This window comes from Triturus cristatus, chromosome 10 (genome assembly GCF_964204655.1).
Source record: "Triturus cristatus chromosome 10, aTriCri1.1, whole genome shotgun sequence".
In the NCBI taxonomy this organism is placed as follows: Eukaryota; Metazoa; Chordata; class Amphibia; order Caudata; family Salamandridae; genus Triturus; species Triturus cristatus.
The window spans coordinates 581,650,254-581,794,432 of NC_140593.1; positions in this window are offsets into that span (position 1 = coordinate 581,650,254).

A 144,179-nucleotide genomic window follows, 5' to 3' on the forward strand; every position below is an offset into this window, starting at 1 on the left:
AGGATGCTTCCATTACTGCTGCAACAGTGCATACTGCATATGCTGCACTCAACATTCCATCATCTGTTCTCAAACAAGACCCATCTACAAACATCACAAAATCACTTTCTGGTAATGGTACATCTTTTATGTCAGGTTGTGGTTTGGTACAGAAATTGAGTACATCCAGACAATCGTGATCTGCTTCATCTCTGACTTCCACATTCTCAGCATCAGGAAGCAATGTTGAAGGATTCACATTCAAGCATCTTACAAGACTTACATTCTTTGCACCTAATATGACTTTCTCATACTTAGTCAGCCGACTATGTGTCATATACTGTGTGCGACTCCTTGTTAAAAGGATTGCCACATCATGAGGTACAAACTAACCCTGGGCATAGTTCGCGAAGTAGCACTTCGCAAAGCTACGCAAAGTGCACTTCGCACTACGCGAGCTACGCGTAGCATTTCGCGAACTGCGTAGTACCTTGTTCGCACTGTGCCAGATGTCGTTTTCAATGATTGCACACTGCGTACAAGCAACCAGCACTGTGCAATCATTGAAAATGGCATCTTGCACAGTGCGAGCTGTAGTTTTCTGCTGCTCGAGTAGATGTTTACTCGAGCGGCAGCTTTCTCAACGCAAACTGGTAGTTTCTCATCGCGAGCGGTCGCAAGCATACGCGATCACTCGCAATGAGAAACCTGACCTCCTCACGTTGGGAATCTCGCCGGGAGGTTTTTTTCCATGCTCGCGATCGCCAACTTGATGTTGCTGATCGCGAACAAGGAAAAAGTCTCTCCGGGATGTCATTTTGCCTGCTCGCAGTCGCCAACTTGACATTGAGGACCGCGAGCAAGCAAAAAATGACCGCAGCACTACGCAACACTACGCTATGCATGTTCGCACTGTGCTACGTGCAATTCATGTAGTGCGAAGAAGCCCTCACCCCCAGTCAACTGATCTGTGTTTAATCCATCACCGTTCTTTAGCCCACTCTGCCACCCCAGTTCAGACATGGCCATATGCAAATCAGTCTGACCCTGTGCCTCATGGGAACAGTCCAGCCCGAACTGCCAAGCCATGTCTTCCCTGTACCGGAAACAAGCTTCCTAGGACTGGTTTCTGGCATTTCAGCCGTCTTCAGCCAGGCTTGCTTGAATCCAGTGGCAAAGTGAGCAAGGGACTCACGTCTGAGCATACCCCGCCAACTTTCCGGTCCAGGGAAGACATAGCTTGGCAGTTCGGGCTGAACTGTTCCGATGAGGCACAGGGTCAGACTGATTTGCATATGGCCATGTCTGAACTGGGGTGGCAGAGTGGGCTAAAGAACGGTGATGGATTATACCCAGATCAGTTGACTGGGGGTGAGTGCTTGCAGTGTTCAACACTCCATCCATCATTCCCTTTGGTTTTGCTTTGTTTGCCATAAGTTGGTAGGGTATGCTCAGACGTGAGTCCCTTGCTCACTTTGCCACTGGATTCAAGCAAGCCTGGCTGAAGACGGCTGAAATGCCAGAAACCGGTCCTAGGAAGCTTGTTTTTGGTCCAGGGAAGACATCGCTTGGCAGTTCGGGCTGGACTGTTCCCATGAGGCACAGGGTCAGACTGATTTGCATATGGCCATGTCTGAACTGGGGTGGCAGAGTGGGCTAAAGAACGGTGATGGATTAAACCCAGATCAGTTGACTGGGGGTGAGTGCTTGCAGTGTTCAACACTCCGTCCATCATTCCCTTTGTTTTTGCTTTATTCAGATCAATCCACAATACTTTAGAAAACTTTACAAATCTGTCCACTTGCCTATACCACTCCACAGGCTTTTCATGTAGTCGAGGGAAATCATTCGTAAATGACAAAATATCTTGTCTAGTCCATGGAACATGTACATATCCTCCTCCTGGAATTTCTCTCATGGGGCATTCTGTTACTACCTTTTCCTTTTCTCTCACCGAGAATGCTGCAAATGTTTTATCTGAGGCATCATCTCGTTTTCGGTACCACCTGCTTCTCCATTTATCTACATCTCCCCATTTTCTCAACAAAATAATTATCTCCTTAATCTAACTTACCCGTCCTGTGGTGTTCAAATTTTCAATATCTTTTTCAGTAAAATCTATTCGATACAGTTTTTGTAAAGCCTTTACCTTTTCAATATCTATACCCATTTCATTTGCTACTTCTTCTAGCCTTTCATGCAGATTTTTCTCTCTCCAAGTTACACTTTTGCACAAAAATAGTAACTCCTCATCCTGTTAAGTTTGTAATTTCTCAGTGGGGATAGTCCCTACTATTAACTCTTGCAGTACCATTTGTAATTTAGCCACATCTATTGATTGGGATTCTTTGTCTTTTTTCTGCAAGCTTCTCAACCATTCCCTCAATTCTTCTGAAGATGGACCTACTGGTTTCTCTAAATTACTCCGTTCTGAATCCCTTTGTGTCTCTAATATTGACTCCATTGTCATTGTATGTCTTTCTGCTATATTTGGGCCTACAAATAGGTTACTCGAAACATTTGGTTCGATCATACTCATTGTCTGTATCCATGGATTTTCATTTAGGTTCTGTTTTGGCTTCTCAATCTGTTTATTGCTATTATAAGGAACTGTTAAACAATGTTCACTATCTTTCTGTTTATCAAAAATAGGCATCACAGGGCCTATAGTCACTGGAACAGTTACAGCTTCTAAGTTTTTAGTTAATTCTCTTATCTTTTCAGGTAATTCTAAAGTTGTTTTTGATAATTCTGCCGAATTTTCACCACTCATTTTATCATCTGATTTTTTCTCTATCTCTCTGATGGTATTATTTTTCCCTAATTCTTGGAGAACTGGTTCAGTCTTAATGATTCGCAAAGTTTCTCTCATTGGGGCACTTGGTGTCAACATCTCAGATTCTGGTTGATACGGAGGTGGATTTTTATAAAACATGTCATCAAGAACATCATCCTCCGATTCATTCACTCCATACCCTCTTCATTCAACATTATGTATTTTTTCCACACATTTTCTACCTCCAACTTCTTCAGCAGTTCTTACGGGAAACAGACCATCAGTCATACTCGCATTCCGCCACCTTCTCATTCTATCATCATGAGTGTCATGCCCATATCTACCAAACATGTACTTATATCTTCCGCCACTCCCCTGTCTCTCTGTCATGCATTTCATCTTCCCATTCGGTCAACGCTTCAAACTGTGTCAGCCTAAGTCTTGGTTCTAGATTCATCATTCTTTCTCTCAAATTTCTCAAAACTGTTAAATTAAACGAACCATGCTCTGGAAATGCTAAGACTCCGTCGTCTCTAGTGTATTTTACCCAATTGTCTAACCAAATACAAGTATGATATCCGTTTTTCGCAACCATAAAGGATGCAGGGGTTTTCGGTGAAGGAAGTAACTGTCCTTCACTAGTCACAATCGGTTTGTCCTTTTTAAACTACTTCTTAATTTTCCCAAACAAAGACTTTTTCTCCTTTTCTGGTGGATTGTAATACATCTTTCCTGTCTTCCGTGTATCGCTAGCCTCTCCTTACGACTGTACTGTCGTTCTTGACCAATCGTAGCGCGACTCACAATAACACACCAATCCGGAGCGTCTACGAAACTTCTGCAATTCTCCAATATCAGCGCGGCACACACTAACGCACCAATCAGGAGCGTCTACGTCTCTAGCTGACTGGCCAATCCCAGCGCGGTCTTTCTGACGTCAGCAGCCGCTGCTGCAGCTCCTGCTCCTGTTGACCCCTCCTTTACAAAACTCTCTCGGTAAGCTTTTTTCGTTTTTCCGATTCACAAATCTGTTAGTAGCAACATAAAAACATCGCCATTGTCCGCTTCGCTAACCAAAGAACAGTCAATGACCTTTCCCACAAGAATTCCGTCTTTACCGAGAGCAGCGCTTACCTCTGCCCTACTACGGAATCATTACTTCCGTTGATAAAGTAGCACATCCCTCTACCTCACCCTTCTAACGAGCATTAGCTAACCGTTTCTCCAGAATTAAGACACCTTGTTGGAGACCCAATGCTCCTGAGAAATAAAACCAGAGTTTCACAATTAACCTGAATGCCTTTTCATTCACGCACTTTCACATGGAAAAATGTAGTACATTCACACAGAATTCTGTCTTTCCCGAGATCAGCGAACAGTCTGTCCTACTACAGAATTATGCCATACGTTAATAAAGTAGCACTTCCTCTACTTTATCCTTCTAGCACGCTTAGGGAACACCTATTACCTTTCCAGTGATAAGCGTTATCAGAGTACCTTCTGGATACCTGGTACCTAAGACCAAAATTTCACAGGTGACCTTCGCTACCATAAACTCCTTTCATACAGGAGATATTTCTAATGGCAACACACGACGATGTCACCGAATCGAACCCAGACAATGCGTCGTGCAACTTCACTCGTTACACGTTTCCCCTGTGTACCTACAGGGCAACAACAATTCTGTCTTTCCCGAGAGCAGCGCTTTCCTCTGCTCCACTACGGAACCGTTACGAACTTCCGGCTTCCTACATCCCAGAAGCCGTGCAAACAACATAGAACTTGACGCGACTCAACATAGAGTGTTAATACATAAACCAACACTAATCAAAAATCAATAATCAATAAGCTCCTGCAATCATTTGGTGGGGCCCATAACACCAACATTCACACTTCGCTTCTCACTGGTCTGCACTTACAGGAGAGATGAGTGTTCCAAGCGCTGACATGAAAAGAATACCTTATAACCTATAGAGAGAAAACCTATTTACACTTCTATACACTAATATCTTTATTGCTGCACATCATAAACCTAAGCATTAAGATACTCCTCCCACGTGATCTACGGATCAAATTAGTTGATTTGAGTTTGATGATTTAGTCCAGCTAAAACATACTCAAAAATCCTGATCTACTTCCTTTCAATAAACGACCAAACACATTTTCTTGTTAATCAATATTTTTGGTTATCTAAATAATGCAAGAATTTTAGTTCCATCTAGTAAATTTATTAATCATTACGCAAATCACAGAACACCATATTTACCTATTCTGGCTATCGGTCGTCCTCTAAGTCATCAAATTTAGTTGTCAGCACGCTACAGTCCCAAAGATCAGGTCAAGGACCAGAGATGTGCAAATATCGATCAGTGTCCATAGATTTCAGAAGTCCGTAGTTCATCAAGAAATTGGGCAGCAATTCAGTCTGTCAAAGATTCAGGAACACAGCCGTCACGTAGCATCACCGCAGTCTCCGTCAGCAAAAGGAAGGATGAGAAAAAGTACCAGAAAAAGTAGAACTGAACTGAACTTTCTATTCTAACATCACTTATATAATGGAAATAAGGAGTTAAAAAATACAAATTAGAGAATTTGAGCTTATCCCATTGGTCGGTTGGAATCGTCCGGTGAAGTTTCACACAGTTCATGAGGTCATATTGTCAGGCATGATCCATCCGGTTCCTTGCATAAGTCCTTTGTTTGAACATTTGGCAAGCATCCCATCGTGACCTTGCTTGGGTATACCGAGTCTGGGGTCATGACGAGGCCACTGGTACGTGGGGTTGGCGCAGGCGCACTTCTCCCGAAACCTCGTGGAATGGTGGCCATCGTGTCGAGCATGTCAGGCGGCCATCTTGTTTTAGGCACAAAGGATAACTTAAGCGAAACAAACACAAAAAGTAATTAAAACATAGAAATAACGAATAAAATGTTAAACCCTCACTAATTCCCCTATGTGCTTGTAATTATCTAGCATATGGCGACATTTAAAGTGTTCATATTCACCCAGTGATGTCATCTGGTGCAACATACGATAACATCACAAAAGCAACATATATCATGCGATATTCTATTTTTCTAGTATTAGTATGCGGACATAGGTTAATTACAAATTATTTTAGCTATGCAAAATGCAAATCCCACATATGTTTCGTACATTAGTAATGTTGGTTAAATTTCACACAAACACCTTAATAGGTATTATAATTAATAGATTATTCTAATTAGTATGAACGTGCAGAATGGGGGGGTATACAAAATTTTGTACTACCCGCTCCATCAACTCCTCAAGACTTTCTTTGGAAACTGCTCCTATAATTTTTTCCACAGGAATTATCTTTTGATCTTCAATTGATTTTTAAAAATGTTCTGTATACAATCTTGACAAGGCATCTGCCTTTCCATTCTTACTCCCAGGTCTGTAAGTGATGATAAAATCATGATCAGCAAAATACAATGACCATCTGAATTGCTGTGGTGTCAGATTTCTGGCAGACTTCGAGAATTTTAAGTTTCTATGATCGGTGAATACCGTCAGTGTGTTTCTCTTGCATTAAATATTCCCCCATTCTTTAAAAACATCTTTAATCCTTAGTAATTCCTTTTCAGTTATTGGATTATTCACCTCCGCTGGATTTAGTTTTCGTGAACGATAAGCCACTGGGTGTAATTGTCCTGTCGCTTTGTGTCTCTAATAAAGGACTCCTGCTTGGGCCAAATCAGATGCATCAGTCTCAAGATAGAATGGTTCAGAGGAATCTGCATGAAGTAGAATATGTCCTGAGGTGAAACTCTGCTTTAGGGAGTAAAAGGCTTATTCTGCCTCTTGTGATTATTTGAAAGGTACTCCTTTTTTTAACAACCGTGTGAGAGGTATGATCTTATGAGAGAATTCATAGATAAATCTGCTGTAGAAAAAGGCAAAGCCAATGAAAAATTGGACTTATTTTACAGTTGTCGGCGATTTCCAATCTGTGACAGTCTTCATTTTTTGCTCATCCATGGTTATTCACAAAGGGGAGAGTACAAATCCTAGAAATTCCACTGTGTTTGCATTGAAAGAGCATTTCTCCAGTTTTGCATATAACTTGCTTTCTCTAAGCAGTTGAAGTACTGCTCTTACTTGCTCTTGATGTTCCTCTTCTGTGGCTGAGTAAATCGAATTATTGTCTATATAGACGATGACACATTTGTTTATGAAGTCACATAAGACGCCATTGATAAAATACTGGACTGGAATGCAGGAGGGGCATTACATAGCCAATACGTCATTACTTTGTACTCAAACAGGCTATCTTTAGTACTGAATGCCGTTTTCCATTTGTCCCCTTCTCGTAGTCTGATCAGGTGATCGGCGCCTCTAATGTCTAGTTTGATATAGAATCGCACCCCTTTCACCAGATTTAGAAGCAGAGACAAAAGAGGTAACTGGCAGCAATGTTTTATTGTGATTCGATTGATTGCTCTATAGTTTATGCAAGTTCTCAGGTTACCCTCCTTCTCGGGTATGAAGAAGAGTGGCGAGGAGACAGGAGACTGAGATGGCCAGATGAATCCGTTGCCAATGTTATTTTTTAATATAGTCCTTCAAATGCTGGTTCTCTTTTTCAGTCTGTAAATAGATCATACTGCATGGTAAACTCGAGCCAGGTTCAAACTCAATTTTGTAGTCCTAACACCTATGCTCTTGGGATGTTTCTCAACTTCCCCTTCTTCAAATGCATCTGCGTAATTTATGTACACATCTGGTATCTCATTAGTTTGTATCACGAAACTGAAACTCCACTCTCACAAAGTAGGGTTGCTGCATTGGATTCTCCATGTAATTAATCCTTTATAAAACAATTTCCCTGGAAATATTCTGAATTAATATCAATTGTTCTTGTACTCCAGTTAATGGTGGGGTTGTGTACTGTCTACCAGGGGCTTCCCAAAATGAGGTGGAATAGAGGAAGCTCTGTGAAATTACTCTGTATAATTTCTTGGTGTCCTTCTTGAGTCAGTAATTCCACAGGTTCAGTGTGGCTTACTATTGATCCTGAGGTAGGATTTGTGCCATCTGCAGCTTGAACTGCTTCACTTTTGTCTTTTCTTTTGGCTTTTAATCCTATGTGATCTGCAAACTTCCGATTACAAATGTTCCTAGTTGCCCCCTAATCAATCATCACTGATATCTCATTGAGAGCAATGTTTTAGAATTTCAATGTCTCCGCAAGGATTAGATGAGGTGCAGATGTTTGCAATGTATTTGCTACCAGATCATTCATTGGAGTTGTTTCTTGTTTCAAACTCACCAGTCCAACTCCCTTTACTGTTGGTGCTGCAAGTTTTCCTTCAACTGTATTTTGGGTTCTTTGGGCACATCTTTAAAAAATGTCTACTTCTCCCGCAGTAGAGGCACAATTTATTTTGTCCCCTTTTTTCCTTTTCTTCCTTAGATAGTGGGCCTCTAATTGTGCCTATTTGCATCGGTTCCACACCTGAGGAGCCTTCTGAGGTCCTTGCATTTTCTGTTCTAGCTCTATCAAACCTGGGCACAGTAGATTGGAATTCTTATTTCTTTTCTTTTCTCCTCTCCTGACAAAAATCTGTTTCTAGCACCAGATCCACCAATGCTGAGATGTCTGACGGGGGATTAGGTATTTTTGCGAAAACATCTTTCATGTTGTCTTTTAAGCCTCAGTAGGAGACTGCTGCTCTTTTATTCTCAGCCCACTCAGTTTCTACCACTACTTCGTTGAACTGAGCCAGGTAGGGAGCTAACTCTCAATTTCCTTGTATTCGTTCCAGTGGTTTATTGCCGGTCACTTGTGATTCCTTCCTTCTATCAACAATTGGAAGAAGTTCTTTCTTGAATTCCTCTAAATTGTATAGAATTGGATCATTCTAATCAAAAAGAACTGGCTTGTACTTTGAAGCCTCAAGTTTGTGTTTGTAAGAAACCAATAGGTTTCTTAAGAAAACCCTCACCCACCAACCTAGTTGGTGGCATGCTTCATCATCGGGTCCCACCCAAGGTGCCGAGTGCACCCTGGGTGTGCTGTGACGCTTGAACTTCAGCGGTGCATTTTCTTTTGGTTAGTGTGGTGCAGTGAATGTGGTGTTAAAACTATCTATATGGTCCCTTTCATCAATTAATTTTAATAGTGGGCCCTATGACAGGGTTAAAAATAAAGAAATGCAGACATTTGCAGAGCTTTAGGTTTGGACTCAAATATCCTAAGGGTAGGTCTACATGTTTCAGCCAGTCTATTTAATATACTGGCTTTCGTCAGGACCAATGTGAAAATGTGTATAAACCGGTCAAGGTTGAGTCTTCCAGACAGGAGTGCGTAAAAAGTGTTGCACATGCTGAGGTGTGGTTAAAAAAGTGGAGGAAAACCAGTCGTTTCCTCCTAATAATCCTTAGATTGTGCCGTAGCGATCTGCAAAGGAAGTAAGACAAAACAAAACACAGATACATCCTTCACATCTAACATGGGCTTCAATTGGAATTCCATAGAGCATATTATCAAGTCCATTATTGCCGTTTTAGCGGCAGTTTTCTGCCGCTAAAGCGGCGATAATTTTATCGCCTGTCTTGATAATATGCCCCATAGTTGTTTAAACATGATAAATTCATGTACTCATGTGTGCCACACGCAATGTCAGACTTGATCTTTAGTCGATCTTTGCGGTGGTGACAAACTGTTACACCTATGTGTGCATCGTGGTTTTTTATCGGGTTGTATGTGCTACGGTGAAAATGTCCACTGCGGCTAATTTGCAGCATGGTGTATTGCTTCAGAAATTGTTAGACAATGCTTACTGTGGTAGATTGGCCATAGACAACATGAATCCCTCAAGGGGGCAGTGCCTGTAGTCACACGCTGAAATTTGAAAGTAAAGGGTTACTAGGTAAATTCCTGGGTGCCGTTTTTGGTGTATTGCGCTTCCTGGTATGTGAGACAGGTGCTCCACTTACTTCATCAAGGTCCACTGCCCTCTGCAAATACCAGTTGTGGCCTTGGTCTGGGATTCCGAGGATGTTTTACCGCTTCGGAGACCCTCATTAAATGTGCAGTCTTCCGTGGTCCGTTCACACAGAGGCGTGATCGCGTCATCACGTAGCGGCGTGGCCACTAGGAATCAAGGACAGACTATGCCTCAGAGTGCAAGGACGTGACCAAAGGGCTGTTCGACATTTGAAATAATTATGTGCAAATTAATATAGTAAGTTTGTCTCTACATATGCAGATTGCCATATGTAGCTAAGTGTTTTGACGGAATTGTGTACATATTTCATCTAATGGCAGAGCCATGACGCAGGTACCTTTTGGGATACAAGTGCAGTACAAGTATTCAGTGTGTTGTGTAGTGAAAATGTGAAAGAATAAAATGGTTCCGTTTATTGATGGTGAATGCTTGCGATCAAGAGCAGACTATGCCTTTAGGGTGCCCAAAGGGCTGCTTGACATTTGGAGTGATTATGTGCAAATTATGGTTAACTCATTGTAGCAAGTTCGTATCAGCATATGCTGATTGTCATATGCCGCTGAGTGACCAAAGGCATGGACCAAGATGCTGCGTCACCGCTAAGATAGGACAGTATAAATGCTACTCGTGACTGCGCATCGAGAAAAAGCATTAGACGGCACATAAAATGCAAGGAGCATTATGTCAGATAAATTTGAGCCTTTAGAGAGTCCTCACTAAAATATTACGGGGCGCTAGGAGCATTAATGAGGATAATGAATGGATGACCTGAGTAGGTGTACAAGATATAGAGCTGGTGATTGAATTCGTGGTTTCTGATATGGGAATTTTAAAACTAACCCCTGACAGAATATAATTCATCCTAGTGGCTAGATTGGATGTTTCTCTTCTAGAGCTTTCTTGTTGCAATGATTTATTTTCCTCCCTCACAGTAACTAACTCATTTTGAATGCACTCCAATATTTTTCCCAAATTGTTTAGGTCTATACCTTCTGCTATTTTGCTCGGGTGTAAGTAAACCACTTGGGCACTTCACTCTGTCAGAAGACTCTTAATTCTAAGACCTACTTGACTTACACTGGAGCAAAATAGCAACTGTGTCCAATACCCCTCTTGAAACACTAGCAGCTCTCGAAAGTTCCAGTACTGAGCAATGGAGGCATTCTAAGGGGGGTGGGGGAGGGGATGGGGAGAGAAAGAAGAGACAGCCTGTCAGCAATGCTTTCTTCTCAAGAAAAGTTTTTTTTTCTCTCTTCAGCTTGTGGTCGTTATGCAATGTAATCATTTCTTTGTGGGTTTTAGAACTGCAAGAAATGATAACATAGATTATGCATTCAATCTACTCTACTCTAACTGCAATTCTAGGCTATTACTGTTATTATTATTATTTTATTTTACTAAAGAAAACATACTCAATCTGTCTAAGACTATTGCTCCTCTTCTATGCAGTAAAAGGTATCTTCTTTCTATTCTTTCAATGAATTTCTGTATGCTTGAATTATATCTTACTGTTCCAATTATTTCTTCAGTCAAATGATTTAAATACAATTGACATTATTATGTTTTCCTTCCAGAGGATGTACTTGAGTGTCTCTGGCTGTTAGACAAAAATCGACTGGAAACAATGCTCTGCGGTTTCGGGTAAGAGGAATTCTTTTCTTTCTTTTTTGTTTACAACTGGATTCTTATTGGGTACTGCTTCTTTAGTTTCATTTTTTTTAGCTCTAGAAAGACAACACAATGTGTGAAAATATTTTCTTTACCCTTCTTACTTCCTAAATTAAACTTGAGTTATTTAAAACTCGCTTATTTCGGTTTGTGCCTTTACTTATACTTTATCTCCTGGTAACGTCTCCAGAATTCTCTTCACACTCGCATTCCTGAGACACTGCGAGAAGCAGGAGGGCTCAAACTCAAAATATAAAACACAACTTGTAGCTGATAAGCATGCTCCAAGTAGAGACACTTCCCAGAAGACCGACTCCTTACCTAGAAACTACCGTAGAATCTAAATGACGGGAGGACATGATATCTCTATCCTAACTAGCTTCCGCGATGGAGAAACGTGAAGGGCTGCTTCTTCCAGAATTCACACAGGCGAACTGCGCATTCTTTAACTAGTGTGCGCTTCACATTCCAATTGTAGCTTAGGGGGAAAAACAACAAGTGTGCTGCAGGGAAAGCTGATCTGGCAGACATCTTAAGTTTGCAGCGCTGCCAGCTCAATTTCTAATCATTGCTTTTCTTTTTCCCTTTTTACCCGTTCTGCAGATAACAATACTGGCCAAAACTGAGTTTTTAACAGGAATCCTCCTGAGGATCCTGACAATATCCTATGTGTGGGCATATCAGCATGAGTAGATATGCCCCTACAATGCCCAGCCTATTCTGTGATGCTGTAAGTGAGCTGGAAAGCCATAAAGAGTACATGGGCTGGATACTTGTCAACACGAGTTTCCTAGCTCAATGATGGCTTCTCTGATTACTAAGATGTTCAGCACCAAGCATCATGACTTAATAAATCCTCACTGATGCCAGTGTTGGATTTCTAATAAATTCATACAGGAGGCCCTTTTAGAGGGTCCCGTAAAAAATAACCAAACACTATTGGGGTATCTGGCCAGTTATCTCCACCCTGCCACTACCAGACATGCTTCTGACCACATGGGGTGAGAGCCAGCGCTCTCAGAGGACAGAATAAATACTTGCTCGGGGAGGGGTTCACATCTCCTCCAGGACAGGATGGCCTTCCCAGGCAGGAAGCTTCAAAGGCAATGCCACTTTTGAAATCCAACCCAGGAGCCCTCAGATAGTGTAGAGGCCAAGCTCCCTTTCCTGCTCTACTTTTGGCAGGAAGAAAGGCAGGGAATAAGTTAGATGAGGATGAGTGCCCTCCCCTCAGCCTGCACCACCTCTAGGGTGGGGCAGGTGAGGTGAACCCCTCTCCTGAAGTTCCACCATCTTGAGATGGTGAGAAAATCTCCAATCAGGGCTAGAGTAGTGCCTCTTCACACAGAAAGTGGTCACTAAAGGGTGTAGGCATCCTAAAGGTAGATAGTCCACTGACTATTACCTGTCCCCCCTTGTAACACCCGTAATTTCAGTATTTACGTTGCTTCCTGAGACCTGATCCTCAGATTCATCTGGCCAAAGAAGACCAGGAAAAAGAAGACCCACTGCACAAGAGGGGAAGCCCTTGTGCAGAAGAAAAAGGCACCAAACCCTGCCAGCTGCTCCAAGAACTTGCCAATTGCTGCCTGCTGTGTTGTCCTGAATCTGCAAGGATGCTAAGAACCTCTGAGCACTTAAAACCTTCCAGAAATCACTGAGAAGCTTCCTTGTAGTGAATGTATCACTACCCTGCACACCGCTGGCACCAATCACATGAAGTCCGGTTTGTCAACTCGATGCTCTCCGATGACCTAGATGCAGCACCAATGCAGATAGAGGGACAACAGTTCGGGAGGGTCGGATTTGCCTCTCCACCAAGTTTGGAAGCACCAGGACCCACTGGAGGTGCGCCATACAAATACCCGGGGTTACTGGACCCAAAGTTAAAAACAAATAAGAAGAGTCCACTCTGGACTCCCACAGCTCCAGAAGCAAGCACCCATCGAGGGATGTTGAGGCACCAGAGACCCACTTCCTGAGTGGCCCAGCTGTCCCGAGATCGCCTCTCCACTTTGCCTGCTCCTCACCACGAGGATACTGAAGACGCACGCGCATGGCTGATCTGTTCACTCTGTACCCTGCCACACCACTGACTAACCAGCTCTGCTCCCATGTTCCCCAGGCTCTTGCAACCTTCTCCCTCTAAGGAAACCCACCGGACTTACCTGTAAGTACATCTGTGCAGTGCATTTTCAAGTGGCCCCCTTCGTCTTTGCACACCAGTTTCCAAGACACTCAGCACTCTGCTCCCACCCGATCGGGGACACTCCCAAACTTATCCTGCTGTAACTTTGGACCTGGTCTCGACATGAACCTAAAAGGTGAACTTTGTGCAAGCGTTCCCTGATTTTTATGAATTTTTCCTCTTTCTCTCCATTGTTTCCTATGGTGCATAGTTGTGCACAAAAGTGAAATATTTTTCAAACGTTGAAAATTCATAACTCTGAAAGTACTTACCTTAGAACTGTGTTCTTAGCCCTATAAAATACATAAAAATCAGCCTAATTTTTACAAATTGGTCTCTGATTTATTCTTGAGTGTGTCTCATTTATTACCTCTGTGAGTACGACAAATGCAGAGCAGACTGCTCGCCCACACTACCACAAAAAGAGCAATAGAATGATGAGTTTTTACCTCTGTGTACCATTTGGGGTTTCTCTGGACTCTCTGCACAGTGTACTTCTTTTTAGTACACTATATAGATAGCCAGCTTCCTACAAAGAGGAATAAACCAGGAGAAATAACGTTTTCTCTCCTTGCTGCACCTTCCCTATGCCTTCCCTGGGAAGGTGTAGTCTTTTGATGGATTCCCAGGTTTGAAAGAACATTGTAAATCTGGGAATGTGTCAAAGGCCATGGGTGTTACAAGGGAACACCCAAGTAATACCCATGGCACTCCTACTGATCGCATTGTAAGGCAACACAACGACTTGCACTGCATTTCCTCACACCATATCTACAAGGCCATGAAAAGCGCAACCAGAACTTCACTAAAAGTGACCTTCCGGCAGCGTGCAGGAGCTTATACATAGGGCTGTTAGAGTTTGTTTGTTTAATTTTTTTTAAAGGTCTCTTGGGGCAGGATATGCAGTCACCCCTCATGCCCTTTGATAGAGCCAGGCTTCCTTGCAGCACTATGCTTGAAATATTCTATGATTGCCCATTCAGAATTGTACGTCAATGTGATAGTGTTAAAGCTAGTTTGCAAACTGTGCTACAAAATGCACAATTTGTCTATTTTTTTACAAGAGAATCATACCTTCCTTTATATCAAATTTGAGATTGTTCCATTGGCTCATTTACAAAATGAAAAGACTTCTGTCCCCTTAAAGTTCACAGATCACTACAGGCAGTCCTGCTCCGACTGCCAGAAGACATGTGCATAGGAATATATGTACCATGCAGAACACCAAGCATTGAAGACAGAGACAGCAACAAGCTGCAGATAGTCAGTAGTGCACGCGTGGTCTATGAATATGCTTCAACATGGCCACTTTTGCCATACCTTCCGCACCTGAGGAGCAAATACGTTCCTCCCACGACAGATACAGCTCTGGTCCTTCCTCCAAAATAAATCTGTGTCTTGTACTTTAAGGTCCTATCTGAAATTTCTCCAACTAAACTTCTCTTTATCTCTAACTCAACTGAATCTTCTCATGCATTTGTCTCAATGTGACCCAGAGAGACAATTGACTGATCTTCAACTGGCTTTCTCATGTCTTTTTTAATTCGAGGTTAGCTGTAAAAAAAGAATGGCTATATCAGATTTCGGGAAAAATGTCACCTAATCATTTGTTTCTAAGTGAATTATGCTCAATAATTCACTTACTGTAATGGCTGATGGGGTTCCCTAGTCTATTACATCATGATAAACAGCAGGGTGGTAGAAAAAATTAAGCTGCATTGCTGTTAGATGGAAAATACAAATCAGACTGGCAGTATTTCAGTGTGACTGGCAGTATTTCAGTGTCCACAGGTTGAGAATGCTAAAATCATGCCAATTTGTTGAAACTTTGTAACTGAACAATTCATGCTATTGTATCATCTATCAGTCTTTATAGCTACTATATTCCTTGCTATAGTACACAACTTGGTAGCCACACAATTATCCTCGCTCATGGTGGTCGTTCATTTAAATATTTTAGAGGAAGTTCCACACCAACACAGTAGCCAAAAATGCCATGACCACATGGAATGGCTTGTTTATTACCAGTTAGTATCAGGGTCACCTTACATCAAAGGCTGTCATCTTAATTTGGTTCCAGATCAAATGGGGAGGACCTAGTAAGTACTCTGCTTATTCTGAATATAACTTTTGTTCATTATATTATTGATTAAACTACTAAAACCGCTGTCTCAACGAAGAGGTTGTGAGCAATGTGTTTAATAAGAACTGTCCTGGTAAAGCTTTTAAAATGTCTTTAAAAATTGAGATTTTCATAAGGAGACTACTCCACTTACAAATCATTTTTTATTGCATTTCAGATGAACTCTGCTTTCGGTGTATGAAGAGTTGAACCAACAACTCATCACCATTTCTCTGTAATGTTTTTGTTCCTCAGTGATAAAATCAAAAAATATCCTTTCACAGAAAGAACCTAAAGTTCAACCCCATTTTATGTAGGCCTTGACTCCATCCTGACTAATGAAGGTCAGCATCTCCTCACTCCTAAACAATAGAAGTCACCATCTTTCCCAGTTAATGTGGAATCATTGTCATGTCTGTCATAGACGCAGTTGTCATCTGACCTTATCTTTCTCAGAACTATGAAAGCCTCAAGCCATCTGCTTGATGACATGGATATAACACTTTATTCGACATTTGTGTGGGTCAAATGTCTACTTTCCCCCATGTCAAGGTTAATTAAATACGAATACAGACATATAACTATATTAGTGTAGTCCGAATTGACGTTCTTTTACCTTATATGTTCATAAGGAAACGTCTGGAATGCAGTCCTTGATGCATATAATCTATGTCAGACATTCCTAAACTTATGTTAGAAATTCTATTTTCTGATAAGATTTAGCATATAAGGACTGCCACTTGACCACTTGTCAGAAGAGGTCCTTCATACAGATTGTCACCTGAGATTCTGCTAGAGATTGTCTCAGCTACTGCCAGCACGATTCGCACTCCACAGATGGTACATCTCACCTGTAGCTGATAAAGCTGTGCCCGGAGGAAGACCGACTGACTACTATCCTAGTGTGTGTGCCTTTTGCAGGTAACACTGTCTTCACACCTCAGCTGATGAAGACAGCCTTTGTTATCAACAAGGTATGCAGTGCGTCACTTGTCCCTAAGAAACTATAGACTGCAAGTTGGTCTGCCTTCTGTCCTCTGCTACTGAAGTGCATAGAAGGAGGCATTAGGGTTTTCGGTTTTGGATGGCAATTTAAAATGTGCTAGAAATATTCACTTTATTCATGTTAAACATAGCATTCTGTGTAGTTGTTTTAGATGACATGAGAAACATATTGCTCCTGTAGTAATAAATACTTTTTACATAAAAGTGTTCATTCTTCTCAATCAAGTGTGTTTGATACTGTGAATAATGAAATATCATTTGTTGCTGTTTCCACGAAGCCCTTGATCCCTTTATGGGATTGGAAGTAAGTGAAAAGCAAGGCATCTATCTATACATTGAATAGTGTTTTGCATGGCTACAATAACCAGTCTTTCACATTCATTGTTGGTGCCTAGAACCAAGTTCTCCTGTGTCAACCGTGGGTGAGAAAGCACCCCTTGTAGAGTTACGCCAAAGTTGTAACTTGCACAACACTATCTAAATAAATACCAGGTGCCTCAAATCAGAGTGCTCATACATGTCTATCTTCCATCGAGAATAGGACACATTCCAAATTTCACCACAATCTCAGAGTCATTTTAACAACTTGTCCTCCCTTAATCAATGCTTAGAAATATTGGTAGTTTATTTTTAGGGATCATATTAAGTTGCCTACCAAGAAAGAAAACTAAAGAAGGAAAAAGGCAAAGGGGAGCAGAAGTAGAAATGGAAGAAAGAAAGAATAAGGCTTACAAGACATTGAAGGAGGTGGGAAACTCAAAGAGTAAGATAGAGGACTCATGAAAGGGAGAAAGATGCACCTTATAGATTCATTTGTGATAAATTGTGTGGCTGTTCTAGCCATTGGGGGAAATGATGCAGCAAATTTTCTCATTTTGCAAAATGAAAACATCTTTAATCGAAAGGTACAAATCTATGCTGAATAACACATGTAAAATAAATTTGAATTTATTGTAGGTAATCATATGTAGGTATTGCAAGCTCACCAATGAAGTAACATAATATACGACTTAAGTTAGCCTGACTACTGATGGCATACACTGGGGTTAAAAGGCCTGCTTTAGCAGTAAAGTGTTGTCTTGCACAAGATGTTTCTTTCTCTTCTACTGAAGATGCTGTAACTGTCTAGAAGCCTTCTGTTAGCTTGTGAATAGCCATTTGTTATGTATTAGACAACTGATGGTGAGGTTCTCACCAGGAGGAGAGGAGATGACAGACTTGTGGGAAGAACTGACTAACCACAAGATGTTCCTTGTGTATAATTTCAAAAACTCAACTAATTGTGTTTTATTGTGAATACATGAGAATCTAGGGAGTTCACCTGCTCTCAGAGGTTGCTGAGAATTTATTGAACGTTTGAATGTATCAATTGATGCAATTATGTTTTAACAGATTTATTAATATTGTGGAGAACCGAATGGACTTCACTGTTGATGGCGTTTGATGTAGATGATTGCTCCTTCTCAATTCTCCTTGTCGACGAGCAAAGGTCCATATGACCAATGGAGTGGGTCATTTAATGACTATACTGAAAGACTGAAATACAAGAACTCTCACTCCGGCACCCCCACCCCTAGGCTGCTGTTGGGCATAAATGTGGCACCCACAATACTATCCAGGGATCAGTCCTGAACCTGTGGTAGAACAAAAGAGGACTGGACTTGCTGTCCGTGAGTGGAGGAGAGCCCTGTAGACTGAATTTGTTCTTGCTTCCGTACCCGGGACAAAGAAGTGGACTTCAATTGTCATCAGGCTGACCTCCTGTTTGAGCTACAGGGACACAGCAAGTTTTAAGATGCCTTTTCCTTCATTATCAGCTGACCAATTCCAACTGGTCTTGCCCTGGACAATGTTGCTGGCCGCTGTTGAATTGAGTTTAGACCCCAAGTGCTCTCCGCAAGTTACTGGACCCTTGGCTGGTTTAAAAGTGTATTCCTACCGCCAAATCCTGAAAACTGAGACCTAGAATGTTTTTGCCAACTTTTTCCCTCTGAACTGACGGAGGACTGGGACCAACCTGCCAAGCCGATCCGCAGAGGGTCTATTGATGCTGGGATTGAGCGTGCCACAGCTACCACTACATTATTCTCCGCAGCATCGAATCCATGTCAGCGAGGCCATTAAATACTCTGTTCAGCTACAACCTGCAGCCTTACTCTGTTGGCAAAATCTGAGCTCCAGAAAAGTTTGTAAGTCCAAACATAGAAATAGGGGTGGGCGGAGTTCGTGAAGTTGCACTACGCAGAATTCTGTGGGGTTGCCTAAAAACTCTGTGGAATTCTGCAGAGTTCCGTCTGCCTACATTTAACACTGAGTTTCATCTCTGCTCCCTGCACTCACCTCTCAATGCCGCCTTCTTTCCTGAAAGTGGCCCCTCGCTGCCCAAGAAAATGGATGCAGGTGGTGGCGCCACATCGGACTCTCGTGGCCCTGGGGAGCCACCTCCGCTGCCCCCTGCGGGGCTCCCCAGTGATACCGGGGCTGCAGCACTAGACACTGTGCAAGCAGCGGGAGCAGCAGCCGAACACACTCACTCACAAACATACAACCAGAGCATGGCATGCACAATGCATGTGACATCAGTCACCCGGAAACCACTGCATTGTTGGTGCTGGACAATGACGTGCGTGGGAAGAAATGAGAGCAGCCAGGGAGGCTGTTGGGGACTGGAGCTGGCAGATTTAAGTTTGGAGTGAGCGCCAAAAGCTGGGTTCCCAGTTATAACCCCTGTGCACGACCCTTCAACATGCATGCCAGAACTTATCTGGTCATTACCATAAAAAGAACTGCTGCCTTCTAACATGTGACTGCTTTCTCCAAATGCAGAACTTTTCCACCATGGTTCATCAGCCAGCATTCTTTCTCCCCTTTTATGGGCTGCTCAGCTCAGATAATATTAACTATGTGTCATCTTCATAACTCTCCCCCATCCATATGTCTATTTTAATGTGTTTGTTTGGAGCAGCAGCAGTGTTTCCAATTGAAATGTGTGCCCAAGAACAACTTTTAACACAAGTTTGTGGCAGCTGACAACAAGATAAACTACTACCATGTGGCTCTAGTTCCCCTAGAGGCGGGTGGGATCCCAGGTTCTCTGAAAGTAGCTGAGGTTCCAGACATGATTGTAGGTTTTCTGCTTGGGAATGGCCTAGAGCACACTTTCTCGAAAGAGGTGGAACTCAGGTCTCCTCTGGTGACTCAGAAAGACCTGGAGATTGAAACAGTGGCCTAGGTGTCTGCCAGTAAGAGGAGGGGCAAGGGGCATGGGAAACCAACCATGGAAATTTCCCATGGTACAAGAGGAGCCTGAGCAGCAGGGCGACACGCCAGAACCTACAGGGGAAAACATTGCTGTCCTGGGAGACTTGACTGAGCTAGATGAGTGGCAAACTGCAGCGGTACCATCCTAGGCAGGGTTCTGCCAGGAGCAGAGGGAGTGCCCCACACTTGAAGCCCTGTGGTGACAGACTGACACTTTTGGTGATTTACACGTTTATTGGTCTCCTGTATAGTGAGCCTAAGGTCCCTGAGGTTGGGTCAACCAAACTGTTCGTGGTTCCCCAGTGCTCTATAGGACTTTCCTTCTTGAGCTGACTTATGAGAATTTATTGGCAGGACTTCTGGGGTGGGCTAAAACCTTTGACCTCACCGGTCACCAACTTGTATTTGCCCCAAACAATGGCAAAAACAGATGCATCCTTCAGGTCCTGCCAGGCCAGCGGCAAGTCTGGGGTAAATCATAAGGCCCACCTGCAACCTTTCCCCGTGGAGGGCATACCCTTGAGAGGGTGGAAGTGGATATTGTCCTCTAGACCAAAAGACAGATTTAGGTAACAGATTTATCCTTGTATTGTTGGAACATGCCACCTGATTCCCGGAGACCATACCTCTGAAGTTGGTAACAATAATGTCACCTTTGCTTTTTCCAGTGATTTTTCTTTTTTTCACTTAAAGTTATTACCGTATACCATGGGTGCTTGACTTTCTATTGTGCACAACCAAAGATCTTGCCTGGCATAGGGTCAGGAGCAGGGAATTGCCTGTGTCCAGCCCCTAGGTTGCCAACCTCCCCCGACACACACCACATTTTTTTGTGTAATTCATTTTCATGGCGCCTCAGGGTTCCCTAGGGTGTCCCTTGGGAGTCCAGCGGGGTTACGGCGATTCTCTGCAAGGACTAGTGGGTCATGGTATGCCTACACAGCCCTCTTATATCCATTTTTGAAAGCGATTTCAGGAGAGGGAACCAAATTGTGGCCTGGCAATCAGAGGTATCACTCCAAAAAAAGCCCCCTCAGCCTACTGGAATGCTTGATTTTTTTTATTTCAACCCAGCTCTCAATATATCTATACATTTTGGGGCATATGTATCAAGCCTTTTTCCCGTTCGCAAACGGGCCGAATCTCAGAATCGGCCCGTTTGCGAATGGGAAAAAGCCTTTTGGGATGTATCAGCCCTAACGGGCATCGCAAATTGCGATTCCTTAAATGCAGTTCATTTGCACCCAAGGTGTGTGAATTTGCCTTAAGAAATCGCAAATCACCACCAACTTCAAGTTGGTGGTAATTTGCGATTTCCTAGAAAAATTCACTTTTTTGCATTTTTCAAAGTGCCATGTGGTGCACATACATGCCCTTATGGCATGTATGTGCACCACATGTTCACACATGCATATTTCAGGGGTGCAAAAGGGTGTCCTTTTGACACCCTTGCACCCTTGAAATTGCATTCACAATTTGCGAGTACCTAATGGGTATTCGCAAATTGCGAATGTCTTCCCATTCATTCCTATGAGCCTCGAGGCCCATAGGAATGAATGGGAAGGCATTCCTTAATTGCATAGAAATTGCAATTAATATTGCGAAACCTACATACATTTCATTTTGCGAGTCCTTCGCTATTAAGGATTCGCAAAAGGATTTTTTGATACATATTCCCCTTTGAACCTTAATTTCTCCAAAACAGTTTCACACCAAATCACAAAAAGTAAATTTTCTGCCAGATTTGGTGTAATCCTTTGTGCCGTTTGAACAGTAGCGCTGTCAAAAAATTCCCTATGGAAATTGCATGGGAAATTACGTTTTGGGATCCCCGCTTTTTCTCAGCCCCTCTTGGAACATTACTCACACGCTTTCAAGGAAGGAGCTGAGGTGGATGAACTCTTTTTGGAAACTTTTGCGCAAATTTGTCAAGCTGCGCCAAAGTTATAAGCAAAACAAAAAACGTTCTTCCTGTGGAAAATTTGACCTAATTATAACTACACAGTAGCAACCACCACTGCATAATATTAATATTCACTTTAAAAAAAGGTTAAAGTGATGTTATTGTTAGGTATGGTAATAATATATTACTTTATGTTAAAAAATCCTGGAAATTCACTGAAAAAAATAAAGATTAAAGTAATGTTATAGTTAGGTGTTGTAATAATATAAAACTAACAATGTCTATTGTGGAACGGGTCTCCATTAAGAAGTCTACTATAAGACAGTCCTGAGTACGTTGAGCGAGCTGCAGACAAGTGGAATAGGTATTTTTGAGGAAAGATTTTTAATTGTAAAATTAATACAGTAAATATATTTCTATGAAATATTTGCAACACTAAATTGGTTTAACCTGTAATGCAGTAATACAGGTACCATGTACGCTATGGCCTTAAAACGTGATGTTGTACATAAAAATGTGTTGCTTGCTATTGTTTTTCTTACTACAAATGCAATGGATGAATACTCTATATACTAGAACAGATACCAATTGTACAGCACAGTTAGTTAGTTGCGGGGTGGGTGGGGTTGGTGGGAGGGATCCAGGGTTGTTGGTTTGAGACTAATCGCAATATGTATCGCCTGTTACAATTATTAAACACGGTTAACATACGTAGTGTAAAAATGCAAAGTTGATGGGATAGGCTGAATAACTATAAGCACCGTAACCAGAAGTTGGTGACTGCATGGCAAAATGTAGAATGTAACAATTACAAACGATAACTGCAACGGTACGCTTATGTATTGGAACTGGTGCCGATTGGACAAATATGCTCGTATGAAAAAAATCATGTAGATACAAGAGAACGTGAAGCAATGGTTAATGCTCCCTGTTAATGGCGAGCCACATTGTCATGGGTGACTCCTTCGCTATGGCGGAGGAGCTTCGCTCCCACTGCCATCAGCACAAAAAAAAAAATAATAATCTTGCATTTATTATAATTTTATTTCGTTCACAGGAGTCTTGGGGGCTGGCCAGGGGGATTACAGACACACACGGGGAGTGGTATGCACTATTATCAATGCGCATGACATTTTGGCAAGCCATCTCAGGCCGGCCAAAAGGTAATTGGCATTGATGCTCTCTCCAACCCAGCTGCATTGCTGGATTGGTGATAGCAAGCCCAGCCTCCCAGTCTGTCTGGGAGTGCAAATCATTGGCGCTCAGGCCAATTCTGAACCTCCTCTCATGCATGAGAGCAGCTTCAGGATTGGCAGCATGGGAGACTGGGAGCCTTTGCCTGCAGTGGAGAGGAGCAGAAGACAGCGATGCGGCAGGCTGTAAGTGGCAGGTAAGTTCTTTTTATTAATCCTTTTTTCGTTGTCCATCGTCTCCCCCCCAATACCTCCCCTCTCCTCTGACAATGCCTGCTACTGCATATTCCTCTAAAGAAAATGGCCATTGTGCTAAAGCTGTTGCACGTATTTATTAATATGTAACTAAGGCAACAATTCTTCTGAAAAGTCTGACTCCTTCTGATAAGCCCATTATGGGACAATAAAGTGTCCAGAATTCACTGGGAAGTATTGGTGTGGTTCCGTTTGAGCTTAAAGGATTTTATGGGGCCAGATATAGAATTATAATATCTATGTGCTCAATCACAGTTCATACATTATTGGTACTATACATTGCCTTATATGCCACATATAACAATTGAAATTTTTTACATTTATACCATAGACAGTGGATGAATGATACATTGGTATATTTCCAGAAGGACGATTTACTGACCTCCAATTGCTCACATCCATGCAATGTATTATAAGCATAGCGTTCCATGAAAAAGTGAATACCTGGAGTTCCCGTAGCAGCCCTGTAAATGTAGCTGTCTTATGATGCTACTCTCCTCAACAACTACGTACATGGGGCCTCATTTACAAAGAATTGACATTTTTACTGTGCTGTCCTACGTGAATTCGAAAGGGCAGGAATGCACCTCATTTATAAGAGACGGTGCATTCCTGTATTTTCTGCCGGTGCACAATTGGCAGCTGAGTGCCAATGCAATCACCCTTGCACCACAGTGCAAGGGTGTCAGTGTTCTTGGCAGGATTGTTTCTGTCCTGGAAGGGGCATCTTCCTGCACAAAACAATCACAAGGGGAGTTGTCCTCGTTCTATGTGTGCTGCAGAATGCAGCAGCATACGTGGAAAGAGGAAAAAACGAGAAGAAATATGAACATTTCTTTTCGTTACGCCTGCTCTGGGGAGGCATACGTTTTTGCCACTGGTACAGGTTTACATGATGTTGTAAATCTGGGGCAGTGTCAAATTCCATGGGTGTTGAGTGGTAGCACCCACAGCAACACCGATGGAACACCTCCTTGATGCAGAGTGAGCGCTGCCTTGCCTTACTTTATATCTATGAACACATGCAAAGCCAAGCAGGGTGGCTTTGAGTCATCTCAGAGCTGTGATTAAGAGGCCTGCGTCACTGGATTGATCATAAAAAGTGACGCTCAGGCCTCTTGTAAATGAAGTCTATATAGTTTCCCTACTATATACTGCTATTTAGAAAGAGGCGCTGTTGAGTTCCCCACCTCCGAAGACAGGTGGAGAGAAGAATTAGATGGCCAGCTAACAGATGATGAAGGGGGCTATTGTGCACAAACTGGTGTTTTGTCCATGAATGACCACTATAGAATGACACAATTTAAATACCTCCACAGACTTTACCATATGTTACTGAGCTTACAGCACTGTGGCTTGGTCACTGAAGACAGGTGCAGCCGAAGTAGATTTTTACTTGTATCATGGCTCTGCCTTCAGAAATAAACATTTTTGTGTGCAGTGATAGGCTCCACATCACACAATATGGGAGCCCCTGATCCACTGGAATCCAAAGTGGCACTATCGAGGTTAGTTCAGGAGATTCCACATGGAACTCACAGCTTAATGGCAATCAATATTGTGGTGACAAAAGCGAGGGTTTCCTAGATTTGGGGACGAGGCAATGCCCCTTCACATCAGGGCTGGCTTAAGGAGCTAACCATTGTACTGAAAAGTTGTAACAATGTGAGAAATTCTTACCATGGACATCTAGGCTCAAAGGGGCATATTATCAAGAGATATATCACCGCTTTTTCGGCACAAAGCGCCAAAAAAGCGGTGATTATTTCATCTCAACATTATCAAGGACACGCTAACAAGCGTTAGCGCGTGTTTCCTTGCGACTTTGCATGTCAGCGATCAATTTCTCTAATGACATGTAAAGTACTCATTCCTGAGTTGAACAACATGGGAATCCTCGCTGACACGGCTTCGCAATATTAGCAAGCCATGCAGCAGACCCGCGAAGCAATAAAAATATCCGCGCTAACCGCAAATTATTGCAGGAATGTAATGCCTGTGATGGAGCGCAAAAACCCTGGTAACGGGGGAAAGCAAAAACCCGTACCGGTATCCTCCCCTGCGTCACCAACCCAACTTCACACTAACTCATTCACACATGCAGTCATTGGTGGGGCCCATAACACCAACACTCACACTAACCATTTATCGGTATGCACGCAGTTGGAGGGATGAGCGGTTCAAGCGCTCGACGTGTGGGGAAACACCTTATAACATATAGGGAAAGAAAAGTTAATTTACAAAACATACATCAATACCCCTACAGATCTCAATCCTGAACATCAAGGCACTCCTCCCACGTGGTCAATGGACCAAATAGTTGGATTGGTTGATGGTGATCTAGAACCAGATAAAACACATTTCAAGATTTAGATCTTACCTTTCTTAATAAACCACAACTCAATTCTAGTTAATCAATATTTGTTTATCTAAAATTTCTTGAAAGTTAGGGTTGCATTTGGAAAGTTAATATCAAATTTCAAGTAAATCACAGAACATCATATTTACCTAATCTGGCTATCTGAAGTCCTCTAAGCCATTGGGTCTGCATACTCAAATCTGTCGTCATTCGTCTAAAAGTTCAAAGTTCTTTGCTCAGCACGCTACAGTCTCAAAGGATCGGTAAAGACCAGAGATGTGCAAGCATCTGTCAGTGCCCATAGAATTTAAGAAAAATTCGCAGTCATCAGATAATTGGGCAGCGTCCGGACCATCTAGGATTCAGGAAAATGCAGCAGTCACCCTACGTATTAGCGTTCGCGTAGCATCACCGTCGGCGTCGTTGTCATCGGAAAGTACGATTGAGACCATCTCTATTCTACCGCGTATTTTTATAATAAAATCAAAGCAACAAGATACATTTTGTTATTTTAATACGTCGTGATTGGTTGGTTGAGATCGTCCGATGGAATCCTTTTAGGATTTTGGTACAGTTCAACGGGTGATGTCACAAGTTTATTTAATGTCCGTCCATTCTGGTTTACTGTGAAAGTCTATTGTCTTTTGTCTTGGCTGTCATCCCACAGTGTCCTTGCTTTGGTACACGAAGATCAGGGTTCACGACGAGGTCTGGAAGACTTTGTCGCTTTTGTGCACTTCACTCCATGCCTCGTGGGACAGTGGCCACTTCGTCGTGTCGCATCGGCGGCCATTTTGGGATTTAGGCCCAAACGCCAACTTAAGCGAAACAAACACAAAAGAGTAATTAATGCATAGAAATAATAAATCTAAAGTTAACCCCTTACTAATAACTCTATGTGTTTGTATTTATCTAGCATATAGCAACATTTAAACCATTTATATTCACCCTTTTGGTCCTCCTCTCGAGCAACATTACAAAAACATCACAAAAGCAGCATATATTATGCAGTATTCTATTTATTACATATACTACTGTTAGTATGCGTACGGATTTTAGTCATAGAGATTATTTAACCATGCAGTATGCAATCCCACGTGTAATTTGGATATTAGTATGTTGGTTTAATATTCATGCAAACTCATTTAATAATATTATAATTAACAGATTATTCAATTAGTATTTTTCATGCAGAATGGGGAAGTATACAAAATGTTGTACTACCCGCTCCATCAATCCCCCCTTTGGTGATTTTATCACCACATCATTAAAATTTTGTATCAAATTGTCAAGAAAGTGAAATGAATTATTTTAGTTACTTTACATTTCTGTTTCCCCAATTTCTTCTCTTCTAGCTGTTTTATACATACTCTCTTTCTTCACTTCTAATTTTACTTCTTCGAATTCCCTCTCTTGTCTCTTATTCTGCCTTCTTTTCAATTTTTCTCTTTTTAACTTTCTCTGTATTTTCTTTCTTTTATGACAAAAACAACCTAATCTTAGAATTAATACTTTAAAAATCACACATGTTAATGGAAATAAGATCCTACCTATAAAGGTCCCACCTAAATTTAATAAGAAATCTTTAATAGAAGAAAGTTTCTTCCCAATCTTTACCCAAACACTTTCAACCTCCAGTGGTGTAATTTCCTTGTGCAATTCAGTTATATTTTTTATGTAAATTTTCTTTCGTCTGGAATGTAAGTACAACAATGTTGAACTTTCAGCATTCCACAGACTCCACCCTCTTTTGCCAATAATAAATCAAGGGCAAGTCGATTTTGCATTACCATAGCACGCATGGCAACCATTTCAGTATTTACCAATAGAAATCCTCCAGCGGTGCTTGTTGACAAGCGATCCACTATAGTTGATAGTTTTCTAATTTTGTGTGCATTTGGAGATATTCCCACTGCTGCTATCAATGATCCAAAGATGTCTCCAACAATTTCTGACCAAGATTCTCTCTTTCTACGAGCTAATAGACTACCTAACTTATGTACACCATCTTCTCCTCTTCCCATGTGGAATATCTTTGGAAAGATCAGACCTACATAACATGTGCCATACCAATGGTCTGGCAAATGATAATATACCTTGTTCCCGCAGATAAAATATAACCCAGGAAAAACTGGATCATTTCCTCCTTTAAATCCCCATCCACCCATGATTCAGTATGTATCGTGGCATTCACTGTTACCTACTAAGTAATTATCATAAGCAGTTTGATTCCTTCTAATACACAACTTTCCTTTCTGAGGCCAATCTAAAGCCATAGTTGGACTAGCTTCTCCCTTCAAGTGTTTTTCCATTTCAACATCCCAGACTGTCTTTTCCTCTTTTCTCTCAGATGCTTTCTTTTGCATTTTCAATCTCCTTTCTTCGACCATATCCAAAAAAGTCTGTTCTTCTTTCTTTAAACTGCAAGTCAAATTATTTCTAAATATATATTCTAGTGTTAGTTCCTTAGTTTCTAAGAAAAATTCACCCAACATCTTTGCAGGCTTTACTTTATTTAATTTGTTAATCGCAGGTACTTGTGAAAATATGCCATCTACATCTGAAAAATAATATTCTAACTTCCCTATTTGGTAAAACAGACTAGCTATTACACTACATGGTATTCCATATGTTACTGGGAGGTGATGTTAGGTCACTCCTTCGGATACAGATGCAGGTAACTGCATACAAACGTAGCAATCCCTCACATCCATTGTCTTTACATATTCGTACAAAAGTTTTGAAAACACATTGTTAGAGAAATTATTTATAGACCTGTCTTTATGTAGATAGTTTCTACCTATTCTAGTCGGATATACTTTCTGAACCTTCTCTGTATTAGTTTTATTCTCACTATGTCCTTCTATTGTATCTATTGTAACTTTAAATGAAATCAGTAATGCTAACACACTCCATAGAAGCATTAGTAATCCTGTAAAACAACAACACATTTTAAACCATCTCTTTAAAAATACACATTTAGCTTTTCTACTTTCTGTGTTTGCCATTTTCACAAAATGATCAGTGTCTTTTGACTTAGCCTCTTCTACTTCACAACTAGTTTTGTCTAACCCAAGGCTCTAAGTACCTACTTGGTTCTATCTGTTATGTCTTTTCCAGTATTCTAGTTTCTTTCCATCAGCAGCACTTTTGTCTTGTTCAATTTGGCATTTGATCGTCTTTCACTTTCCTCTCATAATCTTGATACAGAACTTCCTGAACATTCGTCTCTTCTCCAATATCGGACAAGATAACTCTCAGGATTTCCGATTCTTCGGCTTCCTCAACCACTTCCGGTACAGTCACCTCTAGATTTTTTGGCTATCCGCCTCTTCTTTTATTTCAGGCAGGGCCACATACGACCATTCTAGCGACTTATACTTCTGGTTAGGCTTTCTTGTTCTTTTGTTTTCCTCTGCTGTAGCTATTTTCTCATTTTTCAACTTTTCTTGACTTGATACTTAATTCACCTGCTCTGCTCTTGGTGAATTCACTCGTGTCAGTCGATATCTTAATCTCTTTATCTTATTAGGCCAGATTTCATCTCTTGCAGGTCTTTTCGAATTATTTCCTTTATCATTCTTTTCAGCTCTCCATGTTTTTTTCCTCAGGACTCGACCTTCTGGTACTTCCTCTTCACTTTCCTCTGATTCTGTTTCAACTTGCTTTTTGCTTTCAGTTATTCCTCTTTCCACCACTTCTTTTATTTTCCCTACTTCTGTCCCTCCTCGTGTTTCTTGCACAATATCCTCCTGCTGACTAACTGTCCCTTCTTCTAACTGGATGTTAGAATTCCCTACAACTCCTTGGGGGTCTTCCACAAGAATCTTTCCCTCACTTTCTGTATCTGGCACCTGTTCATCTATTTTTGTTACTTCAGGTGGAATTTCTCTCAGTTTTTCATCAGGAACTTCCTTATCAGTAACTTCTTTGATTGTCTTTTCACTGCTTTTCTCTTTTCCAGAGCATACCGGTATTTGTTCAGTCTCTGAGTCTGAGCTGGTATCAGATATCTGTAATCTTCTTCTCAGGGGGCAACGATCAAACTTGGTTCCGACTCCCCCCTTTCAGGATTTTCTCTTGTTCTTACTTCTTCAGCATCCGATTCAGAGCTACTTTCTGACTCGTCATAATATTCTCGTTCTTGATTATCCACTGGATTTGGGATTCTCAGTGTGTGACTAGCATGAATCCAGTTCTTGATCCCAGCACACTTCACAGCTGTGGTTGTAGTCAAAATCACTTGTTGTGGTTTTCCCCAGCGTGGGACCAGACAGTTTCTTCTTCTGTGTACTTTGATTCTCACCCAGTCTCCTGGGCTCAGATCATGAGCTTGCTTCTTTTCAAGGGTGGTGGCATCCGCTCCAACCTCATGAAACACAGAATGAACTGCGTCAGCCAGCCCCTTACAGTAATCCAACACCAAGTCATCAGACATAGGCAACAGCTTGTTGACTGGTATGAATACATGGCACATTGCTCTTCCCATGATAATTTCATGTGGACTCAAACCCGTGGTTCTATCTGGAATTGATCTAATAGTGATGAGTACCAGAGGCAAGACATCAGGCCATTTCAAACCTGTGGCTAAACACATTTTTCCCAATCGGTTTTTAATAGTGCTATTCATTTGTTCCACCACACCAGAAGCCTCTGGGCGATAGGCTCAATGTAGTTTCTGTTGTACATTCAATGCTTCACAAATCAATTTCATGATCTCATTATGGAAATGCTTTCCTCTCTCTGATTCAATTGTCACTGGGAACCCGAATCTAGGGATGAATTCCCTCAAGAGCGGTTTTGCTACAGTAATTCCTTCACTCCTTCTTGTGGGATATGCTTCTACCCATCTAGAAAACAAGCAGACCATTACTAGAACATACCTCAACCTATTACAGGGCGGCATCTCAATGAAATCAATCTGCATTCTGGTGAAAGGCCCTCCTTCTCAACCTATTGTTCCTAGACTTACTACTGTTTTTCTTCCAGGATTGAACTGCTGACATATAAGACATCTTTGACAAAGACTCTCAGCTACAAGTCTAAATTTTGCATTGTACCACGTTTGCTTGAAGGACAGAATCATCGCGTCCCTCCCTATATGTCCTTGGCCATGATACATCCGTGCCATGTCAGATATCATGCTATCAGGCATGACTGGTCTTCCATCTCGATAAACCCACACATGATCTGTTTCCCTTGGTGCACATCCTGCTTTTACCCACTGTCTCATTTCCACATCTCCTGCCTCTTCCTGCAATTGCCTCACTTCTTCCCAGGTACCCACAATGTTAGTAGACATAGAGGCAAAGAATTCATCTCCCTCTCTTTAGCCCTGTTTACTGAGTTCTGATTTCGAGCACAATATTGGGCCATATTGTTGGCATATTTGTTTCCAACCGCAATATAATCTGCGGTTTGCACATGAGCAGCACACTTCACAACAGCCAATTGCTTTGGCAGCTGTATCGCCTCAAGCAACTTTCCAACTACTTCAGCATTCTTTATAGGGGTTCCACTTGAAGTCAGAAATCCTCTCTGTAGCCATATCTGGCCGAAATCATGCACAACACCAAAACCATACTGACTATCAGTTATCACAGTCACTCTCACATTCTTTCCGATCTTGCATGCTCTAGTTAAGGTGACAAGTCCAGCAACCTGGGCTGAATTTTCTCCCTTCAGGTAGGATGCTTCCATTACTGCTGCAACTGTGCACACTGCATATGCTGCACTCAGATTTCCTTCATCTGTTCTCAAACATGACCCATCTACAAACATCACAAAGTCACTCTCAGACAAGGGTACATCCTTTATATCAGGACATGGTTTGGTACAAAAATCCAATACATCCAAACAATCATGATCCACTTCGTCCCTGACTTCGACATTCTCAGCATCAGGCAATAGCGTTGAAGGATTCACATTCAGACATCTCACAAGGCTCACATTTGTTGCACCTAATATGACTTTCTCATACTTAGTCAGCCGGCTATGTGTCATGAATTGAGTGCGACTCCTTGTTAAAAGGATTGCCACATCATGAGGTACAAACACTCACACAGGATATCCCATCACAATTCCCTCACTCTGTTCCAGACTCTTACAAGTGGCAGCTACTGCTTTCAAACAACGTGGCAAGGCTACAGCTACAGGGTCTAGCATAGCTGAAAAATATGCAATTGGTCTTCTCAATTTTCCATGTTTCTGTATAAATACAGAGAGTGCACATCTATTCCTCTCACTGCAGTACAACTCGAACTCCTTATCATAGTCAGGCATTCCTAGCGCTGGCGCTTCACACAAACTGTCTCTCAATTTCTTAAATGCTGCTAGTTCTTCCCTATCTAAGTCAATGGGATCTCTCACATCACTTCTCGTCAGGCGTACCAAAGGTTTTGCAATCAGGAAAAGTTACTTATCCACTGACGGCAATATCCAACCATTCCAAAAAACATCCTCACTTCTCTTTGCGTCATTGGGGCTCTCATTCCTTTTGTTATCCTGATTCTGTCTGTTGTTATTTTCCTCAATCCTTTTTCAATTTTGTGACCTAAATATTGTACTTCTTTCTGACAAAATTGCAATTTCGATGGCGACACTTTAAGTCCTCCATCTGCCAAATGATTTAAAAAGGCTATGGTGTCCATTACACAGGCTTCTCGAGTTTTCAATGCCACAAGCAGGTCATCGATATATTGAACTAGCACTGAATTCTCGGGCATTTCTAGATTTTCCAAAGACCTTTTTAATATCTGATTAAATATCGAGGGGCTTTCTGTATACCCCTGTGGGATTCGGCACCAAGCCAAAATACGTTTGCCAAAACAAAACGCAAACATTTGCTGGCTATCATGGTGCAACGGGATGGAAAAGAAAGCGTGACATAAGTCAATTACTATGTACCATTCTGCATCATGAGGAATCTGATACAAAATCACAGATGGATTTGGTACAATAGGACAGCACGACGCAACAATTTTGTTTATCTTTCTTAAATCCTGCACTATCCTAAATTTTCCATTAGGATTTTTCAGTCCCATAATTGGTGAATTACAAGGACTACTTATTATTTCTCTCAAAATTACTTGTTTATTAATTTTCTCAATTATAGGGGTAACTCCTTCAATTATTTCAGGTGTCAATTTACATTGAGGAACATTTGGGTAGCTTACTCCTTCCGTCACTGTTACTTTTACGGGATCCACATTTCTCATCAATCCTACATCCTCTCCTGTAAAGTCCCAAACCTCTGCTTTCACTGTCTGTTTCAATTCTTTTGGTAATTCGTCAGGGTTGAATACAGCATAGGCTTCAGTAATCTCGGTTTCCATATTAGTAATAGTCATTTTATACAGTACATCTTCATCAGGGGTCTCAAATGCTATACCATCAGGGGTACAAAATATGGTGCAATTTATTTTGCACAACAAGTCTCGTCCTAATAGGTTTACGGGACTTGAATTGCACACGACAAAGCGGTGCATTTCGGAAAATTTCCCTATATTGACTTTTACTGGTTCTGTGAGATACGTTTTGATTTGTCTGTTGGATACTCCAACCACTTGGATTGTTTCATCCGAGAGAGGAAGATTCTTAACATCAGCTGACCTAACAGTTGATCGAGTAGCACCAGTATCTACCAGGAAAGTAATATTTTCATCATTTAACTTTCCATCCAAAAAAAGGGCCTATCTGGTCTACTTCTAGAGTTGCGCCAAGTACGCACTCTTCTTCCTCCCTTCGGCACCGTTAATAACCTTCTTCTGACTCACTCTCATTTCGTTGTAGCCAATACTGTGAAACAGCGCTAGCGCGCGGCAGCTTAGTTGCCTGTTCTTCGTTGTAGAATCCTGTCTCATTACTCTATTTCTGTGAATTTACGCTCTGTGGAATAGGCGGCTTTGGCACCTGATTCTGTTGGGTAACAACCTGCTGCTGTCACTGCGGTTGACCACTCACCTCTTTCTGCACCTGCGGTTTCAATGATGCATTATCACCATTAGTATTCGGGGGAAATTTACACTCGGATTTCCAGTGCCCTATTCTCCCGCAATTATGACATGGCCATTTCTTCTTGGCTTCCTCAATATTGAACTGTCCCTTTCCTTTTCCAGTACTAAATCTAGGTTTTGGTCCTGTACCATTTGCTTGTTCAATCAATTGTGCTTCCTGTCGTTCTGCCACTTTTACTTGTGCCCACGTAGCCTTTTCTTTTAATTTATGCGGCTTGGCCTCAATTTCATCACTAAAATACTTTGCATGTCTCAGTACTTCATCTAATTTCTTGTTTTGACAATCCACTGTATGCTGCTTAATCATTTCACTAATTTCAGTATGTAGTCCATATACAAATCTGTATACAAAATGACTTAAATCCTTTTCACTCAAATTCTCGTCACCACTAAATTGCTTAAAGGCAAGAATTAACCTTTCATAGTATGCATGCACCGACTCCTTACTTTCTTGATGAGTTCGGTCTATTTTTACCCAATCGGTCTCTTTGGGAGGTACTTTGTTTTTCAAAAAGGTAATTACTTGTTCATATTTTTTCATCACCTCCGGATCAGGGGCACCTGTCTTTGGATCTCTAGGATATTTTTTGTAGGCCAGTCTATTGCTATTTTGCACTCTGTCCATAAATATGCTGGTACTATTATGTCAAAAAGGCTATTCAAATCAATCCACAAAACTTTTGATAATTTTACAAATCTGTCCACTTGTCTATACCACTCGACTGGCTTCTCGCGTAGTTGAGGGAAATCATGTGTAAATGACAAAATATCGTGCCTAGTCCAAGGAACATGTACATATCCTCCTCCTGGAATTTCTCTCATAGGGCATTCTGTCACTATCTTTTCTTTTTCTCTTACGGGGAAAGCTGCAAACGTTTTCTCTGAGGCATCATCTCGTTTTGGAAACCACCTACTTCTCCATTTATCCACATCTCCCCATTTTCTCATCAAAATGATTATGTCTTTAATCTGGATTATTCGTCCTGTGGTGTTCAAATTTTCAATATCTTTCTCAGCAAAATCTACTCAATACGGTTTTTGCAAAGCCTTTACCATTTCAATGTCTATACCCATTTCATTTGCTACTTCCTCCAGTCTCTCATGTAGATTCTTTGCTCTCCAAGTTATTATACTCTTGCACAAAAAGAGTAATTCTTCATCTTGATAGGTTTTAATTTTTCTGTGGGGATAGTACCTACTATTAATTCGCGCCTTATTTGAACGTGCCTATGCCAGGAGGGGAACGGCTGGAAATCTTCCCTCTTTCTACAGCCTCCATCTCCGCTGCAGTTTTGCTGCCGCCACCTTGCAACTTGTGACGTCGCCGTGAGGGAAACGGCTAGAACTCCAACTCCAACTCCCAGGGGGCTGTGTGAGGGAGACGCCGAGCATCATTAGAGGGTGCTGAGGACCATAAAAACCGCGAGCGCCTCCCGCAGCGCGGGACGCGCCTTATTTGAACTTGCCTACACCGCGAGGGGAACGGCTGGAAATCTTCCCTCTTTCTACAGCCTCTATCTCCGCTGCAGTTTTGCTGCCGCCACCTTGCTACTTGTGACGTCGCCGTGAGGGAAACGGCTAGAACTCCAACTACAACTCCCAGGGGGCTGTGTGAGGGAGATGCCAAGCGTGATTAGAGGGCGCTGAGGACCATAAAAACCGCGAGCGCCTCCCGCAGCCAAGGGCGGGCCCGTCCTTGCCCGTCACTGCCCAGAGAAGCCTGGACTGGGCTACCCCTCTGATTTGTGTACCCCTGGATCCTTGCTCATTGTCTTTATTCAATAATCCGATCCCCTCTACATTCAGGTACTGTTCTATCCTGGTTCTGATGGTGCCCAAACTCCCCCCTTCTCGTATACAGGGAAAACGTGCTTGTGTAGCAAAATGTTCTGGTCTACAACTGCTCACTCCCTCCCCAGCTCTCCCTACCTCTATTGACCTAATGCTCCAGAAGGCTATTGGTGTTGTCACTTCTGAAATTGAACAGACTGAGAGGCGTCTTTCTATCTCTCCGGAATATCTCCATTCCAACCAGTAATCCTCGAATGACTGTCCAATTTCTACTGTAACTAACTGTGATCAAAATGATCTTTTTGTTGTCTCCGATTTCCCCCCACTTCCAAATAATGTGCCTACAACCGAGGGATCTGTAACCAAAATTAGGAAGGATAAACCTGTTTTACGGGGGGGGTGCAAAGGGAAAGAAACATAGAGTGAGACCTGTATTAGGACTGTCCTCTCCCCTCCTAAATCTCCTCAATCACAGCCTTATCCTCCCTGGGCTCAAGCCCTCCTTACGGACTTACTTGCCCAGTGCCGACAGATGGTGAGGGAAGAGATTGCTCCCGTTCTATCTATACTCCACAACAGAACATCTATAAATAACACTCCACAGGTACACCTGAACCAGGAATCCAGGCTAACTTACTCAGAGTCCAACACAACCGCAGGGCCCTCACACATACAGCATCTAAATTCCTCATCGACTCTACACCCTCCCGCAGTCGCTAACTTGTTGCAAGACCGACCTATTTTAAATTCTGCAGATTCTAGTAATAAACAAGCTGCCATCCCAGTTGTCGATCAGGTTACTGTTGGTTTCCCTCTTCGTAACTCACATAATACTACCCATTACAAGGCATCTCAAAGAGTTAGGCAAAGTGAAACTACAACTGGACCCCATTCTGTCACGTCCAATAGCCATTTTTCCTCTATTTTAGAGAATACTGGGGGGGTCAGTTCTCCACCTATACAATCTTGTCTCCCCACATTCAACTTACCCCCGGAAGCTGCCCCCTATGTATTAATACTCTCAGGGTTGCCCGAATTAAAGCATGGTAGTAGAGAATCTCAGCTGGAACTCCGCAACAAGTGTCTATTTTGGTTATCCAGAAATAAGCAATGTCCATACAGTAAGGCTGACGATATTTTGCTGGTTAGGCGTGTTGCCTGGGTGGACCCCACTCACAAGTCCCATCCCGGGGACTGTGTGATCATAAACTTTAGAACTCCAGCACTTATTTGTAGTATATTAACTCAACATCCTACATCTAGGGTTTCTCCCTCGCAAATTTGTGCTCATACTCTCGACTTCTATTATCCCTGCCCTCGGAGGTCGGATGCTTCATTCTCCTTACTTAATTCTGATAGACGCGTTCCGCCTCAACAACTTCCATCTCTCAATCTGCAGCACTACACCTCTTTATGTAATTTACCAGTTTCAAACCGTTATGCTCCACTGGAAGATGTAGATTGACTTATTAGGCGATTTGATCACCCTCTAGAGAATTATCAGCAAGGCTTTCTGGTTCATGACGGAGATCCCATTGTGATTACTCCTAATACACCTAAGAGCAGGCCTGATCCCTCTGGGGTTCTCTCTCTTCCCCTATCTCTACCTGCTGCTGGTCTACAACCAGTGAAAGCCCTTACTAAAGTAGCCAACTCCTTTTCCGCACCTGTGGCTCCTAGTTCAATAAACTCTCTCTTTTGTCATGGAATGTAGCGGGGCTTCGTAACAAGATGGACTTACCAGACTGGGGTTCCTTTATCGATCAGTTCGATATTTGTTTATTACAGGAGACATGGTTTGGGGAACATTTCACCAGGTTGGGTTTTTTATCTATTAACAATCCGGCTTCCTCTGCTGTGAGGGGCAGACCGTTTGGGGGTACGTCTATTCTAATTGGCTCACACTTAGGTTGTACAGTGTCTCATGTACCTATCCCTTCTCCGGATATCCAGTGTGTTAGGCTTGTATTTTCCCCTAAAACTTCTCTGACCCTCATTAATGTATATTCTTGGCCTACCCAGTCTGGTAAAGAATCACCGATATTAGTCACCATGGACAAATTTATTCCAACTGTCCAGGGTGAGACTATTTTGATAATTGCTGGTGATTTTAATCGCCAGTATGAACCCCTGCCGGGTCTTGTCGAATCTATTACTTTAGATGAAGATTCTCTTTGGTCTATTCCCAACCTTCAAGATCCACCGATCAAGTCCTGGTCTCCCCTCGCGCTGCAGCTGAACTCCATCACTCTCGCACACTCTTTGAGAGCCTGTAACGGACGTTCTCTATCAGATCTGGAGGGCAGACCAACCTTTAATCGTCCCGGTCAGTCTTCCCGTATTGACTACATTATGGTAGAGACTAAAACCTGGCCTAGGGTAATAGATTTTAAGGTTCTCCCCCGCCACGACAGTGATCATGATGCTCTTGTTATGGATGTAAGCCTCCCCGTGCCTGGTTTAAACACCGAGGATAGAGATGTTACTCGTGGCATTCCTCTACTTTCCAATGACAGAAGAAGGCTTAAATGGCCACTGGTCTAAGGATCTCCAGAAATGATGTCTTCCTTATATCAAGTGGTTCATCAGGCACTTTCTGAACTAATTGCCCATTCTGACCAGTGTACAGATTTGTTCACTCAGCAGATACATCATATCCATCTGGACTTAGTGTCCTCCCTTGGTGACATACTAAATCCCCCATCGACCAAACGTGGAAAACCCAGGCAACCCTCCACTTGGTTTGACCACAGCTGCAAGTCCGCAAAGGGGGCACTGTTGGCTGCCATTAAATCTATGGACAGACCATTGATTAGGCAACAGAGATTACACTACAAGTCAGTGCTAAACGAGCCTAAGCTGAATTGGGACAAAAGTAAATGGGAGGACATAAAATCCTCATTGGACAAAAGAGATATGAGGGAATTTTGGCACATAGTCAGAAATGGAAGCAGGGATGCTTGTACAGCAGGTGTACCTAATATTGCCCCTGAGAGTTGGATTGAACATTATCAATCCCTGTATTTCCCGCCTATTGTACTCACCTTATCTCCAAACCTCCTTTTTACCCTCCATTGCAGTTTGACGAGACCACGTCCGTATGCTCACCAGCCACTCCTACTTATACACTAACTGAAGCATACCATCGTAGAGTTACTTTATTAGAGGTCGAATCGGCCATTAAGGCTCGATAATATCCATGGTGACCTTTATAAGGACCAAGTGGCTATTTGGGTCCCTTATCTTTGTTATTTATTTAACGCCATAATTTCGGGAGCCAAAATTCCGGACACTTGGGCGGGAGCTGAGATTATCCCAATTTATAAAAAGGGTTCCCCTCTCCTCCCAGTTAATTACCGCCCGATCAGCTTGATCGATGTCAGTCAGAAAAACTTTTCCCGTATAATACTCGATCGGCTACAGTCCTGGATGGTCGACCACTCGATCCTTAGTTGTTACCAGGCTGGTTTCAGGGACAAGATATCAACGTTAGACCAACTACTCAGGCTCCTTCTCCTATATTGGAAAACAGTTAGTGTAGAGGGTGGCAGCCTCTACCTAATTTTTGTAGATCTTAAATCTGCCTTTGATCTTGTCCCTCGTCATATCCTATGGGCAGTGTTGGAGGATATGGGAGTGCCCGCATATCTTCTCAATATTATCAGGCGTCTTCACACGGACAATTTTGCTCAGGTCAGGAGTGGTAAAAGGGGTGCTTTAACATCTAGATTCCAGTTTCGAGGGGAGTGAGACAGGGTTGTGTTTTGGCCCCCACTCTGTTCTGTCTTTTTGTGAATGGATTAATTATCCACCTTAAAGGGGTTAAGGATATTGATGCCCCAAAATTACTCAATGATCAGGTGGTTGCTTTGATGTTTGCAGACGACACTCTACTGCTCTCTAAATCACCTATGGGTATTCAACGTGCCCTGGATAGTTTTGCCAACTTTTGTCATATAAGGGGATTGGAGATTAACACCCAAAAAAACAAATTTATGGTCTGCAATCCCCCTTAGACCCGGTGCTCCAATCCCTCCTTGAACGGCACATTATTAGACAGGGTTACTGTGTTTGAATACCTGGGCATCACCCTGAACGACAGAATGGAGTGGGGACCTCAATTGGCTAAAGCCAAATTAAGATTGTCACAAACCGTAGGCGGTATACTCAGACTCCATAGAGAGTCTTCTACCAAGCCAATAGCTCCCATCTTGGGAATATACAGCTGCCAAGCACGTGGTGCTATATTGTATGGCACCGAGTTGTGGGGATACTCCACGATTTCGGATATCTCCATGACCGAAAACGCATTCTTTAGATCGCTGCTGGCTCTACCTTCGAGCACCCCCCTAATTCCTATTAGAATGGACTTGGGCATTAGACCTATCGAAGAACTTGTCTCTTTACGTCCTTTATTGTTCTGGCGAAGACTCTGGGTAACTCCCGAATTACTCCACTTTAGACTGGAGATCCAAGAGTTGTTATTACTTGCGGGTACCCATAATTTGCCCTGGTTTGCCCACATAAAGAATGTAAGCGCAAAATTAGGCATCCCAGGTCTTTGGTCTAATCCTGCCTCTTTCTGCGCTGAGATGTCCTGTTTTGATTTGGTCAACTTGTATCGTACCTACAATATTTCGATCATTCTTTCCAATCCTAGGTTGGGTTCATTAACATTGGCCTACCTCAACTATAAAATCTATTATAAAGTAGAGCCATTCCTTGATGAGATTGCGCCGTTTTCTGCGAGAAAACTGTATTTACAGTTTAGATACGGCACACTCCCACTAAGGGCCTTTTCCCACAAATGGATGATTGACAAACTCAGGGTATGTCCAGCTTGTGGCGTTAAGGAAGAATCCATAGCTCATGTATTTTTTTTCTGCAAAGGGTACAAACAGATACGACATCGTTGGCTTGTCCCAGCCTGTAGAAATTTTGGAGTTAGAAACTAGAAACAGGCACTCAGTATTTTACATACTAACACTTCCACGCCGATAGTTTTTTCTGTCTCACGTTTTATTAACGCTATGTGGCGTAGGAGAAAAACATTTATATAATTAAGTGTTCTTCTTTTCCTGTTCTTATCCTGGGGATTTGTATTTTACTTTATTTTTTAATTGTAGATAATTTTTATGGATAATTTTATTTGTGTTTTTACCTTTCTGTTTTTGATACTTATATACTTGTAATCTTGTATCTTTGAAGGTCTTTTGACCGAAATAAAGATTATCTGACTGACTGACTATTAATTCTTCCAAAACCATCCTTAATTTGGCCACATCTATAGATTGAGATTCTCTATCTTTTCTCTGGAAGCTCCTTAACCATTCACTTAATTCTTCCATAGTAGGACCTACTAGTTTTTCATCATTGCTTCGTTCTGAGTCTCTTGGCGTTTCTGATATGGAATCTGTAGTCATTATCAGTCTTTCAACTAAACCTGGATTTGCTACCAAATTTTTAGGCGTACTCTGATCTGATGCACTTACTGTTTGTCTCCATGGGTTTTCTTCTGAATTTATCCTTGGCCTTTCTGTCTGTTTATTACTGTTATAAGGGACCGGTAAACAATGTTCATTGTCCTTTTGTTTATCAAAAATAGGCATTACTGGACCTATGGTTACGGGAACAGTCACGGCTTCTAAGTTTTTAGTCAATTTCCTAATCTTTTCGGTTAACTCTAAAGTTGTTTTTGCTAATTCTGCTGAATTTTCACTACTTACCTTACTATCCTGTTTTCTCTATTTTTTTCTGAAAGAATTATTTCTCCCTAACTCTTGGGGTACTAGTTCACTCTTAATGTTTCGCAAAGCCTCTCTCATTGGGTCAACATCCCAGAATCTGGTGGATACGGGGGTGGATTTTTATAAAACATGTCGTCAAGAACATCATCCTTTGATTCATTCACTCCATACCCTCCTGATTCTATATTATGTCTCTTTTCTGTACATTTTCTACCACTAACATCTTCAACATGTCTCACAGGAAACAAACCATCAGCCATATTTGCACTTCGCCATCTCCTCATTCTGTCATCATGATTTTCTTGTCCATCTGATCTACCAAACATGTACCTATACCTTCCGCCACTCCTCTGTCTCTCTCTGTCATGCATCTCATCTTCCCGTTCCGTCAATGCTTCAAATTGTGTCGGTCTCGGTTCTAGATTCATCATTCTCTCTCTCAAAACTGCTAGGTTAAATGAACCATGCTCTGGAAATGCCAAAACTCCATCATCTTTCATGTACTTTGCCCAATTGCCCTACCAAATACATGTATGATGTCCATATTTCGCAACCATAAAGGATGTGGGCGATTTAGGTGGGGGAAGCAACTGTCCCTCTCTAGTCTTAATCGGTTTGTCCTTTTTAAACAAGCTCTTAATTTTCCCAAACCAGGAATTTTTCTCTTTTTCTGGTGGATCGTAATACATCATTTTTGTCTTCCGCGTATCGCTAGTTTTTCCCTACGACTATTCTGTTGTTTCAACCAATCGTAGCGCGATTCACACTAAAGCACCAGTCAGGAGCGTCTATGTCACTTCTGCAATTCTCCAGTCCCAGCGCATCTCACACTTACCCACCAATCAGCAGCGTCTACGTCACCCTGTAATTCTCCACTCCTAGCGCGGCATACACTAACACACCAATCAGGGGCATGTACGTTTCCTATTGACTAGCCAATCCCAGCGCGGTCTTTCTGACGTCAGCTTTTCTCGCTGTCGCAGCTCCTGCGACCCCTCCTTTACAAAATTTATCGGTAACTTTTTCTTACGTTCTTCTGACTTACAAATCTGTTAGTAACGACATAAAAATACCACCATTGTCCGCTTCGCTAACCAAAGAACAGTCAATGACCTTTTTCACAAGAATTCTGTCATTCCCGAGAGCAGCGCTTACCTCTGTCCTACTACGGAATCGTTACTTCCGTTGATAAAGTAGCACATCCCTCTACTTCACCCTTCCAGCAAGCATCAGCTAACCATTTCTCCAGAATTCAGACACCTAGTTGGAGACGTAATGCTCCTGAGAAATAAAACCAGAGTTTCACAATTAACCTGAATGCCTTTTCATTCACGCACTTTCACACGGAAAATGTTGTACATTCACACAGAATTCTGTCTTTCCCGAGAACATCGAACAGTCTGTCCTACTACAGAATTATGACATACGTTAATAAAGTAGCACTTCCCTCTACTTTATCCTTCTAACAAGCTTAGGGAACACCTATTACCTTTCCAGTGATAAGCGTTATCAGAGCTCCTTTTGGACTCCTGGTACTTAAGACCAGAATTTCATAGGTGACCTTCGCTACCATACACTTCTCTCATACAGAAAATGTCCCTAATGGCAACACACGACGATGTTACCGAATCGAACCCAGACAATGTGTCGTGCAACTCCAATCGTCACACGTTTTCCCTGTGTACCTACAGGGCAACAATAATCCCATCTTTCCCGAGAGCAGCGCTTACCTCTACTCTACTACGGAATCGTTACAACTTCCGACTTCCTACATCCCAGAAGCCGTCAAACAACATAGAACTCGACGCGACTCAACATGGAGTGTTAATACATAAATCAATAGTAATCAATAATCAATAAGCAATTTACAAGCAATAATCACCAAACTAAAACAATATAACCATCATCTTGCTACCAGAAAGACTGATGGAGCGCAAAAACCCTGGTAACGGGGGAAAGCAAAAAGCCATACCGGTATCCTCCCCTGCGTCATCAACCCGACTTCACACTAACTCATTCACACATGCAGTCATTGGTGGGGCCCATAACACCAAAGCTCACACTAACCATTCACCGGTATGCACGCAGTTGGAGGGATGAGCGGTTCAAGCGCTCGACATGTGGAGAGACACCTTATAACCTATAGGGAAAGAAAAGTTAATTTACAAAATATACATCAATACCCCTACAGATCTCAATCCTGAACATCAAGGCACTCCTCCCACGTGGTCAATGGACCAAATAAATGGATTGGTTGATGGTGATCTAGAACCAGCTTTAGATCTTACCTTTCTTAATAAACCACAACTCAATTCTAGTTAATCAATATTTGTTTATCTAAAATTTCTTGAAAGTTAGGTTTGCATTTGGAAAGTTAATATCAAATTTCAAGTAAATCACAGAACATCATATTTACCTAATCTGGCTATCTGAAGTCCTCTAAGTCATTGGGTCTGCATACTCAAATCTGTCGTCATTCGTCTAAAAGTTCAAAGTTCTTTGCTCAGCACACTACAGTCTCAAAGGATCGGTAAAGACCAGAGACATGCAAGCATCTGTCAGTGCCCATAGAATTTAAGAAAAGTTCGCAGTCATCAGATAATTGGGCAGCGTCAGGACCATCTAGGATTCAGGAAAATGCAGCAGTCACCCTAAGTAGTAGCGTTCGCGTAGCGTCGTCGTCGTTGTCATCAGAAAGTACGATTGAGACCCTCTCTATTCTACCACGTATTTTTATAATAAAATCAAAGCAAGAAGATACATTTTGTTATTTTAATACGTCGTGATTGGTTGGTTGAGATCGTCCGATGGAATCCTTTTAGGATTTTGGTACAGTTCAACGGGTGATGTCACAAGTTTATTTAATGTCGGTCCATTCTGGTTTACTGTGAAAGTCTATTGTCTTTCGTCTTGGCTGTCATCCCACAGTGTCCTTGCTTTGGTACACGAAGATCAGGGTTCACGACGAGGTCTGGAAGACTTTTTCGCTTCTGCGCACTTCACTCCATGCCTCGTGGGACAGTGGCCACTTCGTCGTGTCGCGTCGGCGGCCATTTTGGGATTTAGGCCCAAACGCCAACTTAAGCGAAACAAACACAAAAGAGTAATTAATGCATAGAAATAATAAATCTATTGTTAACCCCCTACTAATCCCTCTATGTGTTTGTATTTATCTAGCGTATAGCAATATTTAAATCATTTATATTAACCCTTTTGGTCCTCCTCTCGAGCAACATTACAAAAACATTACAAAAGCAACATATATTATGCAGTATTCTATTTATTACATATACTACTGTTAGTATGCGTACGGATTTTAGTCATAGAGATTATTTAGCCATGCAGTATGCAATCCCACGTGTAATTTGGATATTAGTAATGTTGGTTTAATATTCATGCAAACTCATTTAATAATATTATAATTAATAGATTATTCAATTAGTATTTTTCATGCAGAATGGGGAGGTATACAACATTTTGTACTACCCGCTCCATCACCTGCTTGAAAAGTGACTTAGATATACTGATAATGGGAGGTGGATTGCCAGGTTAGGCCCACACTACCCTATCAGCAAGCCTCTCCTTAGCGCTGTGAAATAACCGCTGGATTTCACGCGCTATTCCTGAGAATCGGACTCTATCGCTGGAATTACATCGCCTGTTAGCAAAACGTTGATAATAAGTCGCTAACACGGCGATGTAATCCAGCGATGTCATCGCTAAGCGCGATTTGCGATAATTATCGCATCTCCTAGATAATATGCCCCAAAGACTTCTGTTAGCCTCTTAGGTCATACTTACTAGGCGTAGGAGGGGATGATGGCCCCTGAGTAATATTCCTGTGCATTTGAGTGCGGTTTATGCGAATATACATATTGTGGTTCACAATAGCACGATCAGTTTCATTTGTCATTCTTTACTGATAACTATGAATTTTATATCAGCCCTCTTGCGTCTATGTATTCATTTATTGGATCTCCGTTGTTAGCAATCAATGTATAATGTTCTGACGTAAGATGCAAAATCAATACATTAAAAAGCCCTGTAATGTGAAATATCTTTGTAATGGTATTACCATTTACTATTACTTGTACTATATGAGTAATAATGTGTGTGTCACCTTGAAATAAAACATTGGTACAGTATGAGGGCGAAATGACAATTCTGTGCCTTTAAAGTCTATGTCGAACATAAGCAGCAGTCCAGAATGCAGTGGTACCTCCGAGTAGCAGGGAGAAGGATAGGGAGAGAAAAAGAGAGGGAGCGAGAAAGAGAGAGAGAGATAGAGAGAATTAGATTTGAAGAGATAAGCTGTGCTGTAGTGAAAAAGAGAAGGGGCAATAAATCGAAAGGGAGTGAGAGAGAAGCGTATCATGGAATAACAGAAATGTTTAAATAATGACATATACATGTTGGTTTAAAGAACACAGTTATAGTCTTAGTTTGATCAAAAAAGGCCACCTTGTGTTCCATTTCTTACCTTTGTGAAATAAATACACTTCAAAGCAACTCTGGCAGTCTAAACCCAGGTTCCAATTCATCAGGTCATATCATATGACTGGACATTTGTAAAGAACATTTACATCCCAGATTTGGCCTGCCAAAGTCACCAGATGGTGGTGGCTGCACCCCTGCCCATCTTGTAAATGACCGTCCACTCTATTCAGAGGAATATAATGCTTTGGCATTGCTGCTGTGACTGAGAGATGCACCAAGATATGTATCACAAAACCAGTGCATAAGGGCACCCAAACCCTCCCAGGGCAAAGGTTTTTGAACTTGAGAACAAATGCCCTCGGCAAAGCAATTAGCACACACATACTGAATGTTGTGCAAATTCATTTTCAGATTTCAGCCCCTTTGCAAAATGCATTTCTTGTCCAGTCTCTTCTGGTACAGATTGGGAAACAAGGTTTATAAACCTAATCCTAAGGGCCATTATGACCAAGTCACGAAGTGCAGGGCAGCAAGTCACCTTGCTGCACTGAGTGATAGGGAAAGGGCAGGAATGCTTTGTATTTAAGTCAATACGGCATATTCCTGCCTTGTCCTCTGGCCTGGCGCCCTTTTGGCTGCCTAGCGCCAATGCAGGCACCCTTGCACGATACTGCAAAGATGTCTGAGTTGTAAGGAGGAGTTTTTTCCTGCACAAAAACAATCCTAAGCGGCGTTTTCCTAAGTGTGCTGCAGAGCTCAGCACACATTGGAAAAGGAAAAAACAAGGAGAAATAAACATATTTTTCCTCATTTAGCCTCACCTGGGGATGCATAGGTTTCTGGCACAATTCCCAGGCCTACCACGTCTGGTAAATCTGGAAAAGCATGATAATCAATGGATTTGCGTTGGAACACCCACACAATGCTCATGGAAAGGAAATCCCTCCTTGGCATAGAGTAATACACCGCAGCGATTTGCGCTGCATTGCATTACTCAAGATTTATGAAGCCACTCAGGGCAACACAAGGTGGACTTGCGTGACTTCATGAATCTCATTTTTAATTTGTGTCCCAGAGAGTGACAGAAAGAGGCGCGTAAATATGTCCCTAAGTATTTAAGGTCATGTACTTTATTTAACCAACCACTGCTTTATGTTTTCCAATCCTCCAACAGTGGGACATATTCACAAAAGCATTTATAAGTAGGCGAAGTAGTACTACAGGAGAACTCATTTATGTACTTTTGTATGTCTTTGTGAATCATCCCAAAACGTCCAAAGCCCTACAGTCCTTTCTATTTGTACTAAATGCATATGAATACACAAGTAATATTCCCATTTTAGTCAAATTGTAGATGTTTTAAAGCCCATGCACAAAGACATTAAAGAGTAGGTGAAAGAGACAGGCTTTAGTAGTCCAAAATGCCTTTGTGAATGAGCACTTCGTGTTTATGTGCTTGCCATAAACTATGGGGCATATTAGCAAGGGCTTCATCGCCGCTTTAGCGGCACTTTTTGCCGCTAAAGCAGCAAATTTTGTATCGCCCTATTAGCAAGCTGTCGCTAACAGCAGTTATCGACAGCTTTCAGGCGATAGCGACTGGTTTGGGGCCCGCTTTGCATGCCAGCGATATGTATCGCTAATGACATGCAAAGTGGGCGTACCCAAACTGTTAGCGACTGAAAGCAGTCGCTAACACAGCTATCGCCTATTATCAACACAGGCTGTGCGATAAAAAAAGTCATGCTAAGCACGATTATCGCCAGAATCTAACACCTGCTCAAAACATTACTTACCTGTGTTATCAATGAGAGGTGGATTGTCAGGTTAAGTCCCCTTTGGCGTTAATGCGTGAATATCGCTGGATTTCCAACGATATTCAGGCATTTCGCCACTATCGCTGGATATATATTAGCACAATGGAGATAAACGTTGGTAATAGCATGTTTTCTCCGCTAACATATCCAGCGATAGGCAGCGATAACAATAAACGCGCTAAGCGCGTTTTGCGATAAATATCGCAATTCCTTGCTAATATGCCCCTATGTTTTATCAGTGGTAGTAGGAAGTGCAGCCTGCTTTACTATTGTACCATTCCACTCTGAATTTCTTGAAGTGCCAATGAGTTGTCCAAGCCTCATTAATACATATTCAAAGAAACACACTTCGGAAAGGAAAACTGTTGTTTCAAAACAACTAATGGGTAAGCTTGTGGAGTTTTATGCTTGGGATGATGGATATTTCTGTTTGCTGCACATTTGCTTGACTTATGTAGACTGTCACCTTGTGACTCGCACATTTTATAAGAGGCAAAGCACAAAACCCATAGCTGAGGGGATATGGCTCCCGAAGGACACTAGACTTGACAGTCCTGATTAACCAAGACATCTCAATCCTTTAGCAAGTCTCCATGCTCCTTCGGAACCCCATTTTAGCTGCACTAAATATTTTTAAAGCAAAGGATAATTCATGTAATCTTTGCTGCTGAAATTTAATCAAGTGAAATTGCTGGAAAATTGCAGGTACTTAGGCATATTTAAAATGTGCTGCGTTCTCAAGGCAAAATCTCCCTCTTCTGACTTGGGGAAAATCAAAAATAGATCCTTCATCCTTGGTATTAATAGAAAACAGCAGGGTGCGCTGTTTGAGATTTCAAAATTATGTCTCTTGGCAATTGCTAGTAAAAATGAAGATTCATAAATGTAAAACGTATTTCAATGTTCATAAAACATCCATGCAGATAATTTAAGGCAATGAAAAGTAAAGCCAAAGTCTTTCAGGTGTAAGGAAAATGATAAAGGAAAATAAAAATTAATCATGTGATTCAAACCGTATTTTCAGTATTTTGTTTCGTGAAAACTATTTTTCATTGATTAAGTAAATGAGAACGAACTAGACAAGCAGTCATCATAATAAAAATTAAATGGTAATAATGTCTTACTACAAAATCCTCCATTCTTGCACCCAATTGTGTCTACATGAAGGATGTGAAAAATGTGTTTAATGTGCTTTTATATACTTATGTGAGGTTTTGTAAACATTCTGTGAAAATATACACAATTAAGTAATGTCATGTAGTTCCTAGGAATCCCTTGGACCTGCACATTTTAGATGACCTAAACTGAGGGCTTGGTGTCCAAACCGCTTCTGGACACCCCCACAGGATATGTCAGCCATTAGACCAGCTAGCTCTACAGTGCCACTACCAACCCCTTGTATCCTACAGTGGTTTAGGTAGTTTCTGGCAACCACTGAACATGACAACCCTAATTACTCAGGGATCAAGGAAAACAGTACAGTATTTCTCGCTCGATCACTCATGCTTACATATTCTCCGAAAACACACAGGATGGCGATTAGGACGTTTTTAATAAGTACTTATTGGTCCAGCGTCAGTCTTGTGTAAAACATATTTGCTGCAACAATCAGGAGACAAAAGCATATGAAAGAAATCGTAAGTACTAATATAGTAAACAGTAGATATATTTCTACCACAATGCTAAGAAGATGACCATATACAGTTCAGATAAGACAGTAGCACTTGCATACTCCTTGAATGCGCTCCCCATGTAATGTGCTTAAATGTACCCAGCCTAGATATGAAGGTGTAGCATGTACCTGTATAGCTATATAAACGTATATGTGTGTAGCCAAGAAACCCCTAGGGAAGAACCAACCCCCTCACCTGATGCTAGAGAATGAAGGACCCCATCTCTGCTCGAAGGATGACACCCTGCAAGGGATGTCAGACCGCTGTGTGTCGAAGATTCAGCATGCAGGACCCGGTGTCAGCGTGGAACGAATTCTCCTCAAATTTGTAGGGGGGAATAAGATTCTTATATAATAGAGTGGTCACTCCAGGGTTTCTTCTAGAATCAATATTTTTAAAAAACAATCATAAATGTTTTGAAAACAATCATAAATGTTTTTCCAAACAAATGCGATCATGCATGGTGGGCTGTAGGCCAAGGATGAAAAAAGTGGTGACCCTTATACAGAATAATTATGCAGTGTCTGAGGACATGTTTATGTACGTCAGGTACAGGCATTATGATAGAATACTAAGAGCCTGCTGTTGAAGACACGGGAGCAAGCTACTAGTTAATAGGTCACCTGTTTAGAACTGTTATTGTCGTGTGGATGGTACAATGTATGTTAAAGGGGGCATACATGACAGGACTAGCCTAAAAGACATGACAGTAAAATGCAAAAACCAACATTATATTTTGGCATAAAATGTATCCTTGCATTAATTGTAGATGTGAGGCAGTGTTATCTCCTCTTTCCTTCCGCGTCCTAATATTTACCCCATGAGCAAATGTACCCATTGTCATACTTCCGCAGTTTTAAAAGTTGTCTTCTATATCCATGCAAGATATTGAGAACATACCCATAAAACCTCTAACCTCTCACAATACTTCCTGGTCAGCATTGCCAGATTAGTCTACCTCATGCACAAATGGGTGATACTTTTCCCATTTGTGCGGGGAAATTACTCACTTTGCAGGGTGCATAAATGTGGGTTTTATTATGCCCTGTGTGTGCAAAATTCAGAATGCGGCGGCGCTGCCAATCAATTATTGCACAGCTCTTGAACTCAGCAGAGCAGGGCTGTCAATCATTCACAGCACAAAAACGCTACCTATGACGGCCCTGCTGAATGCTGCTTGCCTACCCACAAAAGAGTCTGGAACAATGTGGTCACCAAGGACAACAACAACGAGCAAGGCCTGTTTAAAAGTTAGAGTACTCTAGACAAAACACGTAGGGGAAAATTTGGAACCAGTGGAGGATAAGAGCCCTGGGTCATTCATGAAGAGAGCATGTCCAGCTGGCCCTGTTTCATAGTCCGAGGAGCAACGGATCTACAGGCCGAGGGATGCGATAACCTGTACCTGTACCAGTAAGCGATATTTGTTTTGTGGTTGGCACCACACATAACAAAGAGTGCCACCTCCTGTTTGTACGAGGCTGCACTAACAAATCACGGAGCAGAGGTCTGGCCTTCATCAGCAAATACTCTCAGCAACATAGGGACTGTTTGATGTACGATGCTCTCATTGAATATATAAAGAAGGGGCTTGGGTATTTCACTGGAGAATGGGGATGGTCCTTGTATCTCACACTGGGCTGGGAACTGTCACTACAGGATCTGAATTTTGTTAACTGAACGTCAATGGAAGTTCCTCTAACTGAAAATCTGGCTCTCACTTGGTTCTTCGTTACTAAAACAAGAATGTCTGTCACTAAAGGTGAAGGAAGGAGAAGCACAATTACTGAAGAGGCTGGTGGTCCTGAAATTGAAGGAACGGGACTGAGTTACTCAAGGGATGAGTTTTGTCTGTAAAGGAGACAGGCTATGATGACACCACTATGGGGTGATGTTTCTGTCTGTGAAGGAGAGTGTGGTTCTCATTGAATTAAGTGTGGCTTGGTTATTGAAGTGGGGTCTCTGTCACTGGAGGAGAAGGGCCTGGCTGAAACAGGTGATGGGTACGTTACTGGAGTTGGGTGTTTGCTTTGGTAACTGGATAATGTGTTTGGTCTTTGTTGACTGGCGAGGTGTGATACTTTTCACTTTCACTTTCATAAGATAATTCTGGAGGTTAAGAATTTGGAGGGAGAGAGCTTTGTTTTTTCTAGTCACAGATTTGGCTCATTATAAAATAGCGCAGATGTTGAATGTGGCTGCTGTAAAGCACCATTTGCCACCTCTCCTGTCGGAAAATATTGACATATTTTCACATTAGTTCAGTTACTGTTTAAAGTATCTACTGATGAGGGGAAAATTACTAGCTTTTAGAGATATTGCTAATTTTTCTACTGACCTGGACTTTAAACTACTGGTAATGCTGGTGCAAATCCAACCAGATGGCAATCCTACTTGTAACATGCAGATTCCAAATTTGAATTGTATACTGACCACTCAGTGGTTTACTGTGTTTTGCCACAGCGATAATTTATTTAAGGTAAAATCCTTCTAACATAACACAGTGAACGAAGAACGGCCTTCCAGGAGCTGTATACAAGCTGAATAGCTTGAGACCTTTATTCCCCCTAAAGTGTTTGTTATTCAAACATTGCTAAAGAGACTAATTTGGTTAATCATAAAGTCTTACCACTGCATTATGTTGTAAATCCCACTTTGCCTTTCTTCAGATGAAGTACTCTTACATATAATGCCTACAAGTATGGAGGATATGACTCCTACACCTTGTAACACTGATTGCCTTACATAAAAATCCCATGTATGTTGTTTTACACACTTATATGATTCATTCTTTCTGTATAGTTTGTTTATGTGTTGCAAAGCACTCTGACATCATACATTAGGGTTAAAAGCACAATAAAAGAAATTGAATAAAAAACGAAATTAGTAAGTGGTATTTACATCATTAGTCTTATTACTCATACAGACATACATCTGGCATTCTTACAGTGTATGCATATCTCTTACAAACATGTTGAACAAAGTAAAAACTGTGCGTCTAAATCATAGTGTTGTTTAAGAACTTGTGAAGTGATAACAAGCTTAGTATCTTTATTTCCCTCCATCACAGAGATATCTTGGTGTTAGGCTCGAGATAGCACTAAGACCAGGATGGGACTCCAACAAAAGGAGGGCTGGTAGCCCTTTAACTGAGGACTTTCCTTTGGGCCCAGATGGAAGTGAGAATATGACACCCCCTACAGGTTGCTGCTCTGAAAGTACACAGTTCATAGCATGTACTATAACGTAGCCATATGTTGCAATGAAGTAAAACAGCAGAAACCCACAGCTAGGAAAAGCAAATATTCTTGGGGATGAAGTAAAGTATGTGAAACGTAAACAGGAACTGTATTGCTAGCATGAATTACCTTATGTTTTTTATGGGCATTACTGAGAAATTGATAAGTGCCTTTACTGGAGCGGGTAATTCAAAATTTTTGTATACCCTCCCCATTTTGCATGTTTATACTAATTAGATTAATTAATTAAATATAATCAAACTAATGGATTGATGTGGAAGTCACTAATCAACCTTATTAATGACTGAAATACACGTGGGATTGCTTTGCATGACTTTATTAAATCGTAAACTAAATTTTGTACGCATACTAATGATAGACAATTCGAATATTGCGAGATATATGTTGCTTTTGTGATGTATTTGTGATTTGTGCTTTATTTTGTAAGTATAAAACCGCTTGAGTGTTGCTTATTGCTAGATAAATACACACACATATGGGTATTAGTGAGGGAATAACATTTATTTAGTCATTTCTATGTATTAATTACGTTTTGTGTTTCTTTTGCTTAAGTTGACCATTTGGGCCTGCCACAAAATGGCTGCCTCTGATACCTAATTCGACCGTCGACGCTGTATGAGGTTTGGGTGAAGTGCGCCTGCGCTGACGCCAGCTACAGTGGCCTCGTCATGACCCTAACCAGACTGTACCCATCAAGGTCATCCTGGGAAGCAAGCCAGCTTTTCAGAAAGAACAATAAGACGCCTCTTAAAAACCGGAACAAGCAAGATTGATGACATTAGAGACATTATTTGGTGTGAACCCTGTCAGACGATTTTCGACTGATCAATCAGAGGAACTGAAGACCCGTTTTTGTTACAATTTGTCAATGATTTTTACTATAAATTATGGTAGAATAGAGAGGTTGGGGCGGGTTCGTTTCTGGCCTTTCTCGATTTCCTGACATTATGCTGACGGAGAGGACGGTGACGCTGCAGGACAGCTGTTTCCCTGAATCTTTGACGGACTGAATTAATGCCCAAACTCCTGATGAACTGAAATTACTAAATTTCATGGGAATAGACTTGCGAGACTACCAGATTTGACATAGAGGGAGACAATTAGCCAGAATAGGTAAATTTGAATGGCGACTTGATTAAATGAGTGATTTAATTTGCATTCTTTAGATAAAGATTGAACTGAATAACTACAGAATGAGTTGGGTTGTTTATTCATTGAAAATGTGTTAATGAAAAGGTAAATTAGAGAATTAGAAGTCAACCTAAACCTGCAACTAACTGATCCATCCTGATTTATGAGAGGAATACTGAAGGTGAAGTTCAGGGCCTAATGAGTATCAGAAGGTTGCGTAGATTTATCGCTCATTAGGGTAAGAAGGGTAATTCCTTTCATGCCAGCGTTTGGAAGATAATCGCCTCCCAAGAAACACAGATTGATGGTGAGTGAATGTTGGTGTTATGGGCCCCACCAGCGAATGTATGGATAGTGTGTGTTTGTGAGATCTTTGGTCTGTGACGGAGGGAGGGATATTTTGCACTCCACGCTGGAGCAGTTTTTCTGGTAGCAGTATGATGGTTGTTATTGTTTTGGTTTGGTGATTATTGCTTGTACATTGCTTATTGATTATTGGTTATTGATTGGTATTGATTTATGTACTAACACTCTATGTTGAGTTGCGTCGAGTTTTATGTCGTTAGCACGGCTTCTCGGATGTAGGAAGTCGGAAGTTTGTAACGGTTCCGTAGTAGAGCAGAGGTAAGCGCTGCTCTCAGGAAAGACGGAATTGTTGTTGCCCTGTAGGTACACAGGGGAAAAACGTGTGACAATTGAAGTTGCATTACGCGTTGTCTGGGTTCGATTCGGTAGCATCGTCGTGTGTTGCCATTAGAGACATTTTATGTGTGAGAGAAGAGTGTATGATAGCGAAGGTTACCTGTGAAGTTCTGGTCTTAGGTACCAGGGATCCAACTGGCATTCCGATAACGCTTATCACTGGAAAGGTAATAGGTACTCTCTGAGCTTGTTAGAAGGACATAAGAGAGGTAAGCGCTGCTTTGTTAACGTATGCCATAATTCTGTAGTAGAACAGACTGTTCGCTGTTCTCGGGAAAGACAGGATTCTGTGTGAATGTACTACATTTTTTTTTGTGTGAACGTGTGTGAAAGTAAAGGCATTCGGGTTAATTGCGAAACTCTGGATTTATTTCTCAGGAGCATTGGGTCTCCAACTATGTGTCTTAAATACTAGAGAAACAATTAGCTAATGCTTGTTAGAAGGGCGAAGTAGAGGGATGTGCTACTTTATCAACGGAAGTAACAATTCCGTAGTAGGGCAGAGGTAAGCGCTGCTCTCGGGAAAGACGGAATTCTCGTGAGAAAGGTCTTTTGCTATTCTTTGGTTAGCGAAGCGGACAATGGAGACGTTTCTATGTTGTTACTAACAAAAGTGTAGAAATTGAAACAAGAACTTACGGAGTAGATTTGTAAAGGAGGGGTAGACAGGAGACGGGAGTAAGAGCTGCCGCAGCGGCTGCTGACGTCAGAACGACCGCGCTGGGATTGGACAGTCGGTCAGAACTGTGAAGCGCTCCAGATTGGTGCGTTAGTGTACGCCGTGCTAGGAGTGGAGAAATACAGGGTGACGTAGACGCTCCTTATTGGTGCGTTAGTGTGAGTCGCGCTGGTATTTAAGGATTGTGACAGTGACGTAGACGCTCTGAATTGGTGCGTTAGTGTGAGTCACGCTGTGATTGGATAGAATAACGGTACTGTTGTAAAGAGAGACTAGCGACACACGAAAGACAAGAAAATGTATTATGATCCACCAGAAAAAGAGAAAAAGTCATGGTTAGGAAGAATCAAGAAGTGGTTTAAGAAGGACAAACCAGTCAAAACTAGGGAAGGACAGTTACTTCCTCCACCGAAAACCCCCGCATCCTATATGATTGCGAAATATGGGTATCATACTTGTATTTGGTTAGACAATTGGGTGAGATACACAAAAGAAGTCGGAGTATTAGCTTTCCCAGAACATGGTTAATTTAATTTGGCTGTTTTGAGAAATTTGAGAGAGAAAATTATGAATTTAGAACCAAGACCTAGACCGACGCAGTTTGAGGCTTTGACAGAATGGGAAGACGAAATGCATGAACGAGAGAGACAAAGAAATGGTAGAGGATATAGGTGCCTGTTTGGAAGACCATATGGACATGAAACTCATAATGATCGAATGAGAAGATGGCGGGATGCGAGTATGACTGAGGGTGTGTTCCCTGTAAGAACTGTAGGAGAGAATGAAGAACGAAAGTGTGTAGAAAAGAGACATAATGTGGAGTCGAGAGGGTATGGAGTGAATGATCCGAGGATGATGTTCTTGATGATATGTTCTATAAGAATCCACCACCGTATCGACTAGAACCAGAAATATTAACTCCAAGTGCCCCAATGAGAGAAACAATGTGAATCATAAAATCGGAACCAGAATCCCTAAGTTTGGGTAAAAACAATGCTACTAGAGAAGTAGAAAAGAGGTCGGAAGAAAAAACAGATGGAGAAAATTCTGTAGAATTAGCGAAAACGACCCTAGAATTAACTGAAAAAATAAGAGAATTGACTAAGAATCTAGAAGCGGTAACTGTTCCAGTAACGATAGGTCCAGTAATGCCTATTTTTGACAAACAGAAGGACAGTGAGCATTGTTTGACAGTCCCTTACAGAAGTAATAAACCGGTAGAACAACCAAGAGAGAGTCAGAATGAGAATCCATGGAGGCAGACTATGAGTGTAATTGAACCGAATTTTTCAAATAACCCGTTTGTAGGTCAGAATTGTGCAGAGAGACGTATGACAATGATAGAGACAGTGTCAGAAACACAAAAAGATTTTGGAAAAAGGGATGTAGAAAAACCAGTAGGACCATCGACAGAGGAGTTAAGTGAATGGTTAAGAAGCTTGCAGAGGAAAGACAAAGAATCCCAATCAATTGATGTGGCCAAGTTCCGAATGGTATTGGAAGAATTAATAGTAGGGACTATTCCAACAGAAAAATTGAAAACCTATCAGGATGAAGAATTATTATTTTTGTGCAAAAGTGTGACCTGGAGAGCAAAGAACTTACATGAAAGGTTAGAAGAAGTGGCAAATGAGATGGGCATTGATATTGAAAAGGTAAAAGCCTTACAGAAACCATATCGAGTAGATTTCACCGAAAAGGATATTGAAAATATGAACACCACAGGACGAATAGGTCAAATTAAGGACATAATCATTTTGCTGAGAAAATGGGGAGATGTGGATAAATGGAGAAGCAGATGGTATAGAAAACGTGATGATGCCTCAGAAAAGACATTTTCAGCATTTCCTGTAAGAGAAAAGGAAAAGGTAGTGACAGAATGCCCTATGAGAGAGATTCCAGGAGGAGGATATGTACATGTCCCACGGACAAGACAGGATATTTTGTCTTTTACGAATAATTTGCCTCGACTGCGTAAGAAGCCCGTCGAGTGGTACAGGCAGGTAGACAGATTTGTGAAATTGTCTAAAGTATTATGGATTGATTTGAATAGTCTATTTGACATAATTGTACCAGCAGATTTATGGACAGAGTGCAAGCTCATGATAAATTGGCCAACCCAGGAATATCCTAGGGATCCTAAAACAGGAGCTCCACACCCCGAGGTAATGAAGAAATATGAGCAGGTTATGGTATTTTTGAAAAACAAAGTACCCCCTAAAGAGACAGATTGGGTAAAAATTTATTGAACACACCAAGAAAGTAAGGAGTCAGTACATGCATATTGTGAGAGGCTAATATTGGCTTTTAAGCAGTTTAGCGGAGATGAGAATCTGAGTGAAAAGGATTTGAGTCATTTTGTATGCAGATTTGTATATGGTTTGCGTCCAGAAATTGGTGAAATGATTAAACAGCATACGGTAGATTGGCAAAACAAGAAAATAGATGAAGTATTGAGACATGCTAAATATTTCAGTGATGAAATTAAAGCAAAACAGGGGAAACTAAAAGAGAAGGCAATGTGGGCACAGGTAAAGGTAGCGGAGAGACAAGAAGCACAATTAGTGGAACAAGCAGGGTCAAAGCCAAAATGTAATCCTGGGAAATATAAAGGGAATATTGAAGAAGCTAAAAAGAAATTTCCGTGTCATAATTGCGGTAGGATAGGGCATTGGAAATCCGAGTGTAAGTTTCCCCCGAGTACTAACAATGAAAATCCATCATTGAACCCACAGGTGCAGCATGAGGTGAGTGGTCAACTGCAGCAACAGCAGCAAGTTGTTACCCGACAGAATCAGGTGCCAAAACCGCCTTTTCCACAGAGCAGAAACTCACAGAAGTATAGTAGTGAATCGGGATTCTACAATGAAGAACAGGTAAATAAGCTGCCACGCGCTAGCGCTGTCTCGCAGTATTGGCTGCAACGCGATGAGAGTGACTCAGAATAAAGTTATTGACGGTGCCGAAGGGAAGAAGGAGAGTGCGTACTTGGCGCAACTCTAGAAGTAGACCAGACAGGACCTTTTTTAGATGGGAAGGTTAATGATGAAAATATTACTTTCCTAGTGGATACTGGTGCTAATCAATCAACTGTTAGATCAGCTGATGTTAAGAATCTTCCTCTCTCGGTTGAAACGATCCAAGTAGTTGGTGTGTCCAACAGACAGATTAAAACATACCTTACAGAACTAGTGAAAGTTAGCATAGGGAAATTGTCAGAAATGCACCGCTTTGTGGTGTGCGACACCAGTCCTGTGAATTTATTAGGTAGGGACCTGTTGTGCAAAATGAATTGCACTATATTCTGTACTCCGGATGGAATAGCTTTTGAAACACCGGATGATGATGTACTGTATAAGATGACCATAGCTAACAGAGAAAATTAAGTTACTGAAACATATGCTGTATTCAACCCTGATGAATTACCTAAAGAATTGAGACAATCTGTAAAAGCAGAAGTTTGGGATTTCACTGGAGAAGATGTAGGGCTAATGAGAAATGTAGATCCAATAAAAATAACAGTAAAGGAAGGATTAACATATCCAAATGTTCCGCAATATAAATTGACACCTGAAATAATTGAAGGAGTAACTCATGTAATAGAAAAAATGATCAGGCAAGGAATTTTGAGAGAAATAATGAGTAGTCCATGTAATTCACCGATAATGGGACTGAAAAAGCCTTATGGGAAATTCAGGATAGTGCAAGATCTGAGAAAGGTGAATAAAATTGTGGTATCATGTTGTCCCATTGTACCAAATCCATCAGTGATTTTATATCAGATTCCCCATGATGCAGAATGGTATACAGTGGTTTATCTGTGTCATGCTTTCTTTTCCATCCCATTGCACCACGACAGTCAGCAAATTTTTGCATTTCGTTTTGGTGAGCGTATTTTGGCATGGTGCCGAATCCCACAGGGGTATACAGAAATCCCCTCAATATTCAATCAGTTATTAAAGAAGTCTTTGGAGAGTCTACAAATGCCCGAAAGTTCTGTGTTAGTTCAGTACATTGACGACCTTTTGGTGGTGTCAAAAACACGTGAAGCCTGTGAGGGAGACACGATAGCCTTGCTGAATCATTTGGCAGATGGAGGACTTAAAGTGTCACCATCGAAATTACAGTTTTGTAAGAAGGAACTACAGTATTAAGGACATAACATTGAGAAAGGACTGAGGAAAATAACCATAGACCGAATCAGAATAATAAAAGGAATGAGAGGTCCCATGGCTCAAAGAGAGGTGAGAATGTTTTTGGGAATGGTTGGATACTGTCGTCAGTGGATCAGCAACTTCTCCTTGATCGCAAAACCTTTGGTGCGATTGACGAGAAGTGATGTGAAAGATCCCATTGAATTGAACAAGGAGGAATTGGCAGCGTTTAGAAAATTGAGAGATGGTTTGTGTGAAGCACCCGCATTAGGTATGCCTGACTATGAGAAAGAATTCGAGTTGTATTGCAGTGAGAGAAATGGATGTGCACTTTCTGTGTTGATCCAGAAGCATGGAAAACTGAGGAGACCAATTGCATATTTTTCATCAATGCTAGATCCAGTAGCTGTAGCTTTACCTGGATGTTTGAAAGCGGTGGCTGCAACATGTCGAAGTTTGGAGCAGAGTGAGGGAATTGTGATGGGATATCCATTGAAAGTGTTTTTAACTCATGATGTAGCGATCCTGTTAACAAGGAGTCGTACTCAGTATATGACACACAGTCGGCTGACTAAGTATGAAAAGGTCATATTGGGTGCAACTAATGTGAGTCTTGCAAGATGTTTGAATGTGAATCCTGCAACCTTGTTGCCTGATACTGAGATAGTGGAAGTAAGAGATGAAGTGGATCATGATTGTTTGGATGTACTTGATTTTTATACAAAACCACGACCAGATATAAAAGATGTACCTTTGCCAGAAAGTGATTTTGTGATGTTCGTTGATGGGTCATGTTTGAGAACAGATGAAGGAGTGCTGAGTGCAGCGTATGCAGTATGCACAGACACAGCAGTAATAGAAGCATCCTATCTGAAAGGAGTGAAAGCGGCCCAAGTAGCAGAGCTCATGGCTTTGACTAGAGCAAGCAAGATTGGGAAGAGTGTGAGAGTGACTGTGATAACTGACAGCCAGTATGGCTTTGGAGTGGTCCACGACTTTGGCCAACTATGGCTACAAAGAGGTTTCCTGACCTTGAGTGGAACTCCTATTAAGAATGCTGAAGTGATTGGAAAAATTGCTTGAGGCGATACAGTTGCCTAGACAATTTGCTGTTGTAAAATGTGCTGCCCATAGTCAAGGCGGTGATTATATTGCCACGGGAAATCGATACGCCAATGACATGGCACAGTATTGTGCACGTAATCAGAATTCGGTCAATCGGGCTCAGGAAAGAGAAATGTCTTCTTGCTCATTGATGTTTACTAACATTATAGGAACTTGGGAAGAGGTAAGACAGTTGCAAGAAGAGGCAGGAGATGAGGAAATGAGACAGTAGGTAAAAGCAGGATGTGCCCCAAGGGAAAAGGATCATGTGTGGGTCTATCGGGATGGAAGACCAGTTATGCCTGATAGCATGATATCTACCATGGCACGGATGTATCATGGCCAGGGACATATAGGGAGAGATGCCATGATCAGATCATGTAAGCAGACCTGGTACAATGCAAAGTTCAGACTTGTAGCAGAAAGTCTTTGTCAAAGATGCCTAATATGTCAGCAATACAATCCTGGAAGAAAGACAGTAGTGAGTCTGGGAACGATAGGTCGAGAAGGAGGGCCTTTCACCAGAATGCAAGTAGATTTCATTGAAATGCCTCCCTGTAACAGACTGAGGTATGTTTTGGTTGTGGTCTGCCTATTCTCTAGGTGGGTGGAAGCATTCCCAACAAGGAGAAATGATGGGATGACAGTAGCCAAGCTACTGCTGAGAGAATTCATCCCTAGGTTTGGGTTCCCAGTGACAATTGAATCAGACCGAGGAGGACATTTCCATAATTAGATTGTAGGATTAATTTGTGAAGCATTGAATGTACAACAAAAACTACATTGTTCCTACCGACCAGAGGCTTCTGGTGTGGTTGAACAGATGAATGGTACTATCAAAAATAGAATAGGGAAAATGTGTTTGGCCACAGGTATGAAATGGCCTGTTGTCTTGCCTCTGGTACTCATGACTATTAGATCAATTCCAGACAGAACTACAGGATTAAGTCCTCATGAAATAATCATGGGTCGAGCAATGAGACACGTGTTTATACCAGTCAACAAGCTGATGACTATAACTGATGACATGGTGTTGGAATACGGTAAAGGCCTGGCTGACGCAGTTCATTCTGTGTTTCATCAGGTTGGAGCGGATGCCACTACACTTGAAAAGAAGCCAGCCCATGATCTGAGCCCAGGTGACTGGGTGAGGATAAAGGTCCACAGAAGAAGAAATTGTTTGGTTCCAAGGTGGGGAAAACCAAGACAAGTCATTCTGACCACGACAACAGCTGTGAAGTGTGCTGGACTGAAAAACTGGATCCATGCAAGTCACACATTGAGAATTCCAAATCCAGTGGACAGCACAGGGAAGGAATATTTTGATGAATCAGAATCAAGTACTGAGTCAGATGACGAAGAGTCGAAGACACGAGAAAACTCTGAAAGGGGGGAAACAGCTTTGGTCCCCAGAAGTAGATCTCTGAGAAGAAGATTGCAGATCTCTGAATCCAGCGATTCCGGAAACGAGCAAGAAGCGCAGGGTTCTAGAAAAGAACACAGAAAAAAAAGAGGGAAAAGTACTGAAGAAACAATAAAAGAAATTCGTGAAAAGGAAGTACCAGATGAGAGACTGAGAGAAATTCCACCGGAAATAACAAATTTAAGTGAACAAGGGACAGGTACCGAGAGAGAGGGACAGACTTCTGCGGAAGACCCCAGAGGAGGTGTAGGGAACTGCAACATCCAGTTAGGTGAAGGGACAAGTAGCCAGCAGGAAGATTGCGTGTCGGAATCCGAGGAGGGACAGAAGTAGGTTAAACAAAACAAGTGGTGGAAGAAGAAATCGTTGAAAAGACAAAGCAAGTTGAGACAGAGTCTGAAGAGAGTGAAAATGAAATACCTGAAGGTCGAGTTCTAAGAAAGAGAGCTTGGAGGAATGAAAAGAACGACAAAGGAAGTAAAGTAAAAAGAGTTGCAAAAGATGACGTTTGGCCCGATAAAATAAGGAAATTGAGATATCGACTGACACGAGTGAATTCACCAAAAGCTGAACAGGTGAATGAAGTGACAAGTCAAGAAAAATCAAAAGAAGACGAAATAACTGAGGATAAAGAGATTAAAACAACAAGGAAACCTAACCAGAAGTATAAGTCACTGGAATGGACGTACGTGGCTCTGCCTGAAAAGGGAGAAGAGGCAGATAGTCAAGGAAATACAGAGGAGGCTGTACTGAAAGTGGTTGAAGAAGAAGTAGAATCGGAAATCCTGAGAGTTCTCTTGTCCGACATTGGAGAAGAAGAAACGGAAGTTCAGGAAATTCTGTATTTGGATGACGAGAGGAAAGTGAAGAATGATGAGATGCCAAACTGAATAAATCAAGGAAGCTGTTGATGAAGAGAACAAGAAATTAAGTCAAAAGATAGATACTGGTAGAACCAAATAGGTGTTAGAGCCTTAGGTAAGAAAACTAGTTGTGAAGTGAAAGAGGCTAAGTCAAAAGACACGGTCCATTTTAACAAAGATGGCTAACATAGATAGTAGCAAAGGTAGATGTACATTCATGAAAAGATGGTGTAAAATGTGTTGTTGTTGTACAGGATTATTAATGCTTTTATGGAGCATCCTTGCTCTTGTCATTTCTTTTAAGGTCACTATAGATACATTAGAAGGGCATAGTGAGAACAAAACTAATATAGGGAAGATTCCAAAGGTAGTTCCAACTAGAATAGATAACAATTATTTGCATAAAGACAGGTCAAGAACAGATTTTTCTAATAATGTGTTTTCAAAATTATTGTATGAATATGTAAAGACAATGGATGTAAGGGACTGCTACGTATGCATGCAGTTACCTGCATCTGTTTCTGAAGGAGTAACTTATCATCACCTTCCAGCAACGTATGGAATAACATGTAGTGTAATAGCTAGTTTATTTTATCTGACAGGGAAATTAGAATATTATTTTTCAGATGTAGATAACATTTTTGCGTAAGTGCCTTCTTTTAATAAATTGAACAAAGTAAAACCTGCTAGGGTATTAGGTGAATTTTTCTTAGAACCTAAAGAACTAACATTAGAATATATTTTTAGAAACAATTTGACATGCAGTTTGAAGAAAGAGGAAAGGACATTCTTAGACATGGTTGAAGAAAGGAGACTGAAAATGCAAAGAAAGGCAGCAGAATGGAAAGTGGAGAAAACAGTCTGGGATGTAGAAAGAGAAAAACACTTGAAAGGAGAAGCTAGTCCAACCATAGCTTTAGATTGGCCTCAGAAAGGGAAATTTTATATTCGAAGGAATCAAACTGTGTATGATAATTATTTTCTAGGTAATAGTGAGTGCCATGATACATATCGAATCATGGGTGGATGGGGATTTAAAGGTGGGAAAGATCCAGTCTTTCCTGGATTATATTTTATTTGTGGGAACAGGGCATATTATCGTTTGCCCGACCATTGGTATGGCACATGTTATGTAGGCATGGTCTTTCCGAAAAATTTTCATATGGATAGAGAAGAAAATGGTGTACATAGTTTAAGTAGTCATTTAGCGCGTAGTAAGAGAGAATCTTGGGCAGAAATTGTAGGTGACATTTTTGGAGCATTGATACCAGCAGTGGGAATATCTCTGAATGCAAACAAAATTAGAAGACTTTCAACAGTAGTGGATCGCTTGTCAACAAGCACCGCTGGAGGATGCTTATTGGTAGACACTGAAATGGTTGCCATGCATGCTATGGTAATTCAAAATCGACTTGCCCTTAATATGTTATTGGCAAAAGAGGGTGGAGTCTGTGGAATGCTGAAAGTGTCACGTTCCACTGCAACTCCATCGGTCTTGACCGATGCAGAAAGGGTTCCACCTCCAGATGTCCCCGACTCTGGATTTAAACCAACACAGAGTGCTAGGGCTATCAGGTGAGGGAAAGGAATTAGGAAGGGAACAGCGGGGAGGAGGATACCTGCAAAACAAGATTACATAAAGAACAACAGTAAAACGCCGTCGCTACTCTCTTTAGGTCTCACTAAATACCTCTTACTAAGTGTGTCTCTCCAGGCACTCCACTGAACATGCACCGAATCTCGGTGGCTATGCCTTTTACCCCAAGAAGTACATCCAGAGCCCTGAACCATCAAGCAGCCACCAAACATCCATACAATTTCTCCCCGTCCCTGTTCCAAATCATAACCAAACTCTGCTGTTCATTCCAGCAGTATGCAGGGCTTTACAGTCCAAGTGGTGCTCTGCAGTTATTGAATAGCCACACTAGCATTAATACCATGCTAGCCCTAGAACCGTCTATGAGTCACGCAGCTTATGTCATATGAAAACATAAAGTGTAGCCCAAGGCCTCCAGAAGTGATGCCGCCAATGGTAACCAAGTCTCGCAAGGGACAGCCTCCCCTTTCCGTTTGCACCTGTCGAGCTGCTAGGGTTAGTACCCCGTAATATGCTGCATGAAAATAGCCCCTTACTGTACCAGGCGAGTGAAGCTCCTCCGTTCCGGAAGGCCGAGATCCACAAATCCGGGAAAGATGCGACGGCGCTACCTCAGCGCCCCGCGGTGGTCTCCCTCCTTGCGGGAACCACGAAAGCAGAGTCAAGGCAGCCGAACAACTCACGGTCGACTCCCGTGAGCAACATAGAAAGAGTTCCAGGATTGGCACAGAGGCGCTTACCTCAGCGCTCTGCAGCGGTCTCCCGTGACTCGGAAACCGCCAACTCCGGTCTATTCACCAGGCGTTCTCCGTCAGCGTAGAGTCCTCCGTCGCTTCCGGAATCAAGGGGCAGAATAACGCGAACCTCTCGGCTCGCGTTCCCGGTATTTGAGCCTTAGGCCACGCCCTCCGGTAGCCGGGTGTTGTGTGGTAGCCGCGTGTTTGTATACCCTCCCCATTTTGCATGTTTATACTAATTAGATTAATTAATTAAATATAATCAAACTAATGGATTGATGTGGAAGTCACTAATCAACCTTATTAATGACTGAAATACACGTGGGATTGCTTTGCATGACTTTATTAAATCGTAAACTAAATTTTGTACGCATACTAATGATAGACAATTCGAATATTGCGAGATATATGTTGCTTTTGTGATGTATTTGTGATTTGTGCTTTATTTTGTAAGTATAAAACCGCTTGAGTGTTGCTTATTGCTAGATAAATACACAGACATATGGGTATTAGTGAGGGAATAACATTTATTTAGTCATTTCTATGTATTAATTACGTTTTGTGTTTCTTTTGCTTAAATTGACCATTTGGGCCTGCCACAAAATGGCTGCCTCTGATACCTAACCCGACCGTCGATGCTGTATGAGGTTTGGTTGAAGTGCGCCTGCGCTGACGCCAGCTACAGTGGCCTCGTCATGACCCTAACCAGACTGTACCCATCAAGGTCATCCTGGGAAGCAAGCCAGCTTTTCAGAAAGAACAATAAGACGCCTCTTAAAAAACGGAACAAGCAAGATTGATGACATCAGAGACATTATTTGGTGTGAACCCTGTCAGACTATTTTCGATTGACCAATCAGAGGAACTGAAGACCCATTTTTGATACAATTTGTCAATGATTTTTACTATAAATTATGGTAGAATAGAGAGGTTGGGGCGGGTTCGTTTCTGGCCTTTCTCGATTTCCTGACGTTATGCTGACGGAGAGGACGGAGACGCTGCAGGACAGCTGTTTCCCTGAATCTTTGACGGACTGAATTAATGCCCAAACTCCTGATGAACTGAAATTACTAAATTTGATGGGCATAGATTTGCGAGACTACCAGATTTGACATAGAGTATGACAATTAGTCAGAATAGGTAAATATGAATGGCGCCTTGATTTAATGAGTGATTTAATTTGCATTAATTAGATAAAGATTGAATTGAATAACTACAGAATGAGTTGGGTTGTTTATTCATTGAAAATGTGTTAATGAAAAGGTAAATTAGAGAATTAGAAGTCAACCTAAACCTGCAACTAACTGATCCATCCATATTTATGAGAGGAATACTGAAGGTGAAGTTCAGGGCCTAATGAGTATCAGAAGGTTGCGTAGATTTATCGCTCATTAGGGTAAGAAGGGTAATTCCTTTCATGCCAGCGTTTGGAAGATAATCGCCTCCCAAGAAACACAGATTGATGGTGAGTGAATGTTGGTGTCATGGGCCCCACCAGCGAATGTATGGATAGTGTGTGTTTGTGAGATCTTTGGTCTGTGACGGAGGGAGGGATATTTTGCACTCCACGCTGGAGCACCTTTACCTTGACCGTTAATTACATAAATATAGGCAGCCATTTCAAAGTCAGTTTGAGGACCCACCCCATGTAAAGTTTACTATGAGCGATCGGTATAACAGCTTGCATGGCTTTATTGCGTTTCTGGCAGCAGTTAGGAACAGGTGAGGATCAAAAAATCTCACAGTGGTGTAAAAATGAAATTGCCAATAGTGAGTTGACCTGGGCAAGAGAGACCAGAGCTTCAATTATTCAAGCATATGGTGTTTTAAAGCTAAAGTTGTGCCCTCAGTACTTAGACCTAAAGATAGACAAGAAAGAACTTAGGACATTGGGAATAGAAGCGTCCCGAACCCATGATCAAGAATACCTCTTACGGAAAAGTTCAGTTGCTTTTATGGCCTCAGCATGGAAAAATGATTTACATTACCCCTATATCGACAGGTTAACTAGCTGCCTGTTAAGGCGCGAAGTGTTAAGATTGAGAAGTGGGCTAAATCCCTGTTATGCGAACAATGGGGTAAAAATCGTAATGATAAATAGCAATGGAAAATGCACCTGCACCTTAGGCACTACCTGTGATATTTTACATATATTATTAGACTGTTTTAAGATTTTACATATACGAAGAGAGATTTTAGGCCCGATTTTTAAAAAATTATGAAATTAAAAATAGGTTGAAAGCTGTAAACCTTTTAGTGGAAATGAAGAACCTAGATATAGCCTGTGCTATCGAGGAATTTTATAAACAAAGTGAAAGAGTTTTTTAAATGTAAAGAGCACTGATGAAATTTAGATCTTTTTAGATTCAGGGAGAATGGGTTATTAATGGATAGAAGTAATTTTTTAGACATACTAGAAGGTCAGTGTGACCCAATAATGGAATAGTTGATTTTTTTAATTTTAAGATGATTGTTTATCTTGCATTTTTATGGTTGTGAATTATTGGTTTAAGAAATGTATTGTATATTGTATGATTCTGACTTGCTTATCTATGGAATGTTATGCTGCTAAGTGTATGCTTTTATGGTTGTAAATAACCGAATAAAGTTTAATTTAATTTCATTTCACTTGTTAATTGTCTGACACAATGTTTATTTGTTGTTGTTGTCCCAAACTGTCATGACTGCTTTCTAAAAGAAGCTTCTTATTTTCAATTGTTTTAGGCAAATACATAGAATACAAACCTTGCCTGACAAGTCGTACTGGAAATCCTTTAACATAAGGGTGTTTAATAATACATGTATCATGGTGTGGTGCTACCTCTGCAAGATCCATTCAATGTTATAGAGCCACTCTGCTGAAATAGCTTTGACATTCCAGTTCTTTGATTTCATTAAGGCTAATTATAATCTGCTCATGTAGAATTGAGTTAGGAGTACCAGGCTTGAGTTTGTATTTGTGGTGACAGAAGTGCCGATTAGAAGGTCGCAGTGGGGCCTGGTTATCAAAATGAGTGTTTTAAAAGCATTTAGGCATGATCCCAGAAGCCCATTGTTGTCCAGTGTTCCTCCTTCTAATATATGTACATTAAATAGACTATAGAAGTAACTTTAAAATGTTTACTGAATTCTATTTTTGTAAAATTTAAGAGTTCCATCCTTGGGCTGATACTGCTCCGTGTTGGGCTGAATTTGGGCTTGTAAGTGGACAGCTTTGGGCTGAGGACGGGTCTCAAAATCTGGAAACACTATTCCTGTTCCTTTTTGCGCACTAGCCCTTCCTGAGGGGTTTTGGGCTGTTTTCTATGGGTTTTGCATTACATCTTCTAAATCCTGGGTGCTGTTGCCCCTCTAAGGTACGTTTCTGATTTTTATATATTTAATTTTATAAATCTGATCCAGGTCCCCTCTCTTAGCCAGCCAGTGATACATACATTCCTGATGTTACATACTTTCCAGAACTTTGGTTTTCTGATTAACTTGTTCAAATCCCTCTTCAAGTCATCTCAGAAGGGAGAGTATATGGTGCAATTTTTGACACAGGCTAGGGTCTTGTCCCTCTGCCTGAATCCAGAAAGCTCATTTGTCAAAATCTTGTTGCAGAAATTACTCTCGAGAGCAACAGCATCAGTGAGAGAGTGTTTATATATTCTGGGGAATATGGTAAGTGTTACGGATCACTCTTGATATTTTTCTGTTGCCTTACTGGTATGATGGAAGGCACTCATTGCGCCTATTATTTGTATTCATTCTATCTTCAGCTGGTAATGCTAAATATAATGCCATGGTCTTGATCTCACATAGGACTGTTGATGTCGTACATCCTAGACCATTGGCTTCGATTACACCAGGATTAGAAAGTCCTGATTCCGGTCACTCATTAACCCCAAGCAAACTTTCTCTGGTGGACCTTACCAGATACCTTAGACAAAGGGACTGCCTTTGTTTACCCAATCCCATTGATCTCACTACAGATGACAGCAGCTTGGGTTGGGGACCAGTGTTAGATGACCAGGCTACTCATGGTCTTTAGGTGGCTCCTCCAACAGGAAGGAGCTAACAGCTGTTTGGAGAGGATCCAATTCCTTTCTCATGCCTTGACCACTAATTGGACGGTGTACTTTTTTATGTGTTTCCTCCTATCCCTCGAACCCCTAGGGTCCTAGCAAGGATTCAGAGGGAATCAGTGGAGATGATCACGGTTTCACCCTTCTGGACAAGAAGATATTGATGTCCTCTGCTAAGGCACCTGCAGATAGAACTAGAGTCGATTCTTCTGATACCCCCTTCGCCCCTATCTTAACCTCTTTAACCCCCTCAGACTTTGGATCATCTAAAACTATTGTTCTAGGGATTGAGCGGAAGGGATACAAGAAGAAAGAAATGTATCTTTCCATTTCAACCTCTCTACATGCTTCAATCGTCCACCAACAGGGCATATAGTCAGCACTGGGCTTCCTTTGTCGTCTCATGTAGAGATAGAACTCTTTCTCCTATCACAGCTAACAGTCCCACAATTATCCAATTCCTGCAGGAGGGATTTGACAAGATATTGTCTGTTTAAGCTGTCACATTGCATTTTGTGGCTATCAGAGCATTTAGATCTCCCTGGAATGACTAGAGCCGTAGAGAGCCCTCTTGTATCTAAATTAGTAAGGGGGTTTGACTTACAAAGAACTAGAGTTCACAAAACGTTTCCCCCTTGGGATTTATCATTGGTACTCTGTTCTACAGGGTCCTCCTATCAAAGCACTTGAGACTAAATCAGAAAGGAACTTAAATTTAAAGGTTGTTTTTCTTATGCTATTACTACAGCTAGGCGTTTGGGGAGCCAGATTCTATGGTACTTGAAGGTGTTTGACAATCGTATTGTTCTCTCTTGATCTCAAATTTTGCCCTAGGGTTACCAATGGTTTCCATAGGGATCGGGATGTTGTGTACCCTGCTTTGCAAGAGGCTAAGATTGAGTCCAATACTCTTATATGCCTCTTAGATGTGGTAAGAGCAGTGAGAATTTATCTGCACAGATCTGTTGACTACATAATGTCTTATTCTCTTTTTGTCAATTTTGGACCAATCAGGAGCGGTCATAAACTCTCTTCTTCCTCCTTAGCCGGATTGATTGGGCAGGTCATTTATTTGGCTATCATCAAAATGGCGGTAAGGAAATCCCAAAGCTCATCAAGGTCCTATCAACAAGGGGTATGACAGTGTCATAGGTAGAATATACAGGGGTTCTAATAAGACCACTTGTAAAGCTGAAACCTGGTCCACCTCATCAACATTTATTGAGCATTACAGATTAAATGTGGCCCAGAGTTCAGACTTGGCATTTGGATCACAAATTTTGTTAAAATCTCTTTAAGGTTTGTTTACCTTACGATAGAAAGCTGAATTTAAGTATGTTTATGTTGGCTGTGGAAAGCAATACATTATTTCTTCTTTTGTGGTTTACTTCTTTGTTTCTGATGATGGAGGATCTTTGCTTGGGCATGCCTCATGGAGTAAGTAGTGGGTCAAGGACCTGTAATCTTCATTACTCTGATTTGTCTCTACTTGACCCAGTACTTATGCACTTTTCCTCTAACACTGTCTCCTTTGTCAGTCTTATTATTAGGTAGGCTGGGTTAGGAACAAGACGTACTGTGGGAGGAAAGAGGTTTTATGGGTATGTTCTTGGTCCCTTAAATGGAAATAGAAGATAGCTTTTAAAACTGTGGAAAGAGTATGACCAATGGGCACATTTGCTCATGGAGTATGTATTGGGATGAGTAAGGGAGAATCAGAATAACTGAAAGTGTTTTAGGCCCTAATGTAAATGTAGCTATTCAATAAATTGAAGAGGGTATGGCTTTAAACATAGTTAACTAATCCAAAACACATTGAAGCATCAATGTTATGAACCAATATAGGTGATCATTTAATTAGACATAGACATGGACTGCCGAGGAATAATCCTGTCAAGCAAATATATTGCAAGTGTCCATATTGGCTAACAGCGCTGCATAGACACTTCCTTGCTGCCTTCTCTCCAAATGTAATGACCCATTTGTTTTGGGTTCTGAGAAGTGAATATAGGTAGGTTCTGGGAGTAGATATTAATAAACAATTGTAGAAGACAGCAGTATTGTACCTGAAAGGTGAAGTACGATAAGCCCTGGTTTGATCAACTGCCAACTAATTTGATAAGGTGTGCATATTAGAGGTATTGTAAATACTTGTAGCTTGATGCACAAACCTTTTGTTACACTTGCAAATAGTGATTATGACTGATTGAGACCTTAAAACATATTTAATAAGTGCAAACTCCATTTTAAGAGGCGGTAAATGTTTCAGACATCTAAAATGGATTTGCAACTGCAGAAACATTCACTATTTGGTAAGGTCTTCATGTAGGCACCCCTTCCAAATAGTGATTCGTTTGGAGATGTTGGAGATGCTCCAAATGGAAATTTTGCAAACTGACCGAGTAGTGCATAGGTTGGTTCACAAAATTCCACACAGGTAGCCAAATCCTGCTCGCAAATTGAAACCAGTATTTTGCGACCAGTATTTTGTACATCAGGCCATTTATGACATCCAATGGCCTCAGGGTGGTCAATGAATGTACAGCCTCTAATTGTCTGGCAGCCCGTGCCTCTGCACAGGTGAAGGAGACTGCTTCGACAAAATTTTATGGGGGCAGGTAAATGCTGCACCACAAAACGGAACCAAATATCATGAATAAGATTATTATTTGCCTTTTTATTCATAAAGTCGACTACCACTGCTATAATTATCCGTTGTTTGCTAGATGTTTAACACAGGGCGAAGTTTCTATAAGTATATAGAATAAAACAATATTATTTTGAAGAAATAAGGGGACTCATCGTCCTGAATGTTTTAAAGTACCCGACAAAATGAAGTCCAATACTGTGTGATAAGTCATTTGAACAATAATCTCTAAAGCCTATGATTACTTCTAAAAAGTATAATGTGCCAGACAGCATGGGAAGTGCAAGACTGGCTCTGATGTAGATTGCCACAGACCTCCTGTATTATTTAGAAAACATTGGGGTTTATTTACAAGCCCCTTGCGCCACCGGGATGTCACTTTTTCCAATATTAAAATAAGCTCCATTGTTGAATGTCAGGGCACATTTGCTCTTTATGGTGAACTATTTGTCACTCAGAATTACAGAACCTCTACTGTCTACCACTGGGATCCATAGATCTACAATAGTGCACGTTTAGTTTGTGTCATACGTCCGTGAACAAACAATCTCATTCAATATATCAAAACAACGGGGTAGATTTACAAGCCCCCTGCGTCCAAAGTACGTCGCATTTTGTGACACACTGGTGGCGTATTTTTCTGCTCCATATTTAGAAAGACAGGAAAAGCCACCCTGCGTGGCTTTTTTCTGTCCTTCTAAATATGGTCCCTTTACACGCAACTCTTTGCGTGAAAGGGGCGTTCCATTGTTATTGCAGTTGTTGATCCCACGCAACACCCATGGAACAAGACACATTTCCAGATTTATGAGGAATTGTAAATCTGGAAAATGCGTCTGAATTCCGCCACCCTAGAGGTGGCGTAGAGAGGCGCAACGAGGAGAAATGTTTTCATTTCTCCTTGTTTTTTTCTCTTTCAATGCGTGCTGCATTCTACAACGCACACTGAAGAGGAAAATGCCTGTAGTGATTGTTTTTGTGCAGGAAGGGGCCCCTTCCTGCACAAAAACAATCTCCCCATGATGCAAGCATTATTGCACCATGGTGCAAGGGTGCCTGCACCAGCGCATGGCAGCTGTTTGTGCACCAGCGCAGGGGAGAGCACAGGAATGCGACATATTATTGCAAATATGTTGCATTCCTGTGCTTTGGGAGTGCCGCAGCGTGGCGCAGCCACAGGACATGCATTGCCGCGCTGCAGTACTTCCTCGTAAATCTGCCCGAACATATTTAAAAAAAACATATATCCTTTAAATATCTCTTACTGTCCTCGGATTACCAATAAAACTCAAAGCTTGTTTAGCATTTAATATATTGTTCAAAATAAACATCCTTCCTAAGAAACAATTTCGGAAATGCAAAAATGCTGACCGGACAAAACATGTTTCAGAACTTGTGAAGCTAAATAACACCGATAACAAAAATAATTCTGATAACTTTTAGAGTAACATTTCGCCATATTAGTATTTGAAATAAAGAATATTAGTCATTGAGCAATGACAAGTAAGTTTAGGTCGTTTAATATTGTACATGTATGCACATCTGCTCTTGTTGAACTTCAGGGGTAGGTTAAGCTTATTCATAACCCTACGTTTCTAATATTTTTTTTCTTAACTCGTACAATTTATTATTAGTCGAAAAGAAGATAAATTCGAACTCAGATGTAACCCTAACTTATTTAAAGTAAAAGAAAAACTTTAATGTAAGGTATCGTGTTTATTGTTATCCAGCCATTATTTATATTTGATGGACGTTTGAAAAAAATTGGGTGATGCTTTGGATATTTTAAACACTCTCCCTATCAAAGCCTCATAAGCTTTAAAACTGCTGCCATATGACCTAGTTCTAGTCGTAAAGCTTGATTCCGTGGACTTTTACGAACCACTTATTGAGATGTTTTTTTAATTGTACCCTCCACTCTTTCGAGAAATGCTATGTTTTTATATTGTACACATTTGATGCCGTAATGTTGTTGGTGGAATCTTGGCATTGCAGACAGTCAATACATTTTCAAAGTGTTTTTTATTGATAGCATTAAACACTGAAAAGAGGCTGAGGAGGCAACGCCTTTGAGAGAGGGATGTGAATATGGGCAAAAGGGATGCAAAACGGGTGCAGATTTTGAAACATTACAAATCCAAGGTATCAGTATGAAGACACGCGTTCTAATTTAACATTATCCAAATGCAAATAGTAGTTACCTTGATTCCTACCGGTTTACTAAGTACTACTAAATTTTTCCATATTCGTTTTTAGAAAATGAGGGTGTGAGTAATAACATAAGGAGAAGAGAGCTTTGTGTAGCCTCACTAGAGTCAAATATACTAACTCTGCATTGTCTGTATGTAAAAGAATATTGACATTTATGATAGTGAGGTTAGGGGGAACCTTAGAAACTAGTGGGATTATGTACAGGCTATGTGCGCTGCTGGAACATCACTTTTTGTGATGGTCCGGTGGCGCACAGGGCTTAGCCATAAGTACAAGGCCACGTAAAGCCACTCTGTCCCTGCGTGCCTTTTCATGACCTTGTAGACATGGAAAAAGGCAAAGCAGTGCAAATCGCTGCCTTGCCTTACTCCACGTCATAAAGGCGTTCCATGGGTGTTCCAGTGAGTGTTCCCAGGCAACACACATGAACTTTGAAGCAGCCCCAGATTTACAATATCTCATAAACCTGGGGCAGCTCCAAAATCTTGCGCCTCCCTAGAGCAGGCGTAATGAGGAGAAATGTTTACATTTCTCCTCAGTATTTTCCTCTTTTCACGTGTGCTGAATTTTGCAGCACACATGGTACAAGGAAAAGGCCTCTCGTGATTATTTTTGTGCAGTAAGGTATTCCATCCTACACAAAAACGATCATGCCAACAACACAGACAACCTTGCACCATGGTGGAAGGGTGTGTGCATTGGTTCACAGCTATTAATTGGGCACTGGCTGATAGGACAGGAATGCACCGTATATTGTAAATACAGTGCATTCCTACCCATTCGAATTGACAAAATGGCTTTTGGTGCTGCCCTATGCCAATTCATTGTAAATATGCTCCTAGATTGGGAACTCTAAATATAAAGAGGAAATAGTAAAGGTGCTAAACGTTAACCTTGTTTCAACCCATTTACCCATGGTATTTTCCCTATGGTGCCCATCGTTGACCCCATGAGAACTCTGGTCCAGTTTCCAGAGTACAGGGTGCATGACATTCTCAATACTCAAGAAGGAATTTCCAGGATAGCCATTTTACACCACACTATGGGCTATCTACCTTGTCTGGGGTTGCTGAAAACGCTACAAATGTAGAAAATACTGACAGACACATCTTACTGCATATTTGTCTGCAGTTAATTGGAATGCTCAAACCCTGTCTTCCATACATAAATGTGAGATACACACTATTTGCTCCAAGGTTTCCTCCACTCAGATGCTCTAAATCTGAGGCTGCAATAATTTACCAATGACATCCAATGGAGCAATGTTTATGTAATTTTGAGGATTCAATTGGGTCTCCTTCTTATGTATAAGGAGAATAATCTTTTCAAGGTTTCAGAAACGTTAAAGTAATGGTAACAGGCAGGTGAAAGGAGTTTTAAGTCTCTACCCCAAAAATCGGTGTTTTCACTCATAACCACTATTGGCACTCCATCAGGACCTCGCTCTTTTGTTGATGTAGTATGCTTTATAATGTTTTGTTTGTTAGAGGAGAAAGTGGGGAAACAAGACTGGAGACAAGGTAGACCGGCTTGCTTTCTGAAACCTCAGTGACTTCATTAGAGCAGCTCACGCTGAAAACACAGTCGATTGAACTATCCTTCGGCTTGTGTGCTGACATTTTCTGAATTATTGCGCTGGTGAATATAGGGCCAGATATATCAAAAAACTAATTTGCGATTCCCTAATTGCGAATCTTTGTGAAACGGCATGCATGAAATTGTGTAGTACACTTTCTGCGATTCCTAAGGGCACGCAAATTACCTACTAATAAATATTACTGAGGTAGGTTGCCATTTGCGACCACCTAGGAATTGCGTAAATCACGGGGATGGTGGCCTGCTGGGATCAGCAGACCACCATGTCTGTGATTGCTTTTAAATAAAGCAATCTTTTCTTTGTAAAACAGCCCCTCTTCCTTGAAGGAAAACGAGATGCTTTACAAAAAGAAAAATGAAAAGTTTTCTTTTTATTTTTTAAGAGCAGGTAGTGGTCTGTGGGACCACTGCCTGCTCTTAAAATGCTTTTACAAACATTCACAAAGGGGAAGGGGTCCCTTGGGGTCCCCTTGCCATTTGCGAATGGGTTACCACCTACTTGAAGTAGGTGGTAAAATGCGAATGTTTTGTGACCGCATTCACCTTCACAAAATATTCAGGCATACAGTTAGGATTCTCTATTTGGAAGGGATGGCCTAAACACGCCCCTTCCAAATAGCGAATCGGAAACCCATTTTAACAGGTTACCGAATCGCAAAATTGGGTCTAATGCATCACAAAAGCATTTTCTGGAATCGCAAACGGGCCGATTCTGCAAACCGTCCCATTTGCGAGGAGAAAAATGCTTGATGCATTTTGCCCAAAGTTACCATTCTGCGGAACTCCCTTACATTTTGTGAAAATGCAGATTTCTTCAAGGAAGACCATATTTGGGCCTCTCAGACCTCTCTAGCCTTTTTGCCTCAGTCTGTTTAAGTTTCTTCTGAGGTAAACAATGTGCTTCCTTCTGGCTGTACAGTAAATACTATATTGTTCCCGGATTAGTTGGTGTAAAGACCTCCAACACAATCTTTTATCAGTAGTACATCTTTCATCCTTGTTCTGGCTGTCTGAAATTTGGTTTACCCACCTTATTGGTAACTATATTCATAACTAATCTTTCATAGTTTTGTAACACGTTGCCACCTTGAAAAAGATCAGCATTATCTAGTTAAATGAATTTGATCACAGTATAAATTTATATTCACCTGTGAATCTGAAGTTCTTCCTCTATAATTACTTAGGAACAAACCAGTTTCAAAGATTCTTGCAATATTACCATTACCATCATGAATTATGTTCAGTTAGATCCACAGGCTTATACTTTATCACTTACAAAAAGAAAACTTACTGACAGACATAAAAATGTGGTCGACAACGGGATCCACTCTTGGAGTTTTATGCATGTGTACCACAAGATTATCACTTTTGGTCATACCTTTTACCATTGGACATCCTAACTCAAGTGCTTCACTCAATAGCTTAACCCATTTATCTGCTTTCAAATTAGGCATTTTAGGTTCCGGAATTCCTTATGCACCCAATAGCTCTTCCATTAGTTTACAATGGAACAGGCCATGATGTACCTTTCTGTACCTCCCTCTCTCCATAGTCATGTGCCTGCATAAACATCTTTTCTATTTCAAAGGCTTTCAGGGTTCAATGAAATAATCACAAGAGAAAAATGTTGGGAGCTGTGGTTAGAGTTTCGCTCTAACCTTTACTCTGGATGGATGAGGACCTGGTTGGGGACTCCTTCTGTTTATGAGGCAATAAACTGTCTCCAACCTTTCACCTGCGTTGAGTTTATTTCACATATCCTTCCAGCATATATTGGCAATGAGGATGGGAGGAACTGGGAGCATGGGTCAGCCCGGGGAAGTGGTGACCCCGGGGTTGTATATGGCCCAGGAGGGAGGCCACATTGTCCCCGCCCAGTTTTTAAAAAAATTTTTACCCGGGGAAGTGTTGGTCCTTGGGAACTGTGCAGACCTCCCCTGTTTTTAATTTAGACTCGGGGAGGTGGTGGTCCCTGGGGCTTGAACCTGCAACACAGAAAGGGGTCCGTACGGACCCCTCCAAATTGAAAACAGAGCCCCAGGGAGGTGGTGGTCCACGGGGCTTAAAAGTGCCTCAGGATTGGAGCCTCGTGTGCTCCCCCTTTAATATTCCCGTACAACCCTGGGGCTTCTTTCTTCTCAATTTTTCAGAGGGATCTGGAGATCCAGCGTGACTCCTGCTGAAAACAATAAAGCTTTTTTTGCCCCCATTAGGGTCCCTGCAGAACCTCCACAAGAGGCTTAGGGGGTCATAGTATTCCAACCCTGCCCTCTTTCCTTTTTTTAGGTTTTTTGGGTGGGACTTGGCTAAAGCTGAGTCCCAAGATGGCTGCCAAAACTTCCTGGCTGAAGGGTTGGGAGCCAATCACATTTTAGTATAGGGACTGCCGGATCCTCGGTGAATCAGAGTCCCTACATATCCTTATTTGTTTTTTTAATAATTTCACAAAAACTACTACATGGATTTACACCAAATAACTAAAAGTTTTCTTTCTGGACCAAGAGCTACCTTCCTGACAAATTTGGTGTAATTCCATCCAGCGGTTCGGGCTGTACTTGCTACTAAAATCTCTATGGGAATTGACATTGGGAACATACTTTTATATACTACCTTGGCGTATATATAGATAACATTATTAAACTTTTCAGAAGCACTCATTCACTGGATGATGTCATCAGTGATGTCATTTGAGATGTCATCAGTGATGTCATCAGGGATGTCACTGACCATGTCATGAGTGATATAATATGTGACGTCATCAGCAGTGCATTGCAGGGGCGTGAGTTATAGTTAGCTCAACTAACTATAACAGACGAATTCTCTGGTTTTGTACAAGTGAAATTTCCAACTAACTATACCGTCCTGAAACCTCTGGTTGTTTCAGTTAATTTCTAAGGTTTTTTAAATGCTAATTTCTAACTGTAACGTCCCTGACACCTATGGTTTTTTTCAGTGAATTTCAAAGGTTTTTTAACTGCTAATTCTTAACTATAACATCCCTGAAACCTCTGTTTTTCTGTGAAATTCTAAGGTTTTTTAAATACTAATTTCTAAATATGCCTACATAGGTAGGACATGTTCATGAAGAGGAAGAAAGGCGCAGAAAGAAGCAAGAGAATTGTAGAAAGAGGCAACAGAAGTCCAGAAAGATGAAGAAAGGTGCAAAAAGAAGCAAGAGAAGTGCAGAAAGAAGCAACAGAGGTGCAAAAAGAGGCCTACTTTGACTGTACCTTTCCACAGACTCATACAAAGTAGCCTAATCACTAATCCTTCTCCCAAGATGTCTTAAACCTCACCTTTCTCTTGAAGGTTCACTATTCATTGACTGTTCAGAATTTGTTGGCCTACCAAATGTAAACATGTTACATACAAATAAACATACAAAACTTGAATATCCGTGTTTCAAACAGCATAATCTGTACATTTTTGTATAAGAAAGTGCATGTATTTCTTTCTGCTCCTAATACAGGGCACATGCATATTCAATAGTACATTTGAGGGGCTCTATAACACCTATATACATAACACATGTCTGCCTGTGCAACTGAATGACAGAGCAGAACTAACAAGATTTGACCACTTATAAGAGAAGCTACCCACTTTTTAACCTACCATCTTCAGACCCGTAACACATGGTGGAATATATGTACAAGTAGACATATACCTCAGTCACAAGAGCATGCAGACCCTTAAACTTAAAAGCTTGCACTTCCCATTGCAATATAGAAACTGACAAGTACGAATTGTGCAGAAACATGCAAGAGAATTGCAGAAAGAGGCACGAGAAGCGTAGAAAGAGACAAGAGAAGTGCAGAAAGAGGCAAGAGAGGAGCAGAAAGAGGCAAGAGAGTTGCAGAAACAGGAAAGAGAACTGCAGAAACAGGAAAGAGAGTTGCAGAAACAGGCAAGAGAGGTGCAGAAAGAGGGAACAGGGGTGCAGAAACAGATGAAAGGTACAGAAACAGGCTAGAGAGGTGCAAAAAGAGGGAACAGGAGTGCGGAAAAAGGCAAGAGAAGTGCAGAAAAAAGCAGCAGAAGTGCAGAAAGAGGCAAGATAATTGCAGAAAGAGGCAAGGAGGTACAGGAAGAGACAACAGAGGTGTACAAAGCGACAAGAGAGGTGCAGAAAGAAGGAAAAAGAGTGCTGAAAGGGGCAACAGGGGTGCAGAAAGAAGCAAAAGAGGAGCTGAAAGAAGCAAGATAACTGCAGGAAGAAGCAACTGAGGTGCAGAAAGAGGCAAGATGGTTGCAGAAAGAGGCAAGACAAGTCCAGAAAGATGCAAGAGAATTGTAGAAAGAGGTAAGAGAAGTGCAAAAAAGGCAAGAGAAGTGCAGAAAGAAGCAAGGGAAGCGCAGAAAGAGGCAAGGGAAGTGCCGAAAGATGCATGAGAAGTGCAGAAAGAGGTAAGAGATGCTCATAAAAAGGCAAGACAGGTGCAGAAAGAGGCAAGTGAAATACCAAATAGAGGTGCAGACAGAGGCAAGAGGAGTAATAAAAGAGGCAAGAGAAGTGCAGAAAGAAGCAACAGAGGTACAGAATGAGGCAAGAGAACTATAGAAAGAGGGAAGAAAGGTGCAGACGGAGGCAAGAGAGGTGCAGAAAGAGGGAAGAGGGGTGCAGAAAGACACAAGGGGGTTCAGAAAGAAGCAAGAGAGGTGCAGAAACAAGCATGAGAAGGGCAGAAAGAGGCAACAGAGGTGCAGAAAGAAGCAAGAGAAGCGTAGAAAAAAGCAAGAGAAGCACAGAACGAAGCAAAATGGGGGCAGAAAGAGGCAAGAGGGGTGCAGAAAGAGGCAAGAGAAGTACAGAAATAGGGAACAAGGGTGCAGAAAGAGGCAAGGGGTGTGCAGAATTTTGCAAGAGAGGTGCCGAAAGAAGCAAGAGGAGTGCAGAAAGAACCAGCAGAGGTGCAGAAAGAGGCAAGAGGGTTGCAGAAAGAGGCCAGATAAGAGCAGAAAGAACCAACAGAAGTGCAGAAAGAAGCAATAGAAGTGCAGAAAGAGGCAGAAGAAGTGCATAAAGAAGCAAGAGAAGCGTAGAAAAAAGCAAGAGAAGCACAGAACGAAGCAAAATGGGGGCAGAAAGAGGCAAGAGGGGTGCAGAAAGAGGTAAGAGAAGTACAGAAATAGGGAACAAGGGTGCAGAAAGAGGCAAGGGGTGTCAGGAATTTTGCAAGAGAGGTGCCGAAAGAAGCAAGAGGAGTGCAGAAAGAACCAGCAGAGGTGCAGAAAGAGGCAAGAGGAGTGCAGAAAAGGAAAGAAAAGTGCAGAAAGAAGAATCCGAAGTGCAGAAAGAGGCAAGAGAAGAGCGGAAAGAGGCAACAGATGCACAGAAAAAGGCAAGAGAAGTGCAGAAAGAGGCAAGAGAACTTCAGAAATAACCAACACTGGTGCAGACAGAGGCAAGAGGGGTGGTGAAAGAGGCAAAAGAAGTACAGAAAGAAGCAACAGAGGTGCAGAAAGAGGCAAGAGAACTATAGAAAGAGGCAAGAGAAGTGCATAAGGAGGCAAGAGAGGTGCAGAAAGAGGCAATAGAAGTGCAGGAAGAAGCAAAAGAAGCACAGAAAGAAGTAAGAGAAGCACAGAATGAAGCAAAATGGGGGCAGAAAGAGGTAAGAGGGGTACAGAAAGAGACAAGAGAAATGCACAAAGAAGCAACAGAGGTGCAGAAGGGGGCAAGAGAACTGTAGAAAGAGTCAAGAAAGTTGCACTAACAGGCAAACAGGGTGCAGCAAGATGGAACACAGATGCAGACAGAGGCAAGAGAGGTACAGAAATAGGGAACAAGGGTGCAGAAAGAGGCAAGAGGTGTGTAAACATTTGCAAGAGATGTGCCTAAAGAAGCAAGAGGAGTGTAGAAAGAACCGACAGAGGTGCAGAAAGAGGCAAGAGGAGTGTAGAAAAACCAAGAGAAGTACAGAAAGAAGAAACAGAGGTGCAGAAGGAGGCAAGATAGGTACAGGAATAGGGAACAGCGGTGCAGAAAGAGGCATGAGGGGTGCAGAAATTTGCAAGAGAGGTGCCAAAAGAATCAAGAGGAGTGCAGAACAAACAGACAGAGGTGCAGAAAGAGGCAAGAGGAGTGTAGAAAAGGCAAGAGGGGTGCAGAAAGAAGCACGAGAGGTGCAGGAAAAAGGGTACAGAAAGAGGCAAGAGAGGTGCAGAAAGAGGGATGAAGAAAGAGGGAAGCGGGGTGCAGAAAGAAGCAACTGAGGTGCAGAACGAAGCAAGAGAAGTGATTAAAGAGATAAGAGAGTTGCAGAAACAGGCAAAAGAAGTGCAGAAAGAGCTTAGAGGGGTGCAGAAAGAAGCAAGAGAAGTGATGAAACAGACAAGAGAGTTGCAGAAAGAAACAAGAAAGGTGCAAATAAAGGAAAGAGAAGTTCAGAAAGAGACAAGACAGGTGCAGAAAGAGGGAAGGGAAGTGCAGAACTTGGGAAGGGGTACCAAAATAGGCAAGAGATGTGCAGAAAGATGCACCAGAGCTGCAGAAAGAGACAAGAGAAGTGCAGAAAAAAACAACAGTGGTGCAGAAAGAGGCAAGAGTAGTGCAGAAAGAGACAACAGAGGTGCAGAAAGAGGGAAGAGGGGTGCAGAAAGAGAGAAGAGGGGTGCAGAAAGAATCAAGGGGGATGCAGAAAGAAGAAAGAGAGGTACGGAAAGAAGCAAGAGAGGCACAAGAAGAAGTAAGAGAAGTGCAGAAAGAAGCAACATGGGTGCACGAAGAGGCAAGAGGGGTATAGAAAAGGCAAGAGGGGTGCAGAAAGAAGCACAAGAGGTGCAGGAAGAAGGGGAAAGGGTACAGAAAGAGGCAAGAGAGGTGCAGAAAGAGTGAAGAGGGATGTAGAGAGAGGGAAGAGGGGTGCTGAAAAAAGCAACAGAGGTGCAGAAAGAAGCAAGAGAAGTGATGAAAAAGACAAGAGAGTTGCAGAAAGAAACAAGAAAGGTGCAAAAAAGGGAAGAGACGTTCAGAAAGAGGATAGACAGGTGCAGAAAGAGGGAAGAGAAGTGCAGAGAGAGGGAAGAGACATGCAGCAAGAGGGAAGGGGTACTGAAAGAGGCAAGATATGTGCAGAAAGAAGCAACAGAGCTGCAGAAAGAGGCAAGAGAAGTGCAGAAAAAACAGCAGTGATGCAGAAAGAGGCAAGAGAAGTGCAGAAAGAGGGAAGAGGGGTGCAGAAAGAGAGAAGAGGGGTGTAGAAAGAGGCAAGGGAGAAGGGGTGCAGCAAGAGGCAAGGGGGATGCAGAAAGAAGCAAGAGAGGTACAGAAAAAAGCAAGAGAGATACAGAAAGAAGATAGAGACATGCAGAAAGAAGCAAAATTAGGAGAGGAAGCGGTAAGAGGGGTGCAGAAAGAAGCAAGAGAAGAGATGAAACAGACAAGAGAAAAAGGAAGAGCATTGCAGAAAGAGGCAAGACAGGTGCAGAAAGAGGAAAGAGAAGTGCAGAAAGAGGGAAAAGAAGTACAGAAAGAGGGAAGAGACATGCAGAAAGAGGGAAGGGATACAGAAAGAGGCAATAGAGGTGCAGAAAGAAGCAAAGAGGTGCAGAAAGAGGCAGGAGAAGTGCAGAACAAACATCAGTGATGTAGAGAGAAGCAAGAGAAGTAAAGAAAGAGATAACAGAGGCACAGAAAGAGAAAAGAGGGGTGCAGAAAGAGAGAAGAGGGGTGCAGAAAGAGGCAAGAGGGTGCAGAAAGAAGCAAGAGAGGTACAGAAAGAAGCAATTGAGGTACAAAAAGTAGTAAGAGAAGTGCAGAAGAAGCAAAATGGGTGAAGGAAGAGGCAAGAGAACTGCAGAAAGAGGCAAGAAAGTTGCACAAACAGGCAAACAAGGTGCAGAAAGATTGAACAGGGGTACAGACAGAGGCAACAGAGGTGCAGAAATAGAGAAGAGCGGTGTAGAAATTTGCAGGAGGGGTGCAGAAATTTGCGAGAGGTGCCAAAAGAAGCAAGAGGATTGGAGAAAGAACCAACAGAGGTGTAGAAAGAGGCAAGAGTAGTACAAAAAGAGTCAAGAAACATGCAGAAAGAAGCAACTGAGGTGCAGAAAGAGGCAAGAGAACTGCAGAAAGAGGGAAGACAGGTGCAGAAGGAGGAAAGAGAAGTACAGAAAGAGGGAAGAGGGGTGCAGAAAGAGGCAAGGGGTGCAGAAAGAAGCAACAGAGGTGCAGAAAGAAGCAAGAGAAGTGATGAAAGAGACAAGAGAGTTGCAGAAACAGGCAAAAGAAGTGCAGAAAGAGGCAACAGAAGTGCTGAAAGATGCAACAGAGGTGCAGAAAGAAGCAAGAGAAGTGATAAAACAAACAAGAGAGTTGTATAAATAAACAAGAAAGGTGCAGAAAACAGGAAGAGAAGTTCAGAAGGAGTCAAGACAGGTGCCGAAAGAGGTAGGAGAGGTGCAGAAAGAGGCAAGTGAGATGCAGAAAGAGGCAAGGGGGTGCCAAAAGAAGCAAGAGAGGTACAGAAAGAAGCAAGAGAGGTACAGAAAGAAGCAAGTGATGTACAGATATAAGCAAAATGGGTGCAGAAAGAGGGAAGAGGGGTACAGAAAGAGGGAAGAGAAGTGCAGAAAGAACCAACAGAGGTGCAGAAAGAGGCAACAGAAGTGCAGAAAGAGGCCGGAGAAGTTCAGAAAGAAGCAAGAGAAGCGCAGAAAGAAGCAAGAGAAGTACAGAAAGAAGCAACAGAAATGCAGAAAGGGGGAAGAAGGGAGCACAAAGAAGCGAGGTGCAGAAAGAGGCAACAGAGGTGCAGAAAGAGGCAAAAGAGGTGCAGAAAGTAGAAGAGATTTGCAGAAAGAGGCAAGAGAAGTGCAGAAAGAGGCAAGAGAGGTGCAGAAAAAAGCAAGAGTGGCTTAGTACCAATTTTACACCCACATTTAGTAATAAGTAACAGGTGACCATGCTAGGTTTGCAAAAGACCTTCAACCATGCTGTAACACTTGTCGCTGCGATTTTGGTAACGTTTGAGCCGTTTGAGCTAGAAATGCGACTGGTGTAGCCAAACAGTCACATAATTCCAGTGGCCCTGCTCATACCTCTGACTAGGTGCAAAGGTGCTCCTCAGTGATTTCTTCTTTCTTTGTCTCATTGAGTTCATAGTTTAGCTTCTATGGAAATGAGGAAGACTAAACCTGAGGTTACCACTCCACAACATAGACTACCATACCACATAATTACTCCCCCTAACACTTAATCCCACTAAATACCACATACTTTCTATCCACATAACTTCACTGCATAACATACCACATAATTCCACTACACACAACGTACATCCACTCCACTCCCAAAAATATTTACAACGCCAATAGCTCTAACTCTTGCAAATGCAAGACCTATTACATTACAAATGCTTCTTTAACTGGTAGTCACGTTTGCAGAGTGGTGGAGAAAGGGGGTTGGGCCTCCAACCAGTGCTCAGGAATTCTGCTGCGTAGGACTTACAGGAGGTACCAGGAGGGATTCTTGGCCCCCAAAGTCCCTCAGGAGTAAAGTGGACTTCATCCCCAACCCGTAGTGTGCCAGGAGGCGTGTTTGCATAGTGGTGGAGAAAGGGGTCGTGGCCTCCGAAGACCTCTTAGCAATCCCACTGTGTGGGACTTACTGGTGGTAACAGGAGGGGTAGTTGGCCCCCAAGGACAACCTTGGGGGCCAACTACCCCTCCTATTACCTCCATTAAGTCCCACACAGCAGCATTGGTAAGTACTCATAGCAGGCCACGCCCCCTTTAAACACCAGTCTGCAAACGTGCTCCCTGGCGCGCTCTTCGATGGAGATTAAAGTCCCCTTCGCTTCTGGGGGTCTTTAGGGGCCAACTAGCCTACCTAATACCTCCTGTAAGCCGCAGATGGTGGGATTGCTGAGAGGTGGACACAGGCCACGCCCCTTAATCCCCCAGCTTAGAATGAGCCAGGAGGTGCGTTTGCCGAATGGTTCAGGGAGGGGGCGGGGCCTCTGGCGAGAAGCTGGCTTTTCTTTTTTTTTTGTTAGAAGTGGAGCTGTGTGGCACCCTTCTCTTGATATATTTGGATCGAAGGGGACCCCATCCCCCAGGGCCTAACCCATTTAAAAAAACATTTTTTTAAATGGGAGGGGGCCATGTGGCCCACCTCCCAAGACCGATTTCGGCCCTTGGGTCCCCATCCCCTGGACATGGCTAATTTTTGAATAATAAAAAAAAACATTTAAAGGAGGGGGCTGCATAATTTTTATTTTATGGGAGGGGGTCACATGGCCCCCCTTCCCTGGTCCACTATTGGCCCCGGGGACCCCATCCCCCAGGTCCCGGCCCTATTTTTATTTTGTATTTTTATGAAAAAGGGAAGGGGGTGCTTGTGGCCCTCCTTCCATTGGCCACTTATGGCCCCAGAGACCCCATCCCGCGGGGTCTGGCCTTACGCTGAGGACTGCAGGGGGAGCCCCAATGCCACAATGGTCCCAGCTGGCTCCCCACCTCCTGCGGGAGCCGGCATTGCCTTTGAACAAGGGGAGCTGCTCCAAAAACAATATGCGTTGCTTCATGGAAGCAAGAGCAGGTTTTCTGCTCTCACTTCCATGAAGCAAAGCACAAGTTTGCAGTGACAGGGCGGGAGCCATGCTCTCGCCCTGTCATTGCAAACTGCAATGTCCCAGGGGTAGGTACCCCGGGACATTGCTGGGGCCGGCCATGGAGGGGGCAGTCCCCAGGGCCATAGAGGGCTCCTGAAGGGGGGCAGCACAGCCCCACTCCCATCAGTATTAAAGCCCGCGAGGCCCACCCAACCACATAATTAAGCAAAGCCCTGGAGAGGTGGCAGTCCCCGTGGGTTGGGGGGCCCACAAGGCCCCCCATAATTGTGAAAAGCCCGGGGAGGGTGCGGTCCCCAGGGCTGCAGGGGTGCCACATACCCCCACGCATAATAAATAATGCCCCAGGGAGGTGGTGGTCCCTGGGGTTGTGGGGGCCCCCGCACCCTAATAAAACTTTGGCTCCAGAATCTGGCCCACCCAGGGGCTTAAAGAAACAAAGTGCAGGAGCCCGCGCTTTGTTGGGTTTTTTTGGCCGGATTCGTGCACCCAGCGCAAATTCACCTGAAAACATGCATTTATTGGCCCTGGGCAGACCTAGGGGGTCACGATGTTTCTACCCTGCCCCCTTTTCTTGTTTTTTATCCTTTTTTCTCCTTTTTTCTTGTGACTTGGTTTACCGAGTCACAAGATGGCTGACAACACGTCTTGGTTTTGAGTGTTGACAGCCAATCAAAATAAAGCTTGTGCTCAGGAGGGTTCGCGAACCCTCCTTGGCCACCAGATATCGATATTTTTATTTTTTGAACTTCACAGGAACTACTGAATGGATTTCCACCATTTAAATAAAATGCACGCTTTCTGAACCAAGAGCTACCCTTTTGCCAAATTTGAGAAATTAACAAAAAGAAAACACCTTTTGGGACCCCCCTTTTTTCTCTGCCCCCGCTCAACGAATCACCCCGAAACTTTAAAGACAGGAGCTGACCTGAGCGCCCCATTAGTTTTGAAAATTTCATGAAGATTCATTAAACGGCACCAAAGATATTGGCAAATCCATAAACGTTCTTCCTATGGAAACTAGGTCCTAACTAAAACTACCTACTGGCGATGCCAGTAGTTAATATAGATATTTGATATATATATCAAACATACAAATGGGATCCCCCTCCACTTACTAAACTTGAATTATCAGGTTTAGGACAGGGGAAAACAGAACCAAAGCTTGCAAGGAAGGTCCTACTACGCTGATTTATTTATGCCACTGGAAAAATTGCACCGTGAACAGGTCCAGATCAATTTTGCAATTTTATTTCATAAAATTCCGATTTCTTACATTTTCTTACAAAAACATTCATTTCATAATAAATTTTTTGTAACATTGCTTATTGAAGAATGAGGCACCAGACACGAGGTGAGTAGTGACTCTGTTTATTCCAGTCATCCGCTCTCCTAAGTCATAGAACCTTCGTTGTCAACATTCTACAGTAAGCTCTCTGCCCAGCCGTACCAACAGGGCAGGCAGGGAGGGAGGCATGGATTGTACCATTATGAAATCTAACATAAGAGATTACAACACATCTCCTTATATGGGGAAACAAAGGAAAAGCAGATATTAAGGTTGAGATGAGACCACCACTCTATCCTTATTCCAAGTCTGTCCATTATCTAGGCGAACTACATTTCTTCCATACTTTTCCACACGTTGGTGTGCCTGGTACTTGCTTAAGCCCGGTTGCACATGTGTGGGCTTCTTAACCACCACTGTGGTGCCAACCTTGTACTCTTGAGCTTTGACCCCATGTCTCTGGTCATACCAACCTTTGTACTTCCGTTGGTGTTGAGAAATCTTCTCTTTGCTCCTCACCAGGTCAGGAACTGCCCTTTTTCCACCTCCCAACCAATGCGGGTTCATTTTAGTACAGGGTTCCCTACCTCTCAAACTAACAAAGGGAGACACTCCTGTGATGAGATTGGGAGTGGTATGGTATGCCCAGATGCACTCTCTTAAGGAATCTTCCACATTGAACCCACTGGTGATGGCCAATTGAATGTGTTCTTTAATTAACCGATTTGCCCTTTCTACCAACCCATTAGCTCTGGGGCAATAGAGTGCGGTTTTTTCATGCTTTATGTTCAGATCCCCCAAAAATGTTTTCATTGTCTCTGAGGTAAACTGCACCCCATTGTCTGTCACCAATGTGGCTGGAATACCTTTATACACAAAAACACTCTTCAAAAATGAGATGAGGTTGCTCGTTGTGGTAGATGATGTGAATTTAAAATTTACCCAATGGGAGGTGTAATCTACTAGAACGAACATAAACCTCTTTTGGGTACCTAGGTCATCCATGGGACCAATAATGTCAACCGCTAATTTGGTCCATGGAACCTCTGGAACCTCAACAGGGGATAAGGGATCATTGCGTGTAATTTTGCTTTTGTCACTATTTGCACAGCTAATGCATTCCTTGCCTTTGAGTTCAATCATGGAGTCCATTTTTGGGAACCAGAAGCAACCCCTGACCTTGTTCTTCGTGAGGCTCCTGCCCAAGTGACCCTCATGGGCCAGGTCGATTATTTTGTTCCTCAGATTCTTGGGGGGAGCTTCTCTGTTCCCTCGATGTATCACATCTGACTGTAAAGACAGTTCGTACCTCACCTCCCAAAAGTCTTTGACCAAATCTGGAACTTGTGAGCGACTCTCAGGCCAGCCATTGAGATGAACTGTTTGAGGATACCCATCTCTTTATCTTCCTTCGCACTCGCATCCCACTCTTCCTTCGTTAATGAAGGGAGATGCATGGCTAAAATGGGAACATCTAGCTGCTTTAAATGGTTCACGGCCCAGAAGCACGCCAACGCCTCCCTCTCTATGACTGAATAGTTCTTTTCCGCCGAGTTGAGGGACCGTGACGCAAATGCTATAATCGTATCTTGGCCCTGGTCTTTTTGAGAAAGCATCGCACCCAAACCTTTGTTGGATGCATCCGTAGTAAGGATGGGTTTTTTCCGTGGGTCGAACGATCCTAACGCAGGTGAATCTAGGATACGTTCCTTTATTGTCTTTACCATCATGCTGTGTCTCTTCTCCCACACAAACTCTTTGTCTTTTTTTAAGAGCTCACGCAGACCGTCACACAGATCTGCAACATTTTTTACATACTTGGACATGTACTCCACTAGTCCCAGAAATGATTTCAGCTCCTCTTTGTTTGAGGGGTTCTGTGCATCCTTGACGGCTTGTATCAGGCTATACTTTGGTTTGAAACCATCTTTCGATATGGTATGACCCAAATAATCAACCGAAGTCACTTTGATCTTGCATTTGTTGAGCTTCACAGTTAATCCTGATCTGGACAACTTTTGGCACACTGTGTTGAGGATGACATCATGTTCTTCCTCCGTCAACCCATACATAAGTATGTCATCCTGAAAACAGAGAGTGTTCTTGGTGCCTTCCAACACCTGTTGCATGACTTTTTGAAAAATAGAAGCCGCTGAGGCAAGGCCAAACGGCATCCTGATGAACATGTAGGCCCCGAACGGCGATGAAAATGCCGTCAAGGGTCTGGAATCTGGGTGCAACTCGACCTGATGGTAGGCCATCGACAAGTCAATGACCGAGAAAAAACACCCTTTACCTATAGTGCTCAACATCTCGTTTATATTAGACAGGGCAAACCTCTTCACCCAGATTTGTCGTTGAGGCTGCGCAGGTCCACGCAGACACGGATACCATTACCATTGGCTTTAGAAGCTATAACAAGGGGGGCCAACCATTCGGATGCGTCTATGGGTTGGACGACGCCCATGTCACACAATTTATCCAGTTCACTTTTGAGGATTTCTCTCAGACGAAAAGGCACAGGCCGCGCTCTGTGAACCCCAGGTTTGGCACCTTTCCTCACTTTAATGTTGTGTTGAAAATCTTTTAATTTTCCCAACCTCTCTGTAAACAGGTCAGGAAAGGCGTCTTGTAGGCGTTTGTTGCTAGTGGGAATGTCTACTAAAATTACTTGGTTCTTGTCATTTGGGTCTAGGATGATTCCCAGTTCCTTCTGGTGTTGCCATCCCAAAAGGTTCGCGACCCTCTCTACCACATATACTCTGCCTACCATGGATCTACCTTTGAAGTCTATATGACTACACACCATCCCCACCAAAGGAATGGGGTCTCTGGTGTACCCTTCAGGCGATATATCAGGCGGGACTAGCATTTCCTTATTGCACCCCAGGAATTTCTCAAAGTCTGCAAGGTTTACTAACGTAAAAGGTGAACAAGAGTCCGCATACACCTCTAGGGGTTTATTGTCAATGTGTATGACACATTTGGGATAGTTGGGCCTGGATGCTTCTTGGCTGTCTTTCACTTGAAAAATAAATCTTGCCTGTGGTTCCCCACTAGTATTGACTATCCTAGTAGAGCTACTTGACCGATCCCTGCATACTCTGGACAAATGTCCTCTTCTATTGCATTTTTTACACAGAACACCACGTGCCGAACAAAAGGGACTGTTGGCTAAGTGGTTATTGCTGCCACACCTAAAGCATTTCAAACTCTGGCCCTTATTAGGATTACTAGTGGGCATACTTTTAACGCCTTCTCTATTGTTCACTTTGAATACCTCGCCTTCAGACCCTTCACACTGAATGGACGCCACCACCTCCTCTTTAATTTTCATCTCTCTAACACATTTAGCGGTATGCTCCATGGATTGCGCAATTGAAATGGCATCCTTTAAGGATGGGTTTTTTGCCAGCAATTTTTCTTGTACCTTCCCACTGTTCGTACACCTAAGTTGATCCCTTATCAGGGAATCGTTGAGGTCACCAAAATCACACAATTGTGTTAGGCCTCTAAGGGCAGCTATGTAATTATTAATCTATTCACCCTTCCCTTGCACACGGCTAAAGAATTTGTGGCGTTCAAGCACCACATTGACCTTGTCTCCAAAATGTAACTCTAACTTCATCAGAGTGATGTCGTACACATCAGCGTCGTCCTCCTCATCCAAATCAGGCTCAGGTAAAGTTTCGTAGACTTTGCGTCCATGTACGCCCAAATTGTGTAATAGGATATGTTGTTTGCGCAACGGAGAGAACTTTTCTCCCCCCATAGCAATTAAATATTATTCGAACAGCTTTGTCCAATCTTTCCAATGGATTTCTGGATCACCACAGTCATTTAGAAATGACGGTGGTTGACTCATGCCAGGAGTACCCATCTTATAATTAGTATATTCTAACGAGAGTTAGAGGGCACAAACACTTCGCTACCCAGAGCTTTGAGAAGGAGAGGAAGACCTTCACGACCCAAAAGGAAACTAAGGAGGAGTATGTGGCAAGACCAGACGCAGGTATTGACACGACGTAGACACTTCAAAAGTACCTCACGTGAAAAGGTCATAAACTGCACACCCAATGTGAGCGTGTCACAGAAGACGTAGACACACTAGGAATATGTGAGGTATGCACGCCCCAATGTGTGTGTATCACAGTGTAGAAATTAAACGAGCCAAGGACAAGTATGGAATCCCCCCAACATGTGTGCGTACCACAGTGCAGAGGATCACCTTCAACTCAAGGAATATAGTGATGCACGCCCCATGTGTGCATATCACAGTGTAGAATAGTAGAAAACTCAAGGAGAAATGCAGGGAAAGCACCCACAATGTGTGCGTATCACAGTGAAAGATTACTTAACAATTGTAGACTCAAGGACTATGCAAAGAAGGTACGCACCATGTGTGCGTATCACAGTGAAAAGATAACGCTCTCGCTGCACAGAGAACTGGAAGGATCTTACTTGTCAAGCCGGAGATCAATGCTGAACTTGAAGGCTGCTGACCGGCCCCCTGAAGACTGGTGCGCCGGCAATACGATACCCAGAGGCGGGGCTGACCGACCTCACAGGAAGACAGCGCCACACGAATAGAAGCCGCTGACTGGAAGGACCGCCCGAGCTGACAGGAATGTGGCCAAAACAGCGAACACAGCGACTGCCGGTAGGCGCCTGCACTCCACCGATGTACACCAAAGCACCTCGGGACCCACCAGGCCAGGGTACAGCGCTTGGGAAGACCATAAATGACAGTTGAGCCGCGGGACTGAGTGAAGACTTTGATAAATGTACAGCCCCACACGGGAACGTCTCAAAACAGGCTGCCAGGATGTTCCAGGGTAAACTGCCTCTCGCAGGAAAAGCTCCGTGGTAAACAGGAATCAGGACAGCACAGCTGGGTGTAACAGAACTGCCAGAGACAAACAGTCAATTAAAGCAGGTCAAAGTCTGACTCGCACAAGAGCCCGTAACAGGAGAGATCAATCAAAAGGGGAGATGACCAACTGCCCCCTCCGCAGAACGTCGCCAGTGTTATATTGAAGAATGAGGCACCAGACACGTGGTGAGTAGTGACTCTGTTTATTCCAGTCATCCGCTCTCCTAAGTCATAGAACCTTCGTTGTCAACATTCTACAGTAAGCTCTCTGCCCAGCCGTACCAACAGGGCAGGCAGTGAGGGAGGCATGGACTGTACCATTATGAAATCTAACATAAGAGATTACAACACTTGTATTAGAAGATGATTATCCCCTTAAAATATTCATTTATTTAAAAACAGAAGCAATATAACTGCTGAAAACAAAACACATATCCAGCCATAAGCTCTCCTGTATCACACTCTCATATCACACACCATTCATTCTAAATTTCATACATCCAACACACATTGGTCCAAACGGATTCTGCGTCCAAGATACAGCAGCCAAATATTCATTCATTTTCTCCTTTTGGTGTATAGGCCTAGAATGGACACACCAACAGTCAACGGCCATTTCGGTGGATATGCACTGATTTTCTACTAGATTCTTCAGGACGGTATTATTTTGTGCAGAATGTATTTATGATCAGGAGGACAAATGGGATAATATCAATGTCGCATTTGAAAACACAAGTTCACACAAAGGTCCAGAGATGAATGGAAAAGCTCACACTCTTGAGCTGCAAAGGCACACACTCTTATTTCGCCTAGAGGAATTTTCACCTCAGTTTAAAATTGTGGATTCTATACATCAAAATCCAATGCTGCTTTCACTTCAGATCACTTTCTGTCGTCAGATTAGTCATCGAGTATCCTACTTCTCGAATGTTGGATACAAGTCGCCAATATTTATCCTTTTCTTTTTCTTCCTTTGCGCACGCCGCATCCACGGGCATCTGCTTCTTGTTCCCGCTTCCAAACAGTTCTGGACCTGTTTACTGTGTGACTTTTCCAGTGGTATACGTAAATCAGGGCAGTAGGTCCTTCTTTGCAAGCAAAGGTAATTTATGTATATATATATGTAAGACAGCTTGTACAGGGAAATGCACTGCTCTGATTGTCTGTCAACGCTTTAACCAGGAAGTATTGGCAGCCATCTTTGGACTCGGCTTCACTGAATTGCCCCCAAAAAGTGAAAATAAAGAAAAGGGGGCAGGGTAGGAATGCCCTGAACTCCAGGTAATGGTCCTGGTGTCCCCCTGAGACCCTGCCACGGCATAAAAGTATATAGTTTTTTAAAAATTGCTGCGAATTCATGATACTGTAAAATTTGTTTTTAAAAACAAGAATGCTTGCTTTAAAACAACCCCGGGTAGGCCAGGTCCCGGGGGCATATGATTAATATAGGAGGGGGCACACAAAAGCCTCGGGGACCACTTTCTCCCTGGGGAACTTTACATAACATTAATGCGGGTAGGCTCACTGGGCCTGCCCGCATCTTCGGGGACCGCCACCTCCCCAATGGCTATTATAACAATATCGGAGGCCTCATGGACCCCTTGAGGACCGCCACCTTCCTGGCTCTATTTTCTATTATGTGGGGGGCCTCCTGGACTCCCCCTTGCACCGAGGACCACCCCCTCCCTGGGGCTAATTTACATTATATGGGGAGCCTCGTGTATCTCCCTGCCCCGGGGCACTCCACCTCTCTGGGGCCCACATACACTTATGAAGGGGGTCCATTGCAGGCCCCAGGGATCACCACTTCCTTGGGGTTACATACAAGATGAGAGGGGGCTGCACACCCCCCTCTTGGAGCCCTGCATGGCCCTGTGGACCACCACCCCCCAGCAACCCTGCAATATGGGACTTACTGGAGGTAATAGGAGGGGTAATTGGCCCCCAAGGATCCTCAATAGCCAAGGGGACTTAATCCCCCTTGCGCCAGGAGGTGCATTTGCAAAGTGGTGAGAAAGGGGGCGTGACCTGCTATCAGATCTCAGATACCCTGTTGTATAGGACTTACTGGTGGTAATAGGAGAGGGAGTTTGCCCCCAAGAACTTTCTTGGGGCCATCTACTCCTCCTGTTACCTCCAGTAAGTCCCACACAGCAGGATTGCTGAGAAGTTGTCAGAGGCACGCTCCCTTTCTCTACCACTCTGCAAACATGCCTCCTGGTGTACTACTAGTTGAGGGATAAAGTCACTTTGGTTCCAGAGGGACCTTGAGGGCCAAGAAGTACATCCTGTAAGTCCTACACAGCAAAATTCCTTAAGCGCTGGTTGGAGGCCCTGCCCCATTTCTCCACTACTCTGCAAATGTGACTACTACTTTAAAAAAACATAGGATTCACTGAAAAAAACAAAGGTTACAGGGATGTTATAGTTAGGAATTATCATTTAAAAAACCTTAGAAATTCACTGAAAAAAACAAAGGTTACAGGGACGTTAGAGTTAGGCTGACATTTCACTCATACAAAACCAGAGAAATTGAGCAGTTTATCTCAGGCCCCTGCAATGCACTACTTATGACCTCACATATTACATCACTCATGACATGGCCAGTGACATCACTAATGACATCACTGATGACATCATCCACAGAATCTCTCACACACCCACTCACACCCCAATATAATGTTTCATTCACCCACTCCCAATTCCACACTATCATTCTCAAAACCATTGACACAACCATACCAGTATGTACACACCCACTCACTGATTCATAGGTCTGCACACACATCTACTCAGTAACCCATACAACCACTCATACACCAACTTACTCACTGATACAGCCACTGATATATCCACTTATACAGCCATTCACACACTGTCAGTCACAGATAGAGCTACTCACACAGCTACTCACTCACCCATACAGTCAATCACATTGCCACTTACTCCCTCATACAGTTGTACACACACCAACTCACTTATTCATACAGATACTAACACATACTCACTTACCTATACAGTCACTGACACAAGCACACACTTACCAATGCAGCCACTCTAATAATCACTCACTCACACATACAGTCACTTATATACTTCAACATTCCCCTTTACTGCCTTTCACATTTGCAGTTACTCACCCATATATCACTGGCACATCAATTCACTCCCCAACACAGCCATTCACACACCCATGCATGCATACAGCCCCTCACAGACACACTGATGAACCCATACAGCCACGGACTCACTCATCCAGGTAGGACATCACAAAACCCCTCACCCACCCACATAGACACTCATACTCCCACACAAGCAACTCAGACAACAAATCATTAACCCATACAGTCACTCATGTACCTACTCACCAACCCACACAGACACTTACACACCAACTGACAGACTGATACAGACATTCACACATATATTCACAGAGACACGTATAATCACTCACTTATACAGTCAGTCACGCACCCACTAAATTATCAATGCTCCTTGGTGTATATATATATTCACTTAAAAAACTATAGGTTTCACACATGTTATAGTTAGCTGGACATTTCACTCGTAAAAAACCATTGAAATTCCCCCGTTATAATGGTCAGTGGCATCACTCATGACATCACTGATGACATCATCCTTGTGATAGAGTGGCGGTCGCGCGAGTTATAGTTATCTGAACTAACTATAACGGGGGAATTTCAATGGTTTTTTTATGAGTGAAATGTCCAGCTAACTATAACATGTGTGAAACCTATGGTTTTTTAAGTGAATTTGCAAGGTTTTTCAAATGCTAATTCCTAACTATAACGTGTGTGAAACCTATGGTTTTTTAAGTGAATTTGTAAGGTTTTTTAAATGCTAAGTTATGTATGTATTATTATATTTTTTATATATTTTTTTTACAATAATCTACCTATGTATATAGTTATAGATTGACTGTATCCTGTAATATGGAATGGCTTGTTTAAAATGTTTGGTTTTTTTTAAGGTTTTTCACCGTGCGCGCACGGTGCGCGCATGGTGCGTGCACCCCGCGATTTTTTGAAAATAAAATAAAAAGTTTTTTTTATCCTTCGGGGTCCTTCAGGGACCCCCTGACCAAGGCTAGGGGGTCAGGAACTCTCTACCCTGCCCCCTTTTCACGTTCTCCACCTTTCTTTTTCACTGTCACACACAAAACACACAAAATGGCGGCCGACACTTCCTGATTTCGACCGATTCGATTGTTGACTGACATGAATCCACCAATCAGAATTACGCTTGCGCACGGCACGGTGCGCGCACGGTGCGCGCTTATAGATATTTATGTGCTTTTAAATGCAATTTTCTCAGGAACTACTGAACAGATTGACACCATATATGCAAAAGGCACATCCCTGACCTGAGGACTACCTCTTTGCCAAATTTCAAGTAATTCTGTTCAGCCGTTCGGGCTGTACCTTCGACTAAAGGTCCTATGGGAAAATGCATGGGGAAAACGTGTTTTGGGACCCCCCTTTTTTCTCAGCCCCCGCTTGACGAATCACCCCGAGACTTTCAGGGTAGGAGCTGAGCGGAGCGCCCCATTAGTTTTGAAAATTTCGTGAGGATTTGTCAACCGGCGCCAAAGTTATTCAAAATAGAATTTTCAGATTTTCTATGGAAACTCGGTCCTAACTATAACTATCTACTGGTGACCGCCAGTAGATAATATATATATATATAGTTAGGACCTATTATCCATAGGAAATCCGCAACATTCTATTTGGAATAACATAGGCACCGGTTGACGAATGTTCGCGAAATTTTCAAAACTGGTGGGGCTCTCCGGTCTCCTCCTATCCCGAAAGTCTCTGGGTGATTCGTAAAGGGGGGGCTGAGAAAAAAGGGGGTCCCAAAACGTGTTTTCCCCATGCAATTTTCCATAGAAACCTTTAATCGCAGCTACAGCCCGAACTGCTGAACGGAATTACACCAAATTTGGCAAAAAGGTAGCCCTTTTGTCAGAGTCGTGCCTTTTGGTTAAATGGTGTAAATCCGTTCAGTGGTTCCTGAGAAAATCAAAAGTAAAATCATATATATATCTGGGCGGAGCCTAACCACACATCTCATCATAAGATCTGATTGGCTGTCAGCACTTCATCCAAGAAGTGTTGGCAGCCATCTTGGGACCAATATACATGATAGCACCTCATTAAAAAGCATTGCAGTTAATAGAAGGTTTTAAAACTTTAGTCACATTATAAATCATTTGTTGATGGTACCATACTCATTTTAGGAATTGTGGTGTGTTCTAAGGTGATTTTACCATGTGAAAAAGCCTTCTGCTGTGATATCATGAATCATGTTTGAGAGAAAACTATTTTCTCATGCTTTTCCCACAGAGTTTTGGAAGGTGATCCATAAGCTAAACTGAGAGCATATTTTCTGTAAATTCACATTATCTTTCTCAGTCAGGTGAGAATGAAGTCTGACATTCTCAGTAAAACATGTACATCCAACAAGGGCAGAGACTGTCGGTTGATTCCTTTGTGTTCTACTGCAGCTTTCCAGAGTGTTCTAAAGAACAGCTAGAGCGCTAACAGTCCTAATTATGACAAACGTATTGCACACCTGAAGCCATCTTGATTGGAATAAAGTGGTAACACTTAAAACTTTTAATTTGCAAAGGAACAAAATGAGGGGGTTCATTTTGCCATAGAAATTATGATTAGTGCTGCAGAAAGAAAAATTTTGAGTGACTTCTCAAATCCTCTTCTATTTCATTAAAAATACTGACATGCAGACTGAAACATGCACTTTCAATACCAGCAGCAGACTTCTCTGGTGAGCAGTAGCTTTACTACAGTGATCTAATGAGCAACTAGAGTGCTAACATTCTGAAATTATGGCAAATGTATGACACATCTGAATGCCTTCTTGATGGAATCAAAGTAAAGAACTGAAAGTATTTCCTACTGGGAAGACTGCAGTAAAGGAGAAAATTAGGAAATTTCATAACAAATAAGTCTCCCAAGATGGCCACCAGAGACAAAAGAGCCCAAATGTAGCACAAATATCACCCAGATGTAGCCCAAGTGTAGCCCAATGACAGAATGTCCCAGAGTGTCCTTAAGAACAACTAGAGCGCTTACTGTCTTACTTATGACAAAAGCATGGTACACCTGAAGCCAGCTTGATTGGAATAAACTGGTAACACTTAAAACATTTAATTTAAAAAGAAACACAATGAGGGGTTCATTTTGCCATAGAAATTATGATTAGTGCTGAAGAAAGAAAAATTAGGGCACATTTTGAGTGACTTCTCAAATACTCTTCTATTTCATTAAAAAATTCTGACATGTAGACTGAAACATGCACTTTTAATACCAGCAGCAGACTTCCGTGGTGAGCAATAGCTTTACTACAGTGATCTAATGAGCAACTAGAGTGCTAACATTCAGAATTTATGGCAAATGTGTGACATATCTGAATACCTTCTTGATGTAAAAACTGAAAGCATCTCCTACTGAGGAGACTACAGTAAATGAGGAAAATAGGAAACTTCATAACAAATAAATCTCCCAAGATACCCACCAGAGACAAAAAGAGCCCAAATGTAGCACAAATATCACCCAGATGTAGCCCACATGTAGCTCAATGACAGAAGTGTGCAAAACACTTTTTATTTTTTGTGTTTTTGCAGTTTTATATAGTGCAGTCTTGTCAGGTATTGGAGTGCCTTACATGAGCATTGGTTACATCACACAAGAACAAATTCATTTTGGTTGTAGACATGGGGAGATTAAGTGATTTGACCAGAATCACAGAATGTCGAGCTGAAGCATAAACTCCAACCTGGTTCCCCAGTTGCAAAGTCTGCAGCTCTGGAAGTAGAACCACATCCTCTCCCCTAAGTGCAACATTTAATCAAGTGGTCAACTGGATAAAAAAACATAAAGATAAATAATTTAAAAGTGCTTTGTCGCTATTTGAAAACTCAGAAAATATGTCCTCATTTTAGTTTTTTAGAGCAATAACCATAATTTTGATGCAAATAAGACCCTCTCATATATGTAATTTCTAAAGGAAATGCTCTAGGTATTACAGTTTTGATTACATCAAGATGACTTTAGGCGTTCCACACTTTTGTAATAAATATAGAATGTTAGCAATCTAGTTGTTCATTAGGATACTGTTGAGAGGCAGAGGCAAGGGGCACAGACTCTGAAAATTGAAGGCGGGTAGGAGGGTGCAGAGACAACAATTTGACCACACTAGGCAGGCAAGAAGGGCAGTGGCAGCAGAACAGACTGTGGAGGGCAGTGGAAAGGGGGGCAGGGGCAACAAACCAACAATACAGGACTGGCAAGAGAGGCTGTGGCAATATAACAGACCATTGTGGGCAGAAGGAAGAGGCAGTGGTAGTACAACCATACATGCCAACAGACCGGATTCAGCCAGGAAACGTCTAATGTTTTTAACCTCAAATGGGCTTTATTTGATCTGTCTCCTGTCTACAATATCCTCTTTTTCAATGTAACTCAAAGGGAAAAATCAATACCCCAGTTTTTTTCCCCAAATCTCCCTCTTACCAAGTTCAAAATGTTCGCAAGTATGGTACATTGGATCATGGAAGGTAGGAGGAATTGGGGTAGGGACATGGACTCGGATAACAGAGGACAGGAGGGACATGGAGAGGAGAACCAAACTAACCCTACAGGGCAGGCATCAGGGTTTGCAGCAGCACAATACACCACACAGGGCATGCGGGACGGGAGTGCAGCACAACAATCCATAGAAAGCAATAGGGAGGGGACAGGACCATGCACATGGACAACAGAGAACAGAGGGGAAAGAGGCAATGGTAGCTAGCTGACCATAATGGACAGACAGGAGAGAAAGCTGCAGCATAACAGACCATAAAGGGCAGGAGGGACGGATCAGGGGCATTACAAGGGCACAGACAAGCCAGGAGGGAGGGAATAGTTGTCTGCACATGGAAACAGAGGGCTGGGGTCACAGGGGCAGGAGCAGCAAGATGACCATGGAGGTCAGGCAGGATGGGCACTAGAAGCAAGACACACCATGGAGAGCAACAGTGAGACTATGATGGTACACACACAGACCATGGAGGGAAGGTGGGAGGGGGTCAGGGGCAGCTAGCTGACCACACAGGGAAGGTGGGAGGGGCTGTGGCAGCACAGAAGACCATGCATGGCAAGCGGAACGGTTAGTGGCAGCACAATGGCTATGATGGGCAAGAAGGAGGGTGCAGGGGCATGCACAAAGGACCATGGAGGATAGAAGGGAGGGTCAGGACCTGGGCACAGACAAGAGAGTTCAGGGGAAGGGGCCTCACCACAGACGACGCGGGGGAGGCAGGAGGAGCAGTTGCAGCACAACAGACTAGGGAGGGCAGAAGAGTGTGGCAGTAAAATGGACCATGGAGCACAGGATGAAGGGGATAGGGGCATGGAATGTGTACAGGCAGGGTGGAGGTGGCAGGGACAGGTTACAGTCATCTGACTATGCTAGGCAGGTGGGAGGGGAGTTGCAGCTCAACAGAACACTCAGAGTAGATAGGAGTGGCAGGTCCATGAACATGCTGGGCAAAAAGGATGGAACAGGGGCATGCACAAAGACATCGGAGGGCAGGGGGAAGGAGAATAGGTGCAGCAAGCTAAGCACAGAGGCTAAGCAGGAGGTCAATGATGGGGCATAGAATTGGGCAATGGAGGGCAGGAGGAGTGGACTGGTACATCATGCTAAATGGAGGGCAGTGGCAGCACATCAGACCATGCATGGCAGGAGGGAGGAGGCTAGTCCATGGATTCAGACAACAGAGGATAGGGAGGAGGTGGATGGGGCAGCAAGCTAACTGTTCAGAGAAGGCGGGTATTAGGAACTTTATTGTTTTTAAAATTTGTGTCTGTGCGAACTACTTAAAATATGAACAAGTATGCAGCATAATCTCACTTTTATTCAGGAAGAAGAGGACGTTTGCGACTGTGACTCCGGGCTCACTTGGCAGAAACACCCCCCGACCCTCCACCCCCATCGCAAAATGTAATACCCGTGAAAAGGGTAGGTGAACGCAGTGGTATATAGAATATAGGACTGAGAGCACGATTGAAAATTAAAACTAGATATAGTGTATGGCATAAACTATGCACCAAAAAGTGTGATATAAGATGAACTGGGGGTGTGAAATATAATATGCAATACATGACAGATTCATTGGAGAGCGCGAGATAGCACAGGCACTAGCGCGTGCTATACGATATGCACCTTGGAGTGTAATATGCACAGGGCAGTGTTGTGTAACCTAACTAGTCTCTAAAGTTGTAATATAAAATATGTGCTGGTGAGTGTAACGTTGCATATGCACTGTGACAAAGATATGGATACCAGATTGTAATATGTATGGCATAGCATAGGCATCGATGAAGGCACGTTAGATGGGGCAATATAACCCGTGCGAAGTCAAGTGTGGCATGACATATTCACGGGGTGGTGTTACAGTGCACATGGGCTAGAGAGTATCATAGCATACGCACTAGCTGGTAGAATACAACACAGAGGTGTGTGGCACTTGGCAGGCACTGGTGGATGTAACACAGTAGTGGGCTCAGCCAGGAGCGCGCTGTGACTCTCAAGTGAGGTTTATCTCCTTTCCAGAGAGTAAAATTAAAAGTATTACACATTCGGCGGTGGATGTGTGTTTTATTAACCGTGAGGGGGGTTTCTTGCATAGTTTTGGTTGAATTTTTGTCGAATCCCCTTTGAATGGCTTGGTGTGCGTGTGTATTAAATGTGCCCATTAATAGCTACCCATGTTTGTATAAATAAACGACAAGGGTGTCTACTTGGAGAGTACCCAACGGCGGGGGCGCCGGGATTAGTCACGGTAGGGCGTCAGACACGTCAGAGCTTCACTAGCGGTGTAAATACATTCCACGTGGATTCATTGTATGCATAGTTGCCTTTTAATGAATATCATCACGCAAATCATCATGGTGATAGGTACGTACGGTTTGTCCAGCATGTCCTAGGTGTTTCTATAAATATATTTTAAAAAAATAATAACAAACAGAGGCTTGCCCCAGGGGATGGGGTCCCCGGGTACATAAGTGGCCAGAGGAGGGGGGCAACGCAGCCCCCTCCTAAAGATTTTTTGTTTTAAAAAGGCCATGCCCCGGGGGTTGGGGTCCCCGGGGCTGATTAAGGCCTCGGAGGGGGCCACGCGGCCCCCTTCCAAAAAAAAAATTTCTTAAAAAAAAATTAGGGGACAGGCCCTGGGGGATGGGGTCCCCAGGGCCAATAAATTAGAAAAAGAAGCCCCCCTTCTTAAAAAAGAAAATAAAATAAAAGACCAGCATCGTGCCGGAGGCCACGCCCCCTCCTTGCAGCACTCTGCAAACGCGCCCCCTGGCGAGTTGTAAGTTGGGGAATTAATTCCCCTTCAATACTGAGGCTCACTGAGGGCCAACTAGCCCATCAGGTAACTCTAGTATGCGCCAGGGAGCTGCGTTGCAGACAGGTGTTCTGAGGCCACGCCCCTTTTTACACCTCTCTGCAACGCAGCTCTGTGGCACTTACTGGAGGTACCTAGTGGGCTAGTTTGACCCTAGGGACCCTTAGGATTAAAGGGGACTTAATCTCTCAACTTAGAATGGCCACAGGGTGCATTTACACAGTGGTGAAGGGAGGGGACGGGGCCTGAGGTGACGCGTGCAAACACGCCCTGTGGCGCGTTTTAAGAGGTAGTTTTAATACCCCTGCCCTATTATATACTAGGGGCTTACAGAGGAGGTCATGCTAATCACAGGGAGACCCCAACGCATAGTGTTCCCTAGTGTATGTAGGTGTTTTCACTGTATTCTAAGTGTCTTTTAACAAAGCACTGGCTCTAGGACTGGTTAGTCAGACCCAGTTACCACCAGTATCCGTCTAAAAAAGTTGAGGGTGCAGGATGATTTTGCAACAAGGCTTCTTTCTGCTCTTCTGTTTGTTCTTTCTGCCCGTTATCCTTCTTCCTGCACTTTTCGTCATCTTTGAGGACTTCTGTTGCTTCTTTCTGCATTTCTTTTTCTAATTTATGTGCGTTTTTTTCTTCTTTCTTCACATGTCCTATCTCTGTAGGCACAGTTAGAAATTAGCATTTAAAAAACCTTTGACATTCACTGAAAAAAACATAGGTTTCAGGCACCATTATAGTTAGGAATTAGCATTTAAAAATCCTTAGAAATTCACTGAAAAAACCATAGGTTTCAGGGGCGTTATAGTTAGCTGGACTTTTCACTCGTACAAAACAATTGAAATTCCCCCGTTATAGTTAGTTCAGCTAACTATAACTTGTGCGCTCGCAATGCACTGCTGATGACGTCACATATTACATCACTCATGATATGGTCAGTGACATCACTCATGACATCACTGATGACATCTCAAATGACATCACTGATGACATCATCCTTGTGATAGACCTCCTCTCACCCTAATATAACCTTTGATACACACATTCAAAAATAGAAACTACAATTTTCAAAACATTGGACATACCAATACCAGTTACAACAACCTATTCAGTCATTCTAAGATCCACATACACATCCACTCATTCACCAACAGTCCTATACAGTCACTCATACATGTACTCACTCATCATATGTGCTCATACACCTATACATCCTGTTACACAACGCCACTCATCCATAGAGTTACTCACACATATAGTCACTCATGCTAATAAAGAATCAAACATCCATTTACTAGCATATACAGTTATACACACACCACCACACTTACTTCTACAGAAACTTACACATACTTAGTCTTGTAAACAATCACTTATAGAAACACATACTTATTCATACAGGAACTCTTCCAATCTCTCACTCTCACATATACTCACTTATATACACCAATAGTCACATATACTAGTTTAAAACATATGTAGTTACTCATAAAGACACTATTGAGACAGCCATTCACTCACTAACACACCTATACACACACTCATCCACCCATACAGTCCTGCAAACATGTCAACACATACAAACAGTGAGTCACTCATTCATGCATCTATGCACTACGTAATACCCTCCACCGAACCATACAGACACTCAGACACTCATACTGATACTCAAAAAACCAACTAATAATCTATATAGACACTCATGTAGCTACTCACCAACCCATGCAGCCACTTATACACAAAGTGAGAGACTGATACAGATATTTACATATTTAAACATTAGTCACTAAGCCATGTGTTCACTAAGATACACTTAATCAGTCAGTTATACAATCAATTTTTCCAAAAAAAAATCATCCATTTAGACACTTATATACCCATTTATTCTTCCATCGACCTTGAGATATACATATATAAAACATATTTAATTTTCAGAAAAACACACATTCACTGGATGATGTCATGAGTGATGTCATCAGTAATGTCATTTGAGATGTCATCAGTGATGTCATGAGTGATGTCACTGACCATGTCATGAGTGATGTAATATGTGACATCATCAGCAGTGCATTGCGGGCGCCCGAATTACAGTTAGCTAGCCTTATTATAAAGGGGGAATTTCAATGGTTTTGTACAAGTGAAAAGTCCAGCTCACTATAACGCCCCTGAAACCTATGGTTTTTTCAGTGAATATATATATATATATATATAGATATATATATATTTAACACTCATAAACGTTTTATAAATACTCAAAGACACTGGATGATGTCATCAGTGATGTCATTTGAGACGTCATCAGTGATGTCACTGACCATGTCATGAGTGATGTAATATGTGAGGTCATAAGCAGTGCATTTCAGCAGTATTGTAACTGCTGAATTTCCCTGGTTTCATATGAATGAAATGTCAGCCTAACTATAACATCCTTATAACCTTTGCTTTTTTTAGTGAATATATATATATATATATATATATATATATATATATATATATATATATATATATATATATATATATATATATATTGTCCAGTAGATGGCTTGGTGCCCAAACGTGTAGACCGTCTTTGCACTAAATGCACTAATAACAAAATAAGAAAATAAAGTTTAGACTGCACCCAAGTCTGCAGTGCTGTGTCTTCCGGTTGGAGGTAGTGAGATGGTGTGGGTATATATATATATGTATGTATATATATATATATATATATATATATATATATATATATATATATATAAAACCTATTGGCGGTCGCCAGTAGCTAGTTATAGTTAGGACCAGAGTTTCCATAGGAAAAGCGTTTTTTATTTTGCCAATAACTTTGGTGCCGCTTGACAAATCTCCATGACATTTTCACAAAACTTCTCCTTTTTGGTTCAGCTACTTTGTTGAAAGAGTCAGGGTGATCCATCCAGTGGGGGCTGAGAAAAAAGGGGGTCACAAATTGCATTTTCCCCATGTTAAATGTATGGGGATTTTTCATTTTTTTAACACAGCTATAACCTGTGATGCTGAACGGAAACACCAAATTTGACAGAAAGCTAGATGTTGGTCCAGAAAGCATGCTTTTTGTGATGTGGTGGAAATCCGTTCAGTAGTTTTTGAGATATATAACTTTAAAAAATATAGATATTTAGGGCCGGGTGTCCTTGCAGTGGACTCGCAGGTCCTACTTAAATGTGATTCTCTAATATGAGACAAAAGCAACAGGCAGTGAACCAAACCTAAATGCCATATACACAATTGATATCTCCTGACAATGAATTAGGTAAATCAGGTAATTTCAATATTGCAATGTGCGCACTCACTATAGGCACCCTGTGCCCAACGAGTGCCAACTAGGCCTGGGCGGTAAATTCCGTTCCGCTCACGGAATTTGCAGAATTTGGGTAATTTCGCATTCCGCAGAGAACGTGGAATTGCCAAAAATTCCCGCGATCCGCGACTTCGCGGAATTTTTTGCTTGTTCGCACTTTCAAAATGCGTGTTTACAAGATATATTTCCCCCCAAGCATGCAAACAGCAATCGCGAACAGGAAAAAAGCATCGCGAATGGGCGGAACAAGCAATTCCGCGTGTTCGTGGAACTTTGCGTGCTCGCGGAGATTTTTTACCATTTTGCGGAGCTTTGCGTAGTGCGACTACACAAATTCCACCCACCCCTAGTGCCAACCTATATCAGGTGAAAACAAATAAACAAAGCAAACAGTGGTTCACTACTTCCAAAGTCCCAATAGTTTCAAATATATACACAATGTTCCATAGTTGAACTTTTTTATTTTATTGTTGTATAATCACTATATATCAAAAAAGTCAGCCAACGGGTTTCATCCACATACATGTGGGCTTCTTCAGGGCACCAAAGATTGAGAAATATCCGTCCTTGTTTAATCAAGAGGATATTGCATATCCCTTCTTATGCAGTCAGTGAAGGTATAATATTAATCCGTAGCAAGATCCGTCCATAGAGCCAGGGGCTTTGCAGGAAAATTGTGAGAGTCCTAAAAGTCACTGTCTCATAAATGTAATCTTATGAACACCATATATCATGGATCAGCATATTCAAACTTGATCCTTATTTCTTCTTGATGTGTGAAAGAGAGGAGGGAAGATAGTCATTCCTTGTCCAACACTGCAATAGGTGTCAGCCCCTCTTAAGTGTAAAACTCCAAGTCATTACAGAGAGTAAAATGGGCTACAAGGGACCTCGCACTGCATTTCAGGACCACGAAAATCAGTTTTATTCCTCAAATTCATAAAACGCTCAACAATCCAAGGAAGACCAATTGTATCCGGGTGTGGCTCAATGTTTGAAAATGTCTCCAAATATGTGGACTACTACCTCTCCCCCATGGTGACAACATTATCATCATATTTAAAAGATAGTGGAGATTTCCTTAGTATAATATCTGAAATTGAATGGCAAAATAATTTTCTACTTGTAACCATCAACGTAATTTCTCTATACACTTCCATTAAACATGAAATAGGAAGAACGCAGTAAAATACTTTCTCAAACAAAGAAACATCAGAGAAACCAAACACTTAACAATGATCTTGGAAATGATTGAAATGTGCCTATACAGTAAATATTATCTTTAATCAACGGGCATTGGGAATAGCGCATGATGAAAGCTTGAAGATAGAGCAAGATGCACCCACTAATTTTATACCGAATTCTAAATTCACGTCACTTACGAGTAGAGATTTCATGGACGTATACAATGATTTAGTATTCAATGATGTTAAAAATCTTTGCCATTCAATAAACATGAAGAAGAAATCATACACTCAGCGAGATAAAGAGTACTATGCTTTAGTTAAAAAACTGACAGGCAATGATAAATGTATTATTCGTGATGCCGATAAAGGGGGCAATGTAGTGCTATGGGGTAAAGACCAATACCTTAAAGAAGCATACAAACAGCTTAACAATAAATTGAACTATGTAAGATTGAGTAAAGAGACAATGACTGTGAGCCATGAGAAGTACAACGATTTATTGTTAGATTGGTATAGGCGAGGCTTAATCAGTAATGATGAAATGTTGTTCTTGAAAATCAGCAATCCAACGACACCCGTACTATACCTAATACCAAAGGTACATTAAAATATTGAGAACCCTCTGGGTCATCCAATTATTTCGGCTATTGCCAGTGCTTTTGAAAACACATCAAAGTATGTTGATTTCTTCCTCGCTCCCTTGGTTAAAAAACTCCCGTCCTTTATTCAAGATAAGGGTGATTTCTTACGTAAGATATATGACATACCATGGGAACCAGATTTTTTACTGATGACGATCGATGCTGCAACCTTATACACTGCAAAAACCAAAGGAAATGATGGACGGAGTGTTGAACATTGCAAGCACTCACCCCCAGTCAACTGATCTGGGTTTAATCCATCACCGTTCTTTAGCCCACTCTGCCACCCCAGTTCAGACATGGCCATATGCAAATCAGTCTGACCCTGTGCCTCATGGGAACAGTCCAGCCCGAACTACCAAGCCATGTCTTCCCTGGACCGGAAACAAGCTTCCTAGGACCGGTTTCTGGCATTTCAGCCGTCTTCAGCCAGGCTTGCTTGAATCCAGTGGCAAAGTGAGCAAGGGACTCACGTCTGAGCATACCCTGCCAACTTATGGCGAACAAAGCAAAAACCAAAGGAAATGATGGACGGAGTGTTGAACATTGCAAGCACTCACCCCCAGTCAACTGATCTGGGTTTAATCCATCACCGTTCTTTAGCCCACTCTGCCACCCCAGTTCAGACATGGCCATATGCAAATCAGTCTGACCCTGTGCCTCATGGGAACAGTCCAGCCCGAACTACCAAGCCATGTCTTCCCTGGACCGGAAACAAGCTTCCTAGGACCGGTTTCTGGCATTTCAACCGTCTTCAGCCAGGCTTGCTTGAATCCAGTGACAAAGTGAGCAAGGGACTCACGTCTGAGCATACTCTGCCAACTTATGGCGAACAAAGCAAAAACCAAAGGAAATGATGGACGGAGTGTTGAACATTGCAAGCACTCACCCCCAGTCAACTGATCTGGGTTTAATCCATCACCGTTCTTTAGCCCACTCTGCCACCCCAGTTCAGACATGGCCATATGCAAATCAGTCTGACCCTGTGCCTCATGGGAACAGTCCAGCCCGAACTACCAAGCCATGTCTTCCCTGGACCGGAAACAAGCTTCCTAGGACCGGTTTCTGGCATTTCAGCCGTCTTCAGCCAGGCTTGCTTGAATCCAGTGGCAAAGTGATCAAGGGACTCACGTCTGAGCATACCCTGCCAACTTATGGCGAACAAAGCAAAAACCAAAGGAAATGATGGACGGAGTGTTGAACATTGCAAGCACTCACCCCCAGTCAACTGATCTGGGTTTAATCCATCACCGTTCTTTAGCCCACTCTGCCACCCCAGTTCAGACATGGCCATATGCAAATCAGTCTGACCCTGTGCCTCATGGGAACAGTCCAGCCCGAACTACCAAGCCATGTCTTCCCTGGACCGGAAACAAGCTTCCTAGGACCGGTTTCTGGCATTTCAGCCGTCTTCAGCCAGGCTTGCTTGAATCCAGTGGCAAAGTGAGCAAGGGACTCACGTCTGAGCATACCCTGCCAACTTATGGCGAACAAAGCAAAAACCAAAGGAAATGATGGACGGAGTGTTGTACATTGCAAGCACTCACCCCCAGTCAACTGATCTGGGTTTAATCCATCACCGTTCTTTAGCCCACTCTGCCACCCCAGTTCAGACATGGCCATATGCAAATCAGTCTGACCCTGTGCCTCATGGGAACAGTCCAGCCCGAACTACCAAGCCATGTCTTCCCTGGACCGGAAACAAGCTTCCTAGGACCGGTTTCTGGCATTTCAGCCGTCTTCAGCCAGGCTTGCTTGAATCCAGTGGCAAAGTGAGCAAGGGACTCACGTCTGAGCATACCCTGCCAACTTATGGCGAACAAAGCAAAAACCAAAGGAAATGATGGACGGAGTGTTGAACATTGCAAGCACTCACCCCCAGTCAACTGATCTGGGTTTAATCCATCACCATTCTTTAGCCCACTCTGCCACCCCAGTTCAGACAGGGCCATATGCAAATCAGTCTGACCCTGTGCCTCATGGGAACAGTCCAGCCCGAACTACCAAGCCATGTCTTCCCTGGACCGGAAACAAGCTTCGCAGGACCGGTTTCTGGCATTTCAGCCGTCTTCAGCCAGGCTTGCTTGAATCCAGTGACAAAGTGAGCAAGGGACTCACGTCTGAGCATACCCTGCCAACTTATGGCGAACAAAGCAAAAACCAAAGGAAATGATGGATGGAGTGTTGAACATTGCAAGCACTCACCCCCAGTCAACTGATCTGGGTTTAATCCATCACCGTTCTTTAGCCCACTCTGCCACCCCAGTTCAGACATGGCCATATGCAAATCAGTCTGACCCTGTGCCTCATGGGAACAGTCCAGCCCGAACTACCAAGCCATGTCTTCCCTGGACCGGAAACAAGCTTCCTAGGACCGGTTTCTGGCATTTCAGCCGTCTTCAGCCAGGCTTGCTTGAATCCAGTGGCAAAGTGAGCAAGGGACTCACGTCTGAGCATACCCTGCCAACTTATGGCTTGGCAGCTCGGGCTGGACTGTTCCCATGAGGCACAGGGTCAAGACTGCTTTGCATATGGCCATGTCTAAACTGGGGTGATGTAGTGGGCAAAAGAACGATGGATTTAACCCAGATCTCTTGACTGGGGGAGAATGTGTGCATTGTCAGCATTCCGTCCATCAATTGTTTGTTGTAACGCTTTTCGCCCTAAGTGGGATGGGTATTCCCAGACGTGGGACCCGTGCTCACTACGCCACTGGAGTCAAGCTATCCTGGCTGATGACGGCTGATAGCCAGAAACCGGTCCTAGGATGCTTGATTCCGGTCCAGGGAAGACATGGCTTGGCAGTTCGGGCTGGACTGTTCCCATGAGGCACAGGGTCAAGACTGATTTGCATATGGCCATGTCTAAACTGGGGTGGTGTAGTGGGCAAAAGAACGATGGATTTAACCCAGATCTCTTGACTGGGGGAGCATGTCTGCATTGTCAGCATTCCGTCCATCAATTGTTTGTTGGAACGCTTTTCGCCCTAAGTAGGATGGGTATTCCCAGACGTGGGACCCGTGCTCACTACGCCACTGGAGTCAAGCTATCCTGGCTGATGACGGCTGATAGCCAGAAACCGGTCCTAGGATGCTTGATTCCGGTCCAGGGAAGACATGGCTTGGCAGTTCGGGCTGGACTGTTCCCATGAGGCACAGGGTCAAGACTGATTTGCATATGGCCATGTCTAAACTGGGGTGGTGTAGTGGGCAAAAGAACAATGGATTTAACCCAGATCTCTTGACTGGGGGAGAATGTCTGCATTGTCAGCATTCCGTCCATCAATTGTTTGTTGTAACGCTTTTCGCCGTAAGTGGGATGGGTATTCCCAGACGTGGGACCCGTGCTCACTACGCCACGGGAGTCAAGCTATCCTGGCTGATGACGGCTGATAGCCAGAAACCGGTCCTAGGATGCTTGATTCCGGTCCAGGGAAGACATGGCTTGGCAGTTCGGGCTGGACTGTTCCCATGAGGCACAGGGTCAAGACTGATTTGCATATGGCCATGTCTAAACTGGGGTGGTGTAGTGGGCAAAAGAACGATGGATTTAACCCAGATCTCTTGACTGGGGGAGAATGTCTGCATTGTCAGCATTCCGTCCATCAATTGTTTGTTGTAACGCTTTTCGCCCTAAGTGGGATGGGTATTCCCAGACGTGGGACCCGTGCTCACTATGCCACTGGAGTCAAGCTATCCTGGCTGATGACGGCTGATAGCCAGAAACCGGTCCTAGGATGCTTGATTCCGGTCCAGGGAAGACATGGCTTGGCAGTTCGGGCTGGACTGTTCCCATGAGGCACAGGGTCAAGACTGATTTGCATATGGCCATGTCTAAACTGGGGTGGTGTAGTGGGCAAAAGAACGATGGATTTAACCCAGATCTCTTGACTGGGGGAGAATGTCTGCATTGTCAGCATTCCGTCCATCAATTGTTTGTTGTAACGCTTTTCGCCCTAAGTGGGATGGGTATTCCCAGACGTGGGACCCGTGCTCACTACGCCACTGGAGTCAAGCTATCCTGGCTGATGACGACTGATAGCCAGAAACCGGTCCTAGGATGCTTGATTCCGGTCCAGGGAAGACATGGCTTGGCAGTTCGGGCTGGACTGTTCCCATGAGGCACAGGGTCAAGACTGATTTGCATATGGCCATGTCTAAACTGGGGTGGTGTAGTGGGCAAAAGAACGATGGATTTAACCCAGATCTCTTGACTGGGGGAGAATGTCTGCATTGTCAGCATTCTGTCCATCAATTGTTTGTTGTAACAACCTTATACACTAGCATCAGGCATGCAGATGGCCTTAATGCTATCAAATACTATTTAGGGGGTAGGACACTGCAGTTATGGCACCATACTCAGATGCTATTAACCATGATTTCTACTTGCCTTGAAAATAATTATTTTTTATTCAATGGAGAACTGTTTCATCAGGTGTGTGGGACTGCGATGGGCACCTGCTTCGCCCCCAGCTATGCGAATTTGCATATGGGCTGGTGGGAGGAGCAGGTGGTCCAATCGCAATTACCCAAGGAATGGCAAGATAATATGATGTTTTGGTGTCGATACATCGACAATCTCTTTGTTGTGTGGAAGGGCTCTCAAGGAAGTGCACGAAAATTTGTAAGCAGATTACAAGATAATAGTCTGAATTTAAAGTTGACATGTGATATCAGCAATACCAATGTAAACTTTTTAGATGTGACTGTATATATTGAAAATGACAAACTTGAAACTAAACTGTATCGTAAGGCAACAGATGGGAACACTTTGCTCCATGCTACTAGCTTCCACCCTAATAATCTAGTGAGAAGCATCCCCTATGGCGAATGCCTTAGGGCAATGAGGAACTGTAGTAATAATCAAGACCTAAATGCAGAATTGACGTGTTTAAAAGAACGCTTTGCAGCTAGGGGCTATCCTCAGGCCTGGGTAAATACAGCAATCTAGAGAGCTCGCAAAAAAACGAGAGAAGAAATTCTCTTTAGCCGTGATAAGAAATCAGGGAAGAAAGCTAAGGAATGTGAGAACCAGTGTAGAATAGTTACCAGTTTTAATAACCAAGAAGAGAATCTGAGAAAGATCCTGCAGAGGCACTGGCATATCATTTAAAATGATCCTATTCTCAAGAAATTTGTTGCCTGTAGACCACAAATTATCTTCAGGAAAGCTAAGTCGCTAAACCAAACATTGGTTAGCAATATGCTGCCAACAACACAGTGGAAAACAACAAGTAAACATTGGCTAAGTAGGAAAGAGGGATTCATCAAATGCTCCAAATGCAAGACCTGAATACATGGTAAGAATACCTCCACCTATGTAGGGGGCTTCTCGCCACATGAAAGTAAGATCAAGGGCCAGTATTCTTGCAGGACCGATTTTGCTGTCTACGTGCTACGGTGCCCTTGTGGCCTGCGGTACGTGGGCAGCACGATCCTTCCTGTGCATAAGCGAATCCTTCAACACCTAAGGGCTATTAAGAATGGGGACAAAACATACCCCGTGGCAAGACACTTTGATCAGCATCATGGTAAAAACACAAAGGGACTTGAGTATTTTGTAATCGATGCAGTCCAAATGAGCGAAAGGGGAGGTGATTGAGTCAAGAAACTGAGAAGATTAGAATCGAATTATATCCTCCGGCTCAACACCAAGATCCCTGAGGGACTTACCATTGAGGAAGATTTTCATACACATTTATAACCATAATATCGCTGTACTCCCAATTCCAATTTTAACATAAAAATTGTTTATTTGATATTTTTTATAGCACGAGCACTTTAAGCAGACCAGTTCATTGCAGTAAATGCGATCTTGGCAAGTTTGCTCATGGTCACATAACAGTGCCAATTGTGCCCACTGGGGCTAGATTTGAAGAATCTTGGTTTTGTAGTATTGCTATGTAAATACAGCCATGATAAGATCGTAATAAAATAGCCCACTGGGGAGGGACACGAACGATGAGACATTTGATGTCTCTAACAGACCAGGGTTCATATCCAGCTAATTCATTTTATCAAACTGTGGATGAAGTTTAATAATTTTTTGGAACAGTCATTATTTAAAGCATTTTAAACAATTTCAATGCGATGTACTGTTTTAACGTACTGTTATATGGTGATTATGTGTAATCTATGCATTCTATTACTTGCAGTGACATGGCGCTATTGAACTGCGAGTCTGTTTGCACTTTCTATTGTTTGGTAGTTTTCACGTGACACGTATTCACAAAATGTTTAAAATGGTGGCAAAACTTTATGCCAATTGTTAGTGAGCAAGCCTGCAGGGCAGGCGAAACGCGTTTAACATTTTTAGCTGATAAATAAAGAATATTTGTGCAAAGACACAGCGTCGGCATTCCTGTTGTGAGAGGAAGTGTTCGTCAATGTTATCGGACCGTTCTTGGGAGGTCCGTTCTGCTGACGCGCCCTCTGTTCTGGAGGTGGTGGGTGAACCTAAGCAACTGGAGGAGCGATATATATATATATATATTCACTTAAAAAACCATAGGTTTCACACATGTTATAGTTAGCTGGACATTTCACGTGTTATAGTTAGTGCAGGCAACTATAACTCACGCGACCGCAATCCTCTGCTGATGACGTCAGATATTACATCACTGTATTTAGACACTTATTTACCCATGTCTTCTTCCATTAATCTTTAGCTATACATATATTACAAATATTTATTTTTCATAAAGACACATATGTCATCAGTGATGTAATATCTGACGTCATCAGCAGAGGATTGCGGTCGCGTGAGTTATAGTTGCCTGCACTAACTATAACGGGGGAATTTCATTGGTTTTTTACGAGTGAAATGTCCAGCTAACTATAACATGTGTGAAACCTATGGTTTTTTAAGTGAATTTGCAAGGTTTTTTAAATGCTAATTCGTAACTATAACGTGTGTGAAACCTATGGTTTTTTCAGTGAATTTGAACGTTTTTTTAAATGCTAAGTTATTTATTTATTACATTTTTTTTTTCAGGTTTTTCACCGTGCGCGCACCGTGAAATGTTATTTTTTTTTTTTAAATCGCGAGGTGCGCGCACCGTGCACGCGCTGTGGGCGCTCGGTGCACTTCGCGCACCGAGCACCCACGGTTGGCAGTGCTTGCCGTGCGTGCGCGGTGCGTGCACCTCGCGGTTTTAAAAAAAAAAAAATTTTTTTTTTTCCCTTGGGGGTCCTTCTGTGACCCCCTGACCAAGGCTAGGGGGTCAGGAACTGTCCACTCTGCCCCCTTTTCACGTTCTCCACCTTTTTTTTTCACCCCCTCAGACTGCGAGAGACAAAATGGCGGCCGACACTTCCTGGTTTCGACCGATTAGAATGTTTACCAACATCTAACAACCAATCAGAATTGCGCTCGCGCATGGCAGGGTGCGCGCACGTGCGCGCGTATAGATATTGATATGCTTTTAAATGCTATTTTCTCAGGAAATACTGAACAGATTTACACCAGACCTGCAAAAGGCACTTCCTTGACCTTATGGCTACCTCTCTGCCAAATTTCACGTAATTCTGGTCAGCCGTTCGGGCTGTAGCTGCGACTAAAGGTCCTATGGAAAAAAGCACGGGGAAAACACGTTTTGGGACCCCCCCTTTTTCTCGGCCCCCGCTTGACGAATCCCCCTGAGACTTTCAGGGTAGGAGCTGAGCGGAGCGCCCCATTAGTCTTGAAAATTTCGCGAGGATTCGTCAACCGGCACCAAAGTTATTCAAAATAGAATTTTGAGTTTTCCTATGGAAACACGGTCCTAACTATAACTATCTACTGGCGACCGCCAGTAGATAATACATACATATATATATATATATATATATATATATATATATATATATATATATATATATATATTCACTGAAAAAACCATGGGTTTCACACACGTTATAGTTAGGAATTAGCATTTAAAAAACCTTAGAAATTCAGTGAAAAAACCATAGGTTTCACACATGTTATAGTTAGCTGGACATTTTACTCGTAAAAAACCATTGAAATTCCCCCGTTATAGTTAGTTCAGCTAACTATAACTCGCGCGCCCGCAATGCACTGCTGATGACGTCACATATTACATCACTCATGACATGGTCAGTGACATCACTCATGACATCACTGATGACATCTCAAATGACATCACTGATGACATCACTGATGACATCATCCTTGTGATAGAGTGGCAGAGCTCCTCTTCCCCTAATATAACCTTTGATACACACATTAAAAAATAGAGACTGAAATTTTCAAAAAAATGGACATACCAATACCAATTACAACAACCTCTTCAGTAATTCTAAGATTCACATACACATCCACTCATTCACCAACAGTCCTATACAGTCACTCATACATGTACTCACTCATCATATGTACTCATACACCTATACACCCTGTTACACAATGCCACTCATCCATAGAGTTACTCACACACATAGTCACTCATGCTAATAAAGAATCAAACATCCATTTACTTGCATATACAGTTATACACACACCACCACACTTACTTTTACGGAAACTTACACATACTTAGTCTTTTAAACAATCACTTATAGAACCACATACTTATTCATTCAGGAACTCTTTCAATCTCTCACTCTCACATATACTCGCTTTTATACACCAATAGTCACATATACTAGTTTAAAACATATGTAGTTACTCATAAAGACACTATAGAGACAGTCATTCACTCACTAACACACCCATACACACACTCATGCACCCATAGAGTCCTGCACACATGCTGACTTCAACACATACAAAGACTGAGTCATTCATTCATGCACCTATGCACTACGTAATACCCCCCACCAAACCATACAGACATCAGACACTGATACTCAAAAAACCAACAATTAACCTATATAGACACTCATGTAGCTACTCACCAACCCATGCAGCCACTTATACACAAAGAGAGAAACTGATACAGATATTTAAATATTTAAACATTTCTCACTAAGCCATGTATTCACTATGATACACTTAATCAATCAGTTACACAATCAATTTTTTTTAAAAAAATCATCCATTTAGACACTTATATACCCATTTATTCTTCCATCGACCTTGAGATATACATATATAAAACATATTTAATTTTCAGAAAAACACACATTCACTGGATGATGTCATCAGTGATGTCATCAGTGATGTCATTTGAGATGTCATCAGTGATGTCATGAGTGATGTCACTGACCATGTCATGAGTGATGTAATATGTGACGTCATCAGCAGTGCATTGCGGGCGCGCGAGTTATAGTTAGCTGAACTAACTATAACGGGGGAATTTCAATGGTTTTTTACGAGTAAAATGTCCAGCTAACTATAACATGTGTGAAACCTATGGTTTTTTCACTGAATTTCTAAGGTTTTTTAAATGCTAATTCCTAACTATAACGTGTGTGAAACCCATGGTTTTTTCAGTGAATTTGCAAGGTTTTTTAAATGCTAATTCTTAACTATAACGTGTGTGAAACCTATGGTTTTTTCAGTGAATTTGCAAGGTTTTTTAAATGCTAATCCCTAACTATATCGTTTTTGAAACCTTTGGTTTTTTCAGAGAATTTGTATGGTTTTTTATATGCTAAGTTATGTATTTTTAATTAAAGATATTTTTTTTTATTTAAATAAAATTACTTTATATTCATTTATATATTATCTGTATTTTTTTATAAATTATTTTTTTTAAAAATTCAATTTGGATATTTTTTTTTTATTTTATTTTTTTAATTATTTAATGTCCACTTTTTTTTTTTTTTATAAATTCTTGGGGTGCGCGCTCTGAGCGCGCACCTAGTACTATTTCGTACGTTTTTTATGAATTCCGGCGTACGTTATTTACGTACGCAAATATACTTAATGGTGCGCGCTGGGAGCGCGCACCCAGTACGTATGCGTACGTACGTACGCATGCGTCCTACGCCCTCGACGCGGTTTACTTCCGCATACGCTAAAATTATGCGCAATAACGGTCGCGTATACGCGTGTTCAACGTATGCGCGCTAGGTACGCGTATATGACGTATGCACCTGCGCGTTTACGCGTTCGTGCATACGTCATCACGGGGTGCGCGCACGGAGCTTGCGCAGTGCGCGCACCTCGGGTTTATACATAATAAAACAATATTTCTTATTGGTTATCATTACTTTCAGTTTTTAATTGTTTCAATACCACACCCAATCCCCTCATGGCAAGTCATGTGATCAAGAATCATCACTTTTGATTGGTTTGAAGTACTTTCTGTTCCAGATTCTTCCCAAACCACACCTACTCCCCTCATTATTAGTTCTGATTCCTTTGGAGAAGGAGCTATTCTGTTGTTGAGAGACAATGGCTGAACAGCAACCTACTTCAGACAGTGACCAGGACACTCTTGAGAGGCAGAGGAACAGGAAGCAGAAAGACAGCTTTGTATGGCAGTTTTTTACTTTTCCAGAGAATGAGAAAAAGGTAAATGCACCGAAAGTTACATGTGTACTTTGTAAAAAAGTCTTATCTCGTGGGAATCCTAACAAGAAATATTCTTTTAGCATTCACACTATGTTGAGACATGTTTACAAAATGCATCCAGTATCTTATCGTCGAGCTTCTGGAGAAAACCCTCCACCTGCTCAGCCGACGACATCAGCAGCAGCTCAGCCGAGCACATCTTCGGCAGCTCAGGGGAGCACTTCAGCTGCGATGGTGCCTTCACCTGTTTCTTTACCTCTTGTTGGTCCACCTTGTTTGGCGAGGTTGTCTACACGGTGCACTGATTGCGGTTCTCTTATTTCTGTGGGGGAGACCAGTCTTGATCTCCTTCAGAGAAAATTTGATGCGCATCCGTGCACTAGGCCATAGATGTTTTTTCTTTTTTTGCGTTTTTCTCTTCCTGTTTCCCTCCATTAACTCAAGGGCTCTTTTAAGAGCCACTTATAAACTTAACCAAACAAATTTTTTTTTTAGAAATTTTTTTTGAAATTTTTTTGAGGTGCGCGCACCCTGCGCGCACCCATGTTTTTTTTTTTTTTTTGAGAGACTACAATTAAAAATTGAAAATGTGATTGTAGAGAAGTAGAAAAAAAGGAACCATGATATTGGTGACTTACCATACCCACTCAAAAAAATATTTTTTCATTTATTGTTCTAAAAAATTGCTTTAAAAATGGTTCTAGTTTTCGAAAATTTTCTATATCAATCTGAAAAAAAAGAAAAAAGTATTAATATTTTTTAAAACATTTTATAATACAGTACACATATTTACATATTTATCAAAAAATATTTTTGCCTTATTTTTGCTGTTTTCAGAATATATTGCATTTCACTATAAATTGTGAAAGCAATTGCATTCATCATTTAACAGCGGGCAAAAAAAAAATAACAATCTCAAAGATTGTATTAAAAAAGCCCAGAATCTCTTCTCACTTAAACTTATCATTACAGAAATGCATATTATTCTAAAAAAATATCATCTAAAAACAATACTTATTTCTTTAAAATACCGTCTGATATTTTTGTTTCAGAAGTATAATCACAATATTATATCTCAAATAACTCCACAATACATTATGAACATAATAAAAACAAAATAAGGGTGATATCACAACCCCAAAACCCCACTCGCTTCTAAATACTGTGCATGATTATACATGGAAAGGAGGTGGGTGTGTGCTAAGAGTCTGCTTCTGCACCAAAAAAGCGCTCCCCCTTTTTCCTACTAATGCAACTGTGAAATCACCAGAGCAAAACGCAACAAATCTCTGCCTGTAATTCCTATTTGCACACAGAGTCATGTTTTCACATTAGTCACAAAACGAAATTTCTTTGCCAATTTGAATGCACACTTACTGCTCTTTTTTGTTGGCAAGTGAAAATCACTTTTACAGACTGACACATTATGAATCCACTTTTCAGATTTTTTAAAAAGCCCATGTCCAGACCAATATACCTTAATTTATCGTGAAAACATAGTCCATATTATTTTACATGTTCCTCACATTTAAATTTCTCCCAAAACAGAAAATAATAAACACAACTTCAACAAAAAGAATTACATTTCTATTATTCATTTCTTAATTTACCATATACATCTCCTCTCAAACTCTAACCTCACCTTTAAAATTAGTTAGTTGTGATAGAAATGTGGCACTCAAACAGCAGATTATCAGAGCCAGGACCTCTGTTCTCTACACCTCTCTCCTCTCAGCAGAACCAGATAATGGCAAACTTTCCCTCTCTTTTTCCACACATATACATGTTAATTTCAAATCTCACTGCTTCCCCCTTTTTTTCAAATGTAATCACACATTTCTATTGGTTGAAAACCAACCCTTTTCCAAAAGTACCCTTCCCCCTACTTGACTTCTGCCTAGTACCCTTCCCCCAACTTGACTTCTGCCTGCTTCCATAGCAACAGCTCATGGTACACTGCTGTGTGGAGTTAGGTCAGAAGTTCGCCACACAATGTTTCAATTCCACAGAGCAAGAGTGCTTGACTTTTCAAACCTTACAGCAAATCCATAGTACTGTTCTTTGGTAACACATTTTTCTGTACCAATACAAAACATGCTTCTATTATTTTACACATACAGCCTAGTTTTTAGTGTAGAATGGTATGAAACAGCCAATCAGTTCTTTTTTTTAATAAAAAAATATGTATGCCTCCATTTCCAAACTGTCTTTCATTTCTTTTTACCATTCTACTGAATTACACCTCCTGAGTGCATCCAGATCTCCTTTGAAGATGTTCACAGTGTGGATTGTAGGACACAGCTATGTCTTCTGGAGTGAAAAATTTGCAGAGAAAAGAGGTATGGTGAGAGACCTTGCTTTGCCAAATGTAGACATCAAATGGATTGGTCAGAGAGGGTTAAAGTGGCACCAATTAATGCCTTTGGTGAAAACCTTTCAACATCTCCCACAGCCTAACCTTATTATTGTGCACTGTGGTGGTAATGATCTAGGCACTTTAACTGGGGTAGGTCTGGAAATGCTTATTAAGGACACCTTTGTGCAATTGATGTCTCTTTTTCCACAAACTGCCTTTGTATATTCTAACATATGCCAAAGGCAAAAGTGGAACTGGTCCAACCAATTTTGTCCGCAGATTGACAAAGCAAGGAAGCACGTCAACAAATCTATTTCTGCTTTCCCCAGAGACTATGGTATGGGTTCCATTTACCACAACAACTTGCGTTACGAAATGCAAGACATTTATAGAAGAGATGGAGTGCACTTCACTGATGAAGGCAACAGAGTCTTCCTCTTGAACCTCAGACTCTGCATCGGTACTTACTTGTAGGTACCAAAAAACAAACAATAAACACAAGGGCTCTTTTTAGAGCCACCTTATATCTAAACACTTAAATGCGTTTTTTTTAAATTTTGTTTTATTAAGTTTTTTTCGGGTACGCGCTGGGTGCGCGCACTCGGCGATATTTTTTTACAAAATATTAATCTTTTTTTTTGCCCTACAAGGTCCTACTTTGACCCCCTTACAATGCCTACTGGGTCTATTTCTACCCACTCTGCCCCCTTTTCAAGTTCTCCCCCTTTGTTTATCACCCCCTCTTTATGCGATAGACAAAATGGCGGCCGCCGCTTCCTGATTTCCACCGATTCGAATGTTTACTAAGATCTAACAACCAATCAGAATTGCGCTCGCGCACGGCGAGGTGCGCGCACCCAGCGCGCACGGAGCGCGCTTAGATATATATATATTGATTTAAAGGCTATTTTCTCATAATCTACTGAACAGATTTACACCAAACCTACAAAAGGCACTTCCTTGACCTGGGGACTACCTCTCTGCCAAATTTCTAGTAATTCTGTTCAGCCGTTCGGGCTGTAGCCCTGTCTAAAGGTCCTATGGAAAAATGCATGGGAAAAACGCGTTTTGGGACCCCCCTTTTATCTCAGCCCCCGCTTGACGAATCCCCCCGAGACTTTCAGGGTAGGAGCAGAGCGTAGCGCCCCACCTATTTTGAGAAATTCGCGAAGATTCGTCGACCGGCGCCAAAGTTATTCCAAATAGAATGTTGCGGATTTCCTATGGAAAAGGGGTCCTAACTATAACTACCTACTGGCGACCGCCAGTAGGTAATATATATATATATATATATTCACTGAAAAAAACGTAGAGCTAGTTGGACATTTGAGTCATATAAGACCAGAGAAATTCGCCCGTTATAGTTAGTTGAGCTAACTATAACTCGCGCGCCCGCAATGCACTGGTGATGACGTCACATATTACATCACTCATGACATGGTCAGTGACATCACTGATGACATCACTGATGACATCTTAAATGACATCACTGATGACATCATCCAATGAATGTGTGTTTCTGTAAAGTTTAAATATTTTTCATATATATCTATGCCACTGTGTATTGAAGAATGAGTGGATTTACAAGTGCCTGAATGGATTATTTAGTAGGTGCATGACTGACTGTATAAGTGAGTGATTGAACATGTGTTACTGAATGTATGGGTTAGTGACTAAACTGTGTGAAAGTCTGTATTAGTGTCTCAGTTGGTGTATAAGCGGCTGCATGGGTTGGTGAGTAGCTACATGAGTCCCTATATGGGTTATTGATTTGTTGTCTGAGTATCTGTATGAGTGCCTGAGTGTCTGTGTGGGTGGGTGGGGGGATGTGACTCTGTGCATAGATGTCTGAGTGGGTGATTCACTGGTTGTATGGATTCAAGACTGCATCTGGGAAGGGCTGTATGGGTGAGTTAGTGTGTGTATGGGTGTGTTGGTGAGTGAATGAATGTCTCACTGGTATATGTGTGAGTAAGGCAGTATATGTGAGTGTTGGAGTATATAAATGACTATATGTGAGAGTAAGTTATTTGAAGAGTGGGTGTATAAAGAGTGTCTGCTTGTATCAGTGTTTGTATAAGACAGTAAGTATGTGTTAGTATCTGCATAAATAAGTGATGTGGTGTGTGTATAAATAACGTGGTTGGTATGTATAACTGTATACATGAGTAAATGGGTATGTGATTGATTCTTTGCATGACTGACTAGGTGTGTGAGTAACTCTATGGATGAGTGGCGGACTGTGACTGTATGTACAGGTGTATGAGTGCATATTATAGTACTGTATTGATGAGTAACTGCATGTATAAGTGAGTGGATGTGAGTGTAGACCTAGAAAATAGTGGGTGGTATGTACTATCTGGCATTGTTGTGTGTACGGTTTCAAAAATAGTAGTCTGTATTTTAGAGTGCGTGTATCAAAGTTTATATTAGGCCATCAGTATGTGCATCAGATTATCATGTGGATGATGTCATTAGTGATGTCATCAGTGATGTCATTTGAGATGTAATCAGTGATGTCATGAGTGATGTCACTGACCATGTCATGAGTGATGTAATATGTGATGTCATCACCAGTGCATTGCGGGCGCGCAAGTTATAGTTAGCTCAACTAACTATAACGGGCGAATTTCTCTGGTTTTATATGAGTCAAATGTCCAACTAACTATAACGTCCCTGAAACCTACGTTTTTTTCAGTGAATTTCAAAGGATTTTTAAATGCTAATTCCTAACTATAACATCTGTAAAACCTATGTTTTTTTCAGTGAATTTCGAAAGTTTTAATATTTATAAAATCTATATTTTTTCTATTTTTTTTTGTAAGATTTTGGAACTCTATTATCCTTTTTTAATATTAATTAAAACAAATATGTAATGTTTTATATCTTCTAAAAACAAGTATCTATATCTTTTTTCTTTTATTTTTTTAGAAAACTGAAATCCCGTACCGGTAGTGTACCAAGCTCCATCAGCACGCGAATCCTATCCGCCATATTGCTAAACGCGTAAAGGTTGCGCATTTCGTTTCCAACGGGTGTGTGGCACCGCGTCCGGCGTAACATCATATACGTATGTGGTCGCGCCAGCTGCTAATTTTGGTATGCGACGGGTACGCAGTACCAAGCTGTGCCTTACGTCATGTATGTATGGGGTCACGCCCGCTGCGCGTTGCGTATGCGACGAGGGCACGCTGCCAGGCCCTGTGTTACGTCATAGACGTATGGTCTCGCGTCGGGTACGCCATTCCCTAATTTTTTTTTTGTCTCAAAACTATATCTAAATAAGTTTAAAGTGTATATGAGAACAAGCGATAATCTAAAATATTTTAAACATTTATAAATTTCTAACTGTAATAAACTTATATTATGGTAAATATATTTTCTCAAAATCGCTTTGGGTGCGGCCTCCTTGCGCGCTCGGTGCGCGATTGCCATGTGACCTTAAAGAAAGCATTTGATTGGTTCATAACATTTCCCATTGTAACAGTGGGAGGACCCCACCCCTTTTAGTCATTCTCTCTACAGCGTTTGATGAGAGACTCCTGTGCTGCTTAGAGAGCTTTTTTGAAAACTTTTTGCTATATACACATATCTGACACTATACACAACATGCAACCATCATCTTCATCAATATTCATGCTCTGTAAAGTAGCCTTCCACCTGTGATAGCCATGCATCTAAAAGCTACATATCAGAACTTTTCCCCACTGCCAGAGGTAACATGGTTGCATACGCTGTCCGCTGCACAATGCAATGTGGTACGGCCCAGGGGCAGTATCATGCATAGATAATGAACACACGGACACAAATAGATAGTGGAAGAGGGTACGGGCATGTGCGCTCGATTCCTTTTTATTACCAGGGTCACATATCCAGTGACGTCTGTGCTGAATGCGTGTGGGGTGAGTGTAAACCAGCCCTCAGGGAATGGTTGCTGCTAGCATCAACTACAACAGTAATCATTGGATCACACACAGAGATTCAATAATAGAAGGGTCAATAGTTTGTGCTGCAGTAAGGTAGGACACTAGATGTGAAATAATACAGAAAAGATTCTATCGTAAAAGAACCATAACTTGTGGTATACTGAGATACAGGCAGTAGATCTGAAATCATACACAAAAAGATTGTATCATAAAGGGTCCATCAGGTCTAGTGCACTCAGATAGCCACATCAAAAGCATTCAGCATGTGCACAGCCAGCGATGATACGTGCTGCAGGCGGGCCGTAGTAGGAACAATGTCTGTTGCCTACAGGACTGCCTCATCTTTAATAGCGACTCGATCTGAATTGTAAATCAATCAGTCACTTGTAAAACACACTACACACCCGCGAGGGTCTCAAGGCGCTGGGGGGGGTGCTACTGATCCAGGTCTTGAGTAGCCTTCTGAAGGCCAGCAGGTCTTGGGTCTGTCGTAGGCTCAGTGGGAGGGTGTTCCATGTCTTGGTGGTGAGGTGGGAGAAGGATCTCCCGCCGGTGCGTGGGACGGTGGTGAGTGTGAGGTCAGTGGAGTGGAGCTGGCGGTTGGGGATGTAGAAGGAGAGTCGTCTGTTGAGGTAGGCTGGGCCGGTCTTGTGGAGTGCCTTGTGTGCATGGATGAGGAGCTTGAAGGATATCCTCTTGTTAACGGGAAGCCAGTGCAGGTTTCTCAGGTGGGGGTGATGTGGCTGGTACGCTGAGGATCAGTCATGCTGAGGCGTTTTGGATGCGTTGCATTAGTTTGATGAGCTTGGTCGGGGCTCCCGCGTAGAGGGCGTTTCTGTAGTCGAGTCTGCTGCTGACGAGGGCCTGGGTGACTGTTCTTCTTGTATCAGTTGGGATCCACCTGTAGATCTTGCGGAGCATGCGGAGGGTGTTGAAGCAGGAGGAGGAGACGGCGTTGACTTGCATGGTCATTGAGAGCGTTGAGTCGAGGATGATTCCCAGGTTGCGTGGTGGTCGGTGGGTGTCGGGGCTGCCCCCAGAGCCGTCGGCCCCCAGGAGTCGTCCCAGGCTGAAGGGTTGGAGCTGAGGATGAGGACCTCTGTCTGCAGTGTAGGCCAGAGAGCGGTCAGCAAGGGCCCACAGCCACGTGGCACTGACTTGAGCTGTCCTGTTTGCCGTACGCGACACAACAAAAACCGTGTGCGGACCCTGTGATGATGCGTATGCGTGGTGCGGACAGAGCGCACTAGATAAATGTCTTTTGCCTACAGGACTGCGTCATCTACAATAGCGACTCAATCTGAATTGTGAACACTGCTATCTGCAGTGTAAATTGAAGGCAGTAGTAAGCACAGTCTTCCATTAATACTTTTTCTCACTTCCTCTTCACAAAATACAACAACATAAATTACACAAAACTCTGCAATAAATAAATCAAAACAATTCAAATTGCGATATCTACTGTCCACTGTGTACACTGTTATTCAGTGTTCTTTACCTCTACCAAGAAGAATTTGGTCATTGTACTAGACCTATAAGTCATCTTAAAAAAGTTCCTCAAGCAAGTATACTAAAAGGCTATTGTGTATATTTCAATCGACGTTGTAGTTAGTTGCCTACTGGATTCTGTAATTAAACAATCACCACTTGATCAGAATTTTGAACCCTGCTGACCACAGTGTAGGCCAGAGGCAGTGGTCATTAACGCCTCACAGCCACGTGCCATTGGATTCGAAAGCATGGAGTTGGTTGCACCTGATCGGAGGGGGTACACACAAATCATCAGTCTTTAACTTCTGACATTCTCAATCACAAAATCAAGACCCCGTTTCACTGTTCCAACCTGCTGTACCGTGGTGTACTCCACCGGCTGAAGACAGCCAAGCCCAATAATCATGTGCAGCAGTTAGCTACGGAAGCACAGAGTCTGATGCACCTCAACGGAGGGAGTTCTGTGAAAAACAAGCAGCAGGTAATATCGGACATCGTCCATTTTGGAATCAAGACACCGTTCCACAGTTGGGTCCTAGAGATGGTTGCACCTGGTCGAAGGGAGTACCTTCATCTCCACTCTCAGATACAGTTCTAACATCGTCCATTGTGGGATCAAGACCCCGTTTCACTGTTTGGACCTGCTGTACCGCAGGGTACTCCACCGACTGCAGTCAGCCAAGCCCAATAATCATGTGCAGCAGTTAGCTACGGAAGCACAGAGTCTGATGCACCTCAACAGAGGGAGTTCTGTGAAAACCAAGCAGCAGGTAATATCGTACATCGTCCATTTTGGGATCAAGACACTGTTCCACTGTTGGGACGTAGAGTTGGTTGCACCTGTTCGAAGGGAGTACCTTCATCTCCACTCTCAGATGCAGTTCTAACATCATACATTGTGGGATCAAGACCCCATTTCACTGTTCGGACCTACTGTACCGCGGTGTAATCCAGCGACTGCAGTCAACCAAGCCCAATGATCATGTGCAGCAATTAGCAACGGAAGCACAGAGTCTGATGCACCTCAACGGAGGGAGTTCTGTAAAAAACAACCAGCAGCAGGTAATATCGGACATCGTCCATTCTGGGATCAATACACCGTTCCACTATTGGGACCTAGAGTTGCTTGCACCTGGTCGAAGGGAGTACCTTCATCTCCACTCTCAGATGCAGTTCTAACATCGTCCATTGTGGGATCAAGACACCGTTCCACTGTTGGGACCTAGAGTTGGTTAAACCTGGTCGAAGCGAGTACCTTCATCTGCACTCTCAGATGCAGTTCTAACATCGCCCAATGTGGAATCAAGACACCGTTCCACTGTTGGTAGCTGTTGGACTACTGTGTTAGTAGTATACAGAGCACTCCACGGTGCTGGGCCTCAGGCTGGGTGCTGTCTGCCTGTGTCACGGTAGCCAGCGTTGATCTCAGGAGCCTTCCCAGCTCGTAGACCTCTTCCCAAAAGCTTCCGCCAGCACGTGGTGGGCCCTCTTTCACATACAGCGGTGTCAAAAGGTGAACTGTGGGGCATATGTGCGTCGCAGCGGCCATGACGGTTTCTGGGTACCAGCAGACTGAGAGCATTATTCCCGCAGCCACCTTCACTCACGGCGTCAGCCTCATGGTGGTGTAAGCTGTGCAGACCTGACAGACATGTTCGCCGTTCCGGAAGAGAACCACACCCAGAGAAACGTGCCTTTTATTCATACCCCTATGCCAGCCTTGCGTTCGCCTAGCCAGCCCACTACACTAAAGATTGGGGGAGGGGGCACATATGCACTATGTTTTCGTAATCTTCCCTACTGACTGTACTATCATGGTTGCGTCCACTGTCTACTTCACTCAATAGACCATCAGTGTATGTTGTCTGTGCTCTTTATACTCAAGTCTGTCCGGCACATCCCCTCAACACTTTGCATTGTATACTTTTATAGTCGAGAAACACTTGCCACCTTTGCACATACTTTGCTCCCATCTCTCCCCGCATTCTGCATTGTGTGGCAGAGGTGCTATGTTTGGTTTGTGTACATGGCTAGCCACGGTTCCCACAGTACATAGTATCATTGTGTCTGCTAGGTGTACATGTTGTTTTTCATGTTGTATGTGATTATATAAGGTAGTGAGTTTATTTACGAGCAATGGTTTCTCCAATTTACATATCGCTGTCTTAAAAAGGATACAGAAGTTTTTCTCACAGGTGAAAAGTGGGACCACAATAGCAGTCATTCATTACTATGCAAGAATGTCCAACTACACGACGCTTCTAAGCTTACAGCCCCCAATCTTGCGGGCTTTCTTAAAAGCACGCTAACTCCCACAATCAGACCAACATTCACACAGCTTTCTAACGGCAGTTATCTGCTTCTTAATAACATTGACTGCTACGCAATGTGAGCTGGCATACTGTATGTCCTTACTGTTTGAATGAAACCGGATAACTTCCTCTGGCAATCTCTAGTCCCACCCACACAAAGTAACTCCCAAAGTTCAACTTGGCCTTCAATACCTACTTTGAAAACAGATTTTATTAAACGGAGCAAACTGAAAGCACTTTTGTTTCAAACAGAAGTGTCCCTCACTTCTCCAGAAGTAATTTATCGACTGCATATAACATGAACTTCAAGTAAAATAAACCCCCTTTTAAATACGAACCTCCCATTACACTTTGTGAATTGTTACACCATTTTGAACACATCTGACATTTAAGGTCTGGCACACTTTTTAACACTGTTTCCTCCGGCCTTGTCACAGGCTTTCAAACTGCGTTTAGCCTAATACCACACTTCATTCATTTGATCATCTCTGGAATAACAGGAACAGTGCCCATAATTCTCGCTCTGTTTGAGGCCATCCTACTACTATTTTACCTTGTTAAAAATGGCTGCGCTCCCTGTGATAACAAGCATGTCTGACAGAATACGCCTCTACACAAAGCTACATCAAAACCATGAAAAAATGGAACAACTTTTCGGCTGCCTGCCTCTATCTATTATCGGAGCCAGCTAAAACATGACATTTATTTACACATATACAATCTGCGTGCAACCATCTTTTTATTGCAAAACTAGCCCAATCGACTGGCGAATGGATCTATACCTTGCCAACATCCCAGCAAATGCTCCCGATATCCAGCAGGTAATGGAGTATCTTGAAAACCATGAACTTAATTGTTCGGGCAGTGGAGCAATGGCGGTTGCAACACAAAAAGGTATCCTGGTGGAATGGGATTCCTGCACAGCCGCGAAAGATCTGCAACGTGCAACCTTTGACAACATCGCTGATTGCCTGCCAATTCAAATTGCCGCTCCAACATTCAAGGAACATTACTGTCCCTTCGAGGATATGAATTGGATCACTTCGCTTTTCTCACACGATGGCAACAATCGCCTCTTGGAACATTACGCATCTCAAGCTGCTGAAGAACTTCCGGACTGCAATCGCCAAGACATGTAAGAAATTCACTTTATTCTTGGATTGATTTTTTCCAACTTTTTGGACTTTTTCCTATCATTTTTTTAATACACTTCAAATGAACTATTTTCATATAATAACTTTCTAAGTATGCTTAGGCATTTGAACTCTGTTTCCATTATTGGCCCTTACTTCTCCAGACTAACCAGGGATGGATGATATATGGTCTATGCTATTTACTTGCTCAATTAGCCTAAACCCGACATCCATTTTGAAACCATGTCTATTCTTTGTACACACTTCTCTCTGCCTGCCTGTTATCCACAAAGCCCTTTCACACAAATTAGCTCATCCTCAGACTCTGCTCACGAGCTGGTTATCAAGATAAAAAAACACGGCATTGTTTAGGAACTGGTTGGCACAGTGTGGTAATCGTATCCTACCTTTATTTTCATTCTACAATTTACAGTCATTAGCTCTTGCACCAGTGGGTCCATTTATGGCACTTAAATAAAGACTCTTTTTATATAGCTTGCAGACTCCATCGCCTTATCCCACACAGCCACTTTCTTAAACACACCTGATTTCACCATTTGTCTTCTGTGTCATTGCAACATTCTGCATTATATTCTTCACGATTATTTCTTTATTCCTGCTTGCTAAAACACTCCATTCGAGTCTTCAAACCGGTAGGGGTGAGTAGTTTGCTTTCCACTCCCGCTATAGTCTAAACCCATACTAACATCACTTGCACAGCTATGCTGCAGCGGCCAGTATGCTACAGCGCCCAGAGCACATCAGTTTACAGCAATCAGCTCATGGTTTCATCCAAGAGTGTACCGGCACCTCACCTCAGCACCATCTCACTCTGGGCAAAACAGCACTTTCACACCACTAGGGGTGAATACATCGCTTCACACTTCCTGTATAGCACACTCTAACCACTCCACAGAGCTCACAGCGCTATAGTCTAAACCCATACTAACACCACTTGCACAGCTATGCTACAGCAGCCAGTATGCTACAGTACCGAGAACACATCGGTTTACAGCAATCAGCTCACAGTTTCATCCCCGAGTGTACCAGCACCTCACCTCAGCACCATCTCACTCTGGGCAAAACAGCACTTTCACACCGGTAGGGGTGAATACATTGCTTCACACTCCCTGTGTAGCACACCCTAACCACCCCACAGACCTCACAGCGCTCCTACCCTCCTCTTTCCTACACTTTTTGCCCTTTTTTCCCCTTACTCGCATCAACAGAATCACAAAATTACTGTCAACACTTCCTAGTTGCAACCGCTCGCACCGCTTGCAGCCAATAAGCAGCAAGCGCGTGCTTGCAACGCCTCAGCCAATCAGATGGCAGAATTCCCAAATATCGATATCTGTAAATTTCTTTATTTCTCAAAAACTACTGAACGGATTTACACCGAATAAACAAAAGCGTGCTTTCTAGACCAAGACCCTTCTCCGTGCCAAATTTGGGATAATTCCATTCACCCGTTCGACCTGTAGCCTTGTCTAAAGTTTCCTATGAAAATTGCATGGAGAAAACACGTTTTGGGACTCCCCTTTTTTCTCAGCCCCCCCCATGACGAATCACCCCAAAACTTTCCACATAGGAGCTGATATGAACAAACAATTAGTTTGGAAAATTTCATCAAACAACACCAAAGTTACAAGCAAAACAAAAAATGTTCTTCCTATGGAAAATTGGTCCTAACTATATCTACCTACTGGCGATATATCAAACACACAAATGGGATCCCCCTCCACTCCAACTTGAATTATCAGATTTAGGACAGCAGGTAATATATATATAAAAAAAAAGAAATATATATATATATATGTATATATATATTCACTGAAAAAACCATAGGTTTCAGACATGTTATAGTTAGGAATTAGCATTTAAAAAACCTTAGAAATTCACTGAAAAAACCATAGATTTCAGGGCTGTTATAGTTAGCTGGACATTTCACCCGTACACAACCATTGAAATTCCTCTGTTATAGTTAGTTCTGCTAACTATAACTCGCGCGCCCGCAATCCACTGCTGATGATGTCACATATTACATCATTCATGACATGGTCAGTGACATCACTGAGGACATCACTGATGACATCTCAAATGACATCACTGATGACATCACTGATGACATCATCCATGTGACAATCAGATACACCACATCATACACTAGTATAACCTTTCATCACTCACTGTAAAATACAGAGTACCATATTTGAATCCATTGACACACCAATACAAGTTTCTAAAAACCCACTCAGTGATTCCTAGATCTACACACACATCTAATCACTTACCTATAGATTCACTCATACATGTTGTCAATGATCAATAGAATACTATCAAATATACTTTTTAAGCAGTTATAGTTATCTCAAGAAACTATAAATGTTGGTCGAAGATAACATTAGGTCGCTCCCAACCCCATGCACAGTTTTCTCATCAATAATTTTATTGTAAATGTTGCAGTGATAACAGTGATATTATCACAGATGTTATAGAAGATGCCATGACTAATATAATATGTGGGGTAGCAGTGCATAGTGAGGGTGCAAGTTATAGTTACCTTTATTGCAAATGTTGCAGTGATAACAGTGATATTATCACAGATGTTATAGAAGATGCCATGACTAATATAATATGTGGGGTAATTAGCAGTGCATAGTGAGGGTGCAAGTTATAGTTACCTTAACTATAACTGAAGAATTTCTTTGGTTTTATGTGTGTAAAATTGGAACCTAACTATAACCTCTCTGTAACCTTTTGTTTTCTAATGAATTTCTAAGGTTTAAAAAAAATGTCTTTTCTAATTGTAACACCCCTGTAACCTTTGTTTTTTCCAGTGAATTTTTAGAGTTTTTTTCAACTTAAAGTAATATTTAACTGCCATATGTTAAACCAACCACTGCCGCTCATGGCAGGCCCTGCGGCCAACCGCCTGCACGCAGTCAACCCACGGGTCCCCTCCCCAGGCCTCTTTTGGCCCTTGAGATGCCATCCCACAGGGCTAAGCACCATATTTAATGGGGAGAGGGGTACATGGCTTCCCTCCACGGGCTGATTTTGGCCCTGAGGACCACGTCCCCTGGAACACAGCATGTTTTGTGGAGGAGGGGGGCCTGGCAAAGTAAGTAAGTGTTATGGGGCATGCAACCCCCCTCACGGGCCATTTTCAGCACCAGGGACCCCATCTCACGCCACCCAGCATCTATTTAAAAGGGGAGGAAGGCTTGCAACCCACCTCCCTGGGCTGACCATGGCCAGGGACCCCATCCCCCAGGGTTTGGCCAATGTCTAAAGGTGGAGGGGCACACAGCCCCCCTCCCTGGGCCATGTATTTTCCCCAGGGCCCAGCACCTATTTAAATGGAGAGGCGGCATGCAGCCCCCACCCCATCCCTCAGGGCTTGGCCAACAAAGGGTGGGCGCCCTGGTGCCCACCCTTGGTACCCACCACAATGTGGCTGGGGGGCAAAGCGCAGCCCCAAGGCAGCATAACAAATGTTGCTCCCTGTAGGCAGGAGCAATTTTTTCATCTGTTTCCCTGCCCATTTCAGTGTGGGCAGGGAAACAGATGAAAAGTCTTCTCCCGGTGGGCGGCAGCATTTTATATGCTCACGCCTGCTTGTGGTGGACTTAATATTTGCTGACACTTGGCGGGAGTTTTGAAATTGCTCCCGCAAGGAGACAGCAAGCACTACCCCCGGGACATAGAATATGAGCTATCCCTGGGGAATAGGTTCCCCAGGGGAATTTAATGGCTCAGGAAGGGGTGCTGCACTGCTCCTCCCCTTTGTAATTGTGGGCAGTGTCCCCGGGATCAAAATCGTCCCAGGGAGTGGGGCGGCATGCCACCTCTTCCTTTTTTAGTATGCCAGGCCCCTGGGGATGGGGACAAAAGCGGACCGGGTGGATGGGCAGGGTGCAACCCTTCCTCTTTTTTTTAGCAGGCCGGGCCACTGGGGATGGGATCCCAGGGGCCAAAATCGTATGCTTGCTCCCCCCAAATCTATATATATTGTTCACCAGGCTCACCCGGAAGGCATAAAAAAATCCTCCTCGAATTATCTTGGGGCTCGTGCTGAGCCCTGAGTCCCAAAATGGCTGCCACCACTTCTTGGTTGAAGTGGTGGCAGCCAATCACGGCACTGCTATTGGTGCGTGGACTCATGGATCCACTGCGGTGAATCTTTGTGGATCCGCATCTCTAGATATAAACACATCTTTACTCTTTAATAACACCCAAACAAGTGAACAGATTTACACCAGATTACAAAAAGCACTCTTTATGGACCAAGATCTAGCTTTCTGCCAAATTGGTGGAATTCCATTCACCAATTTGAGCTGTATTCGTCTCTAAAATCCTTATAGGAAATTGCTTGGGGAAAAAGCGTTTTGGGCCCCCACGTTTTCTCTGCACCCATTTGACGAATCTCCCAAAGCTTTCCAAATAGCGTTTGAAGTGAGTGGCAAACTAGTTTTAAAAGATTTGTGAGGATTCATCAAATGGCACCAAAGTTATTAGCAAAACAAAAAATACTTTTCTTATGGAAACTAGGTCCTAACTATAGCTACCTATGGCAGCCACCAGTAGGTAATCTATCTATCTATCTATCTATCTATCTATCTATCTATCTATCTATCTATCTATCTATCTATCTATCTATCTATCTATCTATCTATCTATCTATCTATCTATCTATCTATCTATCTATCTATCTATCTATCTATCTATCTATCTATCTATCTAGCTATATGTATTTTGTGCCTTTCACTTTGCACTTTGAAACATTTCTGCTAGTCCTTTTCCAAGGACATGCAGTCTTATTCTGTTGAAAGTATACATGGTTAATGTTATCGTGCATAATGTAAGAACATGGCACATTACATACCTACCTTTCACTGTCTTATGTATCTTTTTAATCTAATTCTAAGAAATCCACATCTCATGGTTGCTTGAAGGTTGTTAATTATGAATGAGAGCGTAAATGCAGTGTTAGCCACTTCTGGTAACCTCAAATCGTGTTAAGCCAGTTAATGATAGGAGAAATTTCATTATATAAATCCAAAATATCCTGCATCCAGTTTTGCTCATTTGTTTATGAGTCATTGCCATCCTGATGTCATTTCTTCAAAGAATTACTATTTCTGAGTAAAGAACTGTTTAGTTCTTTGTGGCATTTGATAGCAGTTTTATGCTTCTGTCTGTCTCTCTGATGTGTGCGGAAATCACTTGAGCACAAGAAATTTCATCACCACTTAACGTTGCACTCTGGGTCCTTAAAAAGCCCTATTGACTGACCCTTATTAAATTTGAAAACATCCTTAACTGCCTTTTTGCTATCTTCCATGTGTAGTAGTTCGCTCAGCCTTAGCCAAAAAATTGGCAAGCAGGGTTATTGTTGTCTATGAATTCCTATATCGTTCATTTAAAAATGTGACCGCAAAAAGTTTGAGGGTAGATCACTACCGGGATAATTTCTTTAGCAGATATTTCAAGGAATGAGTTATTCGGAAGGATAATTTGTATCTACTTCTGCTGTATTTGTAATTAGTAACAGATATGATATTTATATGTAATTTGCACCTGATAATGCTGTATCATGTCTGCCATCCCACGTGTGTGGGAACTTTTTTAATGGTTATAAGATGCCATTAAATTATCTTCTGAAAACTATAAGGAAAAGGGACCTGAATGGTTCCAATGATAATGTATCTTGTTAACTAAGCTAGTTTTGATTTGATATCTATATGTCAAGTGAAAATTAGACACCTCTCAAACTTAAATTACAAATCTTGTGATATATGATTCCCAAATCTGCCTCTGTATTTTTGATAACTATCTGTATGCTTAGCGTGATATGCCAACTATATCTTTTTCATTTATCTATGGAAGGCCCCACCTTGAATGTTAACCGAGTCTCCTGCAGGAAATGTACTTGCACTTAAGGTACTCCAAATATTGTGTTGCATTTTGTGTGTATGTACGTTAACTAAAATATTTTCTAAATTACTTTATAAAACAGTTGTAAAAATGTTTAAAATTGCATACGGCTCAGAGACACTTTGTGCCTCTATGTCCTTTTGTATTCCATTAATTATTTTCCATGCTTTTGTTCGCCCCGCAACAAAGCTAACCCACCTTCAAGGGGTAGCACTTTAGCTTTGATACATGATATCCCATCCAAATCCTCCTGAATGTGTAGATTTCTATTTTTTGGATCATAATGTGAGTTTAGCTGATAGTGACCATCTTACTGAATCCTTTGTAAAAGAAGCACAGGCCAGACGCAAAAAGTGATCTTAATCTGTGTTCCTGATTTTGTGGGAACACAAAGTCATTTTGGTGACTGGTTGGGGTCAGTAGACCCCCATGTCTGTGATCACCGTTATATGAAGTTGACTTTTTTTTAAATGCCGCCGGGTTTCCTTAAAGCAAATAGGGCTGTCTTAAAAAACTGTTTTTTTGTGAAAAATGAAATATGTTTTTGAGTTGGCTGTAGTCCCCTAGACCATGAGCAACTCTCAAGCAAACTTTTTTTATATTCACAAATGGGAAGGGGTCCCAAGGGAATCCATTCCTTTTAGTTGGAAATATTTCCAATGTTTTGCAACTTTTTGGTTGCAAAATATTGATGCATAGGATACGAATTGGTATTTGGAAGACACACCCAAAACATGCCCCTCCCAATCAATTCAATATCTATTTCTATACACATTCAGCGGGTAAGAAAAAAATTGTTGATTTGCTATATTTGTTTAGTAGTAAGAAAAAGTGTTTTAGCATGTGCACACTCTCTGATTTATCAATCCAGCAGGTTTGCAAATTCTCAAACCCTTTTTACACCTGGCCCCTAATTCATTACAGGTCTAATAAGTGTCCAACAGTTTTGAAGCATTCTTGGACATCACATAAAATAATTTGGTCTGCTGTTCCATCAAAATGTTTAGCACGCCTGCCCATAGAGTTTCGGCCAATATTGGCCTTAGTGTTTACATTCCCTATGACTCTATTGTACTCTTTCAGCGAGCATCGTCTGATGCCAAAGGTTGAAAAATTGGAAATAAAAAATACAATGCCCTAGGATTGACTCCTGACTTTGAGATTATAGATTAAACCAATGAAAGTGGGTGATTGCAGTTTGCCTAAAATGTCTTCTCCTTTATCAGTTTCTGATCACATCTTGGAGGAATAGTATTTGTTACTGTCCCTCAGGAATTCCTCATTTGCTTCATTGCTTTATCAGGATATGTATTCCTCTTTGTGAGGGATACTTCAAACATGGTGGCAAATACCTTCCCTGTAATGATCCTTTGGTTGGACAGATTCATTTTTAAATACAAAGTTCTAGATGTTGTACGCAGAGACCTCCATGTTTGATTGGAATTACTGTTGACTTCCTCTGTTCAAATTAAAATAAAATGGACCATGACCAAGAGCTCCAACAGTATATGTAGGGCATGATTATTGGTCTTGGTAGGTAGCCAAGGCATCGACAGCTCTTCACAGTTCAAGAGTAGGAAGGCAGAATCAGCAGGAATCCTTTCCTTATCCTATGTAAAAAGATCTCCAGCACTACTAAGGAAATTATCAGTCCCACCTAAGCCTAAGGAAGCCACTAAATGTTCCACAGTATTTTCTTGTTCAAAAGTCATGAAATGTATTCACTGTTCGCATACTGTAGCTGTTGTCAGATTTTGCTTCTTTGAAAGAATATATGATTTTATTATAGTATAGCACCACTACAGAATGATACTTCCTAATGGGTGGCTGACATTTTGGACATCTTAGTTATGAGACTCAGTGTACATTGGCTGATTTCAGCCCAGGCTAATATTTGACACTGGTGAGTGAGGATCATTATTATCTTCCTTTGCTTCTGCTTGCACATTGAAGCAGTGAAGATGCTAGACTGAATTTGATTTTGCCACAACATTGTGCACATTTTAGGGTCAGGCCATTTGCTGATTTACATTAGATTGTACAGTTTGAGAGTTGTTCTGTACCATAAAAGATGAAAGGAGGAACTGAAGAGGGAAGGACATATATTTCTGTATAGGGTTGCAAGAGCAGAAGAATGCAGACTACATCCAGCACCTTCAAGATGTCATTCTCTGAAATGCGATGCAGCAGCTGAGATATTATCTGTTTTAGTCCCTATTTCACCAGCATAAATGAGAGCTGCTGCTACAGTGTACTTTGACAGCAACAGCAGCATTGTCAGGGATATGTTCTTCCTTGTTGATGGCTATGTTTTGTTTGGAAAAAAAGGGCTGGCTCTAAAGTATGCTGGCTGGTGCCTGAAAAAACTAGGTAGCCTGTGTTATTTTCTTGAGCTGTTCCCCCAAATTAATGGAATGAGTACCTCTCTAGTCTGGTGTAACAGTCTTTCCTGCTGAACCTCAGCCCCTATGTCGGATGATCCTGCTCTTCTCTTCTCTCAAGGTCTGTGCTCAGTATTGGAGTGGGAAGACCCTTTACTGTGAATCCTCCTGTTTCAGATACACAACCCATGTTTCATGAGTTAGTCATGCAAGGAAGATTTCTAGTGCTCCCCACTTTCAACATTGGGCTTTAAAAATGTAGGGGGCCAGGGTCCCATTTACTCCCAGCATCTCCTGAAGTTTATTATAAATACAGGTTCATGATTCAGAGGCTGTCTACACTTTTAGTAATTCTTTTGATATATGACCCTATTCTAAAGCAAACCTGAAAAAAGAAAGGGAGGGATGCTGTTTCTCCTTTTTAGGAGTCTCATTGAACACTGCACTACCACTGCCCTGAGCAAATTCAACCCCAAGGCCTTCATTACGGTGGCGGTCAGAAGAGCTTCTGTCCACCATCGCCTCGAGCAGGTGTCCAACCAAATATGTCTGTGGTGAGGTTCCGTATGACACGGGACCGCACTTTTGAGTGGTAACGAATATGGATGAGTTTGGTATCTACGAACCGCAAATGACGAGTATAATGGGTGTACGCAGTTTCGCTATGCAGCCACGTATGGTTCGTCTCATTTTTGGGTTCGTTCATCTGAACCCTCGGGTTCCATTTTAGATACAGCATCCATTTTGTTTCTTGCCCTCAGGTAGCCAGCGAACGGGCTTCTTGTCCGCTCCGTGACCCTGGGACTCTCAAGCTTACACGAAGGACACGTGTTTCTTTGAGGTGACTTTTACGATGAGGGAAACGACACGACTAAGGCAGATGGCCCCGCTCGAGGCTCATCTTGCCGCGCCGGTCTATTGTTTCAGCCATGCATACAATAGATACGAGGTCTTTGACCCCTCTATCAAGTTTCCTTTATTGCCCCCAACACTCTTTTCTAACCTGTTGTGCATCCTTGTCCTTTCCTTGCATCTGTTTTTCGTCCTTCCTCTTAATATGTTTATGGTTAGGATGGGATGTGTTTATTGCGGAGGAAATATGTTTTTACAGTTGGGAACCGGCAAGACTGTTGTAATTATGTTCCGGCCTCCTGAAACATGAACGCGACCCTTTTGAAGTTTATTGTGGGAACTGAGTTGTAACCTTTGTTCGCCATACTGCGCTATGGCAAAAACCTGTATAAAAGGACCGACCCACTTCTACGAATTTGAAGCAGTCTCCGAGAACCTACACGTTGTGTACTTCTTGTGACCTCTGTATCCCTGCAGTAAATAAACGCTGATCTCTGACGTCGCTGGAAGTGTCCCGTGTCTCTGTGTTTAGTACGCCAGAACAGGTAACCCACGAAGGTTTCAGGTGTTGTTCCCTGGCACCGCTGGGTCTTAAGAATAACCCAGTCCTTCAGTTGGCGCCCAACGTGGGGCGACATCAACGGTACCGGTCCAAAGCCCGACGATCGTGAGGAACTTCGTGTGAAATCTCCGAGGGAAGGTGCACCCCGCTTCATCGATCCAGTTGTCGAAATAAGTGGCCCGACGTCTTTTCCCGCGAAGATCCCCGCCTCCTGACGGCTGCGACGGACCGATGCCCTGACTGTCGACCTGTTTTGGCGCCTGGCGTAGTCCTTTGTACGGCGAGACGATCGACGGGCCTTCCTGGTGACGCCATTGTTCTCTCAGTTAAGTATTTGTGGGTCGCTCCCAGTGTTGCTTTGTTGTTTGCATGGTTCCATAGCATTCGTGGTTCTTAGTAGTTGGGTTTTATTTGACGATTGCAATTGCCAAAACCGAGGGTCTTGCATTTTTGTGAGGACATCGTAATTCGATAACCCTTGAAGTTTGTAAACTCGGTTAGTGTGCACGATGCCTGGCCGTAGTACTTTGTTTGGGTTTCTCAAATGTTGCAGCATGGATTCCCGGCTGGAGGATTCATGTCTGATACCTCCGGTTGGAACTCCGATTTACGAGCTCTATAGTCGTCATGGCGTGGGTCCTATCGTATATGATGAATATTGGGTCCGCTACACTAAAAAGGATGGCGTCCTCAGTTGGCCATCTCATGGTAGTTTCGAGACTGCCGTTTTAGATAATTTGGAAGCTAAATTGTTTAAAAAGAAAGCTAGGCCGGCCATGTTTGATTCCTTCCGGTTATGGCGGAAAGAGGCCAAGCAGAAAGAAATCAAACAGAATAAGAAAAATAAAAGAGAAGGTGTTATTGCAGTGATGCGAAATGCAGAACAATATCAATTAGACAAAGATGAGAAAGAGCAGGAAGTTAGTGCTCGGCTACACCATATGGCAGTGGATAAGTGTTATCCGGTGCTACCTTCTAATATCGATAAGACAGGAGAAGAAGCGATGGAGGATCCGCTCTTGTCTTATCTGATGAAATCGCCACCTCCCTATGCTCCCGATGTTATGGGTCCCGTGCGTCCACCTCTTCCTCAACCCGCTGTTTTGGCGGCTGCTGGTCAGCCCGCCGTTCCTCTCGTACTCCCGAATCCCCTTGGGCCCGAGATCGTACATCCTCTTGTTCCGGCTTCTCTCCCTACTGCGCCTTTCCAAGTCCCTCCTCAGCCTGTTGTTCCCGCTGCTCCTGCTGCTGCGTCTACTTCTACTGTTTCCACCCCTATTGTTGCTGCGCCCGCATCTTCTTCCTCTTCTCCTTCTGTTCGTAGTCGTCTTTTGACTGCTGTTGCTTCTCTTTATTCTCCGCTTTTTGGGCCGATACTTGGCTCGACTCTTTCAGATGTCGCTCAAAGGCGCAGTCAGCTTCCTGATGGTAGGGAACGTGAATCGTTGGTGAAAACGGCACGTAGATGGATTCGTAACCCTGTTAAATACACCTCACGTGTAGTGTTTGAAACGTTCTCCCAGTTTAATGTGCCTACGCAACGATTTGTGTTTGAAGAACTGTGTAACTCGTTGAAGGAGGAGTGGGACGATGATGTGACAGATAATGTACCGTCAGAGGTTTCTGAGCTACAGCATCGGTTTGCCTCGGGTGTAATCGTAGGCGACAAAGTTCGAGAGGCTTTAGAGCGCTTGTTATCCTTTCGATGTGCAGTGCAACCTCGTGCGTTGTTTAAGGACGAGACTGCAGAATGGATGGCACAACCTGGTCAATATCCTATGCGAGAAGTTCCTCCGGTATGGATGCCAGGTGATCCTGCTGCTAACCCTCCTGTCCCAGGCCGTTTCCAGAGAGTGTGGATACACCTCCCTTGGAAACGATCGGAAGTTTTACAAGTGAAGCAATCTTTGCCCGATCCCCGTAAGAATCCTGCAGGTTATTATAAGGAGCTGTCCCAATTGGTGGATGCTACTGTTATGAACCTAGCCGATATTGATATGTTGTTTGGCAATGTGGTGCCTCAGCCGATTTGGGCAAAAATTCGTCACGAGAATCACGCAGCCGAGTTAGGCGGTGACTGGGCTGCCCTTACGGCGGCAGATGCCCAGCAGGTCGGTGGGGCTAAACCTGAACAGCTTATTGTGGCTTTGCCTCAGAGGATAATTACCCTCATGAAAACGCTTATGCCAGCGATGCGCGTCAATTGGGACAAATTATCAGCATGCAAGCAAAAGAGGGATGAAAGCGTTTCTGATTTCTTTACGAGATTCGAGGAAGCGTTTGTTGATCATAGTGGTCAGGACATGGGATCTGAGGGTGGTCAGCGGCTGTTTGTTGATAAGTTTGTATCGAACTTGCTGCCCGACCTTAGCAACAAGTTGAAGAATTCTGAGAGTTCGTGGGCTGTTTCTACCACTGCCCAAATATTGGCTACGGCCCCATATTACGAAAACAGAGAAAAAGAGGAAAGTGAGCGTGCAGATGAGAAAACGAAGGATCTTAAAACTAAGGTCTTATTGCAGCAAGCCTATCCTCCGCGTTCGCATTTCAGTGATACACAACAGCAAAACAGATCACAATCACAGTTCTCCAGATCGCAGACGCGAAATGCTTCCCCCGCACCTCGTTTTGTGCTGGGATATAATCAATGCGCATATTGTCGTGGGGAGGGCCATCTGAAGTTTGATTGTCCGGTTCTCCGTGATAGGAACAATGGTGTGTCGGCTCGAGGAGGACGTAGTGGCCCTCAACAGGCTTCCCGTGGTAGAGGTCGTGGAGTTACCCAGAATCAGGCCGAACGCTTTGCCACGTCTTCGGACTCGCAAAATTGTTTCGATAGGCGCGAACCATCGTCCGGTCGGTCTGCACAGTATCATGTGGATGACTGTTATGTTGAGTGTGATGTTGATACGGATGGTATCTACTAGGACAGCCATAGACAAAGGAAGGGAGAAGTATCAGTTCCGGTAGATCAGAGAGGGCCTTATGTTGCAGTAGCCACTTTGGGCGTCGTTGAGCCTTTTCTGTTGGACACTGGTGCAGCAAAAAGTTCCATCATGCATTCGAAACTCCCTGGCGCGCCTTTGTCTGGCTTAACGAATGTTTCCGTTGGATTTTCTGGCGCCCCCGTTAGCAATCCAGTTTCTAGCCCTTTGCCCCTTACAATTGGGTCTCATGAGCTAGAAGCTCCTTTGATTTTGACTACTGGTTGTGGTGAGAATCTTTTGGGTCTGGATTTGTTGAAAAGGTTACATGCAACTTTGTACTGTTCTCCTACGGGTGTGGAGCTTACGTTGGGTAAGAGCGTGATTTCCCCTATGTATTTATCGATCGACAAGCTCCCACCAGAATTGAGATCTCTTCCGGACTCCTTGTGGGCGACAGGTCCCAATGACGTGGGCCTGTTGGATATACCACCTTATGTTGTTCAACTGAAAGTTGGTGCGCGCTTGCCACGCATACCCCAGTATCGTATTTCCCTTGATGGTGAAAGGGCACTATTAGCGATCATTTACGACTTGATCGGTAAAGATGTTATTGAGGAGACACGGGGTAATGTGTGCAATAGTCCCGTGTTGCCTATTCTGAAACGAACGGATCCCTCCAAGCCTCCTGTGTACCGTCTAGTTATCGACTTACGGGAGGTGAATAAAGTTGTTGTTCCGCAGTTTCCTGTGGTGCCAGACATTACAGCTTTACTGACTCTGATTCCAGCCACTGCGTCATGGTTCTCGGTGATCGATCTGAAGAAAGCGTTCTTTAGCATTCCGATTGCTGAGGAAAGCAGAGACTTGTTCGGTTTCTCATTAGGTGGTCGCAGCTTCAGGTTCAAACGCGCACCACAGGGCTACTGTGAGAGTCCATCAATCTACAGCCAAGCTCTTAAGAGCCAACTTGATGCGTTTGTGTTACCGGCTGGTGCAGCCTTGATTCAGTACGTTGACGATCTGTTGATCGCTGCTGACACCGAACAGCTTTGTAGGACTGCTACAGTGTCACTGTTACAGCATCTTTGTGACTTACATCATAAAGTGTCACCTTCCAAACTGCAATATTGTTGTCAAGAAGTAACTTATCTAGGTCACTTATTGTCAAAGGCGGGAAGAAGGTTGACCCCTGAAAGAATTGCAGCAATTGCTCGAATGTCTGTGCCAACAACTCAGAGAGATGTGCGTGCCTTTCTAGGTATCACGTCATACTGCAGACAGTGGATCCCGAACTTTTCACTGTTAGCGAAGCCATTGGTAGCTCTCACGTGCAAGGACGTTTCGACTCCTTTGCCTTGGACGGAGGAATGTCAGAAAAGATTTTCTGAATTACGTGATTCATTGTGTTCGGCTCCTGTGTTAGGTACTCCTGATTACAGTAAGCCTTTCACATTATACGTCCATGAGAGGGACGGTTGTGCGTTGAGTGTTTTAACGCAACAATTTGGTGATAAACAGCGTCCGTGTGCATATTTTTCCTCGACCTTAGACCCGGTAGCTAGAGCGTTGCCGAGTTGCTTGAGGGCGACAGCGGCAGCGGCGGCGTCTATTCGACAGTCCGCAGGCCTGGTCATGGATAATATGCTCATAGTAATGGTTCCGCATGCAGTTGATACGCTCTTGAATCGGACAAAGACTCAACATCTGACGAGTGCAAGGTTGTCTGGGTACGAGCTGACCCTTTTGGCAAGTCATATACAGATCAAACGTTGTAATGTACTGAATCCGGCGACATTGTTGCCGATTAATATGGAATCAGATGATGTGCTGCCACATGATTGTTATTTACGGACTGAGGAAGAAACAAAAGGTCGTGTGGACCTGAAAAACACTCCCTTGGCAGATCCCGATGGTACTTTGTATGTGGATGGTTCTTGCTTTAAGTTGCCGAATGGCGATGTGACGACTGCGTATGCTGTAGTGACGTTGAGCACGGTTGTGGAAACTGCGAGATTGAATCAGAATTCCGCACAAGCGGCAGAGTTAATTGCATTGACAAGAGCGTGTGTTTTGTCGAAGGGAAAGCGAGTGAATGTGTTTACCGACAGTCAGTACGCGTTTGGTGTTGCGCATAATTTTGGAAGATTGTGGAGAGAAAGAGGATTTATGACATCGCATGGTACGAAGAT